Below are 144,179 nucleotides of genomic sequence, written 5' to 3' on the forward strand. Positions count from 1 at the left end.
AATGTATCTGCTTTAAGCTACCATAATCTAATATATCATGCACAAATCTAATTAACTTGCATTGGGCAATAGTGGAATGTAAAAAAAAATAATGCCTGTACAGCTATAAAGTAATACACAGTCTATTTAACATCTTAAGTTCACATTACACAATGTAGCTTGTAATAACATTGTTATTCCTAAAACTTTTGCAGATGTATTGTTAATGTAAGCTTGAGCAGTTTGTATAGAAGACTTATATGATTTACACCAGAGTGTTCATTAGTTTAAAGAAGTGCTTCAAGCTGGACCTTACTACAGACACATTTTTATCATACTTGATATTTTGGTTTCAAACAAATTGTGATTTGTTAGAATTTTGGGCTATTGGCAATCCATCCAAATTCTGCTACTCCAAAACACATTAGAAAACAAATTAAATGAGTATACCATGACACGAATGAAATAGGCAATGGATGAGCTATTTCATTTGTTTTGTGGAGTTTGTAATCTGTCTGTGGTGTCAAAAAAGGGTGGAAGGAAATGAGAAGAAGAACATTTTTGAAGGGCAAATAAGCAGTTCAGCTTGCCATAATAGACACAAAGTTTGAACAATGATGCAGGCTACAGCTTCTGTATATTTGAAGCGGTAGAAAAAAAATGATTAATGGTTTTGTAAAAGCCACTAAAGTTGATTTTATTTATAGATTAAGTGAAAAGTGACAAATAGAGGGAAACACTAAAAAAAGCTATATATTTCAAAGCAGGATTCTTCCAGACAGTTCAATGGACACTATAGTCACCTGAACAGCTATAGCTTAATGAACTTATTCTGGTGTCTATAGAATGACCCTATAGACGTTTTTTTAGTTTTGTTTTTAAATTCATTACTTACATCTTGCTCTAATTGGTCACAATCAGAGCATAGGTAATGCCATTGTATGCATCACAATAGAAGCATAGAAATTACATTACACGGGGGTGTTTCCTGACCATCCATGTGAGAAGTCATACTTCAAGTGAGCTCCTGATGTACTGATTTATACTAATACCGCAAGATCATCTGAATCAAGGCTCCAGTATAAAAGACGGTGATCTGGATAAATATTTCAGAGAAACTGTCAGGACCCTGTCTACAGAGGCTGATGACAACAGGCCCCTCCATCCCTAACGACTCACCTCCTCAGAGTCCAGTGATGTCGGATCACTCCTTGCTAACCAGAGAACTGGACATATGCAATATACTACACAACTTACCATCAAAGTCTGATATGGCATCCATGCGAGCAAGATGGAAGCATTATTCCAGAAAAAAAACTATCAGCCCTTGCATCCGATGTCCACAAGATTAGCCACAGGGTTGGAGACCTTGAAGAAGTAAAATAAGACATACCACATGGGCTGTTAGCAGTGGAGACAAGGAAGGGCTCTCTGGAGTCCCAATGCTCCTTATCTTCCCGACACGTGGAAGACCTTGATAATAGGAGTAGGCGCAATAACCTACGCATACGAAGCCTACAAGAAGGCAACAAACCTGGGGACCTATTTTCTAAACTACAACATCTCTTTATCATGATACTCAAGAGACCCCTAGACACCTCGGTGCTTATGGACAGAGAACACAGAGCATTGCGACCTAAGGGACTTGCCCTTGAGGTGCTGAGAGATATTATTTGCAAAATTCACAAAGCTCACAATAAATCATCCAAAGATTCTCCTGCGCCACAAACTATAGGCAGCCCAATCCAAATATTCCCAGACCTGTCCTGGACAAGATTTCAGGGAAGGAGAGTCTTACACCCAATCACCCAAACCCTACAACGTTAAGTACCAGTGGGTTTGTCCATTCTCCCTCACTGTCCTACACGACATTGTTTAACTTACCATCAAGACAGCATCAGATGTCCCAGAATTGTTGAAGAAACTCTGTATCCCACATATGGACATACTGGACATACTGGACTGGTACACTACTACTTCTATGGGTCCGATGGCCGCACTACCCCAGAGGAAATTCACACCTGGCAAAAACTGGCCCACGGACAAACAGCTTCCACAATTACCACACTACGGAGGGTGGGGCTTACCTCCAAATGGAGCAGACGCCATTTTAATCAGCTCCGCCAGAGCTCTGCTTATTTTGCTTAAAATCGGGCTGCCTCTACCCAAGAGATGACCTGGAGCAGTCTTCAGGCACCAGTACATGCTTTTCTTTTTTAAATCTGGGCCAAAATGATGGAGGAAGGGACCCGCGGCCTACCAACTCCCTTCACTCCTCGAGCTGACGGGGCTGCTGGGACCTCCCACACACTTTACCGCACTGGAGACGGAGTACACTTACCGCTCCATGCTGCACCAGCTTACACAACGGGTAGGCGCTCATGAAAGCCCCCACCAGGCACCCCACATGGCGCCCACAATGCAGGGGCCCTAACCAGTGACAGGCCCAGCACAAACTGGCGGCCCAGGAGAGCCATGAGGACTCAGATAACCCCCAGCACCCCATGCCAACCATGACTCAGCCCACACCACAGGACCCTGAGCAGCCAGCCACCCCAGACTTATCAGCTCTGGCCACTAAGCAGGACATTAAAAACATCCTGACTGACTTTCAAAGGATGCTGATGGCAGACATAGCCATGATCCAAGCTGAGCTGCAAGTGGTCACAGACAGGGTCCAGGCCACAGAGGAGGACATCCTCTATGCCAGACAAGAAAGACTGAGTATGAGAGAATCCCTCAACTTAACAAGAGCAAACCGTGCTCCTTGCTGCACTGGACGACCACACCCAATGCAACAATTTAAAAATACGCAGTGTCCCTGAGACTGTAACAGATGAACTGGCACATTACTTGAGGCGCATGGTGGTCTCGCTATTACCACTGACACAGGCCAAAAAGTTCATGATTGATGGGTATTCCGCCTACCGAAATCTCCTAGAGCACCCACGTCAGCCATGAGTGATGTACAAGTCTGTTGCTCCCTAGCACAAGACAAGAAAGTTGAGACCTGCCTACTGAGGTCTAAATGATCATAGCGCTCATTAAGGGACTAGCCGAAAGCTAACCCCTGTCACATACCCCCCAAGGCTAGGGATTACAGAAGCGAGAGCCAATGCATCCACTTGTAGCCAAATCCTTACCAGGGCCATAGCACTCTTGTCGCACCTGATCAAATGCCACTACTTGGCTCAATAATCTTTAGCCACCGCTCAGACTAGAAAATTCCAATCTTTCAATACCTCGCCCCTCACATTTTGAAGCCATTCCCGGCTGACATACAGCAGTCCCAAGCATACTGCAAGCAGCGGTTTCATGTCTCCTAGATCTCACTCCAGGACACCCCACAGAGCACCCCTCTCTAGCAAGTTGAAACCTGCCAGATTATACCACACACGTATAACCCACAATACACAAATCATAGCAATGTTACGTTATCTGGTAAGATGTGATTGTTTTGCTTTTTTTTCAATAAAGTAAAAGAGGCAACTAAACTCAAAAGTGCATATCATACCACTGCAAAATATACTGTGAACCTAGCTCTTGATTCACCTTCCTTTTTGTATTCTGTATCCCACCCCACAATGCCTCAATAAAAGAAAGATTGACAATTACCACATTGCAGGACCAAACAATATCCTCAGGATCCATTAACTGACTTCTCAGGTGTGATATTGATTCACACAGATCAAATGTTGCCTTGCCTACTCAGCCTACAGTTAAGCGGATTCTGTGGGTGTCAGACCTATACTTAATGACACATATCAGCAATCAATCCACCAATGCTAACTGTTATAGTATATTTCTGGTTGATTAGTTATGATTTATTTCAGATAGGACAGAAGTTATTTACTGTTGTTTACTGTAAATTTATTTTATTTTATTTATGCGTTATGATTAGATCAGTGCTCCCACGGGGGTGGTTGGGGGCTTGTGCCTTTTTACAGTTTTGGTGTGGGCAGACTGCCATTACCGGGGATTATCCAAGATAGCCCTTCAGATCATCATAGGGTTTCCGCTGAATATACCTTTGTTCCTCTGTTGGATCTATATGTGAATTTGAATTTGTGTGGTGCCTAGTTTTGCATATGTAAGGGTAATAGGACAAGGTGAGGTGAGAATTTTGTGGGCCCAGCCTGGGATTGTAAAAGCTTGGCCACAGTAAAGAAGTAGCCATATGCTTATGGCTACTTCTTTACTGTGGCCAAGCTTTTACAATCCCAGGCTGGGCCCACAAAATTCTCACCTCACCTTGTCCTATTACCCTTACATATGCAAAACTAGGCACCACACAAATTCTCATCAGTGAATATTTAACCACTGCATTCATATGAGGATTTGGGTCACCCATCAACTCCCAACAACTCACACATTATGTAGGACTTTCGTAGCACAATTTGGAGAAACATTGCCATGCATGATGCGGACCCCATATACTTGTTGAGTCAGGAAACCCCTGATACATCTGAGCCCCGGTTAAAGTCTAACTCTGATATGGGACTCATCATCACCCTTGAGTTATTTCTAGATCTGGCACTAACATTGAGAAAGTCGTGGCATATATCCTTTCCCTAGATAACCATAAGAGATACCAACACATTTGGCAGCCCTGGAAATCCTTTATGGAGGCTCAACCTGCTTAGACGAATATATGAGCTCTTAGGAAACCTCGTGAGTGCCCCTCTAACATGCAATCACATTGTCAAGCCACCCATGTACTTCTCCTTGACCTCCTATAGATCTAGGTCAGGTGAAATACCCAAAGGCATCATGAATTAAGAGTTGTACGAACATTATCTTTACATATACCCATTAGCCGAGCTATGTTAAGCAAAGAATAGGGGCGCTTCATAATCTCCTTTCTTGTTCCATTCTTTTTTTTTTTGTTTGTTTCAATTTTCTGTTTTCCCTGGTACAATTATAAATGTTACACTATTCACTCATTCCTATTCCCTATTTTCTTCCTCTGTTCTCCTTCCCTTCTTTGTGGTATAATATGTATTGAAGTGATGTATCGGAAACATTGGTATATTATCTCATGACAAATTGTAAAATTGCACTAATGCTATAATCCCCGTACTATACTAACACAGACAAGTTGTTTATGATACATCTTTGTTGTGCATTGACTGGAGAGACTGGTTTTGATACTGTATTTTATATGTAGCTCTTTACATTTTCTTAATAAAAATATATAAGGTATGGTTAAGTTGGTGCCCAAAATTAGAGGCCAGGAGTAGCTGAAATGTATTACCTATCAAACTATAGGTATGAAAAGCAAAAAAGGTAAACTAAGGAGAAAACTAAAATCCACTAAGTAATGCGATAGCTGTAATTACTTTGAAAAGAGAGCAAGTATTGATAGTGCCCAATATCCCCATAGCAAATATTGACTCGCAGAGAAACAGGCGCAACTGAAAATGTTAAATAAAGTAATTATCAGTGTGGATATTAGTAAGCAGTTGTAGCATATTGAACCAATAACTTTACAAGAGATAACTCATACTATTAAACTGCATAACTTAAACAAAGCACCAGGGCCAGATGGCTTCGTTAATGACTTCTATAAGTCATTCAGCCACCTACTAGCTCTCTGGCTGGTAAAATTATTTGCTCAAGCAGTGCAATAGCAAGGCTTACATAAAGGGATATTAACAGCCCACGTAGTGATGCTGAGAAAACCAGGAAACACCCCCTCCCTCATTACAAAACTGATCTACAAATGTCATTATTGAATGTATATTAAAAGTTTTGCAAAAGGAATGCTAACTTATTTAGTTCCCTTCTACCCAAAATCATACACACAAAGCAAGGTGGATTTGGGCAGGGAAGACAGGGCTCCCATTATACCCACAAAGTAATTAGCTTAATTTACAATATTAAAGAGCATCACTTGATTACCTGAATTAGATTTTTTTAGAGACAGCTTTAATCAAATATGGATTTCCAGATGAATTATAGCAGTTGTACAAACACTACATAAAGATACTGCACCCAAATTTTGAGAGGAAAATATTTGTGTCTAACCTGTCCCTCAGATGGTACTAGACAGGGTTTTCCACTTTCCCCTTTATGTGCATCTGAGCATTGAGCCACTCGGGACTTCAATCTTAGCAAGCCAATCAATAAATGGAGTACTACTGGGAGATGAAAACACAAACTAAATTTATTGTTAGATGATGCCCCCCTCACCCTCACACAACCACACAGATCTCTCCCCAACTTAATTGAACAACTTCAGAAATACAGCTTACATTCCTATTACAAACTTACTATGACCAGGAAACAAATCTTGGGGATGAGGATAGAGTGTTAAGCCACCCTGAACAATAATTGTAGATTATGCTAGCTTTAGTGTACCTATAATCTTAATTTTATTAATGACAGGAGGCGAGTATTTGCTTAAGTCTCTCTTTACTAGAACTCCACAGCAGCACAGAAAAAACAACCAATCAGAAAAAAGTTAGGTACTATAAAACTCCCCTCCCATGCATCATTTCCTCTTTCAAGCTGCGACAAAACAGAATAAAAGGCAGAGAACATCATGGGGAAGAAATAAAGTCCTAGATACGATGAATATAACAATGTCCACCATCCGAGAGAGTAACTGTCAAACTTGATAGTGTTGAAGGACTGTAAACTGAAACGAGAGAAAAACAGAATCGAATGGGTTGATTATCCAATGAAATGTACTCTGAAGAAATATGTAGGTACCTAATGTAGTGACCGAAATTAACCTTAATATGTAGACATCCCAACCCTACATGTGAAAAAACACAGATATAAGAAACAAGCGACAGGTAGCAGAGACAACAAACAGAGTTGCATACGTACCTGATAATCTAAAGCATAACAATAAACAAGGGAGGGAGAAGAATGGGTGGGAAATACTCGCCTCCTGTCATTAATAAAATTAAGATTATAGGTACACTAAAGCTAGTATAATCTACAATTTTATAACATGACAGGAGGCTTCGTATTTGCTGTTTCAACGCTCAGTTCACCAATCCAACGCTGTTTGTGTCGCTGGTATCCATTCCAGGAAATATCGGAGTAAACCTAATTGGACATTCCAAGTACGAAAAATGACAGCAGACGGATCAAAGACTTAGGGTCGTGAGAAGAAACTGCCACCATGTCTCAACTCATGATCCGTAAGGCGGCTCCTCCGAACGTGCCAGGGTCATTCAGCGATGCGGCCTTGCAGGTAGATCTCCAATCTCAAGGAATGCGCCTAAGTCCGCCACCAAAATCGCAATAGAAAAACTGAGGAGGATCTTCCGTTCCTTCCTGTCCTACCCGGTGAGATGTCTCATCCGAGGATAAATTCATAATGCAGGCAATAGTGTGGCCAGACCAGCCGTATTCTAAGTGATACCAATATTCCAAATGGACTGTGTAATCCTCGGACGCAGTAGAGAAAAGACTCCAAAAGACGTCCATTCAGGGATCCGAACTGAACTTGTGTGGAGGAAACGGTGGTCGACTACTCCGGGAATAGTGAATCCCAGAAATCTTCAAAGGAATGGGAAAAGCAAACCGGAACGCAGGTTTCCATCCAGAAATGCCCTCGTCCAAGAGTGAAAGATGTCTGTGTAGGAGTCGGGGCACACCAGGTACCTCCATAAAGTCTCGGAGGTCTCCTCAACGGTAGTTGAAAAATAGGTTAGCGCGAATCCAACAAAACGGCTCCCGTGAGGGATAAATAGAGCATAGACGGAGGGTCCTCTATCTCCGAACCATGTTCACAAGGTACGCGCTCCGAGGAGACGGGGCAGTCCTGCCATCTATCCCAAGATCATAGTGACCGGGGAAGTCAAGACAACCGGGGTTTCCGGTCTTACCATGTGATCCATACGTACAGTTTTACCTTCAGACCGGGTAGTAGGCCTCCCATCATATTGTTACCCGAGCAAGGCAGTGCCTGTTTGCTCCATGAAGGTCTCCGTATCTCCTGACCTCTTGACATGGGAGAAACTGTCTGCGCAGTTTGTTCGTAATGGTCTGTATAACCAAACAGAAAGCAATCTCTGTATCAAATGGTGCAGAATATGCCAAAAACCTGCACTCTCATAATACCGGAGGGCCATCCGTTAGCCGTACCATCTCCAGGAGAGTGTGTAATTAAGTGGGAGACTACCCCCGTTATACCTCTGAGTATTTCTTGCGTGATTCACAGCGGTCCGGATCCAGTAGATCCATTACAGGAGATAGAATAGAGGGATCTAGTCTAAACATGCAATTCTTGCAAGATCAGGCAGTCCTCTAGAATGAAGTCAGTAGCATGGATGTCAGCTCTAATTGAACGCAGGAGGGACGCCCCTCTATGTAGTCATCAATGTCATGCACAGGTACAAGCCAGTGTGATGAACAGATGGCTGGTACTGTAGAGCGCCGAGTGTATGAGAGAGCCGCGCTCTCTACTACTGTGATCGCATACCGCGAGAGCGTCCGGCTGTTAGCCTGAGCGGCCTGTGCGCCCGTTAGTAACCAACAGCAGAGACTACATCCGTGACCGGTTCTCTCTATGATAATGGGTCCTCCCAACCTGTCCTCTGTATCCAGCCCAGAATCTGGTTGAGGACGAGTGAGGGGCTGCGCCCTCTAATAACGAATCAGTATCCGGTTCTGTATGAGAGGGTTCGCCCTCTGTTCCTGAAAATAAATATACTCTGATCGAGGTGATGGAGGGCGGCCAAACTGTAGGGCGCACCAATTATTAACATCAGCATAAGGCTGAGGGCAATCTTCGGAAACAACGGTGGAAAAAACTATCAACCGACTAACCGGATCCCGTGCGCGCGCTCGGGGTCCAGGTAGACCGTTGGTAGCCTGAGGAAAGCTGGAGACGTTCTCCGCAATCCACGAGTGCCCGAGAGGTCAAGCCAGGCCTCACGACGACCCGAGCGAAAGGGAAAAGGGAAGTCATGAAAAACCAAAAAAGGCAACAATTAATGTAGACAAGAGAAAATACACCAATTCTATCCGGATAGAAGGCAAACAGCAGGCCTGAAGGTAAGAAAAGTAAGTCCCACTGGACAGGGTCAGGAGCTAACCCAACGCAGGAAAAAACTACTGAACCTATAAGGAGTCCGGGAGGCAGATACGGAGTAGCTGGTAAAGACAAGGAAAAAACCCGCTTACTCCTGTAGGAGTCTGAGTACCGGACCTTGCCTGTGCGAAGTCCTCTTTGGAGATGTGCCGTCGCCGGTTTGGAGTAAACCCTGGATGCGTCCGGGTCTTCATAAGAAAAACCATGCCCTGCAGACATAAGGTTTAGGGCCTTCACCCTTCCCACCATATTCAGACGGTCGTACACTGGTGTCCTCTTGGATAGTATGACAAAGGTGTTTGTCTGGACACCTGCCTATCTTCATTTCACTGGTGGGCACTGGGTTTTCCTCAGTGATATTCCCCCAGGCCTGTGGCCAAAAGGGGTTTGGTACCAATAGTGCAGGCCCGTCAGTAGGGCACAGGCCCAGCAGGCCAAATGAATGGACACAGAATAGATATCCCGGCAAATATGCACAGACATAGCAGGCCGTTTTAATGGTACAGACATAGCAGGCCGTTCTAATATGCACAGACACAGCGGGTCGTTTTAATGAGCACAGACACAGCAGGCCGTTTTAATGGGCACAGACACAGCAGGCCGTTTTAATGGGCACAGACACAGCAGGCCATTTTAATGGGCACAGACATAGCAGGCCGTTCTTATAGGCACAGACATAGCAGGCCGTTCTTATGGGCATAGACATAGCAGGCCGTTCTTATGGGCACAGACATAGCAGGCCGTTCTTATGGGCACAGACATAGCAGGCCGTTCTTATGGGCACAGACCTAGCAGGCCGTTCTTATGGGCACAGACATAGCAGGCCGTTCCTATGGGCACAGACATAGCAGGCCATTTGTATGGGCACAGACATAGCAGGCCATTCTTATGGGCACAGACATAGCAGGCCATTCTTATGGGCACAGACAAAGCAGGCCATTCTTATGGGCACAGACATAGCAGACCAATCAATGGGTTGTGTATTACCACGATATTATTATTGCCATGTATTTATATAGCGCCTTCCAATTCCGTAGCGCTTTACAATGGGTACGGAATGAGCAACGGGGACCTCTGCGTTCGGGTAGAGGCCCCTAAAAATTGCAGATCCTCAGGGCAACTTGAGACATGGGACCCTTAGACACCAACCCTATTAGACAGTGTAATGCCGTGAGGGTAACCTGAACCGGGACTGGCAGCCTCTAAATGCCCAGCAGGCAAACAGTGGCATTCCAGCTGTAGTGGGTAGAAGCGGAAGTTGTTCCAGTGACCCTCATGTCCATGAATGTAAGATACGCTGAGCGATACTTTCCTTAAACTGTGAATCGGTAAGCACATGCCCACACGGGTCCGTTTGAAATTTTTTGCATCATTATAGGTTACCATCATCATATCACCTGAAGGCTATTGTAACCATGGACACTCCCAGGCAGGGCTAAGTAGCCAACTCAATGGCTCTCCCCAAGAACCTGACTAAATTGTATAGTAACAGCGTAGACTGGTCTCCCATACCAGGTAGTCAGAGCCCAGTCCAGTCATGTCTATATGTGCCATGGACAGGATACCCAAACCAGAGTAGACTCATCTGAGTCCTCATAACTGGGCCAGAAAAAAATACATACTGAGAAGCACACGAATAGCATAACTCGCAGAAAAACTGTGATATACACTGTAGCAAACTCACAGCGATCTGTGACGTAGACTGTCAGGAAAAACTCACAGTAATTTGTGATATACACTGTCCGCACAACTGTCAGCAATCCGTGATATACACTGACAGCTAAACCCACAGTAATCTGAGTGACATAATAGGTCCTGGTGTACCATGCAATAATGGGCCAGACGTAGGCCTCTGGTACAGTAGATATGGTGCATGCAGGGTACAGGCTCCCCTAGGAAGTAAGCGGATGAAGTACGCATACAGTGGCAAAATAAGGTCTGTGTCACAGACAGAGCAGTATATGGTATACTGCCTATAGGCATGTACTCCCAGTAAAAGAAATCTAAATATACACATCTCAACATCTATACACACACATGCACACACACACAAATCTACATATATACATGTACATACACCCACACATACATCTACCTGGATATAAAATCTCATTGGAAAAAGTCACTACATTGTCCCCTAAACCGAAGGAGCAAGCACAAACTGCACGTAGTCAGTTAATGAAAGAAACAAACTGACATGCAGCAGGAAAACTGAACTGGGAGGAGGCAGACCTCCAACGAGCAAAGTAATGAATTGTACCGACGGGGGGGGGGGGGCGCGAGTGGTTGCACTCTCTCCCGCCTGGTCGGACACACGAGGTCCACGGGCGGAGGCGGCCGCGGCGAGCGGCCACGTGGGAAAAGAGGATCCAGCCGCTAGGTACTAGGGGAAGCACACGCGAGTACCCCCGCGGCCGGCAAAGTACATGGGACCGCCGGAGATGAAATCCGCGGTCCCGGAGCTCAGGGGTCGAAGGAGGCAGATGTAGTAAGCCTCCTGAAGCCCCCGAGCGGCACACACACTGCCAGGAAAAGTCAGAATCACATTGCATGAAAAAAAAAAAAAAACGGGCATACACAATCCAAGGGAAACGGGCATACACAACGGTCATACACAAGCCCAAGAAAAAAGCAGCAAGGACCCCAAAGACCCCCCACAAATATATAGGAAACTACTGCGAAGTTGCAGGGGGACAAAGAAATCACACAAGATATAAAACATCATGATGAAACAAATCCAGCAAGGGCAGAACAATTAAATAAATAAATACCTAAGAATAAAATCTCACAAGAAAATAAATAAATAGATTACTGAAGATAAATATATCTATGACTAAATTTAACAAGTGCAATCTACAAAATAGAGTCTAAAATACTGAATATAAGGAATAAAATCCCAAAGCCACCCACAATAAGCAGGAGGCAGTGGTACTCTGACCTGTACTGATGCGGAGCAGCAAAGAAAGAGGAAATGATGCATGGGGAGGGGAGTTTTATAGTACCTAACTTTTTTCTGATTGGTTGTTTTTTCTGTGCTGCTGTGGAGTTCTAGTAAAGAGAGACTTAAGCAAATACGAAGCCTCCTGTCATGTTATAAAATTTACCCTTGACTGAAGATCAGATTAACAAAAGATTTGCAAGACTTATTACAACAAAATTATGTATGGTAAATTAAAGAGTTTACAGCCAGTAGGAAAACATAGGAGAAAAAAAAAATTCTCCTTAATCGGGTGCATATCAGCTCTCAAAATGACACATTTTTTTATGTGGCAATACAAAAATGGAAGGGTCACACCCAGTATCCTCCAACGTAAAGTAACAATGGTGGTCTAGGTCTCCCTAATCATACTTAAAGCAGACTGCAGAGCCGCTTATATGAGTCAGATATTTGCAGCACATCCACTTTTGGGAATTCCAGAGTGGAGTGATATTGAGTCTTACTGGACGATACCACAGGGCCTAAATTATATACATGACATATTTTGACTCCACAGTCATATGATACCCTCTGCCACAGATGCCCCATCCATAAACATATGGTTTATATATGGGATCTATGAAGCCCAATTCTATGTGAATAATTTCCTATTTCCGTAGCCACTCCTATACATAAAGTATCTCTGGGATTGCCTACTGTCAACCATAGGCCTTAGGTAAAATGTGGATTAACACATTTATATCAGCTATATGACAAAGTGATCCTGAAATCATATACAGAGTTACAAAACCAATTTAAACTACCAAGAGGTACCATATTTTCCTATTTACAATTTAAATAATTTATGACCAAGCAACACATAATAGAAAATGAACACTCCCATAATTACTAATTTCTCCTTTTGAGATATGCTTTATGGGAGGGGGCTGGAGGTGACACAAGGTTCCCCAATTCATTTTATTTACAGCCCCAACCCACTGGTCATGGGTTGGAGAATGGGGAGACACAATGTTGCTAGTTTTTTGTTAAAGCGAGCAGGTTCTGGCTGCTCACTCTTTAGCAGACATGCCTGGCTCACTGCAAGTGGGACAATGGCACAGTTATAAAACCTTGTTTATACTAATGTAGGGGCCATAATTAGTTTTTCATTATTAACCTCTAATATCAAAGTAGTTATCCCAGTATCCTGAAGTGATTTGGTTGGTTTGGGATTAGTTCATGTGGTGGTTTTGGCATTAGTTTTTTTGGCAGAATCCCTGAATCACAATTCTTCTGAAGCTGATTTTCCACATCTAGTGGTTATGGTGCCCTAACATCCTTATATGTGGTAAGCATGGCACATCTCTCTGCCTTCATAGCCTCCTTTCTAACTTGTAGCTCTCTGACTATGCTAGGCCTTGTGGTGTTGGGATTTAGCTCATTGGTTGAGAGCTATTGGTTGATACTCTTGTCAATGAGCAAGCCTTGTGCTTGAATAAGCCTTTATAAAGCAGGAACAACTAGCAAAATTAATAATGAACACTGAAAGATAAAGTTGGATAAAAAAACAATAACCAGAAAAACATGATCACTGGAAGCTGAAGAAGAATAACAAGGCCCATCTGAGATTACATCATCAGCATAGACCAGAATACTTAAATTAAAGCAGATTGTCCAGATAGTGATGCCACGATCGTTGCCTATTTCATAAACACCCCTGGTGATTACATCATTGCTTGGGTTGAGGAAGCATTATGGTGCAGAATGGTAAGTTACACTTTCCTGATAGTGTCTCCCCAGGCACTGCCATCTTCAATCTTAAGTTCCTGGTGCTTCAATGTAAGAGTACTTCGATCCATAGAGGATCCTAAGAAATATTGTTTTGAGATGAGCAAGACAATGCATTATTCCCACATCTAATGCTAATGATGACTGTGGGAAGTGATGGAAGTTGACAATGGTAGCTCCCCCTTTGGCACGTCAACTTGAAGCTTACCTTTAGACACAGTAAGCCTTACTTTGTCTTATGATATATTTTTGATTTCACCTGATGGATAATGAGATGGTGGATAATACAATTGTTTGGTGGCAGGAGATGGCTAGTCTATTTTACTTACTGACCCATAACAAGTTTGGAGATACTCAATTTTATGAGCCCTGAAATGCCCACAGAGGCTAAGAGGCGCCTGGCATCCTGGCCCCTAACATGTTCAAGAGGGCACAGAATATTTAGGCATCTCCTGGTAATAAAACAGAGATATAATAACTTAGCTTAGAGAAACTCCATAGTTTGCCCTTTGATAAATCCCCACTCAGTCTCAAAATAAGTTTTGCTCACTTTTGTCATTACAGAATGTGCCATTAGCATATCAAACTGATCCCATCCACGAGTGCAGTCCAGATCTGACATACCAGCATGTTATCTCTGCACGAATACAGCAACCCCATACAATAGGCCTTCTTCGAGCCTTGTCAGTGAAGTGTAGCTGATTTCCCTCTAGGCATAGTAAGCATGGGGCCCACATCTTTTAACTTAGACAATAGCTTAGAGAAGCTTAATGGCTTGTCCTTCCAACTGACACTGGACATCCTCAAGGTCTGCATAGGAAGGAAAATGATCCCTTTTTTGTTGATGTTACTGTCACGATCCCGGGGAACCCAACACGCTAACACACACACAGACACACACACAGAAAGTGTGCTGTACCGGTCCTTAGAGTGGCCGGGCTAAGCACACAAAGAATAGTCAGGAGACAAGCCGAGTAAGGGGAACCAGAAAACAGAATAACGAGAAACAAGCCGAGGTCAAAGGGTAGGAGAAAGTCACAAAGTCAGTATAACAAGCCAGAGGGTACGTAACCAGAAAGCACACGTTCACAATCGATACTATAAAGCAAAGACCACAACAGGGCACAGATAGACAGGAAAGGTAAGTATTTAAATCCTAGCCTGAATCCTGATTGGCTAACCACCAATCAGTATTAACAAACACACGTGGGGGATATCTATACCCCCCACTGTGTTTGTTGCACTGTAGCTTTAACGCCGGGTCACGTGAGTGACCCCGGCGCTTAGATAATAGTGCCGGCTCCCAGCGTGCAGCGTTAGACATGCTGCCGCTGGGAGGAGGAGAGGAGGACGCGAGCGGCGTGTCAGGAGGAGAGGACGCCGCTCGCTTAACGGTAAGGGGAGAGGGGACCGCGGGCGGCGACGGACCGAGGGTGAGTGCTGCGAGAGGATTGCAGCCTCCCCTCACCGCTGCCCGCGGAGCCCTGACATAACCCCCCCCCTCGAAGACCGCCCAGGGGGCGGGAAGCCGAAGGCTTCAAAGGAAACCGCGCATGAAAGGAGCGGATCAAGGAGGGGGCGTCCAAGTCAGAGACAGAAACCCACGACCGCTCCTCCGGGCCATAACCCTTCCAATCTACCAGATACTGCAACCGACCTCGAGAGAAACGAGAATCAAGGAGAGCAGCCACCTCATATACGTCACTAGAGACCGCGCGGAGGGCATCGGAACGCCTGAGAGAGCCAGAGAACCGATTACAGAGCAAGGGCTTCAAAAGGGAGGTGTGAAAGGTGTTAGGTATGCGCATGGAAGGGGGCAAGGCCAGGGAGTAGGATACAGGATTCACCCTACGCAACACCTTATAGGGACCAAGGAACTTGGGCGCGAACTTCATCGAGGGAACCCTAAGGCGGAGATTCCTAGAGGACAACCAAACCCTATCACCCGGAGCATAAGAAGGAGCCGCACACCTACGACGATCAGCAAACCTCTTTTGAGTAGCAGCAGCACGACAAAGAGCAGCATGGACCTGATCCCACATCTTCCGTAAGGAGGCGAGGTGCTCGTCCAAAGCGGGCATTCCCTTGTCGGAGAATACACCGGGAAGGACAGCGGGTTGGAACCCATAAGCCACCATAAAAGGACTTGCGCCAGTAGAAGAATGAGACACAGTGTTCCTGGCAAACTCAGCCCAGGGAAGGAGACGGGACCAGTTGTCCTGGTGTGCATTCGTGAAACAGCGTAAATACAACTCCACAGACTGATTTGCTCGTTCGGCAGCTCCATTAGATTGCGGATGATAGGAGGAAGTAAACGATAAGGAGACCCCCATCTCAGCACAAAAGCCTCTCCAAAACCGAGAGACAAACTGAGGGCCCCTGTCAGATACGATATCTTGTGGTATACCATGCAAGCGGAACACTTCTTTGGCAAACACCTGAGCCAACTGAACCGCAGAAGGTAGCTTCTTAAGCGGAATGAAGTGCGCCATTTTGGAGAACCTATCCGTTACAGTCAAAATTACTGTCTGCCCATCAGATGAAGGAAGATCCACAATAAAGTCCATGGATAAGTGTGTCCACGGTTTCTTGGGTACAGATAGGGGCATAAGGAGTCCCAGGGGTTTAACATTAGGGGACTTACACTGTGTACAGACACGGCAAGCCTGCACGTAATCTACCACGTCTTTTTTGAGTGAGGGCCACCAAAACTGTTGGAGAAGACCCTTGTAAGTCTTGGTAACCCCTGGATGACCAGCCGTTTTGGCTGTGTGAAATAAAGTCAACAACTTCTTTCTGTCTTTTACTTTCACGTACAGCTTATCAGTAGGGGTCTCAGAGGGTGCTTGGGGTTGGTATGACTTGATACCATCAAGAAAAAGAGACGAGATAACCAAACGGGTAGTAGCTATTATATTAGTTGTGGGTACAATGGGCTCAGGAGTGGAGGTAATAGAATCTACAGGTTCGTACTGGCGGGAGATGGCATCAGCCTTGACATTTCGATAACCAGGCCTGTATGTGATTATGTACTGAAAACGTGAGAGAAATAAAGACCATCTAGCCTGACGAGAGGATAACCTCTTAGCATCTGCGATATAGGATAGATTTTTATGATCGGTTATAACCAAAATCTTGTGTCTAGCTCCCTCTAACAAGTACCTCCATTCTTTAAATGCCATCACTATAGCTAATAATTCCCTGTTCCCAACGTCGTAATTCTTTTCAGACTCTGACAAGCGTTTTGAAAAGTAACCACAGGGAAGGAGGGGTTCGTCATACGATTGTCTTTGTGACAACACTGCTCCTATACCTGATTCAGAGGCGTCTACTTCCAGTACAAAGGGAAGGGAAGGATCAGGATGGTGTAACACAGGGGCAGTGGCAAATGCCTTTTTTAGAGTCTCGAAGGCCACAATAGCATTAGGATTCCAAACCCTGGGGTGTAAACCCTTTTTTGTCAGTTTAGTGATAGGGGAAATAATGGATGAGAAGTTTTTAACAAATTTTCTATAATAATTGGCAAACCCTATAAATCGCTGTATTGCCTTAAGTCCTTGGGGAAGGGGCCAGGACAGTATAGCTTCCAATTTTGAAGGATCCATGCTGAATCCTTGTTCAGAAATAACATAACCCAGGAATTGTACAGAGGTTTGGTCGAATAAGCATTTCTCTAATTTACAATAAAGACCATTCTGCAACAACCTTTTAAGCACCATCCTAACATGAGTATGATGTGTCTTCAAATCTGGAGAATATACAAGTATGTCATCTAGGTAGACTACAGCACAGACATGCAGAAGATCTCTAAGGACATCGTTTATGAGGTCCTGAAAAACGGCAGGAGCATTACACAATCCAAAAGGCATGACCAGATACTCGTAATGCCCACTACGCGTATTGAACGCCGTTTTCCATTCATCATTCTCCTTAATACGAACAAGGTTATAAGCCCCCCTGAGGTCTAGTTTAGTAAAATATCTAGAACCTTTGACACGATCAAACAATTCGGTAATGAGGGGAATCGGATAGGCATTTTTAATCGTTATATTGTTTAGGGCTCTGTAGTCTATACACGGTCTCAAATCGCCCTCCTTTTTTGCCACAAAAAAGAAACCAGCACCAGCAGGAGAGGAGGACCTTCTAATAAAACCTTTACTTAAGGCCTCTCGTATGTACTCCTCCATGACCTGGTTTTCTTTCTCAGAAAGAGGGTAGACCTTACCCCTAGGAGGCATAGTACCCGGTAATAGGTTTATGGCACAGTCATACTCACGGTGTGGGGGTAGCTTATCTGCCTCCCTTTTTTCGAAAACCAAAGCAAGGTCTGCATACACAGAAGGGACAGAAACAGAAAGCGGTTTAGCCGTGGGCACGTTAAGTAAACAAATGGGACGTACTTGGGCCATACAGTCTCGTTGACAAGATTCCCCCCAGGAGAGTATGTCTAAACAACCCCAATCAAGTACTGGGTTGTGTTTCACTAACCAGGGAAAACCCAGAACTATGGAAGCAGTAGGGGAGTCAATTATTTGGAAGGTTAACCTTTCCTTGTGTAAAGCACCCACACACATCTCTATATCTTGGGTCTCATGGGTCACCAGAGGTTTCTCAAGAGGTCTACCATCTATGGCCTCAACGGCCAAGGGTGTGGCCTTTTGGATCAAAGTCAAGGCTGCGGTTCTGGCAAAGGTCTCATCCATAAGGTTGTCAGCCGCACCTGAATCGATCAAGGCGTTAGTTGTTATGGTGGTTTTATTGACCAAAAGAGAGACCGTAATAAATGGTCTGGAGATGGACACATGAGGGGACAAAGTCATAACACCCGAGGCCGACCCCTCTCTAGGCCTTAGGTGCTGGAGTTTCCCTGTAATTTAGGGCATGTATTACAGTGGTGACCCCTCTTTCCACAATAGAGACATAACCCCTCCCTTCTACGATACGTTCTTTCAGCCTCAGTTAACCCCGTAGCACCCAATTGCATGGGTTCGGGGGATGGTTGCCTAGGAGCGGGTAACGCTAGTAATGCAGTACTGGGTAGAGCAGGTAACACCCGTGTATCCAGCCGTCTTTGACTACGTCTCTCTCTAATGCGGTTATCAATAAGGATTACATAGTCTATAATATCATCTAGAAGGACAGGCAGTTCCCTGGATGCTATTTCATCCAGTATGTAAGCGGCCAAACCCTCCTGAAAGGCTGTTACGAGGGCGTCGTTATTCCAAACCACTTCAGCTGCTAGAGTGCGGAATTCGATAGTATAATCCGCTACAGATCTGTTACCCTGTCGAACCCTAAGCAGAGCTTTGCCAGCAGAGGCAACCCTACCGGGTTGATCAAACGTGCGTTTGAATGCGGACAAAAAATCCGCAAAGGACATAGGAGACATATTTTCCCACATGGGGTTTGCCCATGCTAAAGCTCTCCCAGACAGGTGGTTTATCAAAAAGGCAATTTTGGATCTGTCGGTGGGATAGGAACGTGGATTCATCACCAGATGGATGTCAATTTGATTGAGGAAACCACGACACAATGCTGGGTCACCACTATAGCGCTGTGGCGGTGTCATATGGACTACATGGGCAGGAACGGGTACTGGAGTGGCAATGGGTTCGGACACAGCAGCAACCGCCTCCTGGACGGCAGGCTGCAGGTGTGCAGTACGAGCCAGTATGGTCTGCAAAGCTTGAGCAAACTGATCCATACGGTGGTCCAAGCCATCCATTCTAGCCTCCTGATTAACTAGGAGCTGTGGTATGTCAGCAGGTTCCATTATGGCCCTGTTGTAATGTCACGATCCCGGGGAACCCAACACGCTAACACACACACAGACACACACACAGAAAGTGTGCTGTACCGGTCCTTAGAGTGGCCGGGCTAAGCACACAAAGAATAGTCAGGAGACAAGCCGAGTAAGGGGAACCAGAAAACAGAATAACGAGAAACAAGCCGAGGTCAAAGGGTAGGAGAAAGTCACAAAGTCAGTATAACAAGCCAGAGGGTACGTAACCAGAAAGCACACGTTCACAATCGATACTATAAAGCAAAGACCACAACAGGGCACAGATAGACAGGAAAGGTAAGTATTTAAATCCTAGCCTGAATCCTGATTGGCTAACCACCAATCAGTATTAACAAACACACGTGGGGGATATCTATACCCCCCACTGTGTTTGTTGCACTGTAGCTTTAACGCCGGGTCACGTGAGTGACCCCGGCGCTTAGATAATAGTGCCGGCTCCCAGCGTGCAGCGTTAGACATGCTGCCGCTGGGAGGAGGAGAGGAGGACGCGAGCGGCGTGTCAGGAGGAGAGGACGCCGCTCGCTTAACGGTAAGGGGAGAGGGGACCGCGGGCGGCGACGGACCGAGGGTGAGTGCTGCGAGAGGATTGCAGCCTCCCCTCACCGCTGCCCGCGGAGCCCTGACAGTTACATAGTTACATAGTTAGATAGCTGAAAAGAGACTTGCGTCCATCAAGTTCAGCCTTCCTCACACCTGTTTTTTGCTGTTGATCCAAAAGAGAAAAAAAAAAAAAAACCCCAGTTTGAAGCACAATTTCTGACTGTGATTAAAAAGACACGTTTTCCTGATTAAGAATTCCAGCGTGTGCCTTTCTCCGTAGATATTTATGTAAACTTGGCTGAAGGGGCGCCGTGGCACATACATCACAAATGTGAGTGCAGGATCATGGATAATATATATATATTTTTCAGTACACTCCTTGGCCTATTTTCGCAGTCTTTTAGTTTATCCGATACTGTTCCTGAATGAGGTTTTCGGTACTAAAATTCTGCCAAGCCAAACTGATATTTACCTGATATTTCGGCACCCACCACCCAAAATTGAAAAAAAAATTGAAAAATGGTAACTACGGGTGTGTTTTCTTTTTTTAATTCTGTTTTTCTTGAGTTTTTTCATTCAAAATATAGTTGCACAGACAGGAAATTGATGACATACAGGGCATTGATAACATCTCAGTCGGACCATTTTGTTTTTTACATGTTACATTTAAGTTGTTATATTTTTACGGTCATACGATTGGTAAGTGTGTCTGATTGCTTTGCTTACCTAGTTTGTTCTTAGGCGTGTGTAGTTACATAGTTACATAGTTACATAGTTACATAGCTGAAAAGAGACTTGCGTCCATCAAGTTCAGCCTTCATCATATATGTTTTTTGCTGTTGATCCAAAAGAAGGCAAAAAAACCCAGTTTGAAGCACTTCCAATTTTGCAACAAGCTAGGAAAAGATTATATCCTTGAATATTCTGTTTTTTCAAGTATGCATCTAGTAGCTGTTTGAACATCTGTATGGACTCTGATAAAACCACTTCTTCAGGCAGAGAATTCCACATCCTGATTGTTCTTACAGTAAAAAAACCTTTCCTTTGCCTCAGGCGAAATCTTCTTTCTTCTAGTCTAAACGCATGACCTCGTGTCCTGTGTAAAGTCCGGTTTGTGAATAGATTTCCACACAATGGTTTGTATTGGCCTAGAATATATTTGTATAATGTTATCATATCCCCTCTCAGGCGACGTTTTTCTAAACTAAATAGGTTTAAATTTGTTAACCTTTCTTCATAGTTGATATGTTCCATTCCTTTTATTAATTTTGTAGCCCGCCTCTGCACTTTTTCTAGTGCCATAATATCCTTCTTTAGAACAGGTGCCCAAAATTGCACAGCATATTCAATGTGTGGTCTTACCAGTGATTAATAAAGAGGCAAAATTATATTCTCGTCCCGAGAATGAATGCCCTTTTTCATGCTTGACAATACCCTACTGGCCTTGGCCACTGCTGATTGACATTGCACATTGTTGCATAGTTTGTTGTCTATAACAATTCCCAAGTCCTTTTCGTGTGTTGTTATCCCTAATTCGCTTCCATTAAGGGTAGACGTTGCTTGTGTATTCTTTACGCCGAAGTGCATAACTTTGCATTTTTCAATATTAAATTTCATCTGCCATTTGAGTGCCCAGTCCTCCAGTCTATCTAAATCCCTCTGCAGCAAAGCAATATCTTACTCACATTGTATTATTTTACAAAGTTTTGTGTCATCTGCAAACACTGAAACATGACTTTCAATGCTGTCTTCAAGATCATTTATAAACATGTTAAATAGAAGGGGTCCCAGAACAGACCCCTGAGGGACACCACTTGCCACCTCTGTCCAGCTTGAAAATTTACCATTAACGACAACTCTTTGTACTCTGTTTTTAAGCCAATGTTCTACCCAAGAACAAGGATTTTCATCTAGACCGATTTCCTTGAGTTTGAACACTAATCTATTGTGTGGAACTGTATCAAATGCCTTGGCAAAATCCAAATAGATCACATCCACTGCAACACCCTGATCTATACTTCTACTTACTTCTTCGTAGAATGCAATCAAGTTAGTTTGACATGACCTGTGCTTCATAAAACCGTGCTGATTTTTGCTGATAACCATGTTCTTCTCAAGGAATTCTTGAATATAATCCCTTAATAACCTTTCAAATATTTTACCAGCCACAGAAGTTAAGCTCACAGGTCTATCATTTCCAGGCAAGGATTTTGAACCCTTTTTGAATATAGGAACCACATCTGCCTTCCTCCAATCCTCCGGAACACTTATTTCTACACTTAGTTGCTTAAGTACACGTGGATGGATACCGTCAGGCCCTGGAGCTTTGTTTATATTAACTTCCTTTAGTTGCTGCAGCACCTTGTCTTGAGTTAACCAATTACAATTATTCTGCAAGTTTTTAGTAGCAATCATTTGCACATCTATTGCTATGGGTTCTTCCTTAATATATACAGAGGAGAAATAGTTATTTAAAATTCCTGCCTTTTCCTGGTCTTCATTGACTAACACCCCCGTTTCAGTTTTTAGTGTACCTACACTTTAATTTTTGGGTTTTTTAGAATTTATGTACTTAAAAAAATGCTTTGTGGTTGGTTTTGCTCTCTTTAGCTATCATTTTTTCATTTTGAAGTTTAGCAAGTCTAATTGCCTTTTTGCACGCAATGTTTGCTTCCTTATATCTTTTATAAGATGCATCTGATTTGTCCGATTTAAATGCTTTAAATGCCCTTTTCATATTTTTAATCTCTTGTTTTACTTTTCTAGTAAGCCACATTGGTTTTAATTTGTTTCTTTTATATTTATTTCCCAATGGTACATACTGAGAAATGTACCTTTCTAATATTTGTTGTTGCGGTCTTGTAGCCAGGATGTTTTCCTGTGTCTCCGTTTAGGTGTTGTCGGTGTTCCATATTTTTCTTGTAAGCAGTGCGTGTGAAAACCATAGTGTGTAAATACTTCGAAACATAAAAACATATATTTGAACATAAATCTAAGAATATAGACAAACAATTATAACCATTGGTCTCAGGGTTAATTAGTGGTTCAGTTGGGGGTTCTGGGGACTACTATTCGGGGTCTCAGTTGTGTATAAGGGTGTGATGCCATTTTCTCTGAGGCAGGTTGGGGGAATGGACTTGCATTTTGGGTTTGTAAGTGGGTCGCCCATCCAGGCTCCTTTGTGGGCACAAGTCCGTGACCTGGACCTGGGACCGCAATGTCTTTATCTGAGTATATGTGTCTCCTCCATGGTGTGTGGGTCTGGAGCCTGAGCTTGTGTTTGGACGCTGTAAGGGCCTTTTGGCTAGAGGGGTCAGTTGCTAAGAGCAGGTTCGTTTAACCATGGTTCCCATATCTTGTTAAATTGTTGTGATGTTTCGTGGACCCTGGCTGATATCCTATCCATCTCCACTGCCTCTCTGGTTTTGCGAATGACTGTAGAGAGTGTGGGTATGTTTGAGGTGTCCCAGAATTCTGCTATTACCCTTCTCATTGCTAGGGCTGTTCTATTTGTGAGTTTATGTTGTGCTCTGGATAGGGGATCCCATGGCTTTGATAGGTCTAGGGGGATAGTTACTTGGAGTAGGTTGGAGATCAAATTTGCGACCTCCATCCATAGTGGAATCAGTTTGGGGCATTGCCACCAGAGATGTATGTATTTATGTGCCCTTGTGTCTGCATTGTTTTCAGCACAGATCTGATTTGGACCTGCCCATGTGGTATAGACGTTTGGGTGTTAGGTACCATCTAAGCAGGGTTTTATACGCCTGTTCCTTATGATTTACGCATGTTGAAATGGATGAGGTTGCCTCCCAAATGTCTTGCCAGTCTGTCGAGTCGTCTGGTGGGCCCAGGTCCCTCTCCCAAGCCAACATGTAGGCCAGTGCTCCTGGGGGCAGGTTAGTGATGAGGAGTTGGTAGTTGTCTGTGATCTGGCCTTCGTGGGTCGGGTTGTGCATGCATGCTCGTTCAAAGGTCAGGAGTTTGGTGGTGGCTGCTGTTGTGTTTTCTGGGAGTTCTAGTTACATAGTTACATAGCTGAAAAGAGACTTTCGTCCATCCAGTTCAGCCTTCCTCACATTTGTTTTTGCTGTTGATCCAAAAGAAGGCAAAAAAAAAAAACTGTTTTTTGCAATTTTGCAACAAACTAGGAAAAAAATTCATTCTTGACCCCAGAAGGGCAGTCAGATTTATCCTTTAATCAAGCAGCTATTACCCTACATTGAAATATTATATCCTTGAATATTGCTGTTTGAACATCTGAAGGGACTCTGATAAAACCACTTCTTCAGGCAGATAATTCCACATCCTTATTGTCCTTTCTAGAAAGCTTTTAAGTTGTATGTATCTGAAGAAGTTGTGTGTGTTGTAGGTTGAGTGTTGTTGTGACAGATCATTGTATTGGAGTAATTTCCCATTGGCAAAGAAGTGGTAGAACCTGTAAAGGTCATTATATTTGTAGTGGGTGACGTCTCTAGGGTTTATGCCTGGGGCAAAGGCTTTGTTGCGCAATATGGGTGTCAGTGGCGTTGGGTCATTGATAATAGGAAATTTATTTGTGAGTTTGTCACATCTGGCTATGGAGTTGGATAGTTTCGGAGGTGTGGGTGGGGGTGTGGGATGAGATTTTCCCAAATGAATAGGGAGGGAAAGTCATAGCCAAAGAGGTTGTGTTCCAATTCAACCCAGTGTTTGACTCCAGGCTGGGAGTACAGGTTTTGTATATGGGTGAGTTGAGTCGCAAGATAGTAATGCTGAACCGATCTGGGTGAAATTTTAATATGTTGGTCACCCAGATCGGGGCTACTAGGGGACATATTATTTGTGGGGATACCATATGCCAAAAGGGGTGTTCTAAATATAGGGAAAACTGTATTTTTTCTGCCTGGAGATAATCAGGTTATTACTTTATCAGACTTGATAATATCCAGGACTAGGGGAGGGAATTGTATGTTTGTGCTGGGATTGTTTTATGTTTTCCTTGTAACCGATTGGATGTACTTTGTCCCTCCCTGTGGGATGTCCCGTTGCACGGGGACTTGCATAAAAGCCAGTGTGTGATCATTAAAAGCCAGTTCTGTTGCACCCTTCTTCTAGACTTCGGCTGATGTTTGGGTATTCGTATGCTTTATTAAGGGAATCATCTTGTAAAGCTATTGTATTTGTATGGATTTCGTTTATTTCATCTACCGAACGGAGAGCTATAATCACTGATGCTCGGGCCGTTCGGGAGGAAACTACCGAATGCGGATTGGATATCCTACGTTTCCTTACACTATGTATTTTTAAACAAACCTCCATTTGTTTAAAAATACATAGGGATTAAGGAGAGAGCACAGGTAACTTGTTTCTTAGGTATGTACATTGTTATTAATTTCAATCTGGGTCATTTGTTTGACCATATTAATTTGTCTATTTGTGTTTGTAAGTATTTGAGGTCAGAGGAGGGGATGGGGATGGGGACAGGTAGAGAAAGCAAAGCAGTAGATTTATCTTTACCAAGGCTAGGCATCCCAGCCATGACAAAGACAAGTCCCTCCAGCTGTGAAGGTCTTCTGCTGCTTTTTGTAGCATCTGAGTGAAGTTGAGGGTATATGTGCGGTGTAGTACCACTGGTAGTACAATTCCAAAGTACGAGATGTGGGAGGTTTTGTACTTGAAGGTGTAGATATTGTGCAATATGTGTTTATGTCCTGCCTCTATGTTGAGCAGCAGCGCTTCAGTTTTGTCTAGGTTCAGCCGAAACCCCAAGACTTCGGAGTATTCAGCTAGAAGCTTTAGGAGTGGTGGGAGGGAGTGTAGCCGGTCTGTGAGCATCAGTAAAAAGGTTGTCGGGATACGCTGCTGCTTTGTATTTTTATATACGTACCGTGATGCCGGTGATCCATTGTGTGGTGTGGATAAGATGCATCAGAGGTTCAAGAGAGAGGGCAAAGAGAATGGGGGATAGTGGGCATCCCTGCCTCGTTCCTTTGTGTATGGGGTAGGTAGGTGGGTTCGTGTTAGGTATGAGGAGATTAGCAACACAGATAGATTGTTTGCAACACAGATAGAAAGGGTTTGGGGAATCTGTAGTAGCAAAGAGGAATGGCCAGAGCAATGTATCAAAAGCCTTTTTGGCATCAAGGGTCAGGATAGAGCATCGGTTGGCCACCTATATCAGGTCCAGCATCCTCTTAGTGTTGTCGCTGGCCTGGCGAGAAGGAATAAAGCCCACTTGGTCTGGGTGGACCAGCATGGTGAGGAATGGTAGGAGTCGATTGGCAAGTATCTTGGTGAATATCTTCACATCAACGTTTAGTAAAGATATTGGTCTATAGTGGCCTGGTTCCGTGAGGTGTTTGTTGGGTTTGGGTAAGAGGCATATGTTGGCCTGTAGCATGTCTGTGGGGAGTGGTTCTTCCCGCAGTAGTGAGTTGTGTAGGCATCCTAAGTGAGGCGACAGGATGTCTCTGAATGTTCTATGTGGGCGATACTTTTTTTTTTGAGTGCTGTGGCTTTACTGATGAGGAAGCCCTGGATTACTGTTTTGTGGGCTGCCCATAGGCCTGTTTGAGATTGGACTGTGTTCTCATTAGTGGTGAAGTAGTTTGTGAGTTCAGTTTGTGAGTTCAGTCTTGAGTTGTTGTATTACTTGTGAGTCATGGAGTAAAATCGTGTTGAGTCTCCAGGATCAGGGTCTGGTGATTTGTGATGGTTGGAAGGTCATGGAGATTTTGGCATGGTCAGACCACGTAATGTTGCCGAGTGAAGTTGTCATCGTGAGTGGGAGGAGTGATGGGGAAATGAGGAAGTAGTCTATGCGGGAGTAGGTGCGGTGTGGGTGGGAGTAGAATGTATAGTCTTGCGTTGTTGGGTGCTGTATACGCCATATGTCTATCAACTTGGTCCTGGAGACAAAGTCCGCCATATGTTTGTCTGATCTGGAGGGTTGGGCGTGTGTGTTTGTCTGTAGTGGCTGTCTCCACCTATCTAACGTTGGGGTAAGTGTGGCGTTAAAATTGCCACCTATGGGGGATGGTTCTAACTCAGACCACCCACAGGAGAAGGGACCATACAGACGACAATCAGATAAGCTTATGTGCCTATTTGCTCAACCTTCTCCTTAGACTTAGTAATGTTCAGGAGGGTAGTTATTTCTCTACTTGATTTAAAGCAACCAGTACTTCAACCAACTAGAAAGGCATGTTAATCTATGTAAAGGATCCTTCTGTTCACATTGTTTTAATGCACATCTTAGCAAGATAACATCTGAGACTTTAGCCAGCCTAATCTCGGTACCAGCAAATGCATCTAAATAACTTAACTATATTTAGCCAGATAAACAGCCAAGTATGACATGCTTTTGTTTTATAACCTGACTATAATGCTAAGTCTGTTATTCTCTGTCTCCAACGGTGTAATACAGGTTTTTGTGAGAATGCATTTCAGTTAACAGCAAGATTGGCTGCCTAATGCTTGAAATTAATCCTGCCTAGCCAATCAACTAGCTTGAGCTTACCATGTTTTAGTTAGTATGTTTGTGAACCTTAATATGTCACTAACCTGTTTTATCTCTTGGGAAAAAACAATGTGCGGTTAATTTATGCCATAACTATGTATGCCATTGAAACGCCTTTAAACGCTGTTGTGGCACTACAGGTCTCTCTCTCTGTTATATAATAAATTGCACAAGAAAAATAAAGAATTTAAAAAAAAAAAATCGACCACCTATGATTTTATGGCAGGACGGGTGTAGGCTGAGGTGGGCCTGTAGTGTGGTTCAGTACTCCGGGTCCGGGGTGGTAGGGGCGTAAATGCAGGTGATCGCGTATTTGGATGGACCTACTGTGAGGAACTGTGATGCTACTGTGAGGAACCAACCATTGGGGTCTTGTGCGTAAAGGTGATCTGGAGGGGGCACGATTTCCTTAAGAGAATCACCACTCCATTATGTTTGCCTGAGTCTGAGTTGGCTAGGTGGCAGTCTTTAATGTGTCGGCTCGGGAGAGGAAAGGGTTGTGTGTCCGAATAGTGGGTCTCCTGCAGGAGGATTATGTCTGCTTTTGTGTGGTTTGCCCATCGCATAAATTGATGGCGTTTCATGTGGTTATTTAGCCCTTTGCAGTTTATGGAAATACACGTCAGGCTAGTCAGCATAGTGGTGTGGGTGGGTGTGATGTAATGGCCTTGGGAGTGGGGAATCCATCCCCCCTGCTGTGTGTTTACCCAAGTGACCCCAATGGGAGGAACTATCGGAGCCCCCCTATGAGACCAAATTAAAACAACAAATAATAACAATAACTGCCTGGTCTTAGGACTGATGCCAGGCGAACTTGTGCAGGATGTGCAGGTTCATCTTCATTTGGATGGTACGTATGACTCTCGTCCCAGGTGGTGTGGGACATTATGCAGGGTGGCACTAAAGAGCGTCCCGCTCTGGGCGTGTGTAATTCTTGGTCGGTGCACTGGGGTGGGGTGGCACAGTCAGGGCTATGCCAGAGAGAGCTATGGGCTGTGGGCAGGCCACGGTGGCATTCTATGGGGGATCCCGTTGAACCTCTGGGATTCGGCCGTGTTTGCAGTGTTAGCTTGGGCATTGTTGTCAGCCTGTGTGGGATGGTGTTGTAGTGTACACATTTCTGCAAAGTCACATATACATTTACCTTCCCATACTCGCCTTTAACCCGACAGAGTAGTTAGCAAGGTAGAATATCGAGGTGGTCCCCCCTCCTTTGTACCCTTCACTATTCCCTAATCTGCATTGGTGCTAATTAGGTACATATATAGCAATAAAAGGATATGGTGGTAAGTTCATATGGCTGGTTGGTGGTATCCATCCCACCAAAATTTGGCAGGTGTTCCCTGCGGGTGTTTTTGTGTCCATTTGATGCCGTCTCCGGTGCGTTCACTGGACTCGGGCCTGTGCTTGTGGGGTGGCTTGTAGGTGTCTTTTGGGTGGTCGGTTCAGGGCCAGTCGTGTCTTGGTCGGGTGCTGGTCGGTTGACTTGTTGCCGCGGCTGTAGTTTCAGGTCTGTGGATGCCCAGTGTTGCCGCGAAAGTCTCCATTTTAGAGATGTCTTGAAGGACATGGGTGGTGTCATTCTTTCTGACGAGTAGTTTGAATGGGTTACCCCATCGGTGTGCAATTTTTGCCTAAGTCAGAGCATTCATGAGTGGTTTGAGCTCTCGCGTTTGGCTAGGGTAATCGGTGAAACGTCCTGGTAGAACTGGAGAGTCATTGCATCGAATTTCAGCGGGTTTGTCCGTGTAGCCGTCATGATGGCTTCTTTGAATGTGAAATAGTGCAAGTGCACTATGACGTCTCTGGGCGCCGTTTGGCTCTGGCTGGGCGGTTTCAGGGCCCTGTGTGCCCGGTCAATGGCCAAATCTTGTGGTGTCGCCTCTGGGAGGATAGAGAGGAACAGTTCCCTCAGCGTAGAAGGTAACATGTCTGGGGTGACAGTTTCAGGGAGTCCTCTTATCCTTATATTATTGCTCCGTGAGCAGTTGTTTAGGTCCACCATACCGTTTTCTAGTATTTACACCCTGCTTCTCAGTGTAGTGAGGTCGGATTCCTGAGTGTTCAGTGTTTCTAGGAGCTCAACAGCTCGTTGTTCCACTTGGCCTGTTCTTTCTCCCAGGTCAGCTATTTTCACTTTCAGGCTGTGGAGCTGTTTTTCCAGTTCAGCTGCTATGTGCTCTTTAATGTCTGCTGCAGCTTCTCTTAGTAGGAATTGTAAATCCCTTTTGGTAAGTGGTGTGGATGCTGGGGCTGCTGCCTCACTTTGGTCTGAGTCTGAGGCTGATTCTTCCGTCCGTTGTGGGGAAGATGGCACTGGAACACGTGGGGGCCGGAATAGAGAAGCTACTGAGGATGATAGGTCTCTTTTTTTGCGGTTACCTCCCATGTTACCAGGTAGCTGCGGAGGTCCCGGTTCACTGTGGGGAGTTTCAGGAGGGTTGTTCACTGCTTGTGGCTGGATTAGTGGCTAATGTCAGAGTCCATGTGCGGGAGCTTGCGGGTTATGCGGCCATCTTTGTTCCCGGTCAGGCTCTGCCCCCCCTACGAGTGTTTTTTCTAACACACAATTGTTGGTATAGGATTGAAGGACACTATGCTGTGTATCTTCTTACTATAAGTAACTATTGTTTATATTGTTATATTGCTGCTTGGTCCAGTTTCCAGAAAGAAGCCTTTACTGCACCAATGCCACAAAAAAGCCTTGTAACAATATGCCCAACAACACCTTGACATGTCTAACAGCTTCTGGCACACTGTAATTTGGAATGATGAGACCAAAATAGAGCTTTATGGTCTATTTTGCACTTTGATCGTCAACTACACACAAGTAATTTCTTAGTGCATCAACCCATTATGACAGCTATTAAAAAAAATATTTGTTTTTTTTTATCCTTTGAAAAATATTTTATTCTGGATGCTATATGTATAGATGATAATAAAATAAACTGTCAAATGCATGTATACCAGGAAGTAATGTGATTTTTAATTAAAATAATATAATCTAAGATAACTGGTATTAAACATAATTCTAGTCTGGGGAAATGTCGTTGTTTTTTTTTTTTTCTTAACTGAAGTCTGCACTTAGCTTGCTTTATTCTTTCTTTGAAATGAATAACAAAGACTAAACAGAAAGATAAGCTCTGGTAAGCAGTAAGCACAAAGCAACAAACGTTTTATTAAATACTCAGTTTTTCTGAGCAATTATGCAATGCCTTTCTAGAGATTTGACATTTCAAGCAATGTTCTGTGGTGCTTTTAAAATAGATTCACCTTTTGTTCTTGATATACAAGTATTTGAATATATTTGTTTTTCATTTAGATTGTTTTTACCATTCCTCCAAAGCATTATTTGGGTATAAATATTGTGGATTACATTTAAAGAATTGAACTAAAAACTGAAATACTCTTTGCTTGGATACAATTGTGATGTCTCTTTTAAGCAATTCGAAATCTTAAATCCATTGTTAGAGAAACTTAACAATAGGTAAATGTCATTTCCAAGTAGACACCAACAATTTGTGTTCTTCAAACATACCAGGTCATGCACTACATATTTATTTTATGTTCTATAAAATATTCCTGTTTTCTGCATTCAAATTTTCTCTGCAAAATAGGAAACTGTAACCATACCTCTTTGTATACATAGCTACGATAATGCAGCAGATTGCCTTTACAAATAGATTTTGACAGTACTAACAACACCATCTCGATTATATTGACACACCTCTCTTGACCTCCAGATGATTACAAAAGGACAAGGTCAATTGCTCAGCCTCCTCTGGCCTAGTTAATTTGTTTAAGGAACAATCCAAGCATCATACCTACTACTGCCTTCTGGTGTAGTGGTAATGTGCCAGTAGTAGAAATGGGAATTAGAAGAGAGTAGTGACCACTAGATTAAGCAGCAATTAAATCATTGAATACTTTGGTCAGGGTTGATTTAACAGAGTGATGAGCGCAGAATTTAGACTGAAGCAGACCGAGCAGAGAGTTGGATTCAAGGAATTCTTTCAATCTAGCACACACAACTCTTTTGAGGATCTTGGAGGCAAACAGTAGTAGAGAGATAGGGTTGGATAGGGAGTTAGGGTTAAGATTAGGCTTTTTTAGAATTGGATTGATGGATGAGTGCTTGCAGTTTGAAGGGAAAATACTAGGCAGGGAGAGATTGAATATTTTAGTGAGGGGCAGAGCAAGAGAAGGAGAAGAAGTGTGATTGAGATGTCAGGGAATATAATCGAAGGAATAAGTGGTGAGACTGGAGTACTGAAGCAGAGCAAAAATGTATTCTACCTTAGCGAGTGTAAGTGGGCACAGAACATATGAGAGAGGGAGATTGGGGGAAGTATTGGTAGGATTAGGAGAGAGTTTAGAGATCTCTTCCATGATCGCAAACATTTTCTCAGTGAAGTGAGAAGCGAAGTTTGTAGTTGTCAGGTTAGTAGGAGGAAGAGCAGTAACAGGATATAGTAGAGAGTTAAAAGTGTGAGGACACATTTTGAGAGAATGTAGTTATGGGGTTATTGAAGTAGTTTTTTTGTGGAAGAAAGATAAATTATGGCAATTCTTAAAGAAGTAGATTTAAATAGGTGGACAATATGAATTTCAAAGGAAGGAAAAGATAAGGCTTGGGCAGGGAAGGTTGGTTGAATGGTATGTTTGGGGTAGAGAAGAATGCCTACTCTGCCTTTCTACAGTTTTTAAGTCTTTTAGTGTGGAAGAATTATATGGCCACCAAAACATAAAGAAGCAAGAGTAGCTCTGTTTGAGGGGGACAGCTAGGTCATGACAATAGGTCATGTATTGCTGTAGATTTCAGTTTGATGTAGACAGAGCAGGTATTCCACAGTGCATAGTGAACAGTAGTAGATGAGGAGAAATGACATGGTACTGGGATGAGGCACTTGACATTTCTGATAGATCTAGTGTGAGCAGAGGAGGTGAAGGGCCCTGGGTTAAGAGAGAGACAGCACCAGCTGCTAGAAGCAGGGGGAGAGCCACTGGCAAGAGGTGAAAGTTGATTTTGTATTAATGGGGTCTAGTAAGTAATTGTTTAGGAGTAGGGGAGAGTGTAGAGAGAAATGAGTGTAAGGCATGAGACAAGAGGAGGGGGAGTATAGAAGAGAATGAGAAATGTGGAGGTTGAGTGAAGTGGATGAAGCCTGCAATAAAGATATGGAATGGGGTCATACATCTATGCACAGATGAGGTGAGGGTTAATCAAGCAAAAACACACATTTTGGTAGATATCAATAAAAGAAGGGGGGCAAAAATCAAAGAGCAAATTCATTATACTTATGCATATAGAGCAGTCATGACCAAAGTCCGGCCCACGGGCCAATTGCGGCCTGCATTCTGGTTTAATACGGCCCCACAAGTAATTTGGCTAATCTATCTGTTGTGGCCCCAAGTGAATCCCCCAGTGCTGCTCAGAATCCCTGGATATTTGAATGCCATGGTCCTGAACGGGTTTCACTGGGGGCCAAGAGATCACGAGAATGCAGACAGACGTGCAGTCACTGCTCGTCCTCAGTCTGTGTTCTCACAATCTCTTGGACATTGTGGGATCTCTTGGACGTTGACGTTGTGGGATTTGGTTCCTTCTCCCTGGAGGCACAGAATAAAGAGGCAGAGAATCAAGAGGCAGAGAATAAAGAGACAGCATAAAGAGACAGACTAAAGAGGGACAGGATAGAGAGAGACACAATGAAGGAACAGAATAAAGAGAGACAGAATTAAAAAGAGAAGGGACAGAATAAAGAGAGACAGAATAAAGAGAGACAGAATTAAAGAGAGAAGAGACAGAATAAAGAGAGAAGGACAAAATAAAGAGAGACAGAATTAAAGAGAGAAGAGACGGAATAAAGAGAGAAGGGACAGAATAAAGAGAGGCAGAATAAAGACAGACAGAATTAAAGAGAGACAGAATTAAAGAGAGAAGAGAGAGAATAAAGAGAGAAGGGACAGCATAAAGAGATGAAATTAAAAGTATGCCATTTGCAATAAACTTTGCACTAAATAGTTAATTTGCATTTAATTTTAATGGTTCAAAGAATGTCAGGCAAAATGGTCGGCTCTCACGCATGTTCACTTCATCAAATCTTGCCCACTTTGAAAAAAGTTTGGTCACCCCTGATATAGAGGAATAAATTTTTTTTTTTTTTTTTTAAAAAGCCAAATATATGGAGTAGGGCTGGTAAAGCTAACTTTAGCATACAGAACAAAACTTAGTAAACAAGTAAATACAAAAATAAGATAGACAGACAGAGACACACACACACACATTACCATTTCATTGTATTCTGTCCACTGTGACAAAAAGAGAGAGGTAACAATAACAAAGTAAAATAGCTTATGGCAGTGAATCTGTTCAGGTCTAAGGCAGGAAACCTGTAACTGAAGCTTTTGCTTATGGCAGTGAGTCAACTCTTGGGGCTCTGATTTCTGTTAAGGTATGTATACTTGATTTATGTATTTACGCATGTATGCATTTAATTTTAAGTTACAGATGACCAATACAATTTTGTTTTGAACAGTAATACCTCGAACGCTTCGATACTAATTAAACAATTCAAAAAGTGTTCAAACATATCATATGAAATGTTTATCATCTGCTCATGAAATAAATACTCTAAAAACAGAACTCATTTTATTTCTAAACAACGTCGCCATGTACTAATCTTTTTATTTTTTTAAGACAGAAATAGTGTGTAATAAGTATAAGTGTAATATGTATTTTTGCATACATATGTATATTATTAATACTTTTTAAAAATATATGTGTTTCTGTCATACCTGTGTGGTCTTTAGAAAACAAAATATGTGTTAACATAGGAATAAGGAAAATGTAGGGAGTGGTACTCAAATGCCCGACATAATAAAATCTGTGGGAAAAAAAATATATATTTAAAGCTAAACATATTGTTTCTTTTAAACAAAAACATAAATAGGGTATAAACAACAGCAGCAGCAACATTGCAAAGACTAGTAATTGCTTTTTCAGTTTCCCAGTGCAATATATGTGTTACATTAAAGCTTATTCCATTAGGAGTTTAAATCCTGCTCTAAAGCTTAGCTTGCTTTCATGTTGACAATGTCACAACAATGTTCCTTCTGTTTGTAGATTTACTTTCACTTTTTAAGACTAAAATTTCATTAGAAATGTTGTGAGCTATAGTTTACTTCAATATTTCAATCATGTCAATATGAGGATATGCAATCAAACTCACACTTAGGTATTGATTAGCATCCTAGTTATCCTGTCAAGGATTTGGCATGCTGACTGATAGAAAATAAGGTGCAATTGCTTGATATTGATTGTAATAGACTTTATATCAACTTCCTTGCCAAATGCTTGTCAAAACTGAAAATTAAAGCCAGTGCCAATCATTCTCAGATGTGCTCTGCTTCTACAAATGATTCACTTAATATGATGTTCTATAACTCATACCATGTTTAATTGTATGCACGGTTTGGGTATTCAAATGGCATCAAACATGAGTGCTGTTTAAGTTTATTAATATTGAGTCACCTTCATTATTTACATATTACAAATATGTGTGCAAGGAAACCTTTAATAATTATTGATGCATATTAGTTAATTATACAAGCAAAGAAAATATACTAAGCAATTTTTATAGAATTTTGTAATTTTATTCTTAGCAGGTTGCATGTTTGAAATTTGTTCTCCAACTTGGTGTGAAGTAGAAGACACCAGGAGACAAAGCTGATTACCTAGTTATTTATATACTGGTTTAATCCCTTACTGACTGACCAGACCATTTTTCAATTTTCTTACTGTTAAGGACCAGGGCTGTTTTTACATTTCTGCAGTGTTTGTGTTTAGCTGTAATTTTCCTCTTACTCATTTACTATACCCACACATATTATATACAGTTTTTCTCGCCATAAATGGTCTTTCTAAAAATAACATTATTTTCATCATATCATATAATTTACTATAAAAAATTATAAAATATGAATAAACAATTTAAAAAAAAACACTTTTTCTAACTTTGACCCCCAAAATCTGTTACTCATCTACAACCGCCAAAAAACACCCATGCTGAATAGTTTTTCATTTTTGTCGTGAGTTTAGAAATACCCACTGTTAATATGTTCGACTGAGGTCCTGGGAGGGGGTTTATTACTTATATTTTTATTTTATTTTATTTTTTATTAATAAACTTTTTTTATTGCTTTTAGACAGTCAATAGGCATTTGGGATACAGAAGAGAAAGAAGGATCATTAAAGGGACAACATCATAGGGTTTATGCAATTCCAGTTACATTCAATGTAAGCATCATGTTGCAGTTTTCAGTTTTCAGGCACATAGTACAAGTTTCAAACTTATTCCTGTCTATATTACATTTGCCGTGTCTCCATCTAAGTCATGTGCCTCATTATCTCAACATGTATCTCATCCTACATCCAAGAGAGTCTTAAAGGTCACGGTTAGCATTGAGACCAATGGGTATCACCGTAATTGTGAGCAACCCTAGTGTCTTCTATCTAGGTGTCTTTTGTGATGTGTTTCCAAATGGTGGAGTATCTGAATAAGTGCCAACACATAACTGGGGTATGAGGGAGAGAACTCACGTGTACCAGAGCCTAATCACCCCTGGCTCTGGGTATTCAAAGCTCCCCTGGAGAGGGAATGTTCCCACGTAAAGATTACTCCAATCAATGTATCCACAGAAAGCTTGATATAGCTGTGCAAGATAGGGAATATAGAGAGGCAGGACCTCCAATTGAATAATACCCTTACTCGGTAGGTTGATCACGTGATCGGGACGGACGGAATCAGGAAGTGCTTTTGTTCCTTTTGCTTTTGTATATGCTTTTATGTGGGTAGCTTTGCAAGCAAAACCCACCACTTACCAAGTAAGGATTTTTAACCTTTTGTTATACATTCAATTGGAGGTCCTGCTTCTCAATATTCCCTATCTTGCACAGCTATATCAAGCTTTCTGTGGATACATTGATTGGAGTCATCTTTACGTGGGAACATTCCCTCTCCAGGGGAGCTTTGAATACCCAGAGCCAGGGGTGATTAGGCTTTAGGATTTGAGTTCTCTCCCTCATACCCTAGTTATGTGTTGGCACTTATTCGGCTAGTCTGCACTATTATTTGTTTTTCTCTCTATTTACAGACCATTTAGCGCTCTTGTTTTTGGTAACTATTTATTTTGTATACATTTTTGTGTATAACTGTCTCTAGTGCTGCCCATTTGTCTGGATCATATTCCATAGCGCTTACACACTTGGTTTCTTTGTATTTGTAGTTCCATTGTATTTTGTATTTCCAATAATGAATCTAGGGTTCCCATATTTTTAAATATTTATCTTTCTTCCCCAGAACTGACCAGCGTATCTCCTCCATTTCCCTTGTTCTCTCCACCCATTGCACCCATTGCTTTCTAGTTGGTATGTTTGTTTGACGCCAGTACATTGGGATAAGGGTGTTAGCTTCTCCTAGCAATAGGTTCAATAATTGCTCTTTATGTGTTTCTTTAAAAGAACAGGCCAACTTAGTAAGACCTGAGATGAGGTCAAGCGGGTCCGCAGAGGCATGATCTCCGCTATATCTGTTATTATTTGACGCCAAAACGGAGCTATGTCCTTGCAAAGCCACCAAATGTGTTCCATATCCCCCTGTCCCAGTCACAGCTCCAGCATTTATCACTGATTGTGGGCCAAACTGTACCGAGGTTCTATACCACCTGGTTACCCTTTTGTGGAAAGTATATTTGTGGAACATGCTAACTGAAGCTTTAATTCACGATTTGAGAATGTGGATCAGTCCTGATCGGACATGCGGATGCATAGGCCTCTCATCCATTTTTGTTGGAATGGAGATTCTTGGTGATCCCTCATTGCTGTCTGGAGAATACAGTATATGTTAGACAGAGGGCATTTAGAGTCGCTCCCTGGGCCACAGAGAAGTACGAAGGGTGACTTATCCCTTGGGATCCAGGAGGACCGATTTAGTCAGAAAGTTACTCAGTTGTGTCCTGCCCATAGTTTCCAGTAAAGTAAGTCATCCGTCGGTTGAGTCTGGGGAACTACCTAACTTTAGGGGGGTCGTCAGCCATCAGGACTGACGTTATGTCTGAATTGGGGATACCGGTTATTTGGAATAATATAGTGCTCCCCTATCCATTTTGGAAGTCAGGGTTAGCAGCTAGGGGGGGAAAGGTAGAGAGTCCTGGGGACAGCCTCCAGTTGTTTTTGTGTCACCTCCATATCTAAAGGATGTGTTGGATGAATGGGTGGTTTGTTGTGGAGAGTTCCCTGATTTGGCAAGTCTGTCAGGGAATTGAATAGAGGGGTACTTTCATGAAGCTCTGTTCCAGGCTGTACCATGATTTTTTCCTGTCCTTGTCTATCCACACTTTTATGTGAGTGAGTATAACCGCTACATAGTACCTGTATAAATGTGTCAAGCCCAGTTCCCCTTTGCCTGTAGTGGACGTCAGTGTGGAGTAAGCGTGTCTTGCCGGCTTATTGCCTCATATATATTTTGTGAAACGTTTCCGCATAATTCTGAAAAATTCCCCTGGAAAGAGGATAGGAAGAGCTTGGAATATATACAACATCCTCGGTAAAATCATCATCTTCAGGATATTGACTCTACCCATCAAGGAGAAATGGGGTAAGTCCCTGTGACGAAAGCAACTTCACCACTGACTGTTGGAGGGGCCCTCCTTTCAGCCTCTTGCCCTGTGACTATTGTACCGTGGTGAACTTTGGGGCTAAAAATCCTGTTTTGGCCTTTTTCCCTTCTATGGTGCAGTATATGGGGCTTACCGAATGGATTAGGCTTATGGTGTTCGTTTACTGAACAAACTGTCGAACAGCCAGACCACCGCAAGTGGAGTGTAGAGCCTGTTAACCCCCCAGAAGCGGCTGTTAACTGCAGCTTAATTGACGAATGGCTGGGTGGTCGCCGTTCGTATTGTCGAACACGTGGCGGCGGCCATCTTGTTTAATCGAACGCGGTCAGCTGTGTTTTGCTGTCGAGTTTATGGAACTGAAATCGGACACTCGATGGCACGAACACAGCGCTGTTCGGTAGAAATAATCTACCGACCACACTTCAATACTGGCTTTGTGCATGAATGGTCCCATTCGACTATTTGAAGTACATTTTAATCATTGGAAATAGACCGGTCGCACAGCCTAATTCTCTGGAACTATTTTGGGCATGAAGCCATGCTTGCGGCTGGTCAAAAAAGAGACTTTCATGAAACTTTTGAACCCCTGCTCTGATCTGGGTGATTTTTGGATATGTTGTTCACCCCATTTGTGGGGGTATGTTATAGTTTTGGATACATATGAGACTTGGTAAAATATGTGGTTTTTATGCTTGGGGATAATTATGTTAATACATTATCTACCTTAATTGTATCACAGGCAGAGGGGAGGGATTGTGTGCTGTATGTGGGAGTGTCAGGCATTGTTCATTGATTCTATTGGTCTGTACAATTTGTGTCCTGTGCCCCATCAGGTCCAGTGGGTGTTCCTCTATTCTGAAAAGTTATATAAAGATCCAACCTGTACCATTAAACTCTCAGATCATCTTGCACCTTCATGAAGTCTTGACTCATGTTTGGGGGATTGGAGAACTACACTCTGGAGATTGTTATAATCATTATACTCCCCTGAGTATAATCACTAAGCTCTTATAAGAGCTCTTCCTGCTACACTCTCAGGACTAAGAGAGACGTACCCACTGGAAACTGGATCCTGGTCTTGGGTCCAGGTTGGGTTGAGGACGGAGAGACCCCAACCAAACTGCGGCGGTTCGTGGGGTTTATGGTGGTTATGGTGTTCCAGTGCACTGCTTATGGTACTCGCCAGTACTAAGAAGCAGCGATTGACAGAGGTACCCGGTCGGGATACCAGGAGGTCCATCACAGTTCCATTTCTTAAGATCCCGCCTGATGTTTTCAATGAGGGGAGGGTAGTTTAAATTGTATAGGCCTTTAAATTTCATGGTTAGGTGTATCCCTAAGTATGTTAGTCCAGAGCTTGTCCATTTGAATTTGTGAGCTTGTTGGATACGTGTTTGCCAGTACGGAAGAACCGAAATCCCTAGGATTTCGCATTTATCTGTGTTAATTTAGAATTTGGACAGGGCCCCAAATTTCCTAATCTCTGTCTGCATATGTGGGAGTGTACAAAGTGGTTTAGTAATGGTAAAGAGGATGTTGTCAGCAAAAGCGGAGACTTTTGCCTTTTCCCCAGGGTATTGGTATCCTCAAAATGTACTGTTATTCCGAATTGCAGTTTGGTAGGGTTCTACGGCCTGGATAAATAGGAGGGGGGAAAAGGGGCATCCCTGGCGTGTGCCGTTGCTTATGTCAAAGGGGTTGGATAGTTGCCCATTGACACTAACACTAGCCGATGGCCCCAGGTAGAGTGCTTGTACCTAATCTCCGCTAAATCCAAAGGTCACTACTCCATATTAATTCTCCTTGACCTCTCTGCTGCCTTTGACACAGTTGATCATTCTCTCCTCCTTCAAACTCTTCAATCACTCGGTCTCTGTGACTCTGTCCTCTCTTGGTTTTCCTCCTATCTCTCCCAACGCTCATTTAGTGTCTCCTTTTCCAAGGATACCTCCTCCCCTCGCCCTGTCTCGGTTGGAGTTCCCCAAGGCTCTGTCCTTGGTCCCCTTCTATTTTCTCTTTATACTGCCTCTCTTGGAAAACTTATTGCCTCTTTTGGATTCAACTACCACCTGTACGCTGATGACACTCAGATATACCTCTCCTCACCGGACCTCTCCCCGGCCATCCTGCAACGTGTCACTGCTTGCCTCTCTTCCATCTCTGACTGGATGTCGTCACGCTTTCTCAAACTTAACCTCTCTAAAACTGAACTCCTTGTCTTTCCTCCTCCTAATACTGATCCTCCTCTCTCACTCTCCCTTCAAGTCAGTGATATCCACATAAGTCCATCCCTACAAGCGCGCTGTCTTGGCGTCATACTTGACTCTGGTCTCACCTTTGAGTCTCACATCCAGTTTGTTGCCAAGTCCTGTAGGTTCCAACTCAAAAACATAGCCCGCATCCGCCCCTTTCTTACGCAAGATGCTACCAAGGAGCTTGTCCATGCTCTAGTAATTTCCCGCATGGATTACTGTAACCCTCTCCAGATTGGTCTCCCCAAAAGCCATACTGCCCCGCTACAGTCTGTAATGAATGCTGCGGCTAGACTGATTTTCCTATCCAGTCGGTCCTCTCACACCTCGCCCCTCTGCCAGTCCTTACATTGGCTCCCTGTATCCTATAGGAGTCAATTCAAAGTGCTAACCCATACATTTAAAGCACTGAACAATTCCAGCCCCTCTTATATCTCTTCACTGATCCAGAGGTATGCCCCTCCTCGGACCCTCCGCTCTGCCCGCGACCACCTCCTGACCGCTGCTCGCACCCGTACGGCCAACTCACGCTTGCAGGACTTCTCACGGGCGGCTCCTCTCCTATGGAATAACTTGCCTACTGCCATCAGACTCTCCCCTAGTCTTCAATCATTTAAGAAGGGCCTTAAATCCCATCTCTTCAGGAAAGCGTATGGCCTCCCAGAGTAATCTCTCCCTTACATACCTGTCCCTATGGGATAGTGCTTTGCTCTCTCCTCCAGCTCTGCTTCACTCCTACTTGATATTTCCTATCCTAATGTTTCTAATACCCCACCTCCTATAGACTGTAAGCTCATTTGAGCAGGGTCCTCTTCAACCTATTATTCCTGTAAGTTTTCTTGTAATTGTCTTATTTATTGTTACATCCCCCCCTCTCAAAATATTGTAAAGCGCTACGGAATCTGTTGGCGCTATATAAATGGCAATAATAATAATAATAATAATAATAGTTTCTCAGCCTTGGGCCAAACCCCAGTACCTCCAGAGCAGTAAGGAGAGAGGACCAATCCACCCTGTCAAATTTGTGTCAATGGCAAATAGCAGCATTGGGGTTTTGGTTGAGGTCACCCCATGTATTAAGTTGGGAATTTTGGTGGTGTTGTCCCTGGCTTCCCGACCAGTTACAAAGCCAGCCTGATCAGGGTGGATCAGTCCAGACAGAAGGAGCCATTGACTTTAAGTCTAAATTTATAAGGGAGATGGGTCTGTAGCTGCCACAGGCTGTAGGGTCTTTTCCAGGTGTAGGGATAACAGTAATCGATGCTCATAGCATCCGGGTGGTAGCGGGGGAGCCCGGGATCAGTATGTTAATTGTTTTAAGGAAGTGAGGTCCTAAGTCTTGAGCTAATGTTTGGTAGCATCTAGCTGTCATGTTGTCCGGGCCTATTTTAATTTTGTATTTTTTTAAAAAATAATTTTATTTTACTGAGTGCCTCAACCCCTCGAGGTACTCAGCAGACAGGCAGAGCATGGGAAGCCTGCCTGATGGATTCCAATGCTCTGCCTCACTGCTGGGCTCCACATGGGGCAACCTGGAAGTGATCGCTCCAGAGTAGTGATCACCCAGCAGCCCGGCAGTCAGGAGAGGTATTGCAGGATGCCTAGACAATGAGGCATTGCTGCAATACTGTTAGAGTGGCTGGAAGCGATCACGATTGCTTTCAGCGCTCAAATTTGCCATGGACGTATCAGGTACGTATCAAGGGGTTCATTCACAAGATTTCCATATAAATTTTTTCTATAAATTTAACCAAAATCAGAATTTACTAGCTTTTCTAAAGTATTTTATTTGGTAATACCATATATAGTAAAATTATTCTAAACACATCTCCATAGGAAATCATATTTAGGAATCCATGTTAGACTTGTGAAAAATGTCCCAATCGGTGTTCTTTCAGAATTCCGCAACTCCAAAGCACCAGATGGATAAATAAAGGAAAAAACAACTTGCACAATGGCTGAGCATGTTCATTTTATTCATGATTTGGAGTTCCATCAGTGGTGCCAAAAAGTGAGATAGTTAGATGAAAAACATAATTCATTCATAAAACAGCCAGTGAATATTGATTTTATTCACAGATCAAGTGAGAAGGGACCAATAGAGGAATAAGGGAGGAGCAGTAAAACGACTTTATTTATATCTTTTTTTAAATTTGATTTTTATTGAAGAATTTTCAATAAGCACGGGATACAGAAAAGAAAAGGGAAAGACAACAATTAGGGTACAAAAACCAAAAAGGGGGGGGGGGGGGGATCACGGATCCGTAAATTTTATTTATATCTTTATATAATACATATTTAATAAATATATAAAATCTATAAAGATATTACTATAGATTTTTTTTTAATGCTTCTACTCTTTCTCCCTCTATTGGTCCCTTTTTTACTTGATTTGTGAGCGAAATGTTTGGAAAATGCATTTGTCAACGTACTGCAAAATCTATACATAACATTTCTATTATGTATACATTTTTAATTACAGTGACTTTCACACCTTTTTTAAATGTTCCAATAATTTTCCCGAATATAACAAATGAAAGCTAAGCCATACCAACCACATGATTGTCTATTTGACTACCCAAACAAACCAACCAAATTGTTCTGCTGTGCACAAGCCTAAGCCTTATTTACTAGATTGTGTTGAAGTTTCCCAGTGGGTTGGAGGAAGAGATACACCAGATAAAGTCTGACAAGTGGCACCTACACCTTCTTCCAGTCTATGTATGGTGAGATGAAGTGTATTGATAGTCTTTCCTTTTCCTAATTGCCTGCTTGGTTGGGTGGAAGATAATAAAATAACAGGTTAAGGAGTTAACAAGAAGCCCAGCTTAGTCCTCTTCTTCTAATATATATAGAGCCAGAGGTTTCTAAAAATAGACTCAATAATATTAGGGGAGGCAAATGATATAAGTTAATCAAATTTAAAAAAATATATATAATGTTTATTTCATATATATCTGTTAAAGCCTTGCTAAAAATAAATACATTTTACACACTCATTAGCATCGTAGACTTCTCATTGAGTTGCATTGGAAAATCTGTGATTGGGCAGCCATGCAATGTCTAAGCTGGGGAAGAAGGGGGGGGTGCAAAATCAGCAGATTAGAGAATAGCAGCTTTTGCTAACTGTTTTTATATATACCCTTAATGAAAGAAAATGCATAATTAAATGCATGCATGTTTTGATTAGGGGTACATTATGTAAATATGTTTTTGCATTTGGGCAGAGGAGTGTCCCTTTAAGTTGGTTTAGATGTGAGTTTTGACTGTTTTGACTGAACTGTTTGGAAGTATAGAAATGTGAGAAATATTGAGATAGTTAATTTTATATTATGTCTGTACCACTTATGCTGTGGGAACATCAGTATTCTGTGCATCTCACAGACAGGGCCTGATTTTCCTGCTACCATGCAGTTCTGCTTACAGGGTGCGCGAAGGCTTATTAGTTGAACAAAAGGAATATGACCCATCTCCCTGTGCTCTGTCAAAAGGTAATAGACACATTAACAATCTGTTAACAGCAAACATTGTAAGATCAGTGAAAGCTATCCTCTGCCAGGAAAGATCCGACCACCAGGGTTAAATATAAACGCTTAAGTAATGAAAGGAAAGATGTGAGAAAAAGTGGAATAGGTAGGAAGAAATAAGGAAATATGAAGGGGACATGGAAACAAAGATTGTGAATAATAAGGTTCCTAGTCAGTAAACTGTTAAAGTTAAAATAAATAATAAGGAATGGGTGATAACTTGATGGCAGGCCTACCTTTGTTACCAAATCCCCAATACATATACTCACAAAAGTGAGTACACCCCTTACATTTTTGTAAATATTTTATTATATCTTTTCATGTGACAACATTGAAGAAATTACTCTCTGCTACAATGTAAAGTAATAAGTGTACAGCCTGTATAACCGTGTAAATTTGCTGTCCCTTCAAAATAACTCAACACACAGCAGTTAATGTCTAAACCGTTAGCAACAAGAGTGAGTACACCTCTAAGTGGAAATGTCCAAATTGGGCTCAATTAGCCATTTTCCCTCCCCAATGTCATGTGACCCATTAGTGTTACAAGGTCTCAGGTGTGAATGGAGAGCAGGTGTGTTAAATTTGTTGTTATTGCTCTCACACTCTCTCATACTGGTCACTGGAAGTTCAACATGGCACCTCATGGCAAAGAACTCTGAGGATCTGAAAAATGAATAATTGTTGCTCTACATAAAGATGGCCTAGGCTATAAGAAGATTGCCAAGACCCTGAAACTGAGCTACAGCATGGTGGGCAAGACCATACAGTGGTTTCATTGGACAGGTTCCATTCAGAACAGGCCTCGCCATGGTCGACCAAAGAAGTTGAGTGCACATGCTCATCGTCATATCCAGAGGTTGTCTTTGGGAAATAGACGTATGAGTGCTACCAGCATTGCTGCAGATGTTGAAGGGGTGGGTGGTCTGCCTGTCAGTGCTCAGTGCTAATATTAATAGGGTCCTGGAATGAAAAAAAACAAATACAAAAAAAACTAATAAAATCTGTCAGCATTGAAGTTGCTGTTTAGTGGATACGTGAATGTGCTGGATCTTGTGTATTGCATAAATTGGCCCCCAGCAGCACCCAATTTATGCATGTTAAGGTGCGTGCACCCCATTTATGCATGTTCAGGTGAGTGCAGCCCCCTGGTTTTTAATATTTTTGGGAGTCTAGCCAACTCCTTGGTTTTGCACCCCTCCCTGTCACAGATGCCATTTCAGGGCCCTATTTATCCTTGTACTGCAGAGAGCCCCAGGTGATTTTTTTCCCCTAAGTAAGTGGGTTAATCTCATAAGAGCAGACATTAGGAGGTTAGAGTAGGACCTGCCAAAGATGGGGTACAATGATGTTGTGGCAGGCTTATGTAATGTATAATCATATAATGTAACTAAATCCCCATTATTTTTGCCTAGATTAGGTTGTTAAAAAAAAAAACAAAAAAAAAAACTAATTGCATCTGTCAGTATTGAAGTTGCTGTTTAGTGGATAAGTGAGTGCGCTGGATCCTGTGTATTATAAATTGGCCCCCAGCAGCACTTCATTTCTGCAATATAAAAAGAAGTCAATAAAGGAGTCAATAAAAATCACGGAATTTCTTTGGAAGGTGTATTCACAAACTCAAAAAATAAATCGTTTCGACACTCCTGGGTCTTTATCATAAATATGTCTTTACACAAATGTACCTTAGTCTTGTTTAATTAAGTTCTGTATTCCTTCACATAGAGCTAATTGCAATGCTGTACAGAAATGTCAGTTGTCGACGTTTCCGTCCCCATTCAAGGACTTTCCTCAGGGCAGATAGTGCAACCTGTTCTATAACCTGCTGTTGCAATTACCTCTATTTGAAGGAAAACATAACTTAATTCAACAAGACTGTGAGTGCAGATATATTTATGTAAAGATTAGATGCCATCATCTAGCACCTGGTTTGGCAGAAGTGCAGGGTTAATTTGCTAATTAGATTTGTACATACATACATACACAAATCCAAAGATTAGTCCCACAGGTAAACTTAACTGTTGATCTTTTTAATAATTTGTCAATAAAGCATTTTGGATTTTATGAAGACCGGGAGTGTGGCCTTAACCCCTTAAGGACCAAACGTCTGGAATAAAAGGGAATCTTGACATGTCACACACGTCATGTGTCCTTAAGGGGTTAAAAGGGAAAGCACCTCAAATAGCTTTTAGGAGGACAGCCACTTGCAGTGTGTTTAACCCTGCCATGGACAAATTGCAGTTTCTATAAAACTGCTATGTTTTGCATAGTGGGGTTAAAACTAAAGGGCCACTGCTCCAAGATCACCTCATTGAATGAAGTGGTTGTGGTGCCTTCAGTGGTCATTTAATAAAGTCAAGGAAGAAAATGCTATTTTAGGAAAAGGACTACACGTCTTTGTTCCTTAGGTTTCAGAATATATTACTTCCAAACACATGGAGAAAATAGTGTGCATTCTTCCAAGACACTGTGTTTATGACAATTAAACTATTTTCAAAAATCTAAATTTCCACTAGTTTTTGATGAGTGAACATTTAGCCCTTGTAAGCAGAAATTCACCCCTGGTGACCATACTACGGCTACCTTTGAGGTCAAGTAGTAGCATAGATCTTCAAATATCAAACCACGATTTAGAATATAATAGCTGATTAAGGTCATGTTCATTTCCACTCCAAGATACTGAGCCAATGTTCCCTACAGTTAATTCAGAATTTAAATTATATATGATTATTGTTTATTTGTAGAAGTTGGAATTTGAGTGGCTAGCTTATAAATGAAAAATAAAAGAAAATGTTAAACAATCTAAATTAGCAGTGTTTATTATGAGTAAATTATAGGCATTACAGTTTTTTGTCTTAGAAGACAAGCAGTGACCAGCTATCATATCTAGAGAAATCAATCAAAAGAAACCTATCATTTTTAATAATTTGTAAACCTAATTACAACAAAATCTTTAAGCAGTGTAAGCCTTGACATGTTGTCTTTTGAGATAATCATATATGTGCTTGCATAGTAAAATTGTTACTTTTCCTCTTTCACCTAACCTACAGTGAATATAATGCCATCATTAACAAAAAAGATAATAGGCTAAAATAATAAATGGAAGATAAGAGTAGGGTAACTGACTTTCATTACAGTATCCAATTACGGTGATAAGGCATACACTAATTAACTGCACTGATTAGGGATACCAGTTAGTATTTAGGAGGCATTTCTCCACTCTAGGGTATTCTATAACTCATTAGCTTCAAAGAAACTCAAAACACATTTGAAGACTGGCGTATATATAATATCAGAAGATTCTATATTATTTATTATTTAATTTTCTCCAAAGAACTTTTAAAATTTGAATAGATTTTCTTCCCCCACTGAAATAGAATATCTACTCCTTATATATTAATACTCTGTATTTGCCAGCAATCACATAATGCATTATTTTTTTTAAAACTAGATGTAACATGTAGTTACTGCAGTTTAACTGATACAATTATCAAAGTGCTCTCTTTTTAAAGGAAGATAGTAATGTTACTACCGTAATACATAGATCAACTATTCATATTTGGTATCATGCTCTTCTTACCTAAAAAAAGCCTAAATTTAATACTTTTGGATACTTTTGTATTTATCCACAAAAAAATTCCATTCAATGTATAGGTGACTTCTGAGTACAAATTAGGTGAAAAGTTTATCATAAAAATATAAAATCATTTGAAGAGCTTATCTAAAAATTAAATCAAGGCCAAAAAGATATATATATATATATATATATATATATATATATATGTATTAAGGCCTTTTGGCCTGTAATTGTGGGAGGGGCGTATGACACACCTCTTCCCTACTTAAGGGTCACCCCTTACCTGGCTCCATATCGTTCGAGGTCAGCGCTGCATCATTTCCACTTCCGGGTCATCCAGACGCCATTTTACCTGATTACTCCATGAGGTTTTTTAAGCAGAGCTGTGTCAGGAATCCAGCCACAGGCTTTTCCGGCCTATCACCTTCTTTCTTCAATCCATCGCCGTGGATGGTGTCCAAGTGACTCACAAACTGTAAGTCAACCTACCCGTTATGCCAGGCATCAGTCCCACGGCACCATGCACGGGTCAGGTCCTCACTTTACGGCTGCATTTTGTCTAAGTCTGTTCTAAAAACCATTGCATGTTCATGCATATCATTCGTTTAAACCCCCTACCGGTCTTTGGGTGTACTACAGGCTTCTTAGACATTATCGCATTTCATGTACAAACCAACGGACCACTGCATTTTCGCCTACACACTGACCCCTACCGGTCATTCGGTGTACTACAGGCTTCTCAGACATTATTGCATTTCATGTACAAACCATCGAACCACTGCATTTTCGCCTACACACTGACCTCTACCGGTCATTCAGTGTACTACAGGCTTCTCAGACATTATTGCATTTCATGTACAAACCAACCTTGCTTCATTTAAACGATTGTCATTTCGGTTTGTGTTTTCTGGTCGGCACTTATTCATAGTATATTCTATGCACGATTGCTGTTCGCATTAAAATGCATACAGTTAAGCTATTCATGCTAACTTCTGTTTCCCTTCATACTAAGATTCGGTTATTCTGCTATGTATTCACATAGATCTTTTTCGTGAGTTACATTTCATCATTTCATGTATTTACATTTGGTTAAAAAGTTGCTTGGTTAAATAGACAGACCATTTTCATGCTATTTTTAAGGTATCACTTATTACATCAGGGTATGAAACCAGCTAACATTTCTGTATAGACATTGGACTCCCACGCTTACTGGAGGTTTTTTTTTTATAATTATCCATTTTATTACAATTAAATCAGCCTACGTTACAGGCCTCATTTCTTTGTTGTTAACCATGACACAAGGATTTAATTCCTTTTCATGCATACTTGGGTTGAATCACACGTACTGATCCAACCAATCATACGTTTCCTGCACAGTAATCGGTTAAACTTTCAAATACTTATTTTACACGATCTTAGGTTGTCTATTTTGTTTCAGTTTGCTTATTATATATATATATATATGGTTTTAATAATAATAGTTATTTTATTTTACAATGCAGATATTACATGTATATTACTGTTATGGTTAGCCTACATTACGGCTCCTTTTTCTGTCATGCTCGTACGACATACCACGAGTTCAAGGACACGGTCCTATTTTCAAAGAGTATAATGGAGATATGATGTTATTACAACCATGTACATTACAATTACATGGCACTAACTATTCAGGCCATTTCTTATCATACTCATACGATATACCACGAGTATATAAGAACACGGTCCTACCTTCCACAGAGGGTTTCGGGTTGAATCACACGCGTTGGTTCAACCACTCATACGTCACGTTACAACATTTTCTGCATAGATTGTCATTTCACATGGCATTTACAAACTCAGGCCTTTTCTTGACACACTCAGACGACGTAACACGAGTATTCAAGAACACGGCATATACGTCTCACAAGACTTTCGGTTTTTGAATCACACGTTCTGGTTCATACATTCATACGTCACTTTACAGCAACATTTATGATTCTGCATATTGTCACTTCACATTAAAAAGTTCCTTGCATTCCCAGATCAGTTTAGTGACATGCATATCATCTGATCACCTTCCATATATACACATTACACGGCCAATCCCCTGCTGCCAGGTATCGGACTCAGCGTAACGCTTGTCACCAAGCATGGGCAGTCATGTCACTATCATACTCATAGATTTTACACCTCCCACACATACTGCTAGAAGTCCTAATCACAGCCTATACAGATTACACAGGTCTCACAGGATCCATTCTCACTCTATCCCTTTTTAGGTTTATCCAGGTTTTCATACCTGTCGAATCTCAAAACTTCATACATACTACCAGGTACGTAAGCCTGCTCACGTTGTAGTTCACATACGTTTCATTCTTCTAGGCCATAGAGTACTGGCAAGTTAGGGGTATAGGCCCAAATAGGTACCTCCCTTCTTGGCATTTCTGCCTATCGTTTAGTGGTCCGCGAGGCTAACACCCCGCCTCAACGTTTCGGAGGCAAACGCCATCGGGCCACATGTGAGTTAGCCGCCTCGCAATATTATAGAGAGGGCCTCACCTGTCACTCCCTCCCCCTGTTTTCTTTTACTATCACCGAGAGGCCTACGATTCCTGCCACTACGACGGGTCGCCTCAATAACCCCTCGCGCCAACTCATAGACAGAGCCTCTCATAGCCACTTGGCAACTAGCAGGCCTCACCTGTCACAAAACAAGATTAATTTTTCGCCTTTCAGGCCTAGTTAGCCTGCCAGTATCACCCCTGGGGAATCGGTCACTACACCCCTTACCATGGCTGGGTCGGCCGCTGCGACCCCTCCAGCACTGGTTGAGTTGCAATCACTTTCTCCAGACATCTGTTTCAGGGCACATGCTAAATCTGTGTCCAAATAAAATGTATCCCAAAACTATACTTAACATCAATAAACATTTCTGTACTTACGACATTACTGCCACATCATCCATCTAGACATTTGGTGGAATTCATTATCTCGGGTCTATCAGAAGGATTCACACAGGCCTCATACACATGCCTTCCGGAATCCTGGAATGTCCTAATTTACAATCCGCACAACAAACCCTACAGCGGTGGAGACACTCATAGCCAGGAAGTGGCAGAGTACTTCCTATGGGGGCCCTTCCAGTCCCCTCCGTTCACCACATGGCGGACAAACCCCATCGGTATTGTCACGGGGAAATCTTCTCACAATCAGAGACTTATCATTGATCTATCAACACCTCACACCTCTGCCACTCCTAGTCTGAACTCCCTCATACCCTCTGAGGAATTTTCACTGCAATATTCCACCATAGATCACGCCATTACGGCTATCATGCAGGCAGGGGCCGGAGCATGGCTCAGTAAGACTGATATCACAATGCTTTCAAGTTACTGCCTATCCACCCTACACTGTGTCACCTGCATGGTATCAAGTGGGCAGGGAACTACTATTTTGTTCACGTTTAACATTTAGGTTCCAAAGTAGTCCGGCCATTTTCGACGTATTCGCCGAAACCCTATGCTGGTTTTATTAAATATAGCCAGATGCCCTACAGTTATACATTATCTGGATGATTTCTTACTGGTCGAGGACAATATTTCCCCTCCCACTAGCCTAAAAGAAACCATCAGTCTATTCGAACAGGTGGGTGTCCCAGTCTCCTCCACCAAGACTGAAGGACCAGATACCTTCATCACATTCCTGGGTATCATACTAGACTCAGCCACCATGCAAGCTAGCCTGCCACGCCCAAGGTAGAAAACATTCTGATCAACATAATCTCTACATACAACTCGGTACTTGCAACCGCAAGAATTACAGTCTCTGCTTGGGTCACTGAATTTTGCCATTCGCATCATACCTCAAGGCCGGGCTTTCATCTCACAACTCCTTTACATGTTTCCCACTTTTAGACATGATGGACACAGGTCACCCCTGGATACCCAAGCCACGGCAGGCGTAATTATGTGGAGAATTTGTAACCACCTTGAATGGTAAAGGCATGTTCCTTCCAAAATTGTCTGACTCCTCACCTACCATTTGGTCAGACGCGGCGTCTACCACAGGTTTTGCAGCAATTTTTCAGGAACGAATGGCTTTGGGGCAGCTTGCCTTCAGAAGTTCAGGACCTGGAGGGTTTTTCCACTACCTCAGCTCTGTTTGAGATATATCCCATCGTGACGGTTGCCGTGGCATGGGTGCATTTATGGGCAGGCTCGTCTGTACGTTGCTACTGAGACAACCAAGTAACTTGTCACATTATAAACAAGGCCGATCCAAATCACTGACTATTATGAGATTCTTGAGGAAACTCACTTGGCTGGCTGCATGTCATAATTTTCTCTTGTTTTGTATTCATGTTCCAGGTGTATGTAACACTGCTGCTGACAATTTGTCTCGCTTTAATTTCCAGGCTTTTCGTCAAATACTCCCGTCAGCCGCACTCACAGCCACGAACACCCCACTACAGGGGCGTACCTAGAGCATTTGGCACCCGGGGCGGATACTCCTTATGACACCCCCCCTTAAAATGTAAAAAAACACCCAAATTTTTTTACAATGAATGTAGCACTGAGCAGTGTTTGTGCATCTAAATGTAAGCATGGGTTTTTGTATGGAAAATGTGAGTGAATGTAGGGGTGTGTAGTGTTGGCGTTTGAATGCAGGCATGCATTTGTGTGTAGTGTTGGCAGTATAGGGCAATGGTGTGGTTATATCAAAAACATGGTGATGTTTTAAAGGTGTGTTTGTTTGTAGTGTTGTTTGAATGCAGTGGTGTGCTTGTGTGTAGTGTTGGCAAAATGCTAAGATGTATGCACATATACACATACACAAATATATACGCACAATCAGACAACATATTTGCATAGAATTCATACTAGCAACCCAGATTTCCTGTTCTGCGCTGGCTGACACCTCTAAACTTCGATCTTTGTTTAGCAGATAACTCCTCTATTTGATATCCCTATGTGAGATTGCCATATTTAGATCTAAAGAGCACCCTAATTTGGCATATTTAAATATGGAAATCTCACATAAGAGCATTAATTTAGGGAATTATCTACTAAACTGCTAAAAGATCAAAATTTAAAAGCCTTTTACTTAATTTTAATCTTTCAGTTGTTTAGTAGATAACTCCCGTATTTGTTATCCTTATGTGGGATTGACATATTTAACCCCTTAAGGACACATGACGTGTGAGACACGTCATGATTCCCTTTTAGTCCAGAAGTTTGGTCCTTAAGGGGTTAAGGACACCAAATAAGGGAGCTATCTACTAAACACATACACATTTATATACACACAGACTTGTACATCTGTGGTTGTGTGTGTATATAAATACACACACACAATCCCAGACATACACCTAATCACAGACACACAATCGCAATAAACACACACTTAACGACAGAGATACACACACACAATCACAGACACACACAAAAATCACATTCTTACACACATTTAGTAATTAAGATGTCCACCCAGCTTCCCTACCTTGCTCTTGGATCTTCCCCATGGTGATTAAAGGTTGCTGCTGGGCGCTCTTCCTGCACAGCTCACTTGTGCTCCCAGTAGTGATGACGATGCCATCTTATCCCAGCTGCCGGTTCACTGCAGTGCACGCACTAACCTCACTGCCTCCCAGAATAGTGAGGTGGGAGTATAGGGCAGGGGGTGTGGGGGTAAAGGGGTGGGAGTATAATGGCGGGGGGGTATAGGACAGGGGGTGTTATAATGGCAGGGAGGTGGGGGTATAGGGCAGGGGGGATTATAATGGCAGGGAGGGTGGGGGTATAATGGCCGTGGGGGGTGGGGTATAGGGCAGGGAGGGTGGTGGTATAATGTCAGAGGGTATAGGGCAGGGGGGTGATATAATGGCAGGGGGTGATATAATGGCAGGGGGGTATAGGGCAGGGAGGGTGGTGATATAATGGCAGGGGGGTATAGGGCAGGGAGGGTGGTGGTATAATGGCAGGGGGTATAGGGCGGGGTGTGATATAATGGCAGGGGAGTATAGGGCAGGGAGGGTGGTGGTATAATGGCAGGGGGGTATAGGGCAGGGAGGGTGGTGGTATAATGGCAGGGGGGGTTATAGGGCAGGGAGGGTGGTGGTATAAGGGCAGGGGGGTACAGGGCAGGGAGGGTGGTGGTATAATGGCAGGGGTTATAGGGCAGGGGGGGTGGTGATATAATGGCAGGGGGGTACAGGGCAGGGAGGGTGGTGGTATAATGGCAGGGGTTATAGGGCAGGGGGGTGGTGATATAATGGCAGGGGGGTGATATAATGGCAGGGCAGGGAGGGGGGTTATAATGGCAGGGGGGTACAGGGCAGGGAAGGGGGGGTATATGGCAGGGGGGTTATAATGGCAGTGGGGGGGTGGGGTATAGGGCAGGGGGGTTATAATGGCAGAGGGTACAGGGCAGGGAGGGGGGTATAGGGCAGGGGGGTACAGGGCAGAGAGGGGGGTTATAATGGCAGTGGGGGTGGGGTATATGGCAGGGGGGTTATAATGGCAGTGGGGGGTGGGGTATAGGGCAGGGGGTTATAATGGCAGAGGGTACAGGGCAGGGAGGGGGTATAGGGCAGGGGGGTACAGGGCAGAGAGGGGGGGTTATAATGGCAGTGGGGGTGGGGTATATGGCAGGGGGGTTATAATGGCAGTGGGGTGGTGGGGTATAGGGCAGGAGGGTTATAATGGCAGAGGGTACAGGGCAGGGAGGGGGTATAGGGCAGGGGGGTACAGGGCAGAGAGGGGGGGTTATAATGGCAGTGGGGGTGGGGTATATGGCAGTGGGTTATAATGGCAGTGGGGGGTGGGGTATAGGGCAGGGGGGTTATAATGGCAGAGGGTACAGGGCAGGGAGGGGGGGTATAGGGCAGGGGGGTGATTTAATGGCAGGGGGTACAGGGCAGGGAGGGGGGTTATAATGGCAGTGGGGGGGTGGGGTATAGGGCAGGGAGGGTGGTATAAAAGTTACTTACCATTTGGCATTTAGGAGGGTGCAGGGGCAGCAGCTCCTTCCCAGGCAGGCAGCAGGTGCAGGGGATCTGTACAGAGTGACCGCGGGGGAGCAACCTGGCTCTGCGCCCCCTGCTGGTACACTCCGAAATAGCCTCCCTGCAGCTCAGTATGTGAGTCAGAACACAGGCTGGGAATCCCCTCCTTGCTCTGACTCACAAACTGAGCGCCGGTCTGCCGGAGCTGCGGGAGAGCAGGAGGTACAGAGCCTGGCACCCCCCTGCTGAGTGGCACCCGGGGCGGACCGCCCCCCCCGCCCCCCCCTTAGTACGCCACTGCCCCACTATTCCACCATCTAGTAATGGACTAGATGCTATTATGCAACATAGCAGAACATTGTCCCAATTAGCACTGTCTACTAATACCCGGGAAACTTACAATAGAGCTTTCATTTGATTTAAAGATTCCTTTCTGAACACAACATCTTACAACCTTTCATCGTGACATCCTGGTTGGGCTTTGCTTCTTTTTGCCACCTCAAACCCAAACTATCATGCAACACAATCAAACCATACCTGACAGGCATCCAACATCACATGCTAACTTTACAACCAGACAAATGAAGTGTCCTCCTACCAATTAAGAACATCCTTAGGGGTATTCAGAGATCCGAACCCCCACGTACGGCCCAGAGGCTACCCATAGATTTCCATATTTTTAAAGACTTATAGAATTCACTAGATTTAAACCCTTTGCCAACAACACAAACCTCATCGTTAAAACCGCCATATACGTAGCCTTGTTTATGATTTCTTGAGACCAAGAGAATTTACCGCCATCAGCACAACACAGTCCACTCACATCCTACTTCATTCACACTTAACAAAACACATGGACTATTATATCTTGACTCTGCCTCCCTCCAAAACCAGTCAACATGCACTTTCAGTAGAGGTTAAGTACTATCCTACTCACAACAGGTGGAGCCCCGTCAAACTACTGGACTCATACCCAGCATAACAACGAACCACCATCTCAACCACTTTCAGTCTACAAGGTTCGGTACTCACTACCACCACCTTTATGACACACGTCAGGTCTTTACTTACACAGCTGGGCCTCAAATCAGCTAACTATTCGGGCCACTCCTTCCGCATAGGAGCGGCCTCCACAGCATCCAGTGCAAACATTCCAGTTCATGTTATCAAGTCACTAGGGCGTTGGAAATCATCGGCTTACTCTAGATACATACCTAACCCGGTACAAGAAGTAAGAAATGCCTTTCAAGACATGTCTGGTTAAAGTATGTATATTGCTGGTATGTAATAAATTTGATTTTCTACTTTTGCCCTCTTTATTTACAGGCCTACCTCATAGTCGGTTCCGGCACACCACAACCGACTTGCTCTTTTAATACCATCCTACACTTATCAGTGTTTGTATCTTCTGTACTATCATGAGCCCTTAACACAAATATATATATATATATATATATATATATATATAATCTCATTGTGCAGCATATCCTCTTAATGCTTTCCTGGTTACAATTGTGATGCAAATGTAGTCAAATATAAATATATATGTTGATGAATTGAAAACAATACATTCTTCATTCAAAATTAAGTATTACATGTAAGATCATGTTTTGGTCCCATCTGGGCCATTCTCAAGTTCAAGATATAAAACACCATAACCCACTATATAAAGCACGTAAGCAAAGTGACTTACCAATAGAATGAATCTCCTGAAGTCGCTCAGTGATGACGTGAGTACGTGACATCGGAGAGTTACCATAGAAACCCGATGCTATGTGAGATGCGATTACATTACTAAGTGTTAGTTTACATTAAAAATTATACTAAAAATATAATAGAAGTGAGAGGCTGCAAGCAGTGTAAAGCCTTAATTAACTTGAATCAAACCTCTGCATTAACACACAAAAAAAGTGTGAATATATAAAAACACAAGAGTATATCTAAAATCTCAAGTCTTTCCAAGGGAACAGGAAAAGACGATAGTCATGCGTGCATAAAAAATAGTTTCAGCTCAATGCACTTTGTCCAAAGATTTAGACAATTTTGGTACAGCAGAATTTTGCCCATGTTGTGGTTCGCTTGGATGAATTATGTTAATGAAAAAAAAAAATAGTAAAATTCAAGCAGCCAAAAAGATAAAAGAAAATGTTTATTGTGCTGCAATGCAAAGCTGGCTAAAATATTGCTTGGCCTAATAGTTACACAATATCAGGCATTTTTGCAATGCCAGTTCTGAATTATTTATCTCAATTAAAAAAAAAAAACGTAAGTGATAGAGCTTTTATAATAATTGAATGATTTCCTTTTGGTATATTGCATTAATAAAAAAATGGTGAGCAGTACTAATTTTAAATAGAAGAAAGGGAATTCTTCTAAAAATGAAACAAAAAAGTCTGTCACTCCCCCCCTGCTCTCACCTGTCCAGCATGCTCATGGAGTCCAGAGAGCGGATCCTTGGTGGGGCTGCTGTTCCAACGGTATCTGCAACATTCTGAGAGCGGATTCTAAAGGGATCTGACTCTGCTCTCTGCTGCAAGACCTCCATTTTGATTGTGTTGGCACTCCTCCCATCTGCTCCTCCTCACTGCATTCCAATCATGATTAGTCACTGCGCGGGGGGCCAAGTGGAGGTTGCCATCTTGCTGCAGCAGCGCCATCACGGAGCCCGGCTCTGACTGAGAATGACGGATCAAGGCAGTGGAGAGCAGAGTCAGATCCCCTGAGGATATGCTCTCAGAATGCTGCAGGTGTGCTCAGCAGGTAAAAGCTGGGGGCACCGTGACAGAACCACACCACAACCTCAGGGTGCAAACGTAGGTTGGCCAACCAGGATGTCTAAGATGGAAAGCTTTCCAAGGCTTGAGAAGGAAGACATGGAACACTGGATGGACCTGATACAAGACTGGAAGGTCCAAACATATGTCAACTGTGTTGATAACCTCCTGACAAACTTACGGCTCACTCCTGACACATTCCCTCCTGACAAACTCCCCACTATCTTAAAGTGGCCAGGACCTGGCTCCTCCTTTATGGCTTCTGTTGGCTCTGCCTACAGGGAGGTGGGGGCTGGTCTCATGATGCACTCCCTATTACTTCCCAAGCATGGCACTTGGTCACACTAATGTCCCCCTGAAATACTCATGGATTGTTTGCACCTTTGTGTTGGCTTTGTGATTTGCATTCTTCACTATAAAATGTAGGACTGCTGTAGTAGTTATGCAAGAAGAACTTTAGAAAATATATATTTATTGAACATCTCTCTCCACCCCTCCAAAAGTTATTTTCTACATACAAACACTTAACAAAACACCTTTAAAAACAGCAAATTGTCAATTTCAAGTTGGTGTTAAGTGGAGGTGACTAATATTTATTAATCCTCCTATCTTGCTCTCCCTTCAGATTGGTGGTACCCATATCAGCCCATCCTTACAAACACGTTGTCTTGGTGTTACTTTTGACTCTGTCCTCACCTTTGAGCCTCACATCCGGTCTGTTGTCAAATCATGCCAATTCCACCTCAAAAACATTGCCCGCATCCGACCCTTTCTTACACAAAAGATACTACTAAAGAGCTTGTCCACGCTCTAGTAATCTCTCGCATGGACTATTGTAACTCTTTCCTAATTGGTCTTCCCAGTAGTCGTATTGCCCCGCTACAGTCTGTAATGAATGCTGCCGCCAGACTGATTTTCCTCTCTAGTCGGTCCTCTCACACCTCACCCCTCTGTCAGTCCATACATTGGCTTCCTGTATCCTATAGGAGTCAATTCAAAGTGCTAACCCATATCTATAAAGCACTGAATAATCTTTGCCCCACGTATATCTCCTCACAGATCCATAGGTATGCCCCTTCTTGATCTCTCCGCTCTGCCCGTGACCTTCTTCTGTCCGCTGCTTGTACCCGTACGGGCAACTATGGCCTCACAGACTATCCTCTACCTCACATACCTGCCTCTTGCTCTCTCCTAAAGGGCAGCACTCTTCTCTCTCCTCCAGCTCTGGTCCACTCCCACCTAATTTGACTTCTATTCCCTGTCCTAATGTGTTTCATACCCACCTCCTATAGACTGTAAGCTCGTTTGAGCAGGGCCCTCTTCAACCCTTCGTTTCTGTGAGTTTTCTTGTAATTGTCCTATTTATAGTCAAATCCCCCCTCTAATAATATTGTAAAGCACTACAGAATCTGTTGGCGCTATATAAATTGCAATAATAATAATAATAATAATTACGCATAACCAGCCACAACCACCAGCACTAACCATAACCATACTCCCTGCTCAAAAACTCACCATTATCTTAAATTTTATTTTTTTTAACATAATTATTTTATTTTAATAAATTCTATGCTAGGGGGATAGATAGAATCAGTAAATCACATTAGATTTGAGTCATCACGATCACATGACGCAGATGAGCTGGATTGGCTGCAGTGGAACTGCTTTAGTGTCCCTTTCAGGATATGCAAACATATTTAAAAAAGCAACAAAATCAAGTATCCTTTGTAATTCAAGATGTAATTTGACAATTTTGGATTGTAATCCATAGTTGTAGAGTTACTAACCACTACAACCCCTTTTGAACAAATGCAATCCGTCCAGGCATTGTTTTAGAAATTGCTTCAATGATGACACATGTGATACATTCATTCTGAACAGTATTTTGATGTTTTAGTCTTCTAATCTAATTATATCTGCATTGTCATGCCCACTAATATAACAAAAAACTACTAGAATATGCTTATATTAATGTAACATGCAACAAGTAGAATTTATATTTTATTTTGATGAAACAATATAAACTTTGTGGTTTCAATGATTCCATTGTTAAATGATCAAATATGTCAAATGTGTTGAATATTTTGACAAGATGTCAAATAACAGTGCTTTTCACACAAACATTACATTTTATATTGGTGAAAACAAAGATTTGGAATTTGCTGCTTTCCTTTAGTATAACAAAGAAAAAAAATGGCTGTACCACAAAAGTACAGGAATGACAAGAAAGTGCTATTTGAAATAACATACAGTAAATGGGTAAATAAAATAATCCAAAGCAATCTTAAAATTAGTCCAAAATATTCTACACATAATTATGAGTACCCCTTTAAAATTAATTTTGCAGTGCAATAGGAATTCTTGGGTAGGCAGTAGGTTCTTGTGTCAGTGAATATGATGGGTGGACTGAGAACCCTCAGGGCCCCCGGGCAAAATAAATCAAGGGCCCCCTTACAGGCCCCACCCATACTCCGCAGCAAGCGCCACCCATGTCCCTCCTCCATGCACCGCCTCCAGCCACACCCTACACAATCTTTAGACACAAGGAACAAAAGTGCAATAATCCCTTCGAGGCCCCAGTAGAGACTACAATTGAGGGCTAATGGGCCATGGAGGGGGGTCTTTCTAGCAGAGGCTATCTCAGTGTCCTTTAGAGAGTGTGTTAGAAAGAATCCCCTCCAGGCCCTATTAGAGACTACAATGGAGTCTAATGGGGCCTGGAGGGGGTCTCTCCAACACTCTGGTTCCTATTCACAATATAGCAACACAACATAGCTCGCTGATACCTAGGCCAAGTTGGCTCCTCTTACCTTAATTACTGTTGCTGGCTGGAAGGCTGTGGGCTTACTGGCTGCGGCTGGCAGGCTGTGGGCTTGCTGGCAGGCTGTGGGCTTGCTGGCTACTGCCGGCAGGCTGTGGGCTTGCTGGCTGTGGCTGGCAGGCTGTGGGCTTGCTGGCTGGCAGGCTGTGGCTTGAAGGCTGTGGTTGGCAGGCTGTGGGTTTGCTGGCTTTAAGCCTAACTGGTGGCCTGTGGGCTGGCTGGCTGGCTGGCCGGCCTGTGGGCTGGCTGGCTTTCTGGCTACTGGGGCACTCGTAGATTATTTAAAGAAATAATCCATGCACAATAACCACAACTGCTCTGTGTAGTCGTCATGGTGCCAGGAGGGCCGGGAACCCCTCCCAGAGTAAGTAGTCAAACCGTTTAAGAACAGTTTGACAACTTACCTGGGGTCTGCTGTGATATGAGGCTGTAGTAGGGTATAGGAGCAGTGGTGCAGTGTGTGTGAGGGGGTGTAGTGTGTGAATGTGTAGGGTGTGTGGGGCAATGTGTGTACAAGGGGGCTGTGTATGTGCGTGGCAATGTTAGTATGGGGGCTGTGTGTATGGGTGGGCAGTGTATGTGTGTGTGTGTGAGGCAATGTGTGTAAATGTGTATGGTGTGTGGGGGCAGTGTGTGAATGTGTATGGTGTGTGGGGGCAGTGTGTTTATGGGGCTAGAGTGCACTCTCACCACTGCGTCCACCAGGAACACCTGGTGGTCACATTGTTGAGAGTGAACTCTAGCCCGTAGCTCCAGGGCTAGAGTTTACTCTCGCAAGAGCCATAACATTGCTGTGGTAACCGCGGCAACGATCTGTGCTCGTGCAAGAAGGACCCAGAGGAGCTGCAGGCTGAGCTCCCGGGTCCTCTCTTCCTCCCTCCCCTGCCGGCTGCCCGCACGGTGCCTGCGGACAGGGGAGGGGGCAATTGCCCTCCTCTTACTCCCTTCTCCCCCTTTTCTTACCCCCCCTCCCCCTCTTCTTACTCCCACCCTCTTCTTACCCCCCTTCTTACTCCCCCCTCCCCCTCTTCTTACTCCCCCATCCCCCTCTTTTTACGCCCCCCTCTTCTTACTCTCCCCCCCCTCTCTTCTTACTCCCACCTACCCCTCTTATTACCCCCTCTTCTTACTCCCCCTTCCTCTATTACTCCCCCTTCTTACTCCCCCCTCCCTTCTTACTCCCCCCCTCTCTTTTTACCCCCTCTCTTCTTACCCCCCTCCCTCTCTCTTCTTACCCCCCTCCCTCTCTCTTCTTACCCCCCTCCCTCTCTCTTCTTACCCCCTCTCTCTTCTTACCCCCTCTCTATTTTTACCCCTCCCTCTCTCTTCTTACCCCCTCTCTTTTTACCCCCTCTCTCTTTTAACCCCCTCCCTCTTTCTTTTAACCCCCTATCTCTTTTAACCCCCTCCCTCCCTCTCTCTTTTAACCTCCTCTCTCTTTTACACCCCCCCTCCCTCTCTCTTTTAACCCCCCCCTCCCTCTCTCTTTTTTAACCCCCCCCTCCCTCTCTCTTTTAACACCCCCCTCTCTCTTTTTACCCCCTCCCCTGTAGTGTGGCCGAGCTGCTCTCCGGTCCGTGGTGCCCGGCCGGAGTGATAGGAAGGTGCACACTAAGTGTGCACCTTCCTATCACTCCGGCCGGGCACCGCGGACCGGAGAGCAGCTCGGCCACGCTACAGGGGAGGTGAGAAGCTGCAGCCGCCTGAGGCTTTTAAGAGAGCGCTCAGGCGGCTTCAGCATTTAAAGGGGCGGCCGGGCCCCCTGATGGCGGGCCCCCCTCCCGGCCGGGCCCTCGGACCATGTCCAAAGTTCCCGACCGGTCAGTCCACCCCTGGGTAGAAGATTTCTTAGTATAATCCATACATATATATACATCTAGTTGCTGTGTTAACATCTATATGGATTCTGATAAAACCACTTATTCAGGCAGAGGATTCCAAATCCTTATTGTTCTTACAGTAAATAAAACCAACTTTTCTTTGCCGTAGATTAAATCTTCTTTCTTCCAGTCTAAACACATGACCTTGTGTCCAATGTAAAGTCCGGTTTGTGAATAGATTTCCACACATTGGTTTGTATTGGCCCCGGATATATTTGTATAATGTTATCATATCCTCTCTGAGGCAACGTTTTTCTAAACTAAAGAGGTTTAAATTTGTTAACCTTTCTTCATAGCTGATATGTTCCATTCCTTTTATTAATTTTGTAGCCTGCCTCTGCACTTTTTCTAGTGCCATAATATCTTCTTTAGAACAGGTGCCCAATAATCCATCCACTCTGTCAGCAACAAGCCGTCAGCCAACTTTCCCTACGTTTAATTCAAGCTGCCATACTGCCAGTACATACTCGATTAAAACTCAGCAGGTCCATTAAAGAGCCATAAAAATGATCACAATGAAAGTGCTCTCTCTTTTTCCAAGGCAATCAGTGTCTGGAATCCAAGTGAATTATAAATCTGAATTGTCTACATTTAATCTATTTCTCGAGTGCCATACTTAAGAATACCACAGGCTTATATCTCCAGCATCTGGAGAATTGGGATGCAGGTGGGAAGGAGGTAAAGGGGATGGGTCAGTGACATAATAGTCTCACTAGCTGCAGCCCAAAAGGGGTGGAGCAACACAGAAATAGGGAAGGCATGCACAAGTTTATTGCAGGTCAGCTTGGTATGAATACACTAGACTGCCAGTCCATCACTTATGCAGACCACTGAGGGCATAATATGCAAGGAGCACTGTTTCAATGTCCCCTGCAGGGACCTAGTGCTCTGTACATAGCACAATCATGTCTTATGATGCTCTCATGCAATGTTTGTTAGATACAGTTCCCTGGTGTGCAAGAAAGAGGGACAGTATGGAATTAAGATGAGACAGTGGGACAGGATTGAGACTGTCCTGCTGAGATTGGGATGGTTGGGAGGCATGCCAGCGGCATATTTTAAACATTGCATTTTCCCAGGACTGCACTGGGACAAACAAAAAAAGAGATTTAAATTAATTATATTGATATTAATTATAACAGCAACAAAAAAGTATTGTTTTTGCATGTAATGCATATCTGTTTGTGTGTTTGTGCATCAGTGACTGCATATTTGATATATGTATAAAACCGTTAATGCATGTGTTTGTCATGTTTCGTATGACACATAATCTATGCAATGGGGTATGCTGAAGAACACTGCCAGATGTCTAACCATTTTAAAGGGTTATTCTTTTAGTGGGTTATCACTAAACTCACGGCGAGAAATGCCTCATATGTATAGCTTACAAGATAAGGTGCCTGGCTGTGGGGCACTGCAAACAGCAGTCACTTGGGTTCACTAAGGCTTCTGTGCTTGCTTTGACAGTGTGTTTATAACTGACATTTTTTGCCTGTCATTGTGAAGGATTGCATGGAATCGCCTTGAAATGTCTTACACTCATTAGTTGTGTCTCTAAATCCTCTCTTTGTGTGATATAAAGTCACTAAATTATAAAAAAGTTGATGAAACATAACATTTACTCATATATCCTATTTAAATGTTCTCACTTATAAATGCTACAGTATTTTCTAGCTTCTGTTTATTTATGTATGTGCTTCATTGCTTGAATTCACAAGGAACAGACTGCAAATATTTAAGGAGTGGCTTATACAATGAATATCTAACAAGTGACTGTTAATTTAAATGGAATCATGTCATACTGTTCATTTTCATGTGCATGTCCCAGGCTGGATATATACAATTTCTGTTCTTTTTAGAACTATTAGAACAGTGCTATTCTCTCAATTTAATATATTGGCATTTGTTTGCTTGTCCAAGGCTTAGGTGGTCTGTTTGCAAGTAAAACTAAGTAAACACTAGAGATAAAATACATAACAAACATAGTCCCTTGAAAGATATGGGAATTCTAATGTAAAGTCTCACCCATTGCAGGTCTTGTTTTAACCCTTTATTTGTGAAGGTACTCACAAGAAACCTGACACAATGGTTCACTGAACAGCAAACAGGAGGTTTGAGATGTTGGTAAGGGGTCAGGCAGCTAATCATTTAATGTTGCTGGACAATAACCCTACTGTAATGGTTGCCTGTCTAAAAAAGAAATCCAGTTATAATACTTATCTTAAACACAGGGGTATTGGTGGGGGCTGGAGGCCCAAGTGAGGTAATGAAAAGCCTAAGGAATAATTTTCACCCCATTAGTTTGTTACCCTCAAGTCTAAAACATTTCATTACATAATTTGCGACAGTCCCACCTTAATGGATCATATTCAAAATTAAATGTAGATAATGTTGTGGTATTGCTCTAGTTGCACTGTTTTAGTTCAATGGGTTCAGGGTTAGTTAGCTCATTGTGGTTCGGAGTTACTACAGCAGACATGGATATAACAAAACAAAATGTGATGGTATACAATTTGTACATTGAAAGAAAGCTGCAAACACTGGTGTGCAATTCTCAAATATACTCAATAATGAATTGTGAAAAAGTACTAAAAACAGTAACCAATATCTTAATAGTGGAGCGAGCAGCAAAAAAACCCCAACAAAACAGTGAGTATTAATTACCGAATATTGATACTGGAAACAGTTTCTCACAAGTGAAACATAGAAATAAATAAGAAAGGAAAATATATAGTATGAGTCTACATCAATTGGATAGATAAATGATGATTCCCAAATGACAACTCACATAATGTAGAGCCAAAAATCACCTGGCTTTACGTAGTGTAGCATCTCATGTCTTATAGGCTTTACCACACCTTCTTGATGTTGTTGGATGGTAACCTCAAACGTAAATGCAAAAATACTCTAGTGCAGATGGTATTGCTTACCTTGAGACTTGCCTGTCAGAGAACAAGTATTAGGCTTATGGTAAGTTACTGGTAAATACCCTCCAGTACTGCGTACAATACTCCAAGTGAGGTCTCACCAGTGTTCTGTACAATGGCTTGAACACTTCCCTCTTTCTACTGCTAATACCTCTCCCTATGCAACCAAGCATTCTGCTAGCATTTCCTGTTGCTCTATTGCATTGTCTGCCTACCTTCAAGTCATCAGAAATATTCACTCCTAAATCCCTCTCCTCAGATGTTGAGGTTAGGGCTCTATAAAATATTCTGTACTCTTCCTTAGGTTTTTACGTCCAAGGTGCATTATCTTGCACTTATCCACATTAAATGACAGCTGCCACAATTCTGACCATTTTTCTAGTTTACCTAAACAATTTGCCATTGGCTTATCCCTCCTGGAACATGAACCCTGTTACATATCTTAGTAGCATCTGCAAAAATGCATACCTTACCATCCAAGACCTTCTGCAATATCACTAATAAAAATATTAAAGAGAATGGGTCCAAGTACAGATCCCTGAGGTACCCCACTGGTGACAAGCCCAAGCTTCGAATATACTCCATTGACTACAACCCTCTGTTGCCTGTCACTCAGCCACTGCCTTACCCATTCAACAATATTGGAATCTAAACTTAAATATTGCAGTTTATTGATAAGCCTTCTATGTGCAACAGTGTCAAAAGCCTTACTTAAATCTAGGTAAGCAATGTCTACTGCACCACCCTGATCTATTATTTTAGTTACCCAATCAAAAAAATCAATAAGATTAGTTTGGCATGATCTCCCTGAAATAAACCCATGTTGTCTCCGATCTTGAAATCCATGTGATTTTAGATGTTCAACAATTCTATCCTTTAACATGGTTTCCATTACTTTCCCCACTACCAAAGTAAGGATTACTGGCCTATAGTTGCCCGACTCCTCCCTGCTACCTTTTTTGTGAATGGGCACAACATTCACTAACTTCCAATCTTCTGGGACAATCCTGTTAACAATCACAGTCATCCTTCTTTTTTTGCTGATTTTCTGGTTTTCCCAATATTATTTTTGGTACTGAAATTCAGCCAAACCTAACAACTGGATGAACTAAATTCTGTCGACCCCAAAATGTTTGTAATTTTTTATTCCTGAGTGTTTCGGAAGAACCACAATGTTTCCCCCTGCACAAGTCTAGATTGAACTACAGTGAATCATGGACTAAATTTGTTCTACTGAAACCATAGTAAAGCAGCATGCAGTAAAATCTAGTAAGGTTAGTAAGTTTGTATAATATGGCAGGTTTGTTTTATAGTTCTCCATAATTCACTTAGTTAATAAAGCCCTTCAAATTTTCTTTAGCTTGTTAGCATCACTTTATTGAAATAAAGCAAATTCAAATATTGTGATTGAGTTTTATTTTTTTTAAGTACATAAAGTGTGCAATGAATGTAGTATATTGGTCAGTGTGGCATTTTAATACAGTTTAATACATTTTATCCAAATATATTTGCGAAGTATAATAGTGCATTTCTTTTATATCAAAATTCTGCAGTAACTGACAACCTGCAAATAGCAAAAAAAGTCTAAGAAACAAAATACAAGTTAGAATCAACAAGGTCACATGTAATACCACACATAATAATGAATGAAAAAATTGCTAACCAAATTGGAATTTGAGTTTGATTTCTATTCTTTGTCATATCTATATTTTGTTTCTGTGTTAATGATTCACATAATAAATGTGTAAAAATGTTTTATTCATATAATTTAGAAAAAAAAGAATTAAAACATCATCTTCATATTTAACACTGAGTAATGAGCAAAGAACTGGATGTCTTTTCTCAATGCAATTAAAACAATTATAATTATTTACATAGTACCAACATATTCCATAGTGTCATACAATAGGAAAAAACAAGACACACTATTAACTCTAACAAAACACATTTGACATATGGGAAGCGTAGGTGAAGAGCATCTTGCCTATATGCAAATATAATAGTTTGCATTATCACTACTCAGCTCCAAGACTTCATTACAATTTCAACACAACTATATGGGAGTTTACCACCATCCATGCAAATTAATTAGGAAAAAATCTATAATTAAGCACTTACAAACACCTAATTAGATCCACAGACCATTTAACAAATCAGCTTAACAAACAGCACAAATAGGCAATACAACACACATAGTTATATTCTAACACACATATGCACATTAGCAGACTTACATAGGCACACCCTAACAAATAACACATAACAAATAGACACATCCTAGCATTCATGCATACATAGATCCACAGTAGCCCTCATTTAGACACACAAACACCTCACACACATAAATGCTCATCTTACACACACTAACAGTAATTTCACACACTAGCACAGATAAATAGACACGTGAAACACATGACTATAGACACACTAATACATGCTCATACACATTAAATTAACACACATTTTTATTTAATTCTCCCTCAACTTCCTTATTGTACACTCAGAGACTGAGGATAAAATATGTGTGTAAGTTCCCTTAATGACATAAGGGGTGGGAAAATGTCATTGTCCACTCCCCAATAGCATGAGTCAGTCCGTGTCACCCACCCTCCGTGTCACCCAAGCCCATTGCCACTCCTCTACATATTAAAAATGTCTACCTACTCTACTTACCCTAATAGTAGTGAGTGGGCACCCAATAAATCAAATGCTTGTTAACAAAAAATACTACTTAATTTCAGAGGTCTTCTCTTTTTTAATTTTTTTTCTTCCTTCTTTCAAAAAAAAAAAAGAAAAAAGCATTTTAAACCAGGAACACTATTAAAAATATAAGAAAGAAAAACATGAATTGCTTATATGTGTTATTTATGAAAAATTATGTAAATGTATTAAGGGTTAACGCATGTCTTGGTCAGTGGTAGGCAACCTTTGGCACTCCAAATGTTGTGGACTGTGTCTCTCCTGATGTTTTGCCAGCATTATGGCTATAAGAGCATCTTGGGAAATGTAGACCACAACATCTGGAGTGCAGAATGTTGCCTACCCCTGGTCTAGGTTTATATTACTCATTTTATGATTGTTCGGTTATGTAATTTAGATACATGGCATAATGTTTTTTTTTCATATATTATGTTTAAGTTATGTTTTAAACATAGTTATCAGAATAAATACAGATATGACACTAGTATGGACCAGTGGCGGATCCGCCCCTGGTAAGGACTTGTTTTCGCATTCTAAATGTGTTTTAAAGGTATACTATAGAGTCAGAATCACAAACATGTATTCCTGACACTATAGTGATAAAATAACCATTTTAGCCCCCCCGCCAATGTTCTCTTTGTAGTTAGATTTTACTCACCTTTTATTCACATGCTACCCTGGTCTCACTGTATCCCCTGTAAAACTTGAGGATCTCAGACAATAAAATACTTTAGAGGCTATTGCGTATGCACAGCAATATGTTGCATGGCTCCAGTAAGCATCTCCATGCAGACTGCACAGCACTGACACAGGACTAGAGGTGTTACTAGGTAGCAATGTAAAAACTGCCTTTTCTCTAAAGAAACATGCTATAGATACCAGAACAGCTACATTAGGCTGTAGTTGTTCTGCTGACTATTGTGTCCCTCTAATGTAAACAACTCTCTGAAGCACTGACAACTATTACACAAAGTGAAGGTGTCTTTTAACCTGATGCTCTGGACTAAAACATAATAATAATAATAATAATAATAATCTTTTAGTAGAGCTTCTCTCACCATATAAATTTTAAGCAATTATTACTAGCTAATGCTTTCTCATTTAGCATTAAACCATTCAAAAATTGAATGAAGGGACAATGCCAGGGACTCCAGACACTATAACCAATTCCATGAGTTGAAACGGTTACAGTTCCTTTAATGTCCAAAACCCAACACATTTTATCAGCTTGTGAGAATAAAAGGTTGAGTTGTTTTTCTGGAGCTAGAATATCTGATTCTGACCATTACTAGTGTTTTAACTGACTGCTTGTTAAGTCTTATGAAAATACTGTTTAAAAAAAAATATATATTTTCTGCAAAGCTGCTTTATTTTGCAGTTTGTCCAAAGGCTTCCAGTAAATACTTCATTCAGCTTTCATTTAAAAAGACTTTAATTATGCATTTTGTGACTTGAAAATGAGTGGGATTTTTCGCTGAGATGGAAACAAATCTTTATTTTCTTCACATCCTCAATATTCTTTTAAATCTTTACTTGTAGTTTAATATAATTTTCTTTAAGAAGGTGCCAAGAATACCCAGAGAAAGCATTTTTTGTTTGGTAGAAAATTAGATTAATTAAGGATATAAATCTACTGACAAATATGTTAGGGCATTTATCAGACATCCACTGAAATATTCCAGGAAAAAAAATGTAATTATTTTAATAAATTGATCACATAAAATAACAGATTACATATTTCAGCAATTCACATAATTACTAAAGATTGTAGAAATGTGTACATTCATTATCTATAGGATGAACTTAAATTATATATAATGCATTATGATACATCCCTTTTGTAAGATAATGTTATTTAATGCATATATATGTTTTGGGTGGATACGAAATTATTAGAAAATATAGAAACTAATATTTTATTCCTTTTATAATGTTACATTATATTTTATGAATGTAGACATTAAATGTATTAATGCTAAAACTCAGAGACCTTTCACCCATGTTTTTTCCTATTCATTTATTTGATAACAAAATATAAAGTAATAAAATAAGTAGTTAGTCCAACATCAACAAGTAAGTCTCCAAAGAAGATAATGTGTGGGAATAAGTTTTCATCATTATGTCTTCCCAAATAAATATAAGAATGAAAATAACATATTAATATGAGCATTAACTTTGGGATGCCCCTTAAATAATGCAAAGAATTTCTTAAATATAAATACAGAGAGCAATAAGATGTCAACGTAGCTGAGCAGATATCCACCAGCTCCCATCCATCAAGAAAATTTCATGGAGTCTCTATTGATGGCTATTATGTGTTTAAACTACATCTAATAAGTACAATATCAATTAATTTACCTAAATGGAAATGGGCAATATTAGTACCATAGGGAGAGGGCATTCCCCCAGAACCATATATAAGGGTCGTTTAAAATTGTTAGTGCTAGTGAGTCTAAGCACTTTCAGGTATCTTAAGTAATAGAAAGGGATGACACTGAAGAGACAAGGGAAAGGAGTCTGATGAACACTACTTCTTCAAGTTATTAAGCAAGTTGTTATAGTTAGTAAATATCTTCCCTTATTCAGCTATTTTAGAGTAGCAAGAGGCTTAAAGCTACATAAACATTTTCAACTGATTTTTTTTAAGTCATTCGAAAAGTCAGGTTTTAATGGAACGACACAGGAGGTATACAAGTCAAGACCATGTATTTTTTGTTTAAGAATGCATTTTCTGATCTATTGTTTATCAAAGACTTCATGTATCGGGTATTCTATGTTTTTTTGTGACCATACACAATCCCAACTACAATATCCATATTTTCAAAATCAGAGTTGAAGCCTGAGGGAATAATCAAAAATGAAAGGCAGATCATTAAATGTTTGAGGGTGTGTGTGTGTGCATGTATTTTATATTTGTTTATTCTCTGCCTTTTGATTTTGTATGTGAATACATTGTATTTAATTATTGTTCCGCTGTATATGTAGCTGTTTTCCATTGAGTTTCCCATAGGTCAAGTTAATGTTAGAAACTGTGCATGGGTGTTTTTTGTTTTTCCTAAGCACTGTGGCAGCTTATGCATAAATGTCCCTCTATTTGTATAACACTAGGGTGTTGCATCGACATTTTAGACTTTAGCCTTCATCCCTTTTCTCCTTTAACCTAAAATAAAGGGCTCACTTATCTCTAACCCATCAGCCAGAGGATCTACGTGTTGCACATCTGTTGTGTCCACTATTAGATAGTGATGTCGCGAACATAACATTTTCGGTTCGCGAACAGCGAACGCGAACTTCCGCAAATATAAGTATAGATGAAACCTTAAGGGACCAGAAAACAGGGAGGACAAAACCCTACCCTATTACCGTCTCTTAGGTAAGGGATGGTCACCTAGACTGGGTAGAAAGGGGGTAACCCTAGGGTAATGAAACAAAATCTTCTACAGCTTCCTCTCGGAACCTTGACACACCATCCTCCTCCAGCTTAGCTTCGGGCACCTCTCAAGATACCACTCACCCGCCTGCCGCCACCACCAACACTAGCACCACAGCCGCTTCACTTGGTATGTCAGGAGTTATTTACACATCCGTTTGAAGAAATGAGTGATGCGCAACCATTATTGCCAGAGGATGTAGATAACAGGGATATGTCTCAGGCAGGCAGCATTACACACATGGACGTACGGTGTGATGATGATGATGTTGTACCTGCTGCTGCTTCCTTTGCTGAGTTGTCAGATACAAGTGAAGCGGTTGATGATGACGATGCATCCATGGATGTCACGTGGGTGCCCGCTCGGCAAGAAGAAGAACAGGGCGAAAGTTCAGATGGGGAGACAGAGAGGAGGAGGAGACGAGTTGGAAGCAGGGGGAGGTCGTCGCAAGGAGCTAGTGGCACAGTCAGACAGCATACATCGGCACCCGGGGTCAGTCCGACAGCACGCCAATCAACGCATGCTGTGTCCACCACCAGAATGCCGTCATTGCAGAGCTCAGCAGTGTGGAATTTTTTTTGTGTGCCTACCTCTGACAACAGCGATGCCATTTGCAACCTGTGCCAAAAGAAACTGAGTAGTGGGAAGTCTAACACCCGCCTAGGTACAACTGCTTTGCGTAGGCACATGATCGCACATCAAACGCCTATGGGATCAACACATGAGTACAAGCAGCACACAAACTCAATGCCGCCATCCTCCTCCAGGTCCAGCATCTTCAACCACATCAAAAACTGCTGTCCTCCTTGCCCCCTCTCAACCATTCGCCACTCCGTCTCTCGCCTTGAGCAGTTCCCGCTCATCTGCCCACAGTCAGGTGTCTGTCAAGGACATGTTTGAGCATAAGAAGCCAATGTCACAAAGTCACCCCCTTGCCCGGCATCTGACAGCTGGCTTGTCTGAACTCTTAGCCCGCCAGCTTTTACCATACAAGCTGGTGGAGTCTGAGGCGTTCAAAAAATTTGTAGCTATTGGGACACCGCAGTGGAAGGTACCCGGCTGAAATTTCTTTGCACAAAAGGCAATCCCCAACCTGTACTCGATTGTGCATAAGGAAGTAATGGCATGTCTGGCACACAGTGTTGGGGCAAGGATCCATCTGACCACTGATACCTGGTCTGCAAAGCATGGTAAGGGCAGGTATATCACCTACACTGCGCATTGGGTAAACCTGCTGACGGCTGGCAAGCATGGAATGCGTGGCTCTGCAGAGGAGTTGGTGACACCGCCACGACTTGCAGGCAGGCCTGCTGCCACCTCATCTACTTCTCCTACTCCATCCTTTTCCATAACCTCCTCGGCTGAGTCCTCTTCTGCTGCTGCGTCTTGCTCCACATCAACGGCACCCCCCCAGCTCCCCTTGTACTATTCCACATCCCAGATATGGCAGTGTCACGCCGTCTTGGGTTTGACTTGCTTGAAAGCAGAGAGTCACACCGGACAAGCACTCCTGTCCGCCCTGAACGCACAGGTGGAAAAGTGGCTGACTCCGCAGCAACTGGAGATCGGCAAAGTGGTTTGTGATAACGGAACAAATTTGTTGGCAGCATTGAAGTTGGGCAAGTTGACACATGTGCCGTGCATGGCACATGTGTGTAATCTGATCGTATAACGCTTTGTGCATAAGTACACAGGCTTACAGGACATCCTGAAGCAGGCCAGGAAGGTGTGTGGCCATTTCAGGCATTCCTACATGGCCATGGCGCACTTTGCATATATCTAGTGGCGAAACAACATGCCAGTGAGGCGCTTGATTTGCGGCAGCCCAACACGTTGGAATTCAGCACTCCTAATGTTCGACCGCCTGCTCCAACAAGAAAAAGCCATTAATTAATATTTGTATGACCGGGGTGCTAGGACAGCCTCTGGGGAGCTGGGAATTTTTTGGCCACGTTACTGGACGCTCATGCGCAATGCCTGTAGGCTCATGCGTCCTTTTGAGGAGGTGACAAACCTAGTCAGTCGCAACAAAGGCACCATCAGCTACATCATACCATTTGTTTTCTTCCTGGAGCGTGCCCTGCGAAGAGTGCTGGATCAGGCTGTAGATGAGCGTGAAGAGGAAGAGTTGTGGTCACCATCACCCCCAGAAACAGCCTTATTAGCATTTCTTGCTGGACCTGCGACAACGCTGGAAGAGGATTGTGAGGAAGAGGAGTCAGAGGAGGAATGTGGCTTTGAGGAGGAGGAGGAAGACCAACCACAACAGGCATCCCAGGGTGCTCGTTGTCACCTATCTGGTACCCGTGGTGTTGTACGTGGCTGGGGGGAAGAACATACCTTCATTGAGATCACTGAGGATGAGGAACGGGACATGAGTAGCTCGGCATCCAACCTTGTGCAAATGGGGTCTTTCATGCTGTAGTGCCTGTTGAGGGACCCTCGTATAAAAAGGCTGAAGGAGAACAACTTGTACTAGGTGTCCACGCTACTAGACCCCCGGTATAAGCAGAAAGTGGCTTAAATGTTACTAAATTACAAGTCGGAAAGGATGCAGCATTTGCTAAATAAATTAAAAAGTATGCTTTACACAGCGTATAAGGGTGATGTCACAGCACAACGGGAATCAAACAGGGGAAGAGGTGAAAGTAATCCTCCCACGACCACGCCGGCAAGGACAGGACGCTTTACAGACGTGTTGTTGATGGAGGACATGCGGAGCTTTTTAAGTCCTATGCATCGCCACAGCCCTTCAGGATTCACCCTCAGAGAACGACTCGACCGACAGGTAGCAGACTACCTCGCCTTAACTGCAGATATCGACACTGAGGAGCGATGAACCCCTTCACTACTGGGTGTGCAGGCTTGACCTGTGGCCTGAGCTATCCCAATTTGCGATAGAACTTCTGGCCTGCCCCGCTTCAAGTGTCCTGTCAGAAAGGACCTTCAGTGCAGCAGGAGGTATTGTCACTGAGAAGAGAAGTCACCTAGGTCAAAAAAGTCTAGATTACCTCACCTTTATTAAGATGAATGAGGGATGGATCCCGAAGGGACTGACAGTGGGCGATATATTCGACCAAAAAAGGGCTGATGAGATGATCTGCCTTGGGCTAAAAATGGTCCATACGCTGCAGTATTTTAGCTCTGAATGCCGGTTGACTTGCGTGACTTATCCGCCACCAACTAGGGTTAAAGCCGCAATGTTTTAGGGCACTTTCTGCCTGGGAAACAAACATCAATTTTTCTGTCCGCTGCTACAGCAGTGGCTGCAACAATACCTAATTTTTCAGGCATGCATACATGCCTAATTTTTCGGGCCTCTGGTGCTGCACTGTGGCTTCAAAAACCAAACCAAAAAAAAGGCACATAACAGGGATTAAACTGATAGGAATAGTACTACTTAACACACCACTCCTATCTGGTGGCACATTAGATTGCACGCGCAGTGCCCCAAATTTGAAGTAGGAGGACCGATCAAGCATCTTTTTCCATCTCCCGGTTCCTAAAATCGATGCCATATACACGTCCCCTGATAGGGCGCCAGCTCGTTATTCTCTTTTTCACTTCACTAGGGACACTTTACTGCACTATGGGCACTTAGACCCACTCTTTGTCTTGCACACTGTTATGGGAAATCAGGCAGTCATCTTAACGTTTAGATTGAGCTTTAGCTTAGAACACCCTTGAAGGTGTTTAAGGAGATTAGGGCTAGTTTAGAGGATTCTTCTTAGACCTCTCTGAGTCTTTATAGCCCTTCTACCTATCCAGCATTTCTGGAAACTAGCTAAGAGAAAGGGTGGCTGTGTGTCTGTGATACATTTAACTTTATATCACCTTATTGACACTTTTTATGACAGCTTCACTCAGGTCTCCATACTCTCTGCCTATACCTATCTATTTAGAGGGAATTTCCTTGCCATGGCAATATTATATAATAGGTAATAGTATTACCATTATTACACAATTAGCCACTATAGGGGAATGAGTATAGTATCCCTTTGTTATTTATAAATGATACAATAAAGACTTTTGTCCATTTCTCAATTTACTTTAACAAAGGGTACTAACCACGGTATTAGGAAGCATTACTCTGCTTTCCCTTTCTCCCTCTATTATATACCTATGCTCACTAGGATTTGTAGGTATAACTTTATTATAGTTGTCTAACCTTTTCCTATGCCAGTTTTAGATCTCCTTCTTGGGAGATTTTTTCAGTTTATTAGCATAACTGGGTACAAGCCCTCGGTGGGGCTGGCACCACCACCTGACCACATTTCCTCGTTTCTTCCAATCATACCGCTTTTTCCATCTTTGAAGGGGTTTGGCGAAACAAGGAAATAGTCCTCTACTCGTAACAGGGATTAAACTGATAAGAATAGTACTACTTAACACACTTTATAATAACGCAGAGAGAGGCAACGCAGAGAGAGGAGTCTGAAAAAGAGGAGTCAGAGGAGGTAGGTGGCTTTGAGGAGGTGGAAGACCAAACACAGCAGGCGTCCCAGGGGGCTTGTTGTCACCTTTCGGGGACCCTTGGTGTTGTACATGGCTGGGTGGAGGAAGAGACCTTCAATGACATCAGTGAGGACAAGGAACGGGACATGGCTAGCTTGGTATCCAACCTTGTGCAAATGGGGAGTTTGCAGTTGTGCAAATGGGCTGTTTGCGGTTGTTTGCAGTGCGTTAAACGTGGAGTTTGGTCTGTCACTGTGAAGCGGGTGTAACCCTTACACTACCTGATCGATACAACATCATACAGTAGGTCCCCCACCTCATTTTTATGGGCCCCACCCACCGCTCTCGTGTGGGGGCGGGAGGACAGTAGGTCCACCGTTGTGATTTATGGCCCCCACCCACCGCGCAGGGGTGGGGGCCGGGGGGAGGACAGTAGGTCCCCCCCCCCTTATCCTTATTTACTGAATATTCCCCTGTATTCTGCTCTGTGTCAGTGTGTATCAGGGTCTCTCGAGGACAGGTGTCAATATGTCATATGTCAGGTGTCAATCCATATCCATTGTGATTTAGGAATGTTAGGTGATTTATGCCCTTCATGGATTAAAACCAGACTCTGCATCAACTGTGTCATTTTCCATGGGAGTTTTGCCATGGATCCCCCTCTGGCATGCCACAGTCCAGGTGTTAGTCCCCTTGAAACAACTTTTCCATCACTATTGTGGCCAGAAAGAGTCCCTGTGGGTTTTAAAATTTGCCTGCCCATTGAAGTCTATGGCGGTTCGCCCGGTTCGCCGGTTCGTGAACATTTGCGGAAGTTCAACACAAAGAAAATAAATCCAAAGGTGGTCTAACTAAGAGACAACCATGAGGACAATTACCCAGTCCAATTCCAATAGTAAATGTTAACAGGAAAGAAAATAAATAACTTTATTAAGGTATATAATACAATGTATACATAAATACCAATCTAAATAGATTTAGAGTCAGTTAAGAGGAATAACCCACCATCAAAAATAGAGATAGGTGTCTAAATAATAGCCTACTGTATATAATCCTTCTAAAAAGAAAAATAATAATGACTCAATGATGCTTGGGCTAAGGGTATAGAAACACTCATATGGGTGGAGAGGCTAGGTGGAGAGTAGTGGGTAATGGAATGTATGGATCATAATCTCACATTCATATAGCCCCACATATAGTAAACTCCTCCACAAGTAGTCACCCTTAGTGTTCCAACCCTATACTCCTGGGAAACACCTTCAAGGGTGTTCCAATCCAGACTTATCTATAATAGAAAAATACACCAGACTTAAAATAAAATAAAAACTAATGGTAACCAGTCTAAATAGAGAGAGACAGAGAGGAAAGAGGAGAGGCCAGGCACGAAATAGAAGTGGCTAATTAATAGCCTACTAAGGGAGCTACCTTTCTAAAATAGAAAGGAGATTAACTAAATAGTGCTCTGGCTAAGGGTGTACAAGCAATAAGAGAGGAGGGGAGAAATAAAGGAGAGAGGTAAATGCATAAGCATATATAAACGTTTAGGTATGGTATCAAAAAACCAACCATATAATATAAACCTCTCCCCCCACTTGTAGACTCCCAGCAAACAAACACTCTCTATGCTAAACCCTATACTCCTAAGGAAACTCCTTCGAGGGTGTTCTAATCTCAGCTCAAACTAACATTAGAAAAGGTTCCAAGAGTTTAAATAAGCGACAAATCATCTGTGCAGAGTGCTCAAATCGTGAGTGAAAAAGTGGCTAAAACCCGACACGCGTTTCAGCGTGTTCCACACGCCGTCATCAGGGGTAACGCTAATGCAGCTAGCCCAGCAGTCTGTTTTATACCCTGTATCAGTAAGTCCACCAATCAACGATCGTCCCACTAATGAGGCAAACGGGGCGTGTCTAGAAGCTCCGTTACATGACTCATTCGGCGATCAGGTGGAACTGAAAGCATAATAGCATTAACCGTTTGGGTGCCCAATTGAGGTCCAGGATTAACCCATAGAGTGTGCAATTATACACACCAACATAGAGAATGTGAAGTACACTATGTATCTGCAAGAATAACACTGAGGAAAAGATAGCAAATGAAGCTATATATCCAACTAATTATATAGTGTTATGCTTATACTAGTGTAAATAACAACCTGTACCTACGTCAGTTTCAGATAGTATATACACTGTATATGATTGTGAATAACCTGATTACACAAGTTATGCCAGTATTGGTGTAACAAGTTGTACATATGTCAATTACACATGGCATGGATAGTGTATATAATAGTAACAAAACAGGTTAAACACAGTGTGCCAGAAAAACGTACATAGCAGGCTGTGCATGTATAGAGTAGTAGGCAAACAAATTATGCCTGTATAATGTGCATAGCTAACTGTACATGTACCAATTACAAATGGCATACTCAGTATATATAATTGTGGGGCAGGTTTAAACAGGTCAATGCTCCTAAATAAATGATTTATTTGACAAACTGATTAACAATGATATTTCGAGTTAAGTTTATTCACATATGTATATATCATTTTAACACCGATATCTTAAAATTCTCTTTTTTATACCCTTTTCTGAAGGAGCATTGACCTGTTTAAACCTGCCCCACAATTATATATACTGAGTATGCCATTTGTAATTGGTACATGTACAGTTAGCTATGCACATTATACAGGCATATAATTGCACACTCTATGGGTTAATCCTGGACCTCAATTGGGCACCCAAACGGTTAATGCTATTATGCTTTCAGTTCCACCTGATCGCCGAATGAGTCATGTAACGGAGCTTCTAGACACGCCCCGTTTGCCTCATTAGTGGGACGATCGTTGATTGGTGGACTTACTGATACAGGGTATAAAACAGACTGCTGGGCTAGCTGCATTAGTGTTACCCCTGATGACGGCGTGTGGAACACGCTGAAATGCGCGTCGGGTTTTAGCCACTTTTTCACTCACGATTTGAGCACTCTGCACAGATGATTTGTCACTTATTTAAACTCTTGGAACCTTTTCTAATGTTAGTTTGAGCTGAGATTAGAACACCCTCGAAGGTGTTTCCTTAGGAGTATAGGGTTTAGCATAGAGAGTGTTTGTTTGCTGGGAGTCTACAAGTGGGGGGAGAGGTTTATATTATATGGTTGGTTTTTTGATACCTTACCTAAACGTTTATATATGCTTATGCATTTACCTCTCTCCTTTATTTCTCACCTCCTCTCTTATTGCTTGTACACCCTTAGCCAGAGCACTATTTAGTTTATCTCCTTTCTATTTTAGAAAGGTAGCTCCCTTAGTAGGCTATTAGCCACTTCCATTTCGTGCCTGGCCTCTCCTCTTTCCTCTCTGTCTCTCTCTATTTAGACTGGTTACCATTAGTTTTTATTTTATTTTAAGTCTGGTGTATTTTTCTATTATAGATAAGTCTGGATTGGAACACCCTTGAAGGTGTTTCCCAGGAGTATAGGGTTGGAACACTAAGGGTGACTACTTGTGGAGGAGTTTACTATATGTGGGGCTATATGAATGTGAGATTATGATCCATACATTCCATTACCCACTACTCTCCACCTAGCCTCTCCACCCATATGAGTGTTTCTATACCCTTAGCCCAAGCATCATTGAGTCATTATTATTTTTCTTTTCTTTTTAGAAGGATTATATACAGTAGGCTATTATTTAGACACCTATCTCTATTTTTGATGGTGGGTTATTCCTCTTAACTGACTCTAAATCTATTTAGATTGGTATTTATGTATACATTGTATTATATACCTTAATAAAGTTATTTATTTTCTTTCCTGTTAACATTTACTATTGGAATTGGACTGGGTAATTGTCCTCATGGTTGTCTCTTAGTTAGACCACCTTTGGATTTATTTTCTTTGTGTTGAACTTCCGCAAATGTTCACGAACCGGCGAACCGGGCGAACCGCCATAGACTTCAATGGGCAGGCAAATTTTAAAACCCACAGGGACTCTTTCTGGCCACAATAGTGATGGAAAAGTTGTTTCAAGGGGACTAACACCTGGACTGTGGCATGCCAGAGGGGGATCCATGGCAAAACTCCCATGGAAAATGACACAGTTGATGCAGAGTCTGGTTTTAATCCATAAAGGGCATAAATCACCTAACATTCCTAAATCACAATGGATATGGATTGACACCTGACATATGACATATTGACACCTGTCCTCGAGAGACCCTGATACACACTGACACAGAGCAGAATACAGGGGAATATTCAGTAAATAAGGATAAGGGGGGGGGGACCTACTGTCCTCCCCCCGGCCCCCACCCCTGCGCGGTGGGTGGGGGCCATAAATCACAACGGTGGACCTACTGTCCTCCCGCCCCCACACGAGAGCGGTGGGTGGGGCCCATAAAAATGAGGTGGGGGACCTACTGTATGATGTTGTATCGATCAGGTAGTGTAAGGGTTACACCCGCTTCACAGTGACAGACCAAACTCCACGTTTAACGCACTGCAAACAACCGCAAACAGCCCATTTGCACAACTGCAAACTCCCCATTTGCACAAGGTTGGATACCAAGCTAGCCATGTCCCGTTCCTTGTCCTCACTGATGTCATTGAAGGTCTCTTCCTCCACCCAGCCATGTACAACACCAAGGGTCCCCGAAAGGTGACAACAAGCCCCCTGGGACGCCTGCTGTGTTTGGTCTTCCACCTCCTCAAAGCCACCTACCTCCTCTGACTCCTCTTTTTCAGACTCCTCTCTCTGCGTTGCCTCTCTCTGCGTTTATTATAAAGTGTGTTAAGTAGTACTATTCTTATCAGTTTAATCCCTGTTACGAGTAGAGGACTATTTCCTTGTTTCGCCAAACCCCTTCAAAGATGGAAAAAGCGGTATGATTGGAAGAAACAAGGAAATGTGGTCAGGTGGTGGTGCCAGCCCCACCGAGGGCTTGTACCCAGTTATGCTAATAAACTGAAAAAATCTCCCAAGAAGGAGATCTAAAACTGGCATAGGAAAAGGTTAGACAACTATAATAAAGTTATACCTACAAATCCTAGTGAGCATAGGTATATAATAGAGGGAGAAAGGGAAAGCAGAGTAATGCTTCCTAATACCGTGGTTAGTACCCTTTGTTAAAGTAAATTGAGAAATGGACAAAAGTCTTTATTGTATCATTTATAAATAACAAAGGGATACTATACTCATTCCCCTATAGTGGCTAATTGTGTAATAATGGTAATACTATTACCTATTATATAATATTGCCATGGCAAGGAAATTCCCTCTAAATAGATAGGTATAGGCAGAGAGTATGGAGACCTGAGTGAAGCTGTCATAAAAAGTGTCAATAAGGTGATATAAAGTTAAATGTATCACAGACACACAGCCACCCTTTCTCTTAGCTAGTTTCCAGAAATGCTGGATAGGTAGAAGGGCTATAAAGACTCAGAGAGGTCTAAGAAGAATCCTCTAAACTAGCCCTAATCTCCTTAAACACCTTCAAGGGTGTTCTAAGCTAAAGCTCAATCTAAACGTTAAGATGACTGCCTGATTTCCCATAACAGTGTGCAAGACAAAGAGTGGGTCTAAGTGCCCATAGTGCAGTAAAGTGTCCCTAGTGAAGTGAAAAAGAGAATAACGAGCTGGCGCCCTATCAGGGGACGTGTATATGGCATCGATTTTAGGAACCGGGAGATGGAAAAAGATGCTTGATCGGTCCTCCTACTTCAAATTTGGGGCACTGCGCGTGCAATCTAATGTGCCACCAGATAGGAGTGGTGTGTTAAGTAGTACTATTCCTATCAGTTTAATCCCTGTTATGTGCCTTTTTTTTGGTTTGGTTTTTGAAGCCACAGTGCAGCACCAGAGGCCCGAAAAATTAGGCATGTATGCATGCCTGAAAAATTAGGTATTGTTGCAGCCACTGCTGTAGCAGCGGACAGAAAAATTGATGTTTGTTTCCCAGGCAGAAAGTGCCCTAAAACATTGCGGCTTTAACCCTAGTTGGTGGCGGATAAGTCACGCAAGTCAACCGGCATTCAGAGCTAAAATACTGCAGCGTATGGACCATTTTTAGCCCAAGGCAGATCATCTCATCAGCCCTTTTTTGGTCGAATATATCGCCCACTGTCAGTCCCTTCGGGATCCATCCCTCATTCATCTTAATAAAGGTGAGGTAATCTAGACTTTTTTGACCTAGGTGACTTCTCTTCTCAGTGACAATACCTCCTGCTGCACTGAAGGTCCTTTCTGACAGGACACTTGAAGCGGGGCAGGCCAGAAGTTCTATCGCAAATTGGGATAGCTCAGGCCACAGGTCAAGCCTGCACACCCAGTAGTGAAGGGGTTCATCGCTCCTCAGTGTCGATATCTGCAGTTAAGGCGAGGTAGTCTGCTACCTGTCGGTCGAGTCGTTCTCTGAGGGTGAATCCTGAAGGGCTGTGGCGATGCATAGGACTTAAAAAGCTCCGCATGTCCTCCATCAACAACACGTCTGTAAAGCGTCCTGTCCTTGCCGGCGTGGTCGTGGGAGGATTACTTTCACCTCTTCCCCTGTTTGATTCCCGTTGTGCTGTGACATCACCCTTATACGCTGTGTAAAGCATACTTTTTAATTTATTTAGCAAATGCTGCATCCTTTCCGACTTGTAATTTAGTAACATTTAAGCCACTTTCTGCTTATACCGGGGGTCTAGTAGCGTGGACACCTAGTACAAGTTGTTCTCCTTCAGCCTTTTTATACGAGGGTCCCTCAACAGGCACTACAGCATGAAAGACCCCATTTGCACAAGGTTGGATGCCGAGCTACTCATGTCCCGTTCCTCATCCTCAGTGATCTCAATGAAGGTATGTTCTTCCCCCCAGCCACGTACAACACCACGGGTACCAGATAGGTGACAACGAGCACCCTGGGATGCCTGTTGTGGTTGGTCTTCCTCCTCCTCCTCAAAGCCACATTCCTCCTCTGACTCCTATTCCTCACAATCCTCTTCCAGCGTTGTCGCAGGTCCAGCAAGAAATGCTAATAAGGCTGTTTCTGGGGGTGATGGTGACCACAACTCTTCCTCTTCACGCTCATCTACAGCCTGATCCAGCACTCTTCGCAGGGCACGCTCCAGGAAGAAAACAAATGGTATGATGTAGCTGATGGTGCCTTTGTTGCGACTGACTAGGTTTGTCACCTCCTCAAAAGGACGCATGAGCCTACAGGCATTGCGCATGAGCGTCCAGTAACGTGGCCAAAAAATTCCCAGCTCCCCAGAGGCTGTCCTAGCACCCCGGTCATACAAATATTAATTAATGGCTTTTTCTTGTTGGAGCAGGCGGTCGAACATTAGGAGTGCTGAATTCCAACGTGTTGGGCTGCCGCAAATCAAGCGCCTCACTGGCATGTTGTTTCGCCACTAGATATATGCAAAGTGCGCCATGGCCATGTAGGAATGCCTGAAATGGCCACACACCTTCCTGGCCTGCTTCAGGATGTCCTGTAAGCCTGTGTACTTATGCACAAAGCGTTATACGATCAGATTACACACATGTGCCATGCACGGCACATGTGTCAACTTGCCCAACTTCAATGCTGCCAACAAATTTGTTCCGTTATCACAAACCACTTTGCCGATCTCCAGTTGCTGCGGAGTCAGCCACTTTTCCACCTGTGCGTTCAGGGCGGACAGGAGTGCTTGTCCGGTGTGACTCTCTGCTTTCAAGCAAGTCAAACCCAAGACGGCGTGACACTGCCATATCTGGGATGTGGAATAGTACAAGGGGAGCTGGGGGGGTGCCGTTGATGTGGAGCAAGACGCAGCAGCAGAAGAGGACTCAGCCGAGGAGGTTATGGAAAAGGATGGAGTAGGAGAAGTAGATGAGGTGGCAGCAGGCCTGCCTGCAAGTCGTGGCGGTGTCACCAACTCCTCTGCAGAGCCACGCATTCCATGCTTGCCAGCCGTCAGCAGGTTTACCCAATGCGCAGTGTAGGTGATATACCTGCCCTTACCATGCTTTGCAGACCAGGTATCAGTGGTCAGATGGATCCTTGCCCCAACACTGTGTGCCAGACATGCCATTACTTCCTTATGCACAATCGAGTACAGGTTGGGGATTGCCTTTTGTGCAAAGAAATTTCAGCCGGGTACCTTCCACTGCGGTGTCCCAATAGCTACAAATGTTTGGAACGCCTCAGACTCCACCAGCTTGTATGGTAAAAGCTGGCGGGCTAAGAGTTCAGACAAGCCAGCTGTCAGATGCCGGGCAAGGGGGTGACTTTGTGACATTGGCTTCTTATGCTCAAACATGTCCTTGACAGACACCTGACTGTGGGCAGATGAGCGGGAACTGCTCAAGGCGAGAGACGGAGTGGCGAATGGTTGAGAGGGGGCAAGGAGGACAGCAGTTTTTGATGTGGTTGAAGATGCTGGACCTGGAGGAGGATGGCGGCATTGAGTTTGTGTGCTGCTTGTACTCATGTGTTGATCCCATAGGCGTTTGATGTGCGATCATGTGCCTACGCAAAGCAGTTGTACCTAGGCGGGTGTTAGACTTCCCACTACTCAGTTTCTTTTGGCACAGGTTGCAAATGGCATCGCTGTTGTCAGAGGTAGGCACACAAAAAAAATTCCACACTGCTGAGCTCTGCAATGACGGCATTCTGGTGGTGGACACAGCATGCGTTGATTGGCGTGCTGTCGGACTGACCCCGGGTGCCGATGTATGCTGTCTGACTGTGCCACTAGCTCCTTGCGACGACCTCCCCCTGCTTCCAACTCGTCTCCTCCTCCTCTCTGTCTCCCCATCTGAACTTTCGCCCTGTTCTTCTTCTTGCCGAGCGGGCACCCACGTGACATCCATGGATGCATCGTCATCATCAACCGCTTCACTTGTATCTGACAACTCAGCAAAGGAAGCAGCAGCAGGTACAACATCATCATCACACCGTACGTCCATGTGTGTAATGCTGCCTGCCTGAGACATATCCCTGTTATCTACATCCTCTGGCAATAATGGTTGCGCATCACTCATTTCTTCAAACGATGTGTAAATAACTCCTGACATACCAAGTGAAGCGGCTGTGGTGCTAGTGTTGGTGGTGGCGGCAGGCGGGTGAGTGGTATCTTGAGAGGTGCCCGAAGCTAAGCTGGAGGAGGATGGTGTGTCAAGGTTCCGAGAGGAAGCTGTAGAAGATTGGGTGTCCTGTGTTAGCCTGTCAACTATGTCCTCAGAACATTTCAAGTTCAGGGTATGTGGCCTCTGAAAACTGGGCATTATTCTAGGGCAAAAGGGAATCACAGCACCACGACCACGACAGCCCCTGCGGGGTGGCCTGCCTCTGCCTGTCATTATTTTTTTGATTAGTGGTACTATGCGTGCAAGCTACTGTGAGACCAGATATGAGTGGCACTGTGCAGTGGCAGACACACCCGCTTGAAGACAACTAACTGCTATTCAATCTATAACAGTGTAAAAAAAATTTGGGTTTAAATGCACGCTATTGTGAGACCAGATATGAGTGGCACTGGCAGAGGTTGGCAGAATACACGCTGTAGGCCTGACACCCGCTTGAAGGACACTGACTGCTATTATATTACAGTCAAAAACTTTTTTTGTTTTTAAATGCAAGCTATTGTGACACCAGATATGAGTGGCACTGTGCACTGGCAGAGGTTGGCAGAGTTACGCTGTAGGCCTGACACACACTTATGAAGGACATTGACTGCTATTATATTACAGTCAAAACTTTTTTTGTTTTTAAATGCAAGCTATTGTGACACCAGATATGAGTGGCACTGTGCACTGGCAGAGGTTGGCAGAGTACACGCTGTACGCCTGACACCCGCCTGAAGGACACTGACTGCTATTATATTACAGTCAAAACGTTTTTTTGTTTTTAAATGCAAGCTATTGTGACACCAGATATGAGTGGCACTGTGCACTGGCAGAGATTGGCAGAGTACACGCTGTAGGTCTGACACACACTTATGAAGGACACTGACTGCTATTATATTACAGTCAAAACCTTTTTTGTTTTTAAATGCATGCTATTGTGACACCAGATATGAGTGTTACTGTGCACTGGCAGTGGTTGGCAGAGTACACTCTGTAGGCCTGACACACACGCTTGAAGACAACTAACTGCTATTCAATCTATAACAGTGAAAAAACGTTTTTTGTTTTTAAATACAAGCTATTGTGACACCAGATATGAGTGGCACTGTGCACTGGCAGAGGTTGGCAGAGTTACGCTGTAGGCCTGACACACACTTATGAAGGACATTGACTGCTATTATATTACAGTCAAAACGTTTTTTTGTTTTTAAATGCAAGCTATTGTGACACCAGATATGAGTGGTGGCACAGGGCAAGTGGGCACAGTATCCACTGTGAGCCTGACACAGAAGCTGGCAGGCAGGCAGGCAACTGCAATTAGATTACACAAAAAAAAGCAGCCTGATGTTATAGCCCTAAAAAGGGCTTTTTGGGGTGCTGTCCTTACAGCAGAGATCAGATGAGTCCATCAGGACTGTAGTGGACACTGAATACACTAGCCTAGCTATCGATGTCCCTATCAAATCAGCAGCAGCTACACTTTCCCTCCCTCACTAAGAATGCAGCTTCAGAATGAATCTAAAATGGATGCTGTACAGGAGGTGGGAGGGTCTGGAAGGGAGGGTCTGCTGCTGATTGGCTGGAATGTGTCTGCTGTCTGTGAGGCACAGGGTCAAAGTTTACTCAATGATGACGAATAGGGGGCGGATCGAACCGCGCATATGTTCGCCCGCCGTGGCGAACGCGAACACGCTATGTTCGCCGGGAACTATTTGCAGACGAACCGTTCGGTACATCACTACTATTAGATCATTAGTACTGCCAATAAAATACTTCCTGTAGAAAAGTATTATGGTGCAGGGTGCATGCTTTCTACTTATGCTATAGTGCATCTCAGAGAGAATCATTGGAACCAATACTTCTGCATGAAAAGCCCAATATTTGCATTGTGCTAGAGTAGAAAGCAAGTAAGAGTACCCTTCCATCTATCATATTGGCAGTTGGGAGAGTGCAATCTACACTCGTATAAAGTAACAAAGAAGGGACACTCTTTTTGTTCTTCTAAAGTATAAGTTGCATCAGCAAACTAAAGTGCTTTACGGGTGTTGGGTGTTCCTTTAAAGACAGTTTTTTTTACACACCCTTAAAAGAAAATTAATGTGCAATTACTTACAGGGTTATTCAATAAAGTGAGAATTCAAAGAGAATTTCAAATTTAAGGCCAGAGTAGCCAAACTGAATCCTTAGCTGACTGAATTTTTCCAGAATTTTACTATTTTTATTTTAAATATGAAATTTACTTTGAATTCACTTTAGTGAATGTAGAGGATGGTACTAGGGCTGTCCTAAAATACTGTGGTAAAATTGCAATTTGTGTGTTATTTTCTATTTGTATGGGTAAATTGTATGTAGAATTTGTATGCTTGTTCGGTAGTTTTCATCCGTACTCCATGCAAATGGAAACTACCGAACCAATAGACCACCCCAGAGAGAAGTGTGTACCTTATTAAGCTTTCACACTTCTCTAACCGCAAGTTAATCTGTACTTTATTGAGGTATCTGGGTGGCCACCGTTCGGTATACGAACACGTGGCGGCGGCCATCTTACGCACGAAAATCTCAGCGGTGTTTGGTCGTCGAGTGTCTGGAACTCAAATCGGACACTCGATTACCCGAACACCGCTGAGACCTCCAGGGCTCCGTAATTCCCGAATGGGAAGGCTAATCAGCCCCCCGTTCGGTAAGTTTAAAGTACCGAACAAGGGGATGCATACGAATGCAAGGTTAATCGTGGATGGCAGTATTTTATGTGTGTTTTACCTCCCGAACGAAGACCGACCGCAGGGCCAAAACACATGGAACCCTTTTCGGATACCACCTCGTGTGCGATCGGTCAAATTACACCCTCCACCTAACTCCTGAACCCCTGGACCGATCTGGGTGAATTTTGGATATGTTAGTCACCCAGATCAGAGCTACCAGGGGGTACCCAAAGTATTATTGTCACTGCTTGTTTTAGGGTACATTAAAAACTCGGGAAAAACTACAGTATGTGTAATGGGATTAAGTGTCATACTAAGGGGAGGATATGTGTGGGAGGTAACTGTTACACTATTGGATACTGTATTGACTAATGTGAATCCCTCCCTTGCATGGGAGAATGCTTTATAAGGAGACTATGTGGATTAAAAGTTAGTTCTGCTCCTGATGCTGTGTGTGTCGTCCAGTCATTGGGATCTGTATGGGGATATTCGTAGATTACTTTGTTTGCTGGAATTATTGCTTCATGGTGTTTTTACTACTTGTTCCTGAGCCTCACTGGGATCTTTAGTGGAGTTAACCTGTGGAATACCAGGCCTCCGCTACAGTGAATAACACTGATAATATATAACGGGTTTCTTGTACAGCATTGTCAAATAGAGGCTATTTTTTATATTTTATCTGCTTGTGTGGATTTGCAATCCATGCCTTTCTTATGAATGATTAACACAATATTTGTATTTGCATTACATTTTATGCCCTTGTTATCTACTGCTTTTTAAAACAACAATGTTATATTATATTGTTTTTCATGTAAGTAATAAAGTTGTGGCAATAAACAATTATGCAGATGTACACTGATCAGCCACATTGTTAACCCAACCTGCCTAACATTGTGTAGGTCTTTTCCATGCAGGCTGTATGGGTCACAGCCAGAGAAGGTGTGGACATGGCTGCAAGGGTAGAAACAAAAGTGATTTAACTCCTAAATGTCAGAGAATTGAGCAGTGAGACTGCAGGAACATAATCTAAACAACCAAACTGCTTCATTAAGCTAAAGTTGTTTTGCTGCCCAAAGTACCCCTTAATCTAATTTTACATGTACATAGATTTTTACATTACAAGGGATATGGAAGGGTCAGTTGGCTAATAATAAATGTTTGTATCTCTATTGGTAGGGTTAATCAAGTGATCAGACCCAGTATCAATCTCTACTTCACATTGGAATATACTCTCAAGAGGAGGACAGCGATAAGGGGGAGATGTGCCACCACAGGATTTAGGGGCATTATTCAATTGTACACTTAATGTTTTCTTTGTGCCATCCTAAATTGCATACCACAACTAGTGTCCCTCTGAAAATGTCTCATCTTGCAGCTCCAGTGCTCCTTTCTGTCTTGCCATGTAATGCGCAACAAGTTCCACCACAATCTAAGAAAGAAAGGTTAAGAAGCTATGATCTTTTCTAAGCCCCCATTTGTAAAAATGCATCAACACTGCTAACTTAAAGGGAAACTATAGTAACCTGAACAACTTCAGCTTAATGAGGTTGTTCAGGTGAGAACTCTAGCTCCCTGCAGCCTTTCTCATGTAAACACTGTATTTTCTGAGAAAATACAGTGTTTACATTGAAAGCTACGAACACCTCCAGTTGCAGTCACTCAGAGTGAACCAGAGGGACTTCGGAGTTGATGGAGGCATAATATGCCTCCATCCATTCAGATCTGCTGTCAGCAGAGCACAGGACAGCACTGTGCACAGCATCCTGTGATTCAGTATCTCCTCCCTCTGCATGGAGACACTGAACTTTCCTCATAGAGATTCATTGATTCAATTAATCTCTATGAGGAGATGCTGATTGGCCAGGGCTGTGTTTGAATCATGCTGGTTCTGCCCCTGATCTGCATCTTTGTCAGTCTCAGCCAATCCTATGGGGAAGCACTGTGATTGGATCAGGCTACCACATGTCAGCAGACTGCTTGTTTTTCTGAGTCTAACAGCATGCAGATTTACAGCTTCTGGCTTGAATACAGTAAGATTTTTACTATATTTATGGAGGCATGAGGGTCCCAGGGTGGCTAGATGGTGGTGTTAACACTATAGGGTCAGGAATACATGTTTGTGTTCCTGACCCTATAGTGATCCTTTAACACCAGGTGGATAGGCAGCAGCAGTGTTGATCTCAGAAGGGGAGCTGAAGAACTCTGCTCTATAGAGGTCCAGTTGTAATTAAAATTATCCAACTCCCATTAAATAAGTTTTATTTACAGACTTTCAGCTGTTTGCAATGAACAAATCAGACAAAAGCAATTGAAATAGCTTAACACAATGAATCCTTCAAGTGGTTTCCCCAAATGTAACTGAAAATGCAACGTATTATGACTTCCTCAGTCTTAAAATTATTCAACCCCCTAAATGGAATCCCTAACAAGAGCACAAATATGCAAAACTGGTGTTTTCTCAAGGACACCTGATGCAACTAATCATGGGATTCATTAGCTGCATCAGGTGTGCTTTAGCTACCACACTTAAAATACCTAAACTAGCTAGTGTTTTGCTTGGTGTCACATTTCACTGCATGTTAGAAATTTGGCTAATTCAAAAGAATGGTCCACAAAGTTAAAAGAAGAGCTCATGGTCCTTCATAAACAAGGAACAGGGTACAAAAATATAGAGTTGCATTTTCAGCTGAATTTGGGGAAACCGCTTAAAGTTTTTGTTGTGTTGAGCTATTTCAATTGTTTTTGTTTTATTTGTTCATTGTAAAGAGCTGGAAGTTTTAAAAGTTTGACAATAAACCTAATATTCAATGGGGGTTAAATAATTTTGATTATAACTGTATGTTATAATCACCTTTAGTTTGAAGGAAACGTCAACCCTATACTTAGTAATACTTGGGATTAATACTGTCTTAGTTTCAGTAAATATATGCTGCAACACAATTTATAATATTTATGAAGGTTAGGACAGAATAAAAAAAAAACTAAAATATTTAACATATGAGCTAAATTGCTCAGCAGGCTGTCTAGCCCAGAGGCCTCATGGTCAACACTCATGTCACAGACTAATAAAGATAAGTATGTTTCTACTCGATAAAGCTAATAGAGTCAAACGTATTCATATTCCATTTATGTATTTTTCCAGCCAAAAATAGTCTATTTTCAAATGTAAGACTCAAACATAAATTTAGATTAGATTATTTTAAATACATGACTTTTAAATATGCAATTGTAAAGAGGATACCCTGAAGCTTTTCCTAAACATGTAGTGTGGTCTAGAAGCCTCAGCTTCAGTCTGTAAAGGAATATGGATATTAGACTACTAAATTCAATTATATATAATTTTAATTGTATCTTAAAACAGTGTGATAAGCCTAACAGCATCTCAGTTTATCATTATTCTCCATATTGGCGATACGAGGTACGTATAACACAATTTAAATCAGTTCTAGTAACTAGATGAAAAAAGAGGGAGCATGGGTTTGGAAGAATTATGCTGCCTAGTGATGAGTGGCTGAAAATAAGTGATTATGAGGGTTAATGTGTGGTGCACAAGATGGAGGGAGTAGGTGTCACTGAGCATTAGCATGTTAGTTAGATTGACTGTCACTGAAAGAATCAGTGTATCACTGTGAAAGTCGGTCCTTACCTTACTTTACATTTTAATGCACTAATGGAAGTGATTGGAATAGACAGCACACACCTAACTAGGCTGAAATGAAGAATAACATGAGATTTCAGTGCGGTGTTGAAAAAGATTTGAAATGTCGAATATTCATTACATATTAGTATTAAAAGTATTTAGCTGGAAGGGGAACTGTATCCTCATGTAATTGATTTTATATAATGTAATTGGTATTTATAGCAGTGTTATGAGTAATTACCTGTTCTTTACTTTATTTCCATTTCAGAAAATGACTTTGGAAAGCAATGCATTTTAAGAAATATTTTATTTTTGTTGTTTTGAATAAATTATAGAATAATTCATACACTTCTGAAGATGGTCAGAATCTCTAACACTCTTAAAACATATTAACCATTACAGTTATACCAGTGGGCTGGCACACGGAAAGTGTATATGAGCAAGGGAATATGTTGCAAGGAAACCTACCTCTAATGACACTCTGCAAAATTGCATACCCTTATGCTACACCGCTCACGTGATGTTCCTACCTCTCCAAGTAGGCACCTCTTCAGTTTCACACTCTGAGATTTAAGATCTGTTAAAGGGTAACTATAGTGCCAGGAAAACAAACAAATTGCCTGGTAGACAGCCACTAGAGGAGGGGTTAACCCTAGCAGGTAATCATTGCAGTTTATTAATTAAAAACTGCAATCATTACCTGCTCAGGGTTAAGGGTGCTGGTACACTGCACCCAGATCTCTTAAATGAGCTGAAGTGGTCTGAGTGCCTATAGTGTCCATTTAAGTCTGGCCACTCTAAGGTAATACACTTCACTATCTCTTCTTCCTGTGCCTTGTATATTTCTGAGGATCTTGTTTGACAAGCTTTACAAAAGACAAAGCTAATGAGTCATCACTAGCAGTGTCCTGGGATCTTCCATAGACTTCAGTGTTGTGCTTTCATTCATGCTCGAGAGTATAACTCTGATGTTGTCTCCTTGCAACTGATGTCCTAGGAGTTGCAGAGGACTGGCAGGAAGAAGCTGACAGTGGCCATGAGGGACAGGTTCAGGTAAATGTAACACCTTCCTCAGCAAACTTTGCCATCACACAACCAGTGAAGCCGTCACCGTCGGGGGTCTTTGCAAATTATGCAAAGACCCCAGACAGTGACAAAGCCACTTTAAAACCAATATTCTTTCAAGCAAATATTCTTTCCCAAGATCCCTTCTATTTCTGGTTTAAGTGAGGCCACACCAGCTGACTTTTTTGGGAGGGAGTGTGTTTTTACAAAAGTGCTTTAGTGAAAATATAAAAACAGAAGCTCTATACACTTGTTTGGAATACCCTCTTATCCACACTCTTCTATAGATACAACAAACTTCAAGTGGTATAAGTAGAAACCTACAACCTAAGTGAAGCACTGTCATAAATGTATAGGGGGTAGCTTACCCCACATTTTCCTGATACAATTGTGAACATTTATACATAAAAGAGGAAAATAAAACAGATACAATACAGTGCAGATGGTAATAAAATTGGAATATCGAGTATGAATAATTGGATCACTCTCATTTAAAAGAGTCTATACTGGCTTGTATGCTCTTTCGACAGCATCACACCACTCCTCCAGTTAATTATTTTCTTCCGGGGAAGATAAAAGGGAGAGAGGCATCTAATGTGTAGTATATCAATTAAAACACAGTAAACTATAAAATTGGTGTTAAGCTCACCTTCTTCAGTCTTAAAGTCCTGGTTCTGAGGGTAACATGTAGACATGTGCAATTTGTTTCGTTCCGAATGTAAATTCAGACAAATTTTGGCAATTCGGACATTGGGATGCTTCAGAATGTATGAATTGCCGAACTGCCGAATTTCCGAAATGGCGAAGTGGCGAATTTCTGAAGTGCCAAACCAAACCAAATTGGCGAAGTATGGAATTTCGGCAGTGCCAAGCTGAACCAAAGTGCTTTACAGTTTGACCCCAAAATGTGACATCACGGGCATCCTGACGTCGTCATTAACGTGGGCGTACGTGGGGGTATAATTTGGCGTGGATTCGCAGTGGCTGGCATCTATCAACATGTTGCAAGAGAGACATATACAGACGCACAGCCACTGGGTGCAAATACCCCAAGGTGAGGAGGAGTACATTACCCCCCACCTGAAGACCGCCCAACGGGCGGGCAGGACCAGGCTTGAGAGGAAAACCTGGAATTAATTATGGAGGAGACCTCATATTCCTCCTGTCCAGAAACAACCAATGGAGGAGGGGGAACACTTGGGACAGTATATCTATTGCAAACAAGCAAAGAGACATGAAAGGTATTAGGAATCCGCAAGGAGGCAGGGAGAGCCCAAGAATACAAGACAGGATTAATCCTACAAAGTATGCAAAATGGACCAAGGAATCTAGGAGCAAACTTCATGCTAGGAACTTTAAGCTGGATGTTGCGCGATGATAACCACACCCTCTCACCCACTTGGTAAACAGGATTGGCACCCGCCGTTTATCAGCATAAAGTTTGAAACGGTCAGCAGCAGTTTCTAGAGCAGAGTGAACTTTGATCCAAGTATCACAAATGGAAGCAAGGTGGTCATCCAAAGCAGGGATAGCTGTATCAGAAAAAATGGCCAGCAGAACAACAGTAGGATGATGACCGTTATTAATAAAGAATGGGCTATGTCCAGAAGAGTCATGGTCAGATTTGCTCCTTGCAAACTCGGCCCAGGGTAGTAATTCGGACCAATTATAGTGAGTGCTATTAACAAAACAACGCAAATATAATTCCAATGACTGTTTAGCCCTCTCAGCCGTGCCATTGGTTTGGGGTTGGTAAGAGGAAGAAAAAGACAATTCAATGCCCAACTGTTTATTGAAAGCCCTCCAAAACCAAGAGACAAACGGATAACCCATGTCAGATACAATATCATGAGGAATGCCATGCAGTCGGACAATCTCACGTATAAAGATAAGAACCAGGTCTTGGGAGGATGACAATTTTTTGAGCGGAACGAAATGAGCCATATTAGAAAAACGGTCAACCACCAAAAGGATAGTTGTATAGCCATTAGAATTAGGAAGTTCAACAATGAAATCCATGGACAAATGGGACCATGGAACATTAGGCAAAGGAAGTGGTTGTAACAAGCCACATGGAAGCTTATGAGGAATCTGCGCAAACAGAACAAGCCTGCACATAATCTTTCATGTCTTTCCTAAGAGTATCCCACCAAAATGATCTCAAGATCTTGTAAATTGATTTGTTAATGCCTGGGTGTCCAGCAGTTACGTTGTTGTGGAACACCCTAATGACATTCACACTTTCACACAATTGAACAAATAATTTATCTAGCGAATTATTGCAAGGCACCTGAGACTGTGCTTCTATGATGGCGCAAAGCAGAGCTGAAGATAATGAAAGGACAATGGAAGCGATGATACATTCAGTAGGAAAAATAGGGAACGTTTCTTGTTCCTGCACTGATTCAGTATCAAACTGTGTGGACAAGGCGCCTGCCTTCATGTTTTTGGGGCCGGGTCTGTAAGTTATAAGAAAGTTGAAGCGAGATAGGAACAAAGACCATCTAGCCTGTGTAGAATGATATAGATATGGGTGGAAAAATCTACCCTGAATGAGTGGAAAAAATGGTTAATTCGATTGTGTCTCAGAATATAATAATATGTTAGGAAGAAGTCCTCAACTGGTAAATGAGCTCCCCATTAGAGCTCTGAAATAATAAGACTTTGGATAAGGGGAATTAACCCTAAACGTACCTGGAGATCTTCTAACCATAAAGGGGAAACAGCAAATAAATAAAAATAAAAAAAAAATTTAAATTAAAATAAAATTATTCTAAATCCATGTACTGAGTACAAACTGGTGCAATTGAATGTAACAGTGTATGTAAATTCCAGCAACAATGTATATATGCGTTCAGCTGGACTGGGATACTGTCTGTAATACTGAGTCTGTATAATAGCAGACAAACACCAAAAAATATAATCTACTGGTTAACTGTGTTAACTACTGCTCAGACATTAAGTTACTGGCAAAAATCTAGAATGATAGAGATAAGTAACCTCTAGTACTTTATAGCTTCAAAAAACATTCGTTATTTTCAGTAAAAAACTATAAAATTTATTTTAACAGCATCATCAATAGTAGAAAAAATCAATGAAAAACTTAATACATAGTATATATAAAAAAGTGTATATAAAAAATCGATGGGTATATTTACTGAGTCCTTTGGGATAGGCAGAATCCAAATGGAGTGGTTGCTCACTTAGCCTCTGGCCGGTCAAGAGGTAACGGTGGAAAAAAACCCGGGAAGATAGTTTTAAAAATCTTCTCGTGCGTCTCACTCTATGTTGGTCTGCGTTCCCCTGGATCTCTATGAAGTTGCGGCTCCTGCCGAAAAATGCCTTACGCGTTTCGTGACTGAATGATGTCACTTCATCAGAGGCTCGTAATCTTAGGAGAGCAGTCAATGTTCTTATATAGCACCCATTAATCAGAATATCCCGTGCAGCTGTGAACTATCTAAAAACAATTAGTCACTTTATCTGTGATCTTTACAATGTTTGGGATAACGGAAAAAAAACCTTAATGAATGAATAAAGACAAAAAGGGGCAGCAAAAAAAGAGTGTCATATAATGCAATACATATAAAACATACACGTCTATAGTGCAGAATATCAATCTATACGTAAATGTATAACTGGGGAGCAGTTTATGATACAAGACCACACTGTTTAAAATCAGGGTGAACCTAGATAAAGCACTTAAACTTTCAAGCGTAATTAGTTACACTGGCTCTATGAGGATAATATTTGTGATTCGGGAGTCGAGTCTACATATATACATAAACGATACAGTTTGATAGTAGAGTTAACTTCCTCCAAATGATAAAAAGATACAGAGCATTTCGGGGAGGGATTTTTCAGTCGGATTGCAAATTGTATCAAGGCAATAACAGGATACTGGATTACTGTTAGTTTGCTATCTAGATAAAACTAATCTTAATCTAGAGAGTAAGGTAAATCTAAATCTGGAGAGAAATATCAATGACTATCGGTTTCTCATACTTTAGACTGGAAACACTCAGACATAATATCATACCAAAATGATAGTGGTGAGACATGGCAATAGATAGCAGATAAACACTTATAGAAGATAAACCATTATGGGGACAGACTTCAGGAAGGGGGAATATAATAGATCTATAAGTTTAGAGTCCCGCTGAAATGAATTGTAGTAGAAATACATGAAAATCAAAGTAAACATAAATTGAAGAATTTAAATAAAGTAAAATAATTTTTCAATGATTTTTCAAATGGACATAGAAATAGAAGTAAATATAAAAATGAAAATGAAAATACAATTAAATAGAATAACATAAACATACAAATAAACTAAATATAAATATGGAAATAAAAATGGAAGTACGAATAAAAATAAAAATAAATTTAAAGATAAAAATACAAATCAAAATAAGAATAAGAATAAAAATGAGATTAAACATGAAGATACTACTACAAATAAATAAAAATAAGAATAAAAATAAAAATAAAAATAAAATAATAAAAATAAAAATAAAATAATAAAATAATAAAAATAAAAAAATAAAAACAAAAATTAAATTAAATTTAAAATTAAAATAAAAGAAATACTAAATAAGTAGATAAAATTAAATTAAAGGGACAAACAAAAAATCAAAAAAGCAGAAAAATAGAAAAATGAGAAAATAGAAAAAATAGAGAAAATATTAAAATAAAATAAAATAATAAAAAAATTATAAAAAAAATAATAAAAAATAAAAAATAAAATATATATATATATATATATATACACATATAAAACAAAAAAGAGAGAATAAATAGAAAAATCGGAAAAAATGGAAAAATAACTATAAAGTTCAATCGATGAATGGATATAGTCATAAGAGGTGGTCCATCTTGATGGCACCCAACAGTGGGTAACTCGTATTCCAGTGTATGACAAGGTGAGTAGTAACTTGAAAAAAACATAGCAAAAAAATCTACAATTGGCTTTTAGGGGTTGCTTATAGAAAGGCATTCAGCTCAAAATCTTTGTTTAGGCCTTTCGGTTCTAATGTATCTAAATTAAAAATCCATTTTGCTTCTACTTTGTCCAGTTCCTTTTCTAAGTTGCCTCCTCTCCAATGGACCTCGACTTTCTCAATTGCTAGGAATTCGAGGCCGATGGGATCGCTGTGGTGGTGTTCGCTAAAATGTCGTGATAGGTTATGGTTCTGGAATCCTCTTTTGATATTTCTAATATGTTCATATAGACGGATCTTAAATTTTCTTTTTGTCCTACCTACATACTGTTTGTTGCATGGACAACTGAGTAGGTAGATGACCCCTATAGAGTCACAGTTTAGCATTGTCTTTATCTTGAACGTCTCTTTTGTTTCTTTATGATGGAACTCTTTTGTAGTATGTCTTGTGTTGGTATTGAGTTTGCAGCCTATACATTTGCCGCAATAGGTGAATCCACATTCTATGCCTTTACAGGTTTTCTTCATATTCTTGACTGTAGGGGCTAACAACGTCTTGAGATTGGGAGCCTTAGAGTATATCATTCTTGGTTTCTCTCCCAGAATTTTCTCCAGACTCGGATCACCTTTCAAAATGGTCCAATTCTTATTAAAGATCTTTTTAATTTGGGATGCTTGATTGCTGTAATTCGTAATAAATGCAGGTTGTGAAAAGGAGTCTATTGAGTCTTTTTTCTTTGTACCTAAGATAGCTTCTCTTGGTAGATCAAGAGCTTGTTGAGATGCTCTATCAAGTAAGTCTGTTGGGTACCCCTTGGCTACAAATCTTTTTGTCATTTCTTCCATCTGTATCTTGGCTACGTTTTGTTCTGAGCAGTTGCGTCTAATTCTTCTATATTGGTTAAACGGTATATTATCCAGCCATGTCTTTCTGTGATAGCTGTTAGCCGGGATAAAGCTATTGCAGTCGACTGATTTCTTGAAGGTTTTTGTGTGGATCATATTCTCTTTTATATAGATGTCTAGATCAAGAAACTCGACATGGTCATGAGACTGATTGAAAGTAAATTTGAGATGGTATGGATTGTGGTTCAGATATTCCTTGAATAGATTCAGCGAGGCTGAATCCCCCTTCCATATAAAGATGACGTCATCTATGTACCTTTGCCAGAGGACCAGACTTGCGCCAAACTGGGATGGGGACCAGATGAATTCGTCCTCCCATTTTCCCATAAATAGGTTAGCATAGCTTGGCGCAAATCTGGTCCCCATAGCTGTACCTTCGATTTGGAGGAAGAATTTATCGTTTGCCCAGAAAAGTTGTGGCTAAGAATAAACCCCACACATCTAACCAAGAAGTCGATCTGATCATTTTTTAGTTCAGTGTAGGTCGCCAGGGAATATTGGATGGCCTCGCAGCCTTGTAAATGCTCGATCACAGTGTATAGTGATGTCACATCGGCTGTAACGAGGGTATATCCATCCTGCCATGTAGTCTGCGACAAAATGTTGATAATTTGTGTGGTGTCTCTTAGATATGACTTTAACATGGTTACTGGCTTGTGAAGAAATTGATCGACATACTCGGAAAGGTTAGATGTCAAAGATCCTATGCCCGAAATTATGGGTCTTCCTGGAGGGTTGTCTAGCCTTTTATGGATTTTAGGGAGGTGGTAATACACCGCCAATCTTGGATGTTCACATTTGACATATTCAAATTCTTTTTTGTCTAGGATCCCCCTAGATCTGCCGTCTTCTAACAGGATAAATAATTATTTTTTATAGTCCTCACATGGATCTTCTGGTAAAATTGCATAGGTTGTGGAATCACTTAATAGTCTTTCACTCTCAGTTTTATAGTCACATAAATTCATGACTACTAGGCCCCTGCCTTTGTCTGCTGGTCTAATTATTATTAGATCATCCTCCATAAGAGTCTTCATAGCTTTTCTCTCCTTTTTCGTCAAATTGTCTCTAATGCTCGGTTTCTCTTTCAGAGCTCTCAGATCTTTAACCATCTGTTTTTCAAATACCTTTATATGATCATTTTTGACTTGTTGGGGATAGAAGGTTGATCTCGGATGTAATTCAGTATGTGAATAAGATGAGTGGTGTTCTCTAGTTTCAAAGGTACACTCGTTGAAAAATTTTTTGATAGTTAACTTCCTCACAAATTTGTACAAGTCTATAAACATGTTGAATTTTGAATTGTTGGAGTTCGGAGCAAACTTTAGTCCTTTTTGTAGTAGTTGTAGTTCTTCTCCGGTTAGTGCCCTATCTGATAAGTTGAAAACTCCTATAGGTTCCGTCTGTCCGGACTCTGGAGTTTTCCTACGTGTTCTTCTTCTTGTTCTCTTCTTATTCTTTTTCTTAGAATCGGAGAGTGATTCGGGTCTCTTTCTTGCCAGGCTCGTTTGGGGGAGAACAATCTCTCCCTCCGCTGGCCTAAAAAATCAGTCAGAATAGGGTGATTGGAGGCATGTGGATTGAGAGAGGAGTTGGCTGCTGTGATATCGGATTTGTGGTTCTTTGGCTTGGGATCACACCTCATTTCAACTCTCCTAGGAGAAGGCGGCCTTCTAGTAGGTGAGTCATCCTGATTTCTAGATACATTTCTCGAATGTTGCACCTGGTCCCCATACTCTTTCCTTCGATGGTTCTCTACTTTTCTCTGTGGTGTGCGGTTGTTATAGTACCTCCCCTGTTGGAAATTCCTGTGTAACCTATGGGGTTGGTACCTTTGTTGTGGTTCAAGTGGGGCTCTTGAAGACCCATGCTGTGGTGCAAAGGAGGAGCGTCTATGACGATAATGAGGGTCCCTATGTTGATCGTAGTTTCTGTCCCTGGATTTATTCCAGTTTCTTTGCCTCCCCTTCTCATAATCTTCTTTGTCTCTCAACAGTTTCTTTTTCTTGATTTCTCTGATCTTTACTTCTAGGTCTTTGACTTTTCTTTCAACTGAATCCAGAATTTCAGCAAAGGAGCCCTCCTCTACTAGTGGGATAAGTATATCTCTTAGCTGTTTGATCTCTTTTTCTAGTTGTTCTAGATCTTTCTTTTTCTCGTTGATCAGAAAAATCATTAGCAGTTGATCCCATTTTGTATGGGTATTAGGGTCATCTATAAGCAACCCCTAAAAGCCAATTGTAGATTTTTTTGCTATGTTTTTTTCAAGTTACTACTCACCTTGTCATACACTGGAATACGAGTTACCCACTGTTGGGTGCCATCAAGATGGACCACCTCTTATGACTATATCCATTCATCGATTGAACTTTATAGTTATTTTTCCATTTTTTCCGATTTTTCTATTTATTCTCTCTTTTTTGTTTTATATGTGTTTATATATATATATATATATATATATATATATATTTTATTTTTTATTTTTTATTATTTTTTTTATAATTTTTTTATTTTTTTATTTTATTTTATTTTATTTTTATATTTTCTCTATTTTTTCTATTTTCTCATTTTTCTATTTTTCTGCTTTTTTGATTTTTTGTTTGTCCCTTTAATTAAATTTTATTTTAATTTTATCTACTTATTTAGGATTTCTTTTATTTTAATTTTAAATTTAATTTTATTTTTGTTTTTATTTTTATTTTTATTCTTATTTTTATTTATTTGTAGTAGTATCTTCATGTTTAATCTCATTTTTATTCTTATTCTTATTTTGATTTGTATTTTTATCTTTAAATTTATTTTTATTTTTATTCGTACTTCCATTTTTATTTCCATATTTATATTTAGTTTATTTGTATGTTTATGTTATTCTATTTAATTGTATTTTCATTTTCATTTTTATATTTACTTCTATTTCTATGTCCATTTGAAAAATCATTGAAAAATTATTTTACTTTATTTAAATTCTTCAATTTATGTTTACTTTGATTTTCATGTATTTCTACTACAATTCATTTCAGCGGGACTCTAAACTTATAGATCTATTATATTCCCCCTTCCTGAAGTCTGTCCCCATAATGGTTTATCTTCTATAAGTGTTTATCTGCTATCTATTGCCATGTCTCACCACTATCATTTTGGTATGATATTATGTCTGAGTGTTTCCAGTCTAAAGTATGAGAAACCGATTAGTCATTGATATTTCTCTCCAGATTTAGATTTACCTTACTCTCTAGATTAAGATTAGTTTTATCTAGATAGCAAACTAACAGTAATCCAGTATCCTGTTATTGCCTTGATACAATTTGCAATCCGACTGAAAAATCCCTCCCCGAAATGCTCTGTATCTTTTTATCATTTGGAGGAAGTTAACTCTACTATCAAACTGTATCGTTTATGTATATATGTAGACTCGACTCCCGAATCACAAATATTATCCTCATAGAGCCAGTGTAACTAATTACGCTTGAAAGTTTAAGTGCTTTATCTAGGTTCACCCTGATTTTAAACAGTGTGGTCTTGTATCATAAACTGCTCCCCAGTTATACATTTACGTATGGATTGATATTCTGCACTATAGACGTGTATGTTTTATATGTATTGCATTATATGACATTCTTTTTTTGCTGCCCCTTTTTGTCTTTATTCATTCATTAAGGGTTTTTTTCCGTTATCCCAAACATTGTAAAGATCACAGATAAAGTGACTAATTGTTTTTAGATAGTTCACAGCTGCACGGGATATTCTGATTAATGGGTGCTATATAAGAACATTGACTGCTCTCCTAAGATTACGAGCCTCTGATGAAGTGACATCATTCAGTCACGAAACGCGTAAGGCATTTTTCGGCAGGAGCCGCAACTTCATAGAGATCCAGGGGAACGCAGACCAACATAGAGTGAGACGCACGAGAAGATTTTTAAAACTATCTTCCCGGGTTTTTTTCCACCGTTACCTCTTGACCGGCCAGAGGCTAAGTGAGCAACCACTCCATTTGGATTCTGCCTATCCCAAAGGACTCTGTAAATATACCCATCGATTTTTTTATATACACTTTTTTATATATACTATGTATTACGTTTTTCATTGATTTTTTTTCTACTATTGATGATGCTGTTAAAATAAATTTTATAGTTTTTTACTGAAAATAACGAATGTTTTTTGAAGCTATAAAGTACTAGAGGTTACTTATCTCTATCATTCTAGATTTTTGCCAGTAACTTAATGTCTGAGCAGTAGTTAACACAGTTAACCAGTAGATTATATTTTTTGGTGTTTGTCTGCTATTATACAGACTCAGTATTACAGACAGTATCCCAGTCCAGCTGAACGCATATATACATTGTTGCTGGAATTTACATACACTGTTACATTCAATTGCACCAGTTTGTACTCAGTACATGGATTTAGAATAATTTTATTTTAATTTAAATTTTTTTTTTTTTTTTTTTTTTTGTCAATCTTTCTTTTATTGAAGCATTTTGATGGGGTACAGAAGAGAAGGAGGGAAACGTATAGTTTGAATACAGTAGAGGATTAAAACATTATCAGCTTTAAACTATTACATTTCTAGGATAACGATGCTTCGGTTTTTAAATATTTTCATAGAGTTAACAGCCTCGCTTTATATTATACAATCAAGCGTGAAACATAAAATTGAGAGCTTTGACTAAACATAAGTATGCATAGTTTGGCAGGTGAAGCATAACAGTTGCTATAGGGCAGATATAGAGTGTTAATATAGGTGATTGATGCAAAACTATGCAAAACTTAGGTACACAGCGAATAAGTTATATGCTAGGTCACAGCAGAAAAAACTACGAGTGGTATTCGCCGGGTACCTGCGAGCATTCCTATAAGACATTTAAGATAGGTACATGTATATAGATGAGCCTAAGTTAGTCTAGGTAGCAAACTGTAACGTTTAGTGCACTATATCTTCCATTAAGTAGGGCTACATAATAGGTAACAGGCTTCTTGATACATTCCCCTCATTATCAGAGATGTATGGCATAACAGTAGTGTGAATTGGAGAGCGTCCTAGCATTGCAGGGCAATAATACAGGCAGTCCTCTACACCAATGATTTCAAGCTAAAAGGTAAAAAGCAAAAATAAAAAGGGGGGCAGAGATAAAGAATATCATGTGTCCGCAAACCAGACCTCCTCAGCCCGTGCCGATTCTTGGCTTGCAGGTTTTCGGTGCCATTCTGTAGGTGTGTATGCGGTGCGCATCTGTTGCTGGGCGTTTGTGCCCTGTTGCGGTGCGGGCGTCGGCGAGGGTGGTTCCCCAGCTCCAGGCTGGTGTGCAGGCCTGCATCTTCTTGCCACAAACTCGGTTGCCGCTGGGGTCCGGGTTTACTCCACTTTTGGGAGGGACGGAAGAATAGGTCGTTGTCTGTCGCTTGCGTTGCTGCTTCCTCCGCCAATGTGGACGATGCTTGCGGGCTCTTCGCCCTATGGCCTGCTGCCCGGGTGGGTCAGATTGTGCGTGGATGGGTTGGTGAGGCGTATGTGTGCCCAAGGGTATCCCCCCTGCTTCCCGCTTCGCACGGTTCCGCAACTGAGGTGGAGGTAACATGGGTTTAGCTGCTTGATGCTGCCTTTTGAATGCCTCCTGTCGCTGTAGTGATGTAGTCTCCAGTGCCGGAGAGTGTGACACACTCGCCATGTGGGTTGCTGTGCCTGCCGCCATTTTGGTCCTTCTCTTGGAGGGCCTGCTGGTAAGTATGTCCCGGGATCTGTTGGGAGTTTGTCGCGCCATTGGGGAGTGCTGGGATCTGCGCGGCTGGCCCAGTTTTTCCGCCTTCGAGGGGCTTTGTGGGTCTTTCGGAAGGGCACGCCTGATAGTGGTGAGGGGCCCCGCCACACGTTTGTCACTGGGTGCTCATTGTAACCTAGGGTGCTCCCCTTGGCGATGTTTGTCCCCAGGGGTTGTGCTTCCCCATTGTACCTGCTTAAGGTGTTCTGCCTTGCTCTCGAGCTTTTTCCAGAAGCTCCTGAACAGGTCATCCAGGCGCTTTTCTAGCGTTTCGTGGTGCTGTTCAGCCTCCCTCTCGCGGTCAGCCGCCGCCATCTTGCTTGTCATGGCTTGTCTTTGTGTGCAGCGTGCTGTGCAGTGGGGAGAGTCAGGTGAGTCAGACTGCTTGGTGGAGACCGGGATAACCCCCGCCGGTCGGGGGGGGGGGGGAAAGTGTCGTGCCGCGGCTCCTGGTACAGCTGATGCCCCAGGGAGCGGCCGTCTCCCCGTGGCTCGGTCCCAGGTAGGCCGCAAGCCTCGTTTCTTCGGTATGGCAAAGCAGGGGCTCGTGAGGGGTACCGTTCGAATCGGTAGCCCCTCTGGAGTGGAGGTATCATGGTCTCTTAGCTGCGACCTGCTGTATTCCGGCGTTACACCCTGATTTTCCTCCCCAGACGTGGGAGCTCTTGCTAGGCACCTTTAATTTTTATTTATTTGTTTACTTTTATTTTTATTTTTATTTTAATTTTTTTTTATTTATTTGCTGTTTCCCCTTTATGGTTAGAAGATCTCCTGGTACGTTTAGGATTAATTCCCCTTATCCATAGCCTGTGTAGAAGACAGTAGCTTAGCGTCCCCTATATACGCCAAATTCTTATGGTCAATAATGATCAAAAGGGGTATCTATTTGTAGATCTGCTACTCTATTCAATGCTGCATTAATAGATATGCTATACTTTCTTTTCTGAGAATGAAAATTCCTTGTATCGTTTACAAAACAAAAAGCAGTCAGTTTGGTTGACAGCATGATTTTATAAAAGCCCACCTCTATAGAAAACTACAGTCTGTGCATACGTTTTTTTGTTTGTTTTTGTGACGTGGAGATGGGAAGGGGTCTTGAGTCTTTCTGGAGAACTGTCTCTGTGCCTAAATATATTTGCACTTAAGCATGTCTATTTTTTTTTTTTAAGCAAAAGTTTATTTGTCTCTGTGTTTCTCTGTGCAGGAATGAGCTTGAACATCTGTAACTGTGAATTTGTGTGTTTTTTGTGTCTTTTTTATGTGTCTGATCAAACATTTGTGTATGTGTTCCTGTCTCTGTGCACAAGGGTTTTTTTTATGTTTCTTTGTACTAGTATTGGTGTGTTTGTTTATGATTCTCAGTGCATTTATGTTTGCATTTATTCCTTTTGCATAGGCTTGTCTGTGTTTGCCAATCCAGTGACAGCTGGTGAAGCTTAACAATTGTAGCATGCTGCTGCTCCTCCTCACTTTTGGACTCGGCTGCATTTAACCCGATGTACTAAATACCTGGCTCAATGAAATTACATGCCCCATTCCACCATAAAGGTATAGATGCAAATATTTAGGAAACAACAACTACTTTAAATATTAAATCTAATTATGCAAATATGATAAATGCCATTGTGATCACACATCTCAAATTATCCTGAATATCCCCAATGTATGCCTTAGGCACTATGCTGCACAGTTAGAGTGCCATATATGGGACCTAACTTTCAGTTTTTATACTTAGAATTTTGATACATTCATTTGTTGAGTATATGTCACATTTTAGGGCATTGTAACAGTTTGACAGTTCATCTTACCCTATAGATGCATAGCATTTGTGAAAGTAGAACCCCCCCCCCCCCCTTCGCATACCCTTGTCAAGATTTTGTGAACATACAGGGCTAAATTTATACCCTCCCTGCTCAATGCAGTTTTTTCTTAATAGCAAATTGAAGATGGGGCATTGTAGGGCTTTTTAGTAGCTCACAGATACAAATTGCATATACATATGTCATCATTGCATGCAGATCCTCAGTCCCTCTGGGACCACTAAAAATGGCCCCAGCTGACAGAGAGTAGCCCCACGTATTGCCTGGTGTGACTTTCAGTTTGCCAAAATGTCTGGGGCCACTAAAATGTCCCCAGCTGACATAGGGTAATCCAAGTATTGATTTATACCTGGGAATCCCTGGTGTGAGCAGGGATTTAACTCTGATCACACAGCAATCGAGTTATTTAAATGCTTATTAAACATGCTGGATGCCAAGCTGACTTTCAGTGCTGCACGTCGCTCATCAAAAAGTCTGGGGCCACTTAAAATAGCCCAAACTGAATGGTGATTCCCATTTAATTGCCTTTTTGCATTACTCACTTTGAGTGCTACAAACAGAGAATCAGTTTCTCAAAAGATAGCTGTCATTCCCAGTTACCAGCAGGTTAACGGTCCCTATTGGTAAAATACTACAAGATGGAATTATTCCGTCATGGGTAATTATGTTAAAGAAAACCATAACTGAATTATTCCATCAAACTTTGTTAAGCGGTTAATAAACAATTATTACATCAAAGTCTACAACAAATTTAAGTGCTACCTCTGCCTTAATTTTCATATATAGAGAAGCTTGCAAGAAAGAAAACATTTACCAGAACTGGCTCTTGATACTTCCTTTTTTGATGTTATGACATACTCTAAGAAGAAAGAAACAAACATCATGCTAAAAAATTCTAAACTCTCAGAAGGTGCTAGTATAATATTTGAAAAAGACTATACACCTGTTATAAAAGCATTTGAAGTCAGATGTTTGCATACACAGCTTGATACATTCATAAACAACTTTAGCCAGCTGGACATTATGTTACTTGCAGTTATGTGACTTTGCAACTGGCTCATCCCTAATTAATATTTTGACCAAATTGGCTATTTCATCTAGCTTATACAAATTGGTGACCTGTCAGTCTAAAGCTGTCTCACCTGTATGGACAGACCCTGATGTTATTTGAAATTAAATATAATAATATATTTATAATTATGAGCTTGTAATAAGAAAATATATGTATTAGCAATATACATTTCAAGATTTTTGTTTGTCAGATAATAACATATGAGATTAGCACAGAAGTGCATCACCCACATATTTCTTTCGCAATAATTTATATTTTTAGATATCGTTAAAAATTAATGAGCGTACATGATACAATGTGCCTACTGTAGACAGAAAATCATATTCTCAATTATAATAACCAATTTATGAGCTTAATTCATAATATCTTGTAGGTTTGACTTGTCACCGTTAATTAATATATTATCTAAGCTTTGTGAATTGACTAAAGTAGTAGCTCAATTTTAACAATGTTATTAGCTAACTATGGAATTTGCTTACATTATCTGTAAAGCTGTGTTCTATCTCATTATTATATCATTTATTATGTTTTATAAGATTTCATGATATTGTATCATACACTGAGATGTTCCTAAAGGAACACTGCAATAAAAAGCTAACTGTAGTGGTTAGGGTGCCATGACTGTTCGTGTGCTCCCCTATTGTAATAATGAAACCATTTTTGAACTGTTTGACTTCTTACCTGGGGTTTTCTGGGCACTGTTCACTACATACAAATCAAATGCCAGAGAGCTGGAAGCTAGTTACTGCTGACCTAAGCCTTGCAGTAGAGCAGGGGTCAAGTCCTGGGGAATAAAGTGTGGGAACTCACTCGAGTTCCACCCCCACCCCACCACCAAAAAAAAACAAAAAACTTGTATGCATATATAAACACGTACACACACACTCAGGTGCACACATACACTTACAGACACACACGTACACTCACAGACACACAAAGACACACACACACACAAATTCACAGATAGACACCCATACTCTCACAGACACACACACTCCCAGACACACACACACTCCCAGACACACACACACTCCCAGACACACACACACTCCCAGACACACACACACTCCCAGACACACACACACTCCCAGACACACACACACTCCCAGACACACACACACTCCCAGACACACACACACTCCCAGACACACACACACTCCCAGACACACACACACTCCCAGACACACACACACTCCCAGACACACACACACTCCCAGACACACACACACTCCCAGACACACACACACTCCCAGACACACACACACTCCCAGACACACACACACTCCCAGACACACACACACTCCCAGACACACACACACTCCCAGACACACACACACTCCCAGACACACACACACTCCCAGACACACACACACTCCCAGACACACACACACTCCCAGACACACACACACTCCCAGACACACACACACTCCCAGACACACACACACTCCCAGACACACACACACTCCCAGACACACACACACTCCCAGACACACACACACTCCCAGACACACACACTCCCAGACACACACACTCCCAGACACACACACTCCCAGACACACACACTCCCAGACACACACACTCCCAGACACACACACTCCCAGACACACACACTCCCAGACACATACACTCACAGACACCAACACACACACACATACACTCACAGACACCAACACACACACACATACACTCACAGACACCAACACACATACATACACTCACAGACACCAACACACACATACACTCACAGACACCAACACACACATACACTCACAGACACCAACACACATACATACACTCACAGACACCAACACACATACATACACTCACAGACACCAACACACATACATACACTCACAGACACCAACACACATACATACACTCACAGACACCAACACACATACATACACTCACAGACACACACACACTTCAGTAAATAACCCGGTAAGCAGAGCTCAAAATGTCCTCTCTTTCACTAGCAACTCTGGAGTGAAAGTTCACCCTAGGCAAGCAGAAACCTCCAGACTTGCCTTTCAGATCTGTGTAGTATGAAATGTTGACTCCTGCTGTAAATGTACACATATATATATATATATATATATATATATATATATATATATACACACAAGAAATAAAAAAATTTAATTTGTATCATTGCGATACATTTAGTCAATTTCTGAGTTACAAAAAAAAATACAATATTCTCCAGTAATAACGGTTATACATTTTACTTGATATATTTATATATATTTTTTATATATTTTTTTATATTTATATTTATTTATATTTATATTTAACGCTTAAATGCTGCATTTTGTTTCTTTAAAATGATTGACCTGATTAGAGATTCATATCACATTTTACAGCACAACACAGCTGCTATGGTGATTTTAGCACTTAGCAGACTATTCAACATTATTAAATAGACTTTCCAATAATTAGTCAGTGATACAAAATTAATAAGCAAGTAAATCCATCAACAACCCCCACACACTCCCAGACACATACACACACACTCCCAGACACATACACACACACACATACACTCACAGACACATACACTCCCAGACACACACATATACACAAGAATTATTGCATATTTTTTTAAACTTAAAAATGTCCACCCAGCCTCCCTACCTGGAGAGCTGGCGTGGACCTGTCCCTGGGGTCCAGTGGGGCTTCAGTGCGGCCGGCTCTTGTCTCTCTCTGTCAGACGCGGCGAGGGAGCTGTGTTCTCTCTGCTCCCTCTCGCCGCGCGGGCTGTCTGCTGATGCCGGGAGCCGGAAATGACGTCATATTCCGGCTCCCAGCATCAGCAAACGGCGCGGCGAGAGGGAGCAGAGAGAACACAGCTCCCTCGCCGCGTCTGACAGCAAGACAAGAGCCGGCCGGGGGAGTCCTTCAGGTGGCCATTAGGCCACCTCTTGGGCCCCCCATGACAGGGGGAACACAGGGGCATTTGGGGGCAGCATTTTTTGCCACCCCCTGAGTGCCTGCAGGACCACAAACGGGAACGGCGTTCCTGCTCTAAAAAAAGTGCAGGAACGCCGTTCCCACGCGTTCCTGCAGGACTCGAGCCCTGCAGTAGAGTATATAGCTCTTTGGCTGAGGGCAATCAGCAGAAGTTCTCAGTCAATGTGCTAATCTCTGCAATATGGATGTTCCTGTTAGTAGTGGATGTGGGGGGACGTGTTTGATGATCTCAATGTAAGAAGTCAAACAGGTAAAAAATGGTTTGACTACTTACAATGGTGGGTGCCAGAGCACTCCAGATTTGTAATGATCTAGCCCCAAATACATTGAAGAATATAATAAGAGAGTAAATGAATGCTGGAATCCTATTAAAAAAAAAAAAAGTTAAAATAGTAGATTTATGCATGCTGGAAAAATCAGTCCGAAATAAAAATAATTTCTGGATGGACACATTTTGCACATGTGGTGATTTAGCTTCACTGAATTTTGTTAAGAAAGAAAAAATTGGGAAGACTAATTTGGCGTGAAATTGGGCCAATAAGTGTACTAAAAATATAAAATAATATACTTATTATGTGTATATTTTACAGTACACTGATAGATGTATGTTCCTGACATTTGGCTCAAAGATCATGGCTGTTTGCATAAGGAAGTGTTCTAGGTGATTTGCCATCCCCTGAGTATTAAGCACCAGTAAATTATTTGGATTAACTACCTTATAGAATGTGTGCATCATCTATTAGACATATAGTAATAAACTGTTCAACTTGGATATTTTCATTTCAAAGCTGAAATGTCAACAAATTTGCTATATTTAGAGTTTAGCTATTTTTGTCAAAAAATTAGCAATACCCTTGTCAATTTTCTCCACTTCCTGATTTAATAAATTTCCCGGATGGAATTGCATAAATTAAACTTGTTTGGGTGGTGGATCAAACTGTGCATGTAATGGGACAGTGTTAAGAGAGTGTGTGTGTGAGTGTGTGTGTCTGTATATGTGTGTGTGTGTGTGATGCTTGTGGTGTTGTGCATGCGTGAAGGTACGTTACTTAGTGTAACGGATCCACTGGCACCCCGACTGGGTACCTCCGTTGAAAGATGCTCCTAGCGCTTCCAGAGGACTCCAAGCACTCCACCAGACACCATAAGCACCGCAGGCTGCAGCTATCTCCCTTCAGAACGAAGCAGGAACAAGCTCTTACACGAGCTCAGTGATTATAGCAAGGGAATATGCCTAGCATAGCAATCCCTTGTAGCAGATTCCCCCAATAAGAGACAGGACTCAAGTTGAGGGTAAAAATAGAACTCTCTGGCTGCTAGCTTGCAGCCCTTTTTATTAGGTGCTCCCATGAAGGGGAGGGACACACACAGTAACGTACATTAACCAATCACACAATAGTTACATCCCACACATAGCCCTCCCCTCTACCTGTAAACTAATTATCTGTACACACAGGAAAATACAATTATCCTAGGTAGGGAAAATACAGTTTTTACACAACATTCATAACTCCCAAAATATACATCACATTCGCATAAAAATACATATACACAATCAATCCATTCGGGGGAACAACATACTCAAAAATCATACGAATTGGACCAGGGGTTCAAAAGTTAGTACAAATGTGCATTTGACCTTCTGGAAGCATGGTTTTTAGAAGCTCAAACTAGTTCCCCAGAATCCTCTATCCTGGAGACAATGGAGAAGCTGATTTAATTATATCCAGGGACAAACACAGCCTCCATTAAGCACATGTTACCAGCAACCACCAAAAGACATAAAAATACATAACTCCTGTTATACTAAACAGAACCCCCACATTCAACCCATCCCCAGATGGCTTGGATCTGAGCGCTCAACATATCCAAACAGCGTTTAGATGCCACAAACACCGTTCAAACGCCATGGGGTTTAAGTTTCGTATGGGCTGATGAGAGGGCCCATAATCCTGGGGCAGCCCAATAACCCACAGTATGCCCAAATACCGTGCATAAAGGGCCAAATCGCCCCGGGACCGTAGTCACAGGGTAAGAGGCGGGCAAGCAGCCCCCTCCAAACCACAGTGGCGAAGTGGCTTTCGCTACACTTAGTGTTGCTTGTTTCTGGGGGCTAACACTGCTTGAGGGGTTGTTGTGTGTGTTAGATGCTGCTTGTGTGGTTTCATATGTGGGGGAGGCTGACTGTGGGAGGGAATTGTGTGTGTGTGTGTGTGTGTGTTTGGATGGGACTGAGTATGATATAGTATGTGAATAAGGGCTGTATGTGGATAGGGACTGCAGTGTGTGTTTACAGGCATAGGTTATATGGTGAGAGTTTGTGGTGGAAATGAGGTGGTATTGTTTGTTTTGTGTGCTTTTGTAGTAAATTGCAAGGATACTATTTTAAAAAGACAATACAACTACTGTAAAGCATTTCAAGACAGCTATCTACATTCATACATATGTGTGTCAGCTATGTGTGAGTCAGTTGCAGATATGTGAATGCAATATTAGGACTGTAGTGTCTGAGGAGATTTTAATGTTTGTCTGTAGGTGGATAAGGGCTATAGGGTGCATTTATGAATGATATTGATTGTTGTGTGTATTGGGTGATAGGTGATATTGAGAGGAGATTGTGGATGTCGGGGAAGAGGCTGTAGGGTGTGTTTGAGAGGGAAAGGAGTTGCAGTGTGACATTTGGGGTGACAGTGTGTGTAAGGTAAATAAGACGGTAGCTCGTGTGTTGGGGAAATTAGGGTTGTAGTGTAACTGTGTAGTGTATGTGTAGATAGGGTCTTGTGGGTGATAGGGACTGTGTTAGGTCAGAAGCTTATAAGGGGATGAGATGCGATAACGGTGGGTTAGTGGTTGTTGTGTGTGTGTTAGGTTAGTAGCGCCTAACACCTAACGATAGCTGGTCTTTTCTTTAAAAAGGTGCTTAGGTATGTGATGACCTCAGGTAGTCATGTTAGCTAAGGGTTGTTTATGTCCCAGCGGAAGACCTTATGAATTTGTAATAAAATGTTGTGATGGTTTATGCAGTTAAAAATAAAAATATAGTGTACACTGCTAAAAAACATAACATATTAAAACAAGGTAGAAAGGGTACTCACAGAGGGACAGCAAACATATGGTTTTGCTCAATCTAGAGCACTTAGGTGGTATGCTCCCCACCAAGGAGAAATGTATCCATGCTCCAGCAGAAAAAAAAAAATCAAGGGTAAGCTTAGAAGAGGTTTAACAATAAACAACTACTTTATTGGACAAAATAAGTTTACAAAATCAATCCAGGTAGTAAAAAACGCATTTCACCTCTAAAAATCTAATTATTTCTGATGTTGCTCCCATCTTATCAGCTTATAATTATACCAATTGTATATGCAGAGGTAACAAACACGACAAGATTCATTCAGGCAAGACAAAACCTACAATGAAATGCATTTGGAAATGGCAGAGCAGCAGAAATAATTTTATATATTTATAATTTAATAAGGTGAGTGAACAAGGGTATGAACATTAGCACCACCACCACATTTTGGAATGTTTTTTTTTCTAGAAAGAGTTAAAAAAATACCTGCCACACTCAGTGTAGGCATGGTTTACATGTGCAGTAAAATGCATCCATGCTGAGAGAAGAAGCTTGAAATTTCCTAAGCACAAGCAGTCGCACAGAAGCACAATGCAAATCAAATCCATCTCAATTTCTAGAAATACAATAAAAATAAATGACAAATCAATACTACAATTATAAACCATTAAATCAAAGTAGGTGTAAGTGGCACTGACAGCACCAGCTATGTCCGATTTGTACAATTTTTTCTATTGTTTTTTTTTTTTAATTCACCGGATGATGAGAGGTGCAACTATTCCTGTCCAACGTGCCTCATTCAACCACTAGCACTATCCTCCATATCTCCCTTGTTCTGCTTAAGGGTGGTTGTAGTTGTGAAGGAGGCTGGTAATAGGTGGTGCCAACTGCACAAAATCAGATACATCATCAGCTGACCTCCTGCCTGCCCTATGACCTTCTTATTCTGCTTCTTCCCTCAATAATACAGACTTGTGGTATAATTAACTCCTACCAGCATTTGTGAGACGAGTTTCTTTCAACAGTTAACAAAAAAAATAGATTAATAGCTATATATTGGTGAGCTAGTCTCACACTAGGAACAATGACAAAAAGCCTGTCAATCTCCTATCTCCCACTCAAAGCTGTTTTAAGTGCCTTTGTCTGTAGCTGCTAGCTAGATAAAGCATAACATTAAACCTAGTAGCACACTAGAATTAATGACCCAAGCGTGGAAAACTGTCTGCCAATCTCCTATACCCTACTCAAAGTTGTTTCAAGTGCCTCTATCAGTTCATTCCCCCAAAGAAGGATTTTCCTTTCTCCAAACAGTTAACAAAAACACAATCTGTATATTGCTAACCTAGTCTACAGTAGGATTGATAACAAAATGTCTGCCAATCTACTATCTCCCACTCAAGTTGTTTTAAATGCTCCTGACAGTAGCTGCTAACTTGATAACGCAGAGAGCTAAACCTAGTCAGTGTGGTAATCTGAATGTTCCACCACAAAAAAAAGAAGCATCATCTTTTCAAGCACTTTCAGAAAATAAACTATAAATTAAAATAAATTAAAAAGAAGATATCACAGCATTAGATAATTTGTTTCAAAATCATCAAGTTTCTCATTGAATACCATAAACCTCTGTGTTTGCAGGTATATAGGTGTATGATGTTACGTACATGGGTATATACACAGGCTGAAAAGAGACATGCCTCCATCAAGTTCTGTCTTTTTCACATCTGTTTTCCTGTTAATTCAAAAGAAGGCAAAAAGAAACAGTTTAAAGTGTTTTCTAATTTTGCAACAAACTAGGATAAAATGCCTTCTCAACCCCAGAATGGCAATCAGATCTCTCCATGGATCAAGAAGCTGTTAGCCCACATTTTTTATCCTTGAATATAATGGTTTTGCAAGCATTCATCCAGTATACATCTATACAAACAACCTCTTGAGGCAGAACATTCCAAATCCTTATTTTTCTTACTATTAACAACACTTTATGTTGCCTCAGAAAAAATCGTCTTTTTTACAGTCTAAATGCTTGACCTCTATTTATAAATAGATTTATTTGCAGTGGTTTGTGTTGGTCCAGAATAAATTTGTATAATCCTATAATTTCACCTTTGAGGCGCCATTTTTTAAACTAAACCTATGTTTAATTTGTTAGACCTTTGTAGCCAGTCTCTGCATTTTTTTCTAGTACCATAATATCGTTCTTTAGAACAAGTGTCAAAAATTGCATTGCATATTCAAGATAAATTGATTTATAAAGAGGCACCAATTTATTTCCATCCCTTGAATTAGTGCTCTTTTTCATGCATGACTATACCTTACCTGCCTTAGGAACTGCTGATTGACATTACACATTGTTGACTAGTTTGCTGTTTATAACAATTCCCAAATTCTTCTCCTGTGTTCACTACTAATTCGCTACTGTTTGGGGTGTGAGTTGCTTGTGCATCCTTTAACCTGAAGGGACTTTGCCTTTACCTACATTAACTTTCATGTGCCATTTGAGTGCCCAGTCCTCCAATCTATCTAAATCCATTTTAAGCAAAGTAATATCCTGTTCACGGTCCATTATTTTACCTGGTCTTATATCATCTGCAAAAATGCAACATGACGTTCAATGCTTGTTTGATGTAATTGTTTAACCCCTTAAGGACCGCGGACGTATGAGGTACGTCCGACAAAAAACGGTCCATAAGGTAAATTTGAGCGCTGGAAGCTCTACCTGGACTGAGCACCTCAAGGGGTCGAGGTACTCAGTTAAATTTTTTTTTAAATAAAAAATACAAAAATTTATGTAAAAAAGTTAACCCCTACCCTCCCCCTCCCTTCCCCATGTACTTACTGATCACCGCCGTTCCCCCACCGGCGATTGGTCTTCTTTTGAGGGGAACTGTCTGAGCTCAGTCCAGACAGTCCCCCCTCCAATTTAGGAACCCCAGGGGCCATGTGACCCAGGGGCCTGAAGTTGTGGGAGGGGCTATGTCCCTTTAAAAGGGACTCGCCCTCCTACCTAACTTACCTACTGGTCCAGACGTACTTCTGGCCCACCCTCCTCTCCCTCTATGCAATACTCTATTCAATACTATTTAAGGTAGGCCCACTTATTTACAGGCCTACCACACACGTCGGTTTCGGCACACCTCTACAGACTTTTGTTTATTGTGATAAGCATACTCACTTGCTATTTCATACTATACTGAAATGGCCCCCACCACAAATATATATATATATATATATATATATATATATATATATATATATATATATATATATATATATAATCCTGATGAAAGTCCACAAGTTGGACTGAAACGTCGTTTCATTTTAATGGAACCACAATAAAAGTTATATTTTAAGAAATTCCCGTAGATATATATCTACATACATATATATATATATATATATATATATATATATATATATATATATAAACATATAAACAAAATACCCCTAGAATGCAATTATTTATATATATATATATATATATATATATATATATATATATATATATATATCTATGTATATCCCCTTATCCACCGTCGATGTACAAGGTACGTATGACAAAAACAGTCGTTAATGACCGCGGATGTACCTAATATGTCCGCCGCAGATAGGAGCCCTGGACTTACCTGGACCGGCCATCCAGGGTATTCACGGTCAGGGGATACTGCTGGAGATTCCAGCAGTCCCCCTGCATCAGCTCCGGCCACCCCGGACCTCCAGGGCCATGTGATCTCCACAATCACATCGCCGCAATAGGACTCTAGAAGCTGCCATCAGACGGACTGTCTGAGCTGTCAGGCCTTCCCCCAGGCTGCTAAACAGTAAAAAATGTTAAAAATATAAATATACTATACATATACAGGTGGTCCTCATTTAGCGACCTACCTGTTTTACGATGGCTCGCATTTACGACCAGGCGTAGAGGCGAGCCGTCGTGTGGATTCCCTGCTCTGGTGTGCATGTCTATGTTCGGGGAAACTTCCCCGAACATAGACGAACGCACCAGAGCAGGGAATCCCTTAACTCCTCACTTACCGACCGATTCGTGGGAACGGAACCCAATCGGTAAGTGAGGAATGTCTGTATTATATATGTATAATATATTTTAAAATAATTAAAGCATTATATAATATATACATATATAATGCATATATATGATTTCATTATAAGTGTACTTTGAGATATATACACAAATATCTCAAAATACACTTATAATGAAATCATATATATGCATTATATATGTGCAATATTTTATAAAATGTTTTATTTGGAATGTATTATAAATATATAGGAAATAAAGGTATATATATATATACACACACTGCTCAAAAAAATAAAGGGAACACTTAAACAACACAATGTAACTCAAAGTCAATGACACTTCTGTGAAATCAAACTGTCCACATAGGAAGCAACACTGAGTGACAATCAATTTCAACAGGTGGAAATTATAGGCAAGTAGCAAGACACCCCCAATAAAGGAGTGGTTCTGCAGGTGGTGACCACAGACCACTTCTCAGTTCCTATGCTTCCTGGCTGATGTTTTGGTAACTTTTGAATGCTGGCAGTGCTTTCACTCTAGTGGTAGCATGAGACAGAGTCTACAACCCAGACAAGTGGCTCAGGTAGTGCAGCTCATCCAGGATGGTACATCAATGCGAGCTGTGGCAAGAAGGTTTGCTGTGTCTGTCAGCGTAGTGTCCAGAGCATGGAGGCACTACCAGGAGACAGGCCAGTATATCAGGAGACGTGGAGGAGGCCGTAGGAGGGCAACAACCCAGCAGCAGGACCGTTACCTCCACCTTTGTGCAAGGAGGAACAGGAGGAGCACTGCCAGAGCCCTGCAAAATGACCTCCAGAAGGCCACAAATGTGCATGTGTCTGCTAAAACGGTCAGAAACAGACTCCATGAGGGTGGTATGAGGGCCCGACGTCCACAGGTGGGGGCTGTGCTTATAGCCCAACACTGTGCAGGACATTTGGCATTTGCTAGAGAATACCAATATTGGCAAATTCGCCACTGGCACCCTGTGCTCTTCACAGATGAAAGCAGGTTCACACTGAGCAAATGTGACAGATGTGACAGAGTCTGGAGACGCCGCGGAGAACATTTTGCTGCCTGCAACATCCTCCAGCATGACCGGTTTGGCAGTGGGTCAGTAATCGTGTGGGTGGCATTTCTTTGGGGGCTGCACAGCCCTCCATGTGCTCATCAGAAGTAGCCTGACTGCCATTAGGTACTGAGATGAGATCCTCAGACCCCTTGTGAGACCATATGCTGGTGCGGTTGGCCCTGGGTTCCTCCTAATGCAAGACGATACTAGACCTCATGTGGCTGGAGTGTGTCAGCAGTTCCTGCAAGATGAAGGCATTGATGCTATGGACTGGCCCGTTCGTTCCCCAGACCTGAATCCAATTGAGCACATCTGGGACATCATGTCTCACTCTATCCACCAACATCCTGTTGCACCACAGACTGTCCAGGAGTTGGCAGATGCTTTAGTCCAGGTCTGGGAGGAGATCCCTCAGGAAACCATCTGCCACCTAATCAGGAGCATGCACAGGCGTTGTAGGGAGGTCATACAGGCACGTGGAGGCCACACACACTACAGAGCCTCATTTTGACTTGTTTAATGACATTACATCAAAGCTGGATCAGCCTGTAGTGTGTTTTTCCACTTTAATTTTGAGTGTGACTCCAAATCCAGACCTCCATGGGTTGAAAAATTTGATTTCCATTTTTTTTTATTTTTGTGTGATTTTGTTGTCAGCACATTCAACTATGTAAAGAACAAAGTATTTCAGAATAATATTTAATTCATTCAGATCTAGGATGCGTTATTTTTGTGTTCCCTTTATTTTTTTGAGCAGTGTATATATATATAAACAAACACATACGTATTATATGTATATATGTGTGTGTGTATATATATATATATATATATATATATATATATATATATATATATATATATACATACATAAATACACACACTTTAGGTGTGTGTGTGTGTGTGTATATATATATATATATATATATATATATATATGTGTGTGTGTGTGTGTGTGTGTGTGTGTGTGTGTGTGTGTGTGTGTGTGTGTGTGTGTGTGTGTGTGTATATATATAAATTGAAAAACATTTTTTATAAAAAAATAAAAAAATGCTAACTTTGGCCAGCATATAGTCTCAAAAGGCAACACACACCCAGCAAACCAATCTGGCAAACTGAATTGGGCAAGCCCTATATTGACCCTGTAACTTTCCAAAACACTATAAAACCTGTACAGGTGGGGTATTTTTATACTCAGGAGACTTCTCTGAAGACAAATATAAGTGTTTGAAACAGTAAAATGTTTCACGACGATGAAATCACCAGTAAAAGTGCAGTTTTTGAGTAAAAAAAATACAAAAAAACAAATAAAAACGCTAACTTTGGCCAGCGTTTGTGATTAAGTGGCTACTACAAAAAACTGGACATACCCCATTTTGAATACCCTGGGTTGTTTACATTTAAAAATGGTATCCCATGATGGCGTTAAGTTTCATTCCTGGGCTGTTATACGGTCTCAAAGGCAACATAGGGCCAGCAAACCAATCTGGCAAATTTCAATGTGCAAACATGGAAAAGGGGAAAGCCCTAAATTTGACCCCTGTAAGTTTGCAAAAACCCATAAAACCTGTACATTGGGGGTACTGTTGTACTCGGGAGATGTTGCTGAAGACATATTGGGGTGTTCTTTGTCAGTAACACATAACATGAAATGAGAATCCATACCTAAAGTACAATATGAGAGAAAAATAACACACAAAAAAAGTTCTACCCAAATGTTTGACAAAGACTGGTGGTAGAATTAATGCATGGAAAGTGTTAAAATGCCACCATTTGAAATACCCTGGGGTGTCTACCTTTCAAAAATATATGGTTTGATAGGGGTAAAGTACATTGGCCGGCTTCAAAAATTTCCCAAATATGACATGGGTACATGATGACCAGCTGTGAAAATTCCAAGTTGGAAAACTGGAATACACACCCTCCAAATAAGGTATGTTAGCCCCCGGAGAACCAAACACATCTATACATGGATGCTATCACTGTACTCAGTAGATGTTGCTGAACACATATTTGGTTGTTCTTTGGCAATAACCATTCAAGTTTTCCGTACATGTTTTTTTACATTGCTATGTGTGTCAAAAAAATTACAATTATTTTTATTTTTTTATTTGGCATAGATTGGTGGTAAAATGGTTGCATGAAAAGAGTCAAATACCCCAGTTTAATACCTTAGGTTGTCTTCTTTAAAAAAAAAAAAAAAAAAAAAAATATATAAATGTGAAGGGTTATTCAGGGATTCCTGTTTGTAAATTGTAAAGAGCTACATGTACTCATTGACCTATAACTTTCCAAAAAAGCTAAGAACATGTTAACATTGGGTATTTCTAAACTCAGGACAAAATTTAGAAACTATTTAGCACAAGAGTTTTTGGGGGTTGTAGATGTGTAACAGATTTTGGGGGGTCGAAGTTAGAAAAAGTGTTTTTTTATTTTTTTCATCATATTTTATATTTTTTATAGTAAATTATATGATATGATGAAAATAATGGTATCTTTAGAAAGATAATTTAAGGTGAGAAAAACTGTATGTAATATGTCATTTAATGCGAGAAAAATGGTTTATAATATGTTATAATAGCTGTAAGAGGAAAATTACAGCTAAACACAAACACAGCAGAAATGTAAAAAGAGCACTGGTCCTTAACGGTAAGAAAATTGATAAACGGTATGGTCACTAAGGGTTTAATAAACATTCTAGTTTATAAGTAATCACGAAACCATTAAAATTCTTTCCTTTGACATTACTTCCTCTTGGCACTAGAGCACACTTGCCATCACAATTCCATGATGCAGTCTGGTTAGGGAGAGCTATTTTTATCTCCCCAGCTAGACTAGACTGTCTCCTTACTGGCTATGCCCATCTGATGGCTGCCCTGAGTAATCTTAAAATATAGTAACCAAAACCCACTTGCCAACACAATAGAGGCCATGTGTCATCACAATTCCATGATGCAGTTTGGTTAGGAGCTATATGAATATCTCCCCAAACAAAAACAACAATATATGTGAACACAACGCAGTGAAAAAAATGAATAGTTCAAAACAAACCAGGACTTCCCTTAATATTTTGTAGGTGAAGTTTTCCCGTTAGATCCCCGAAGACTTCCTCTTGTCTTCAATAGATATATACACATAGAGTAGGGGAATATCTGCTAAATACAGACACAATAGAGAAACATAGCGTTTAACTGTGTGTGGGACAGATATTAGTATGTAATCACAATTGGTCACTCACAAATTCGTAGAATTAAAACAGCCTTAAGCAGTATCTTTTCTTTCAGTGTCCAATGTGGTGTTGTCCCTCCTCACACGTTCATCATAAAGTAGATGTATGTATCTCAAAAGAGAAAGATATATACAAAGATGTAGTGCACTTCCAGAGTAAAGTAAAAAAGTATTTAATGACTTACATTGAAATATAAAAACAAACAGCTTGTCACCATACGTCCTACGCGTTTCGTCCCAAGTCTGGACTTCCTCAGGGACTTGGTGCAGTAAAGTGCAATGAAAAATAGCGGCATAAAATACAATCCCCCCTCCCAGTCCTTATATACACCCCCTTTGAATTGTAAACGTCCATCAGCTGGCTTTCAATTCACTTTTTCGCGGCAAGGAACCCGGTGACGTCATCGCGTACGTTACGCTGTTGAACCTGGTGACGTCATCGCGTCCGACGTGTGCGTTTCATTTTGCGTTCCACCGACCCGGAAATGGGTCCCGGCCGTTAGTTAGTCGTTCTTGCGATGATGTGTTAGCTCAAAACATATGGGTAAAGGAAACCGGGGGGAGAGGAGAACAATTAAAAAAACTCTGGATGGCACTACTTGCAAGAGATGTGGAAATAACCTCTATATTTACAATATGGTCTATATTTATAATACAGTCGATATTTACAAATCTTACAGATACATTTGTTTTAATGATGAGATCTGTATAGGGACATATGTTATCCGTTCTGCACTCGAATAAGGGATTCCCCAACTAATTACACACGAAATTCACCCAATAAAATGAGGAGACCTCCCAATAATTATACACGAAGCCCAATCATTACGAGACGAAAAACATTTACCACGAATACTGCCCCACAAACTCAAAATCCCACCAAACAAAGGGGAAGAAAAGAATCAATTTCCCCAAATCGATGTGACACTCCCCCTAGAAGGTCCTATGCCCAAGCAATAAGAACAAATTTGGAACACCAAAATGAGAGGGAGGACCTTTTTTTAGAGGGAGGGACCCACAGGGATGGGAGAATAACCCAATTTTTCAAACCTCGCCACAACCATCAGGGAATTACATCAGACATCCACTCAATCTCCCCCAAAAGAAAAAGAATAGAGGAGAATCCACGGAGAGAGGACTCTCTAAGACAAAGACACTAGAAAAACACTATGGAATCTATAATTTAACAGATATTCAGCTATGTGACACTGATTTGAGAGCATTAAGTAAAGGTCTAAAATTTGCCCCTAATCAGAAAATGAATTTTTTTAACACATATATTGATGTGCAAAAATACATCCGTAAGATGACACTTAAGAGATTTTTTTTAAAAAGGGAAACAGAACAATAATAATTGTTCTCCTCTCCCCCCGGTTTCCTTTACCCATATGTTTTGAGCGAACACATCATCGCAAGAACGACTAACTAACGGCCGGGACCCATTTCCGGGTCGGTGGAACGCAAAATGAAACGCACACGTCGGACGCGATGACGTCACCAGGTTCAACAGCGTAACGTACGCGATGACGTCACCGGGTTCCTTGCCGCGAAAAAGTGAATTGAAAGCCAGCTGATGGACGTTTACAATTCAAAGGGGTTGTATATAAGGACTGGGAGGGGGGATTGTATTTTATGCTGCTATTTTTCATTGCACTTTACTGCACCAAGTCCCTGAGGAAGTCCAGACTTGGGACGAAACGCGTAGGACGTATGGTGACAAGCTGTTTGTTTTTATATTTCAATGTAAGTCATTAAATACTTTTTTACTTTACTCTGGAAGTGCACTACATCTTTGTATATATCTTTCTCTTTTGAGATACATACATCTACTTTATGATGAACGTGTGAGGAGGGACAACACCACATTGGACACTGAAAGAAAAGATACTGCTTAAGGCTGTTTTAATTCTACGAATTTGTGAGTGACCAATTGTGATTACATACTAATATCTGTCCCACACACAGTTAAACGCTATGTTTCTCTATTGTGTCTGTATTTAGCAGATATTCCCCTACTCTATGTGTGAATATCTCCCCAGCCAGACCCCATATATTTACATGGCCCTATAAAGGGCCAAGACCTAACAGTTTCCTTACTGGCTATACTCATATGATGGCTGGCCTGAGTGATCATACAGTAACTGAGTAAAATTACATTAACTAAATTATTAGTTTGGCATAATATTTTTTTAATATTTACCCTAAGGGACGCATTTCTTGAATCCGGGAAATATCTGCATAATTAAAAAAATATATATATATATGTATTTGTTTTCTCAGATGTATTTGCTCAGTTAATTTCGAAAACAGGTTCATTACCTTACATGCTGCAGAGCAATAAATAACAGTATTACAATAAAATGACTAAATAATGCTGCTCATAACTATTTAGTACAATACTAGAAGGCAGAATAATAGAGTAGCTCTCATGTTGTTCATGCACAACATAATTGTACAATTATATCATATTTAAGACCTATTTAAATGCAATCTAGCAGTAAAAGGTATTGCAAAATTTTAAGAACAGTCATAAAAAGAATAAAACATCTCCCTCACTTTATTCACTTTCCTATTTAATTCATAACAAAATACATAAGAATTAATACAAAATTAAATTAATTGTTAAAGTAAGCAAATCATGTATACCTAAGAAATGTAATACAGAAAAAAATTCAAATTACACACATAAATATAATATTTATATAGCAAAGAATAGTACTATTGATATATCACTACAGAAGCTGATCCATTCACAAAGCAGAGACCAGTGAAAGGATACAGAAGGTGACTTGCACTTGTATGCCATCTGCATAGAGACGATAAGCAAGATTAGAATGACAGGAAAGAGCACTCTGAGGGATGCTTCAAAGAAAGAATAAAGATAATCTTCTGCAAAAGATGGATTACTTATACAACTCTTTAATTAGTCCATTATCAGAATCTGACCTAAAATTAACTGTCCAACTTCTTTCTTTAAAACTCTGAGGGATTCCCAAGGTCTTCAAATCAAACAGAACTACAGATTAAATTCTACAGGCCATTAACTCTTGTTATTAACAGGCTATTTATCAAAGTGTACTACAGAAAACAAAAGATAAAATCAACCCTGAAGTGAATAAGTTGATATTTTATGAGGTTTTTACTGAATAAGTTAGTTCAAATGTACATCTTGTGATACTAACAAAGAAAGCATTATAATATAGTATTGTAACACTTCCCAATTACTTACTTTAAAATATTAAATATGTCATATATTCTAGATATGCTTTATTAAAAAAAAACTATTATGTATATGCTTTATTGTGGCATTAAAATCTTTCCACAGCAAAGATAATTTTCTTTGTTTATTTTGAGATTATATTCTACTCATTTTGAGAACAAAAGTGTTTGGTTACTATGAGTTAGAGTTGGGGACCATGAGACTGTATATTTTTTTTTAGTCAATATACTATGACCTTTCAGGTTAATGGGCCACTCCTCCCATTGGCAAAGAAACATGGTCCTCTAGGGTATCAGGTACATGACAACAATAGGTGTTGGTTTATTTAAACTATGCACAAAATCCATGCAGCAATCAGTTTGGTCATTAATACAGGAAAAGAGAAAAGAAAATCCTAGCTCAAATTTGAGCACTTAGTAAACATATATTGTGGTGGAATCTCAATAAAAATTAATTTACTAGGACAAGATTGCCACATGGTATGTGCATTTGCATATGTTGATGTACCAGTTAAGTCAGTTGCACGTAGCTAAGATACAATCAGTAGTGTAAGGAGCATAAGTAGGAATACAGGATATATGAGTATTTCCCCTCCTCCATTGTGCTGGGCAAGCCATGTGGTCAAACAGGATTTTAGTCTCTATTCGGTTGATTAGATAAGAGTATGTGTAGGTTGAACTGATTATGGGAGGAGCTACATGCCTATATAAGGGACCTACACTGTATGATCAGGACTCAGACCTTGCTGTTTTTTGGTGACATTAGTCCCTCTGAGTCCCGGTCGGTGAATCGAATAAAGAATCTCTTCCTTTCTGAAGAAACCTGTGTCCATCTCTCTGTGCTTGGCTTCCGTCAGTTTCTCCGGTATCATTTGGTGCATTGGACCGGGAAGCTCATCGTTCAACGGTAGCTGAGAAGCAGAGGCGTGAGACGGTCTATCTTTGCCCACGTTCTCTACGGCTGCACCCCTGAACTTCTGCATGGACCTCCTTTCGTCTCGGCGCCACTGGTCTGTTGTCCAGGAGATCATCGGCCTCTACGTAGTAAGTGCTGGGGTGCCCCCGTCGATGAGTGTGAACCCAGGTTCAGGAACGAGGAGGTAAGACGACCGCTGTTTTAGACGGCGGACCCACTAGGGGTATTGGATACCGATTGTGCGGTAGGCCCATAAGGGGTTATTTGGAATCTGCCCCCCTCCAGTGGAGGGAAGGAGCGAAGGCGCACCGCTCAATTAAACGCCCTTTAGTAAGCCCGTTTAATTTTGGTTTGGAGTCAGGCGGGGTTCTGGTGTAAATAGCCCTAGCCGGACACCGGTGTCTTGTCTAGACTAACGTTCTAGGGTGTATATTTTGTTAGCTATGTCGGAGGGACCGGGAGACTAAGCGGCGTCTGTGTAAACTCGGTCCGCTAGATCTCAACCTATCTTGGCTAAGTGGGAAGGCGTGTAAATTTGGAACCCACTAGATTTTTGATAGAGTAAATAGACTAAAAGGGTGCTGTTGTAAATTCCGCCCTCTAGTTCGCTATATGTGGTGCTTGGGCAGTGTGGCGAACCAAAACGTATGTAGATAGTTTTAGGTAGTCCATCAAGGTACTGGCCAATAGATTAGTTGGGAATTGTAAATGTGTTAAAGATTGTTGTAGTAGCATGTATATCTTGCTAGATAGCATGAGCTCTGCCGTCTAGCGAGAGTGTGAATAGTGTGTAACTGTATTATAGCGCACGGTACCATAACCATGTATAATTACTGATACTGCAAATAAGTACTAATAATTGTCGTCTATGTTGCATGTTTTAACACCATAACCACTACTAATTGTACTGTGACTTTAAATTGTACTTTAACCTATACTAACCGTACTGTAACTACTGTTTGTAAAGACGATGTTACTGGGTTATGTTATAGACAGGTAATTCAAATATAGTGAATTATAGCATGGGTGACGTATAGTTTCGCCAAAGGGCACAGTATTAGTTACTTAGTGACTGGTGTAACAGCTGTGTGTGTACGGGAATTCCCTGAGTGTTTTGTTGTGTGCGTTTCACTTAGTAACTGTACCACGTGGTCCTGTTGCCGAGGGAACGGGTGTGACCGTTGGTAGAGTGTTTGTATAGTTTCTGTTGGAAACGACGCTCCATTGTTAAGTATGGGCGCGTCAGATTCGACGATTTTGGATCCCTTAGGATGTATGATAAAGAATTTTAAAAAGGGATATACAGTATGTGATTTTGGGGTAAAGATGTCTCCAGCACGCTTGATTACATTGTGTAGTAGGGAATGGCCTACTTTGGTTGCCGCATGGCCGCCACGTGGCAGTTTAGATCCTAATCTGGTACAGCGTGTACATGTGGCTGTATCAGGTAGGCCTGAACTTTACCAGTTTCCATATTTTGATTGTTGGAGGCAGGCCGTAAAAGACTCGCCAAAATGGATCCGAGTATGCCACGAGGAACAATGTCGCCTCATGGTGGCCAGGACTCGCTTGTCCACTAAGGCCGTAATTACGCCCATTTTGGACACGCCTCCTGAGTCTGAGATCCCTATGCCGCCCCCTTACTCCTCCTCCACCGGAAGAGGAGGTGCTGCTGGAAACGCTCCTCCCCTTGCCCCGTTGTCCCCACCTACTTCCTCCTCTAGCTCAGAGCCCAGCCCTCTTGTTTTAAACCCTCCCCTCTCAGTAGCTACCTCTGTCAACTCCACCTACCCAGATTTGGCGCCATTTCTAGTTCCTGGTCAGGCTCCTCCTAGCCCGGCCCGGAATATTTTACTCACCGACCTCCCCCTCAGTAAAGCGTCCCCATCCCCTTGTCTTACTACCCCTCGACCGGATCCCATAACTGACGTTCCTAAACGAAGCCCCATACTAACCCGACAATTGACCGGTACCCTACAACCCCGACATTATCAAATGCCACTTCGACTGACACCTGGCCCGACACACATTAACGGTGACGGCCAGATACAATATGCTGATCCAATATTCGTTTATGTTCCCTTCACAACTACTGATCTATTTAATTGGAAGACCCATAACTCCTCATACACCGAAAAGCCTCAAGCCATGACGGATTTGTTTACCTCCATAGTCCAGACACATAATCCCACTTGGGTTGATTGCCAGCAACTGCTTATGACATTGTTTAATAACAAGGAAAGGACAAGGATGAACCAAGCGGCAATTAAAGCGCTGGAAGAAGTGGCCCGTACACAAAATCAGGCCAATCCGGCAGCATGGGCCGCAGCACATTATTCAAACACTGATCCGGAATGGAATATCAATGGCGCAGATATGGCCCATTTAAAAGCATACAGGGACGCTATTATTGCTGGCATGAAAGCTGGAGGAAAGAAGGCGATTAACATGTCTAAGACGGCTGAGGTATTGCAGAAATGTGATGAATCGCCCAGTGTCTTTTATGACCGATTATTGGAGGCATACCGCTTGTATACCCCCTTTAATCCGGAGGCCCCTGAGAATTCCCGGATGGTTAACTCTGCCTTTGTCAGCCAAGCCTACGGAGATATAAAGCGCAAGCTACAAAAGTTAGAAGGGTTTGTAGGGATGTCCATAACCCAACTAATGGAGGTAGCGAATAAAGTGTACATGAACAGGGAAACAGAGACAAAGAAAGAGGAAGAGCGCAAGATGCGTAGAAAGGCAGATATGCTAGCGGTAGCAATCGCAGGCGTAGATAGAAGGGAAAAGGAAGTATATAGGGGAACAGATAGAGGCGAAAGTAAGTGGAATGGGGAACCCCTGAGTAGAAATCAGTGCGCATACTGTAGGGAAGAAGGGCATTGGAGAAGTGAGTGTCCGCGAAGGGAACAGTATGAGAGAGACAGACCTATGGCAGGATATGGTAATTATAGAGGCAGAGCGAGAGGTAGAGGAGGTCCTGGAGGGAATAATGGTAGCAATAGAGGAAGTGTTAGAGAAGACAGGTATTATCCAGCAGCGCAGAGATCCCGCGATAGAGAAGATAGGGACTTTGTAGGATTGGCTGACACGGTCATGGAGGACTATTGATACCGACCGGGCTCCATCCCCCTTGGCCGAGCGGAGCCTATGGTCAATGTATCAATAGGGGGAAAAAGGAGTGCGTTCATGATCGATACTGGTGCTGAACATTCGGTGGTGACTGACCTAGTTGCTCCTCCATCCGGAAGAACTATCACCGTAATAGGAGCAACTGGAAGGAGTGCTGCTAAACCGGTTCTTAAAAGTCGACTCTGTACATTGGGAGGCCACGTAGTAAAACATCAATTCCTTTATATGCCTGAATGTCCAGTCCAACTGTTAGGACGTGATTTGTTGTCAAAACTACAAGCGCAGATAACGTTTCTACCAAATGGAACAACATCTTTAAAGTTCAATGGACCTTCAGGTATAATGACAATATCTGTACCAAAGGAAGAAGAGTGGCGACTTTATAAAGCGTTGACTAGCCAAAACCTTGAGAGTGATGAATCCTTGTTTAATATACCAGGAGTGTGGGCAGAGAACAACCCACCTGGACTTGCCCGCAATATCCCACCAATTCGAATCGAACTGAAACTTGGGGTCTATCCAGTGAGCTTAAGGCAATATCATATCCCACAAAAGGCCAAGAAGAATATACAATCGTATTTGGATAAGTTCATACGGTATGGTATCCTAAAATTCTGTACTTCCCCCTGGAACACCCCATTGTTGCCTGTTCAAAAGCCCGGTACAGATGAGTATCGCCCTGTGCAGGACTTGAGAGCAGTCAATGATGCGGTCATAAGTATACACCCAGTTGTGCCCAATCCATATAACCTGCTTGCTTTAATTCCGGGCGGGGCTACCTATTTCACTGTCTTAGATCTCAAAGATGCCTTCTTTTGCCTTCGAATTGCTGCGGAAAGCCAGTGTATCTTCGCATTCCAATGGGAAAATGCTGTAACAGGCTCGAAACGCCAGATGACTTGGACAAGACTGCCCCAAGGGTTTAAAAATTCACCCACCCTATTTGGATCAGCTTTAAGTCAAGACTTACTGGATTTCAAGTCCATCCCTGGAGATTGTGTACTATTGCAATATGTAGATGATTTTTTGATAGCGGCAGTTACAAGAGAAATATGTCAGCAAGCAACACATGATCTACTACACATTCTCTGGAAGGCAGGATACAAGGCGTCCAGGAAGAAAGCTCAGTTGTGTCAGCCAACTGTCAAGTATCTGGGATTCCATATCTCTGAAGGTCAAAGGATAATGGGGCTAGAGAGAAAAGAAGCTGTATGCCAAATACCAATACCCAAGAATAGAAGACAAGTGCGGGAATTCTTGGGGGCAGCAGGCTTCTGTAGGATATGGATTCCCAGCTATGCGATTTTGGCGAAACCTCTTTATGCAGCTATAAAAGGTACAGAACACGATCCCTTCCTGTGGACCCCTGAACAGCAAAAGGCATTTGAAGATGTGAAGAAGGCTTTGATGAGTGCCCCAGCATTAGGTCTACCTGATCATACACGTCCATTCTACTTATATGTACACGAGCAAAGAAGAATGGCTGTGGGAGTATTGACACAGTACTTGGGATCATGGCAAAGACCTGTTGCATATATGTCCAAACAACTGGATGCAGTGGCCAGTGGTCTTCCACCTTGTCTAAGAGCTGTAGCTGCCACCGCCCTGCTGGTAGCCGAAGCTGATAAGCTCACTCTGGGTCAGGAACTCTACGTGCGAGTCCTGCACGTAGTACAAACGTTGCTAGACTATAAAGGCAATCATTGGTTTAGTAATAGCCGCATGACTAAGTATCAAGCTATGTTGTGTGAAAACCCAAGAGTGCATTTAGAGACTGTTAATACCTTGAATCCAGCAACCCTTTTTCCACAACCTACTGAGAGTCAACATGATTGACTGGAGGTGATGGATGAAGTGTTCTCAAGTAGACCGGACCTTCGTGATTTTCCTATCCAGAACCCTGATGTCCAGTATTATACGGACGGCAGTAGTTATGTGAAAGAAGGGATTCGCTATGCAGGATATGCAGTGACTACCATAGACAAGGTGATAGAAGCTCGGCCATTGTCAAAAGGAACATCGGCACAGAAGGCAGAATTAATTGCACTAACACGAGCGTTACAATTGGCAGGAGGTTTAAGAGTGAACATCTACACAGACTCCAAGTATGCGTTTTTAACCACTCATGCCCATGGAGCTTTGTATAAAGAAAGAGGACTATTGAATTCAGAGGGTAAAGAAATTAAGTACGCAGCTGAAATATTGCAACTACTGGAAGCCGTGTGAGAACCAAAAGAAGTTGGTATTATACATTGTCGGGCGCATCTGAAAGGAGATGGTGACGTAACCAAAGGAAATCGGATGGCAGATAATGCAGCTTAGCGTGCCGCTGAATCAGGAAGACAGGAATATGTGGAACATATAGCTGCACTTATACCGACTCCACTGTCTCAATGGACTCCAGTTTATACAGCTCAAGAAGAAGAGTGGTTAAAGACAGAAGCTGGGGAATACCTGGAGAACAAATGGTATCAGTTAGAAGATGGAAGAATAGTCATTCCAGCATCACTAGCTGTAGAAATTGTCCAGAACTATCACAACGGGACACATTCTGGAAGAGATAGTATGGAAGAATCTCTCAGAAAACATTTCTACATACCAAGATTGTCCAACTTGACTCAAGCCATTGTACGAAGATGTGTAATATGTGCTAAGAATAACGCAAAGCAAGGACCAGTGAAACCACCGGGAGTCCAGTATATGGGGGGACTCCCTATGTCCGATCTTCGAATAGACTATACAGTAATGCCTAAATACGGCGGACATTGCTACCTACTAGTAGTTGTGTGTACCTATTCAGGTTGGGTAGAAGCATGTCCCACTCGTACAGAGAAAGTTGTGCGATTCCTGTTGTGAGAAATAATACCCCGATATGGACTACCATGTTCTATAGGATCGGATAATGGTCCAACCTTTGTTTACCAGTGCCTACAACAACTGACTCATATGCTTGGTATTAAGTGGAAGCTTCATACGGCATATAGACCTCAGAGTTCTGGGAAAGTGGAAAGGATGAACAGAACTATTATGAACCAATTGGCAAAGATGTGTCAAGAAACTCAACTTAAGTGGAATGTTCTTTTGCCTATAGCTCTGTTACGTATTCGTAGTACACCTACCAGAAGGATGGGTCTCTCACCTTTTGAAATCATGTATGGGCGTCCACCTCCCGTACTTGGTAACTTAAGGGTGGATTTGAGTCAGTTGGGAGAAGGAATTACCCGGCAGCAGGTTGTAGAGTTGGGTAAAACTATGGAGGAGGTACAGAAATGGGTACAAGATAGATTACCTGTGAATATTTATCCCCCTGTTCATAGCTATCATCCAGGAGATCAAGTGTGGATTAAAGAGTGGAACAGTATACCGTTAGGGCCTAAGTGGAGGGGTCCTTATGTTGTTCTTTTGTCTACCCCTACAGCAATAAAGGTGGCTGAAGTGACTCAGTGGATTCATCACTCCAGGGTTAAACCAGCAGCAGTAGATTCTTGGCAAGCTACACCAGATCCAGAGAATCCCTGCAAGATCCGGTTAAAGCGCATGACTCAGTCGGAGTAACGAGGAGATATTGGGATTACAAGTGTGTTTAAAGAGATCAGTAAGTGAGTGTTTTGTCTGCCATAATAAAGCCAGACCACTCACCCATAGCCAGGGTGTCTCGAAGGGACCTCTGTGAAGGGAAGAGAGGACCTGCAGAACTCCATTCCTTGCAGCCCTTACATCCTGGAAGCTGAGGTGCCATCGCACGGACGAAGACTGAGGATGAAGACGTCGAAAGAAGTCCTCTTGATAATGTGTATTTTTATGTTTTTTATTATTCAGGAAGGTAGAGGTACCGACACACCTAGCTGTGAGGTTTGCATTAAGACTACTATAACAGGTAATCATATTTCCCAGACCCTAATTTGGCATTCACAATATGAATGTAAAGGATATGTATCAAGGTGTAGATACTTAGGTATAGAGTATAGTGTATGCCATTTAGGAGTAGGCGAACCTAAGTGCTTCAATCCAGAGTATCAACCCCGTACAATTTGGTTGACCCTCCGGAATGGAGACTCACAGGGGACCCTAATAAATAAAATAGTATTAGAAACCGTACATTCTTCGGGTGTTCTGCTATTTGATGCATGTAAGGCGATATCAAGTGGTAGAAAACCGTGGAATGTATGCGGAGATCTTAAGTGGGAGAGAACGTATGGGTCTAACGATAAGTATATTTGTCCCAGTAGTAAAAATAAGTACGTAAGTCCAAAATGCCCAGATAGGGATTATAATTATTGCCCATATTGGTCTTGTGTGGGGTGGGCAACTTGGGGACAGACAGTAGATAAGGATATGATTGTTACTAAGTTGCCTACCAAGCCGTATTGTAAGTCTATGGAGTGTAACCCAGTCCATATACTTATTAATAATCCTGAACAATTTTTAGATAGGTTCGGAAACTTATTTGGGTTCCAGATATATGGGACGGGTTTGGATCCTGGGACAATATTATTTATAGGGATAGAGACCGATACCGTAGCATCCCAAACTCATCAGGTTTTCCATTCTTTTTATGAAGAGATGAGTGTAGAAAATAAGATCCCCCATAATGCTAAGAACCTGTTTATTGATCTAGCCAAGAGTATTGCTGGTAGTCTTAATGTGACCAACTGCTATGTGTGTGGAGGTACTAATATTGGAGACCAATGGCCCTGGGAAGCAAAGGAGGTAATGTATTCTGGTTCTGAGAGAATTGAACAGATAACATCTTCTCAAGCCGATTATCAAATGAGTGTTAGAGGTAAATCTGAGTGGCGATTAAAGACCTCCATTATAGGTTATGTTTGCAAAGCAAGAAAAGGAATAATGTTTAACACATCTGTAGGAGAACTAACTTGTCTAGGGCAAAAAGCTTATGATGATACTACAAAGAATACAACCTGGTGGTCGGCTTCAAATGTCTCAGAACCACCTAACCCGTTTGCAAGTTATGCCAATTTAAAGGACGTGTGGTTTGATCTATCTATCACATCTAGTTGGAAAGCCCCAGCAAATTTGTACTGGATCTGTGGTAAGAAGGCCTATTCGGAGTTACCACAGGACTGGGAAGGGGCATGTGTGTTAGGTATGCTCAAACCATCCTTCTTCTTGTTGCCTATTGAAACAGGAGAGACTTTGGGAGTTAAAGTATATGATGTGAATCATAGGAAGAAAAGGGGACCCCTAGAGATAGGTACCTGGGAAGATAATGAATGGCCTCCCCAGCGTATCATAGATTATTATGGGCCAGCCACTTGGGCAGAAGATGGTACTTTCGGATATAGAACCCCAGTATATATGCTCAACCGCATTATAAGGTTACAGGCAGTGGTTGAGATAATTACCAATGAGACATCACAAGAGCTCAATCTCCTAGCGAAACATAATACTAGGATGAGGACAGCCGTTTACCAAAATAGATTAGCCTTGGATTACCTATTGGCAGTAGAGGGAGGTGTATGTGGGAAGTTTAACCTAAGCAATTGTTGTCTTCAAATAGATGATGAAGGGCAAGCAATAGCTGAGCTTACTAGCCATATGGTTAAACTAGCGCATGTGCCTACCCAGGTATGGAAAGGGTAAAATCCAAGTAGTTGGTTTGGTAATTGGTATGAGCAGTTTGGAGGACTTAAGGCATTGGTAGGTGGAGTCATGCTAATTTTGATGCTGTGCCTTCTCCTACCATGTCTGATTCCTTTGGTAGTTAGGTCTGTGAAGAGCATTATAGAGAATATAGCAGAGAGAAAGGCTGCTGCACATATAATGGCTATATATAGGTATGAGGCTCTAAATCAGGGAGAACTAGTACAGGAAGAGGAATGTTGAGGGATTCATATTGTTAGGGAGTCGCAAAGTCTGGTCTGGTTCATAGCAACCTGAGATGTAAGCAAACTATGGTTAAGTGATGGTTAAGGGGGGAATGTGGTGGAATCTCAGTAAAAATAAATTTACTAGGACAAGATTGCCACATGGTATGTGCATTTGCATATGTTGATGTACCAGTTAAGTCAGTTACACGTAGCTACGATACAATCAATAGTGTAAGGAGCATAAGTAGGAATACAGGATATAAGAGTATTTCGCCTCCTCCGTTGTGCTGGGCAAGCCATGTGGTCAAACAGGATTTTAGTCTCTATTCGGTTGATTAGATAAGAGTATGTGTAGGTTGAACTGATTATGGGAGGAGCTACATGACTATATAAGGGACCTACACTGTATGATCAGGACTCAGACTTTGCTGTTTTTTGGTGACATTAGTCCCTCTGAGTCCCGGTCGGTGAATCGAATAAAGAATCTCTTCCTTCCTGAAGAAACCTGTGTCCATCTCTCTGTGCTTGGCTTCCGTCAGTTTCTCCGGTATCAATATAACTTCCCTTACTACTCCAGGGTAATAAACTAACAAAGCCAGCAAAATAAACATAGGTTTCACAAACCTTTAGCATTTTCACAAGAGAGCTGCTTTGCACAGCCCTGCTACCAGCTGGTCAGATTGTATATCCCACCTTTCTGCTCTGAGGCCAACTAATAAAAGCCTCACCAGTTACTAATTAGGGTAGGTGAACGAGTACAAGCTATAGAGGATTATGGGTCCTAAATACCTTCCTTATACTCAGGGCAGGTGCGTCCATAAGGCGGCACAGGCGGCCCACTTAGGGCGCACTTGCTCTGGGGGCACAAGATACGAGTGACCCGGCAGGAGGAAACACTCCTCCCAGTCACTCAGTATTGCATGGCCTAGCAGAGCAGAGCGGGCCATAGTACAGGAGCTTCTGATTCCTGTACCCAGCCAGACTGACAGGAAGTGCTCACTGAGAGAGCATTTTCTGTCAGTCCGGCCGGGTACATGCTATAAAAGAGGTAATGTGTCACACCAGGGAATGGAGGGGGAGAAACACAAAGGGAGGGGGGTGGGGGGTACTCAAAGGGACAAGGATGGTAAAGGACCACAAAAGGACAGGCAGGGTAGAGGAGCACTAAGGGGGACACACTAAGGGCCTGCTCCTGAGGGGAGCGGACAACTAAGGGACAGGGAAGGGAGGGTTGAGGCACACTAAGGTACCAGGAGGGGAGGGGAGAGGACCACTAAAATACAGGGAGAGGAGAGGAACACTAAGGGACAGGGGGGGCAGGGGAGAGGACCACTAAGGAACTCACAGGGGAGGAGAGAAGAACACCAATGCTGGGGCACAAAGGGACAGGGAGAGGAGGGGAGAGAATTACTAAGGGACAGGAAGGGTAGAGAACCACTAAGGGACAGTGAAGGGAGGGGAGTGTTACACTAAGGAACAGTGAAGAGAGGGGTTAGGACTACTAACGGACAGAGGAGGGAGGGGAGACGCCCACTAAGGAACAGGGAAGGGATGGGAGAGGAAACCACTAATGGGAGAGGAGGGGAGACCACTAAGGGAGAAGAAGAGGAGACCACTAAGGGACGGGGGGAGAGGAGACCACTAAGGGACCGGAGAGGAGGGAAGAGGAGACCACTAAGAGACAGGGAGGGGACAAGGGTGGAGTGGAAGAGATCACAAAGAAATGGGGGAAGAGGTGAAAGAGACACACAGAGGGGTGTGATTATGGAGAAAGAGTGACATGAGGGGGGAGAAAGACACACAGATGGGCTGGGGATGAAACACACACAAGGTCCTTGGGGGGAATACACATAGTTGCTGGGGGTGAAAAAGACACATAAGGCCTGGGGGACACACAGAGGGATTGGAGAAGTGAAAAAGAGACACACAGAGGGAAGAGTAAAATAAACTAGGGGGTTGGGAGAGAAGGAGACACACAAAGGGGCTGGGGGAAGCAATACACACAAAATCTGGGAGGATGTAAGAGTCATACAAAGAGGGGAGATAAGAGACACACAATGGAGGTTGTAAGAGATACCCTAGAGAGGTGTAAGACACACAATGGATAAAAATAAGGGATAAGATACATTAAAGGGGGTAAGAAATTTAAAAGAGGGAATACGAAACACAAAAGTGGTGTTAAGAGGCACACAGGTGAAGATGCTTCTTTTGGGGGAGGGGACGGCAAAATGCATCTTCGCCTGTACCCAAATATCCTTGCACCGGCCCTGCTTATACTACCCTCCCAAAAGCTCTGTCACATTACTGTTTCAAACAGTAGCATGCCTGGACATTTGGCATACTCTAACCTATCTTGTTAGTGAAAGTGAGAAGATGTCTCATCCACCTCAGACTCCTTCCTCCAGGGCCAGGGTCAAGTACATCAGGACTCCAAGTAGGTTTTAGGATCAATTTATTAGTGTTGAAATTCTCATTCAAATGTAATAAAACAGAAAGGTACAATTGATTTTTTTTAATCAAAGTTTGGACTTCCTCTGGGACCAAATTATAATAAAAACACTCATACAAATTTGCACAGGTATAAACCAGTCATACCAAAAGAGTTTTGAAGGTTACAATTGTTAACAACAAATATATATCCCACACCCTCACAACATTGTCAGATGTAATGGAACATACCAAAAAAATTGCTTTCCTAAAGGACTTTCCCAGATGATGAAACTGTAGCTTCCCCAAGGGACTTTCACAGATGATATCTCACAAAACAGCCAATATACAGTATACACAATTGAGATACAGTAAAAATCAAAGGAAAAAAGTTACCCGTGCTCTTTCGCAAATCCCTATGTATATTTAAACAAATGGAGGTTATTAAGTTACTCCAATGACCATCAGAGGGAATGCCCACCTGCCACATCAAGGCAAATCTCTTAGAGTTGCAGGTGGGCATTCCCTCTAATAACCATTGGAGTAACTAATAAAACCTCCATTTGTTTAAATATACATAGGGATTTAGGAAAGAGCGCAGGTAACTTTTTTTATTTGGTTTTTACTGTATGTATTTGGGCTGATGTGTACTATGGTCGTTGCTGCTGCCCAAGAGTAGTGGGAGTTTTAGCACAGGGTTTTTTTTTGTGCAATTGAGATACAGATGTAGCCTGAATATCCTTGGGGATTTTTATGATTTATGAGGAACATTTATTTATTTTATTTATGTATTTATTTTTTACTGAACAACATACTGACAAAACTCTTATGAAAGCTTTTAAAAACTGTTAAGTAGACGTACCAAAGTAGAGCTTTGTGCTGATAAGCCTGAAAAAGCATCTAAACACACTCTGCCTCTACATATTTAGAAGCAAAATAAGCACCCATCTCATGGGGAAGAAGTCCAGATGCCAAGGACCCGTCAGAATGGTGGGAGCACGGAACATTAGAGATCTCTTGCTCTGGCCTAACAAGGCCTTAACCACCGCCGAGTCAAAAAAAAATGGCGACTGGCTTTCGGCCTCCTCTGTGGAACAGGCCATGGATGTGCTGGACGAGATCCCAGGCACTGGGAGACTGCACCACACCTCTTCTGATGAGGAGGACGAGCTACTCTCTACCAACGGCGACATTAAGCCACTACTCCGCAACATACGCCAGATTTGCGGCGGACATAGCTACAGTACGGAAAGAAATAAACACAGTGGAGGGTCGTGTCACACTAGTGGAAGCATATACACAGGCATAGGCGTGCGCACGGGGTGTGCCGGGTGTGCCTGGGCACACCCTAATCCCGCGGCACGCCTATGTATATTGAGACCGGCAGGGGAGATCTCAGGATCTCCCCTGTCGGCTCATGCAGAGCCGGCGCTATCCGAGCGCCGGCTCTGCTCTCAGCCTCCCTCCTCACTGACCCACATGCAGGGAGGGAGGCAGGAGAGGACCCGGCGGAGCTATTGCCGGCAGCTCTGCCGGGTTCCTCTCGCGAGATATGAGCGTTGCCGCGGCAACGCTCAAATCTCGCGAGAGTGAACTCTAGCCCCAGAGGGGCTAGAGTTCACTCTCCACTGGACCACCAGGGATGGAATCAGCAGCAACAAGGATCCCCCCTCCCTACAAAAGGTAAGAAGGGAGGGAGGATAGCAAGTAATGTACCCCCACCTCCACCCCCACAATCACCCACACACATACAGCACACACACACATACAGAACCCACAGACATACACAGCACCCACACACATACAACACCCACAGACATACACAGCACCCACAGACATACACAGCACCCACAGACATACAGCACCCACAGACATACAGCACCCACAGACATACAGCACCCACAGACATACACAGCACCCACAGACATACAGCACCCACAGACATACAGCACCCACAGACATACAGCACCCACAGACATACAGCACCCACAGACATACACAGCACCCACAGACATACACAGCACCCACAGACATACAGCACCCACAGACATACAGCACCCACAGACATACAGCACCCACAGACATACAGCACCCACAGACATACAGCACCCACAGACATACAGCACCCACAGACATACACAGCACCCACAGACATACAGCACCCACAGACATACAGCACCCACACACATACACAGCACCCACAGACATACAGCACCCACACACATACACAGCACCCACACACATACACAGCACCCACAGACATACAAAGAACCAACACACATACAGCACCCACAGACATACACAGCACCAACACACATACAGCACCCACACACAGCACCCTCACACACACACAGCACACTAACAGTACCCTCACACACACAGCACACTAACAGTACCCTCACAAACACAAACAGGACCCTAACAAACACACACACAGCACACTACCAGTACCCTCACACACAGTACATTAACAGCACCCTCACAAGCGCACACACACACACACAAACAGCACCCTCACACACAGTACATTAACAGCACCCTCACAAGCGCGCACACACAAACACCCTCACCCACATAGCACACTACCAGCACCGTCACACACACATCACACTAACAGCACACACACACACACACACACAGCAGTGTGTGTATGTGTGTATGTATGTGTATGTGTGTATATATATATATATATATATATATATATATATATATATATATATATATATATATATATATACATATATATGCGGTTTGTGCTTGTGCTTTAGGGTGCACACCCTAATGCAATAGGCTGCGCACGCCTATGTACACAGGGCCTTGCCTCGAAATGCTTCACAATAGAGTCCATGATGGCAGAGCACCAACGGGCCCAAACACTATGCACAACCCGATTGGATGCCATGGAAGACCGGCACAGAAGCCGCAATGAAAAGATTAGGGTCATCCCAGAATCTGTTCAACCTGAGGAACTACCGCATTACATCAGGCGACTGCTAAGCACAATACTCACCACCAAACAAGCCAAACAAGCAGTGGTGGAAGGGGTTTTCGAATCCCAAAAGCAACCAGAGCCCCGGCGGACTCACCAAGGGATGTCTTCCCTCAGTTCCAGGGGAAGCCAGCGCAAATCTCACTTATGGCTACTGTAAGGGGAATACCTACCTGCCTATTTGAAAGCACTACCTTAACTTTCTTTCAAGACCTATCCAGACCAATGTTGCAATGGAGAAGCAAATTCAGAATGCTGACTACTACTCTTCGCAGTAATGACATACCATACCATTGGGGTTTCCCCAGGAATCTGATCATCACCCAAGGCAGATCGTCACCCAACGGAATCGGTGCTGACAGCACTGGGACTACAACTACACCCAGAGACCACCGTGCCTGGTCGGAAGACCCAACATACTTGGGATATGTCGAATATTGTGCCGTTCCAGCCAACCAAGTCTCAAGGCGCAGACAAAGACCCCTTAGCAGCAAAACCTGCCTCCAGGATGCAACAGCAGGCGGAGCACCGCAGTCTGGGCACCTGAGAGACTGGAGGGACTAACCTGAATACCAGGCTGGCAAGAGTCGTTCCTTCTCTTTTACTCTTCCTTACTGGGAACACTGTTTAATTGCTACTTTAGGTTTAAGTTTTAAAGGCAAGTTTATATTTTAGCTAACTTCAGGCAATTTTTAAACTACTCACCTGCATAGTAGACCCACACCACCTCCTGATCCAGTTAGACCGATAGCCCCAATACCAGACCCTAATCATTATATCATAAGCATACCTATGTAACTTCTTGGGGGCAGCAGGCTGAAGAGGGCCTACTAGTGGTAGGAGTGGCAGAGTCACAGACACCACCGTTGACCGCAGCAACCGCCAGTATGCTACCCCTTCCCATTAAGACAACCTCTCCCCCCCCCATGCTCTGGGTTATAGAGCTTTCTCATTAGCTTAACCACTAGCTAATAAATCAGACTCTCTTAGAGGCATTAGCGATACACGTAATGACAGCCTTATAAAACTACTTATAGGAAAATGTTTTTATATATTATATATAACACTTCTACCACCAGACTCTGCCAAACAGTCACCAAGAATTGGCATATTATGGAAAATGATCCCAGCCTTCCGGATAGCCTCAATAATAAACCAATGTTTTCTTATAAGCATAGCAAGAGTCTGAGAGACCTTCTGGTCCATACGGACCCGTTTCAAAGCTATATGCCGGCTAATAAGAATATTACTAAAAACAGTTGTGTGAGATGTTTATGGTGCGTCACCTGTGGACACCTTATTCCATGCAAGAGCTTCAACCATCCATATACAGGGCAGCTATTTAGAATTCAACACAGGATCAGCTGTCGAACTGAGTTTATCATATATAAATTGTTGTGTCCGTGCGGGCTTAATTATGTAGGCAAGACAGAAACGGCCTTGTGTGAAAGAATAAGGGGACATAGGTTGAGCATTCGGCTGGCCTATAGAGACAAAAAGTTGGATAAACCAGTGGCACGTCACTTTTTGGAAAAAGGCCACCCCTTAACATCATTGAAATGTGTGGCGATTGTCTATCTTCCACTTTCAAGAAGTCATATTCATATTTATATTCACATTTTTTACAAAACTATTGAGAGCTATGTGGCCCATATCATATTATTATTATTATTATTATTATTATTATTATTATTATTATTTGCTTTAGGCCATAGACACTACAATGCACCTTTAAAAGCATAGGCACTTTATCACAATTTGTATTAATTATTGTCTATCACATTTTTGCTATGGATTTAATCACAGGTTGAACAGTTAGAAAGATGCAATAAATATTAGAGATTATTTTTTTTAAGATAGTACATCAATATGTATCATTTAGGTATTGTGCACTTCATATTAGGACCCACTTAGGTTTATGAATTTTTTGGTGCCATATTTTGGATACAATAAACAGTTTATAGTGAACAGGTTAGTTCTATAACTTTGCACACATTAATTGTGAAACAGTTGTTAGCTTCAGGCTTTGTGGTTTTATTATATAAGGGTGATTAAGGGGAGTATAAGGGTGCTTTGTATCTATTTTTGTTTCATCTATTATGTTGTTATGTATCTAGCAGGGATAACTGGCAACATTCTGCATTCGTTCAGGGAATAGACACTAGACCAGAGCCATGTGTTCAATACGCATGCGCTAGAATCTCCTTGGTTACGAGGAACGCTGGCGCTTGGGGAGCGAGCCGACGAGTGAAAGTTAGGCGCTTGGCATCATAATCACTATGGCAACCAGCCCACGTACGGAGATAGCAAGCGTGATTAATGAGACGTTGGCTTCTGGTGGTGTCTGCCCGTGCGTTCGGAAACAAGCATACACAGCTGATCTGTACGTCTATTTTGATTGTTGGTCTTATTTAAGCACAGTCTTTGTATCATTTGTTTGTTGCTTGCTGTCCTGATGAAAGTTCCCAAGCAGAACTGAAACGTTGACAGTTGGAATAAATGAGAAGCTTTTTTCTACAAATCCTGGGAGTGCTGATTATCTTTGGTGTTTATCTATCAGTGGAATCGAGCACCAGGTCATTTGCTATGTGAGTAGGAGTGCAAGGTCTTTTGTTTTTATATATATATATATATATATATATATGATGCATGCTCTCCTATACTTTCCTTATACAAAAATGGGCCCCTTTCAGCGGGTATATATGCATTTTACATGATATTGTTTCGTTATTGCTACATATGACGACACTGCTGTATGAAATCTATGCCCCAAAAATAAAGAATTAAAAACAAAAAAAAACTGTTAATTAGTAGCCTTGTGTCACACTAGGATCAATGACACAATGGCAATCCCTTGTCTCCCACAAAGGCACAGTGAAGGTAAAACTCACAGTATCATTGCTGCAGTCAAAGTGTCTGTAAAAATACCACCCGCAGGTATACATTGTTATACTGCTTCTCCTTTTTTACCCTCTCTTGGTCAGTTGTCACCTAATCTGTGAATACAATGATTATTGACAGACTGTTCCATAAACATCAATCTTCTTTGGTTTTCCAACTATTGATTGCACAGGAGATACAGTCCACATTATTGGACAGAACACTAGTCCATCATGGCAAGCTGAGATGTTTATTTTCCCCACCAAAATAAAAAGCAATCTCTTCTCCATTCCATTGACCTTCTTTATGGTCCCAGGAATGGCACTCAAAAACACAAAGTAAAACAAACGTTTTCATGCGTTGCACAAGTCATTTGTTCTGAGATCATGGCATGTCAGAAATGGAAATTTCATCTGCTCAAACAATTGGCCCAAATTTGGCTGAATTGCAGTTCAGAATGAAATGGATCTCCAAGTCTACTGCTATTTGCATGGACATTGTTTTGCACAGTTCAGTCTGTTAGCAGAAGGTTCCATGTTACAGTTATGTATGCTGTGAAAAGTGTTTGTATTTGCAAATAAATGTATATTTAGATACTGCAGGCAGAATGCTGTGACTTTTATTGTTTATCTTCCTGTGACTTTTATTGTTTATCGTCCTGTGACTTCTTCCTTTTGACAGTTATATTGTATTGTGTTGTTGTCTATATGTTTTCCTATATGATAAGGTTTTTATTGTTATGAGTTAACCATAAGGTAAATTAAGTATTGTTACAGACTGATCTTAGTTTAAAATTAAGAAATATTACAGAATCACCTTTTGAATCTGTTATTATTTTCTGATTTTTGAAGGGAGTCAAGTGGCACAGGTTTGATTTAGGCCTGCAATGTTCAGCTTTGTTGCTTTATATAGTGCCTTTGTAAATATAGGGTAGGGGTACGAAGAAGATATGAGATCTGCCAGTCTAACTGCAGGATTGCTAGAGATAAAGGAATAAACAATGGGACAGGTCCAATTACCAGTTTTGTCATGAAAGAGAGGAAAAGAAAAGCAGATGTAAATTCGTAGATAATTAAAATATCAGTAGATATAAATAGCAGCTGCTGTCCAGGTGTTTAACTTACATCAATCACATATATATATATCAATGCTACACATATCAATATTACACTTTGTCAAATTGTGCATTATGAACACTCTGTGCAGCAGAGGAACAGTTGATGTTGATAACAGGAAGATCCACTTATCATGAGCTCTGACAACTACACTTACTAGAGTAGTGCTGCCCGCACAGTGGGGGAGAATTACGCACTTGGTACAGCATACCTACAATAACCGAACTGCCTATGGTTTGATTGACAGATGTCTCTTGTCCAGGACAACAGGGTAGTCATCCTATGGTACCAGCTGCTACTACAAAGTTGGCTTTCAGATTCACAAGTGTTAAGGTTGTGAAAATGTACAATCTTAGTACACCAAGTAGTTTTAGTAGGGTTTATCCAGAAGGACACCTGCAACACCACTGCACAAGAGAACCAAACCAACTGATATTTAAGTCAACTACAGCACACCTACTTGGCAAACACTAACTAAGCTGACATTTTCAGGAAATTATGGTGAGCCATCATTCTTTTTCGGTACTTTGAGACTTAGGGGCTGTAATTAATTTAATCTAGTGCAAGGGTGTCCTGTACTACCAGGTTTTGCCCAATGGAGTAATCACCAAAACAATATCCAGATACAGATTACAGCAGTCTGACTGAAATCTGTATCCTATTCAGTATTATTCAGAGCTAATTTTGCTAAATCTGATCATTGTTA

The sequence above is a fragment of the Pelobates fuscus genome, chromosome 5, assembly GCF_036172605.1.
Source record: "Pelobates fuscus isolate aPelFus1 chromosome 5, aPelFus1.pri, whole genome shotgun sequence".
In the NCBI taxonomy this organism is placed as follows: domain Eukaryota; kingdom Metazoa; phylum Chordata; class Amphibia; order Anura; family Pelobatidae; genus Pelobates; species Pelobates fuscus.